This window comes from Phocoena sinus, chromosome 16 (assembly GCF_008692025.1).
Source record: "Phocoena sinus isolate mPhoSin1 chromosome 16, mPhoSin1.pri, whole genome shotgun sequence".
NCBI lineage: Eukaryota > Metazoa > Chordata > Mammalia > Artiodactyla > Phocoenidae > Phocoena > Phocoena sinus.
In genome coordinates, this window is record NC_045778.1 from 30858010 (window position 1) to 31000797 (window position 142788).

The 142788-nt window shown below is 45.0% G+C and overlaps 4 protein-coding genes across 7 annotated transcripts; 2 read left to right on the forward strand and 2 right to left on the reverse strand.

The window, feature by feature from the left end:
* The first annotated feature begins 3186 nt into the window (after positions 1–3186).
* On the forward strand, positions 3187–45653 carry ANXA11 (annexin A11). 3 transcript variants are annotated; one of them, XM_032608496.1, is made up of 16 exons: positions 3207–3420; positions 4551–4641; positions 28449–28511; positions 30064–30176; positions 31124–31510; positions 32817–32904; positions 33152–33246; positions 33875–33988; positions 35914–36004; positions 36393–36472; positions 36605–36661; positions 38384–38477; positions 41547–41642; positions 42659–42717; positions 42930–43052; positions 44871–45653. In XM_032608496.1, exons 2-16 carry the CDS (start codon positions 4608–4610, stop codon positions 44928–44930), a joined length of 1554 nt encoding a protein of 517 aa, XP_032464387.1. In that variant the 5' UTR covers positions 3207–3420; positions 4551–4607; the 3' UTR covers positions 44931–45653. The 3 variants fall into 3 exon arrangements, with proteins under 3 accessions (XP_032464388.1, XP_032464387.1, XP_032464389.1); XM_032608497.1 differs by lacking the exon at positions 4551–4641 and having other exon boundaries at positions 3187–3420; XM_032608498.1 differs by lacking the exon at positions 4551–4641 and having other exon boundaries at positions 3208–3420; positions 31367–31510.
* Positions 23555–25558, forward strand: LOC116741634 (small nuclear ribonucleoprotein Sm D2-like). Its single transcript, XM_032608499.1, has one exon. It carries the CDS (start codon positions 23621–23623, stop codon positions 24038–24040), a length of 420 nt encoding a protein of 139 aa, XP_032464390.1. The 5' UTR covers positions 23555–23620; the 3' UTR covers positions 24041–25558.
* Positions 45654–54555: 8902 nt separating the features above from the next.
* On the reverse strand, positions 54556–67766 carry PLAC9 (placenta associated 9). 2 transcript variants are annotated; one of them, XM_032608501.1, is made up of 4 exons: positions 67244–67766; positions 56859–56956; positions 55552–55677; positions 54556–55059 (listed from the first exon to the last, which is right to left on the reverse strand). In XM_032608501.1, exons 1-4 carry the CDS (start codon positions 67305–67307, stop codon positions 54994–54996), a joined length of 354 nt encoding a protein of 117 aa, XP_032464392.1. In that variant the 5' UTR covers positions 67308–67766; the 3' UTR covers positions 54556–54993. The 2 variants fall into 2 exon arrangements, with proteins under 2 accessions (XP_032464392.1, XP_032464393.1); XM_032608502.1 differs by having other exon boundaries at positions 55539–55677.
* A 25093-nt stretch (positions 67767–92859) lies between these two features.
* On the reverse strand, positions 92860–100379 carry TMEM254 (transmembrane protein 254). Its single transcript, XM_032608500.1, has 4 exons — positions 99715–100379; positions 98472–98575; positions 98225–98284; positions 92860–94596 (listed from the first exon to the last, which is right to left on the reverse strand). Exons 1-4 carry the CDS (start codon positions 99802–99804, stop codon positions 94476–94478), a joined length of 375 nt encoding a protein of 124 aa, XP_032464391.1. The 5' UTR covers positions 99805–100379; the 3' UTR covers positions 92860–94475.
* Between the last annotated feature and the right edge of the window lie 42409 nt (positions 100380–142788).

Consider the following 142788-nt stretch of genomic DNA (forward strand, 5'->3'; position numbering starts at 1 on the left):
ATCTATGACAGAATATTTTTTAAAAAGCCATAACTTTGAAAACAAAATTGGAAAACACACTTCTAAATAGTCCATGAATTAAGGATAAAATTCTAGTGGAAAAAACCCCAAAATATTTATAACTAAGGCATAACAAAAGCATGGCATATTAAAACTTGTGATATGTAGTTAAAGCAGGATTTAAAGGGAGATTTATGCTCTCACATAAATATTAGAAAACAACAACAAAAGATTCTGAAAATAAATAACTCTAATATTCAACTCTAGAAACCAGAAAAAGAACAGCAGAGCAGACACAAAGAAAGTAGAAGGAACAAAACTATTGATACAAAGATAAAAGTAGAAATTAAAGGAATAGATAACTTTTTAAAAAGAATTAACATGATTTTAAAAATTAGAAGGATATTCACTGCAAAGTCTGGCAAGTCTTGGCAAGTCTGGCAAGACTGATCAGAAGACTTTCTGCACTCCAGTCTCTCACCTGCGTCTCACTTACCCCGGGTATCCTTTTTGCAAGCCTCTATTGTGTGGGGGATTTACAATTTAATTTTTTCTCCATTAAAGAAGAACTGTGTTTAGAGCAAAGGGATTTTCTTTTGCACCTCTTCCTGTGGCACTTAGCATAAGGCCGGTCACGTTGGCTGGGTCACGCTGGCTGTATTCAACCATTGTCAGTTGAATGAATCGATGTAAGAAAGATGACAGTATTGTACTACTCTAGAGCTCTACAGCACTTGACCTTTTTACAAGGCACTTACTTTCCCTTCTTTTGATGTTTGCATCAACCCTGAGCAACAATGAAGCAGAGGTTACTTTCCAGATTTGTATAGATTGTTTTGAAAATTTTATAGGCAAGAAAACCAAGGTTTGGAGAACGCATCGCTTGCGAGTGTCAGAATGGGAACCAGAACCCAAACACCAAATCTAGAGTCTTTTCCCCCACGTGGTGTTCCTACCGAGCCATAAGAAGCACAGTGGTAGCTATTCACCATTCTGGCCTAGAGGGTCTCAGTTCCAAGGCAGAACAGTTTGTGCTACAAATAAAAGGAATTCCACCCTAAATGATTTGTTTATTATCTTTTAAAGTGGTATTTCAAGAAGCGTTCGCTCAGCCACGAGAAAAATGAGCCATTCAAAGAAGCTCGCTTTTGCTGCTGCGGGGCAGCAGGGAACGCTGCAGGGCGCGGGTGCAGGGTGTTAGGGCAAAAGAAAGGGCTGGGTGGGTGCCAGGTGACCTTCCCGGACGAAACCCCCAGCCCAGAGAGAGCGCCCGGTATCAGAAGCCCCCCGGAACGCCGCCAGTTCGGTCGGGGTCTTCACACTGGCGCCTGCTCTTGTGCCGCCGCAGGCGTCCCCACCCGAGTAACAACCCTGGGAGAGACGCCTTGTGCCTCTGACCCTCCGCTCTTCTTCAGCTCCGGGGCGTGTTTCCTCCGAGCAGCTCCCGAGCCTTTGGCCTGAGTTTCATCCTCCCCCGCCCAGTCATCTCCAAAAAATGCAGTCCAGTCCCGAGAAAGAGCCGCGCCTTGGGGGAGGTAGGGGTGTTGGAGAGGCTGCGGAAGATGACTGGATCCCCAGTGTTCGTAGCTGGGCTGCGGCCAAGGCTGCAGCAGGGCACGGCTTGCGTCCAGCCCCCGCACCCGGCCCAGTCCCGCTCCTTGCACTATTAAAACGCAAGCTGGACCAGCAGTTTTTTTTTTTTTTTTGAACAGCCTCAAACGGGCAAAAATCCAGAAGTCCTTTCGTAAAGAGCTAAGTAATTAAGAATGGTGACGCACAAGACCGCTAGTATTATGCAGTGTTTAGGAAGAACCAAGCTGATCCAGGTGCGCTTGACTGCAAAGACCCTCCAAGATCTAGTGAGTAAAAAAGCGCGTTGCAGAAAAATACAGCAACACCGTTTTGTAGACAGTACATCTACGTAATGTATGAAAGGCAAGCCTAAAAGTGGGCTGGGGGAATGAAGAGTGAATCTGTTTTTTAAAAATATTTATTTAATATATAATATCAATATAAATAAATATATTCATATATTGCATAGGTGTCCTTTTTTCAAAAAAATAAACTTTATTTTTTAGAATAGTTTTAGATTTACAAAAAAGTTCAAATAGAGTTCTCATAAACTCCAGTTTCTGCTATTACTATCTTTTATTAGCATGGTGTTTTACTACAACGAATGAGCCAATATTGATGCGTTATTATTTTTTTTTTTTTTTTTTTTTTTTTTTTTGCGGTACGCGGGCCTCTCACTGTTGTGGCCTCTCCCGCCGCGGAGCACAGGCTCCGGACGCGCAGGCTCAGCGGCCATGGCTCACGGGCCCGGCCGCTCCACGGCATGTGGGATCCTCCCGGACCGGGGCACGAACCCGCGTCCCCTGCATCGGCAGGCGGACTCTCAACCACTGCGCCACCAGGGAAGCCCGATGCGTTATTATTAATTAAACTCCATACTTTATTCAGATGTCCTTAGTTTTTAGCTAATGCCCTTTTTCCAGGATCCCATCCAGGATACCACGTTACATTTAGTTTTCGCATCTCCTCAGGCTTCTCTTGGCTGTGACAGTGTGTGTCTCAGACTTTCCTTGGTTTTGATGCCCTTGACAATTTTGAGGAGTACTGGTCAAGTTTTCCGTAAAATATCCCTGAACTGGGATTTGTCTCATGTTTTTCTCACGATTAAACTGTGATTATGTATACTTGTGAGGAAGACCACAATCGGTACATACTATCACTGTTGATTTAACATTCTTGATGTTGACCTTGATCATCTGGCTAAGGTAGGTGGTCGCGGTTTCTGCACTACAAAGCTACTCTCCCACCCCCATCTCCATTTCCATACTGTTATGTCACCTTTTTAACGTAGAGAGGGTCACCTTTTTAATGTACACAGTCACTAAGTAAGGTACACTGGGCTGGAGGGGGCTTGGGTAAATCCCCTCCCCACGAGTGCGGCGCAGGGCAGGACCGGTCGCGGGAGGCGGTGGGGAGAACTGGCTCCTCGCCTACCTCCAGGCGCCTGCTGTATCCTCCTCCCGCGACAGAAGGCCCTTTAGCTTCCTTCCCCTGCTCGGGGAGGATGCTCGCAGCCTGCGGGCCCAGGACCGCCCTAACCTGGGGGCGGGGCCGAGCGCAGACCACGCCCCTAGGGCCCGCCCAGCCCTGGCGCACGCGGCTCCGCCCCGGGGCGCGTTGGGGAGGCGGGATAGGGGAGTTTTCCGCCCAACGGTTCCTCCTTCAGACTCTCCCTGACTGATGAGCAGCTCGCGGGTCCCGAGTGCCCAGCGAGCCCCGAGAGCGGGAGTGGGACATAACTCGAGGCTGGTCCGAAGTGCCGCGTCTGGGACGCCCGCAGAGAGAGCCGCTGCTGCCCGCGTCCCCGTTCGCCCCTCGCGGTCCCCCACCCCGGTGGCCAGTGGCTAGGTGAGTGAGGGTTCCCCGGCCTGCTGGGGGCAAGGGACGGGGCGGTGGCAGGGTTACGCGGCCCCCGCCGGAAGGCCCCGGACTGTTCCTCGCCCCTTCCCGGTCCGGCCCTGCGGCTTCCTGGTTACACGGCGTGTAACCGTAAGGGGGCAGGTGTCGGGCTGGTCCCGGACGGGCTGAGTCGGCCTGGCTGCCCAGCTCGGTCAACGGCGGGGAGCCCTCCCTGTGGGGTGGGGGGTGCACAGGCGGGGCCCACAGTGGCCAGGGCCACGTGATTGTGCTGCTCCGCCGGAGTCCGGGGCTCAGGGCCTGGGCCGGATTGGGACCGGGTGAACCTGCGACAAGAAGGCGACTGGCTGGTGTGGGGATGGCCGGTGGCCACGGCCCCTCTGACCCCGTTGAGTTCTCGGGAGTGTGTGTACCCTTCTGGGAAGGGCTTATGTTGAGGAGAGCTAGCAGAGGAGGCTGCCTTCAGGAACTTTCCTCCGGAACTGGAAAGACGGAAATTCCTGGGAGCTGCTAGTTGGAGTTGATTTGCAAGGCACTCTGAGAGAATGCGGGATCTATCCCAGGTGCTGTGTTCACCTGTGTGTTTACCTTCGCTGCCTTTCCTCCATTTCAACCTTGAGCTACAGTTTCAGGGAGGGATTCTTGACTTTTACCTCCCGCTGGGCTCCACCCAGTCCCCTGAAGATTTAAAAAGGTAGAAACGCATCTGTTGGCCTAAAGGAGAGTTGTGCAGTTCATCAGCTTGAGACTTTGCGGAGAAGCTAAGCTAGACAGTTCTAGCCCAAGCTGGGAACAGTTTGCCTGGCACATTTCTGTCCCTGCCCCTCTAATCAGTGACCTTTCTTCGGAGATTGGGTGTTTTAGGACAGACCTGGGGGATCTGTGGTAGCCCGCCGCTCTGCCTTCCCTCCCTGCCGTCACTTTGCTCCCTGCTGCTTTGACCTGGGCATGGAGTGGCTCTGTGAGGGGTGAGCCTCTGCCCTGCCCCACGGCAGGGACAAAAGTTTACAGGGCAGTGCCAGGCTGAGTCCAGGAACTGGACAGGTAGGGTGTGCTATCTTGCTCCCCCCCCCACCCCGGACTGGCTCTCATTATACTCCTCCATTCCTTCCTTGTTTCAGTCAGTTGTTGGGGATTCCAGGAGGATTAACAGGGCCCCTTCCCTCAAGGCACTCTTCATGCTACCGGGTGTTCCCTGCCAGGAGAGGCCAGGTGAGGTGCCAGGGCTATGTGTTGCCCTGGCGTGGGGTTCTCACTACCTTGGGCTTCTGCATCCCTCCCGAATCTCACCTCTTACTGGTCTCTATGCCTTCATTTCCTCATCTTTAAAGTGAGGGGTAGTAATAATACCTACCTCACAGGGTTATGGTGAGGATTAAATGAGTTAATATACTTAACAACCATACAGCTCAGGCACTGATCTGAACAGGTGGTGACTGGTGCACCATACCCCTGTGTCCCAGGATAGACATAAAGCTTACAGCAGGGCCTGGCGCATGAGTAATCATCTGGAAGAGTCAACAGTAATAATAACAATAGCTATCACTTCCTTCGTGCCCTGAAGGGCCGAGTTGAATTACTCTCCTTCTGACTTGTTCCTCTGTCTTAGCTCATGCTGTTCTGCCCTCCTTCTCCCAGTTCTGCGTGTTATTCACCACCCTCCTGGGAGCCATCCAGGTGCCTGGAGCAGGAAGGGACAAGACATGCTGTGAGCCCATGCAGCCCTCCTCCACTCCTTTGGCATCACTTCTCAAAACTCGCCTTGGAGTAATAATTATATGGCCACAAGTCTTCTCTCTGCCCCGTCCTCTGTGTCTGGAGGGTGGGGGGTATTTCTCACTCGTCTCTTGGTCTCACAGCATCCAGAAGGGACCTTGCCGAATGTCGGTACTCAGTAGATATTAGCTAAGTGAAAGAGGCAGGCCAGGGAAGTAAGGTTTCCCTGTTCTTAAAATGTTTGACTTTGGAAGCTGAATTTGGATAGGCCAAGAAAACCCAACAACTTGGGAGAGTGAGATGGAAGTGAGTCCAGACTGAGAGGTGAGCCTAGGAACTGGCTGAGAGGCCAAGTGGGAGTCGCTTTGGACTCCTTTATGTCTCCAGGGCAAGGATGGTAGTCAAGACTCATCCTGGATTGCTGCACCTAAGATCCATTAGTGATGCCTTGGCCACGTGATTTTGGGAGGATGGGTAGTTTGAGGTGGTAGGAGTGAGAATTGAGCCAGAATAGGTGAGTGTGGGTTTTTCTTGGGAATTCACTTGGGCGGGGAGGGGAAACCCTGTGTGGGCAGGTGAATGTAGAAATGAAATCTGTGCCGAGTGCTGGATGTTCAGAGGACCCAGGGTCTTTGTGGAGCTCCCCTTCCTTCCTGCTCCTTCCTCTTCTCAGCTGCCGTCTTTTCCCTCCCGCTAAGCCTGAAGCAAGTCCCTGATACTTGCCCCATGGGGACCACTGGAGGAAGATTCTGTGTATAGGTGTATTTTACAATCACAGCCAAGCAAACAGACTCAGGTTTCTCTGAGTTTTTCTCCTCAGCACCCTGTGAGCCCATTGCCTGCAGAACATCAGGAATCTGAGGGCTACCTAAATAGAAAAGCTCTTAGGGGAAATGAAGACACCAAAGTTTCCTTGTTGGGAATTTGCACTTTTAAAAGGAGTTGTGAAATTCATGGCGCTTTCTAATAACCCTGAAACCGTACCGTATTAAGCCTACTGACCCTGAGCCCGGGTACCCCATGAAATAAAGGTCTGATTTCACGTGGTGGTTTGTGTTTGGGAGAATCCTGACAGTGCAGCATGTACAGTGACTTGAACCACAGCTGGCTTTGCTCCTGATGTGAGAAAGTAACAGGTGAGGCCAATGGAGGGGTGAGGAGACAGAGTTCTCATCCGTGCTTGGTATCCTGGGACAAGCCACATAGCCACACAGAGTCCCAGAGTTCTGGGTGGTAAAATGCCTGCCTCACGTGGTTGTTTGCACAGTCTGGTGAGGTGATGTTTGCAAAAGGGGTTTGAGATCAGTTGGGGGGTGGTAATGGCAGTGTTGATATCTTCGTTGTGTGCCTGTGAGGAGTCTTGACGCTGGGGGTGGAGTGGACAGATAGATGGCAGGTAGCTGACTCCTGGTTCTGTGATCTCTGACTGTCTAGTCTTCCAGGGGCTTGTGCTCCTGAAGGTCCCACTGCCTTAGCAGGAAAAAAGGGGGAGGGATCACTCCTGAAAATGAGAGGGAAGTCAGGAGCCCCCAGCCTCTTACACCTGTAGCTGGGGAGAGACTGGCTTAGAGGACAGTGTGAGGGACAAGGAGAAACTCAGAGGCTGATAACAGGGAGCCAGAGGGAGTATATGGCAGATTAAGCCTGGGGAGTGGCATCCCTAGGGGAAAAGGGTGTGTATGTGGGGGGCTGGTGATAGCAGACATCAGCTTGCTGTGTCCACCTAAAAGGTCACGGCTATTTTAGGAAGCGGGTGACAAGGGATATTTCTATTGAACTCAGTGTTAGTGAGTATCCACTGTTTGCCTAGCCCTGTGCTGGGAGCACAAAAGCAGAGGCCACCCCTACCCGCCCTAGGTTGTCCCCTGCCTGTTCTGTAGTACAGATGTAAAATAATTTATTCAACCTTTCCCCCATTGCTGGGTATGGAGACTGTTGACTGTTTTTATAGTTTGAAATGGTGTTGGAGTAAACAATCTATAAAATCCTGTTTGGAATGTCACTGAATGTTTTATTTATAAGGAAGAGTTCACATTTTTATGATATTAAGTTTTCTAAATCAGGGACAGATTACAGGCCTTGTGAGGTAGAATGTCTTCATTAGATTTTAAGAATAGGATTCTAATTGGATATGCTGGAGATATATATATATCTCATAAAATATATGTCATATAATTTGGAAATTATTTGTAGATAACTTTTTTTATTCCTACTTTTTTTTTCTGTTTGTTGGTCATTCATTTCAACCTTTATTGTTACTCATTTCTTTTTACTTCTGGCTTATTTTGTTGCTCTACTTCTATTTTATTTATTTATTTATTTTTATTATTTTTTTGTGTGGTACGCGGGCCTCTCACTGTTGTGGCCTCTTCCGCTGCGGAGCACAGGCTCCGGACGCGCAGGCTCAGCGGCCATGGCTCACGGGCCCAGCCACTCCGCGGCATGTGGGATCCTCCCGGACCGAGGCACGAACCTGCGTGCCCCACATCGGCAGGCAGACCCCCAACCACTGCGCCACCAGGGAAGCCCTGTTGCTCTACTTTTAACATCTAAATTGGTTCATTTATTTTTAGTGTTTTATTTTAATTAAAAAAGTATATAAAGCTCAGCGTTTTCCTCTGAGTACAACTCTAGCCAATGGGCCTTTGTATGAAATGCTCACCTTTCCATTGCTTTCTAGTACTCTGTAGATCAGTTTTGATCCAAGAATTTTTTAGAAGGCAACGTCCTGAATTTTTGAGTAAGTTTTGTGGGGGGTATGGTCATATTTTAATGTTGACTGCTAGTTTTATTGAGTGAATGTGCTCAGCAAAATCTCTTGTTGGACTGTATTAAGATTTTCTTTGTGGCCAGCTACACAATCAATGTGAAAAGGTTTCATGGACGTGTACTCTCTGTGGGATACAGACTTCAGATACATCTGTGATCTTGAGGTTGCCCTCTGCATCCCTGCTTATTGAATCTTTTTTTTGAGTCAAGCTCAACTTATATTTGTCTTGGATTTATGAATTTGGCATGCATGTTTGGTGTATACAGGTTTATCAAGCTTACCTTTGTGGATTGTACCTTTTGTCTTTTGCTTATTCAATGCTTTTGGCCTTTGGCCTTAAAATCTGTATTAACTTTTTTAGGAGCATATATCGCCAAGAATCTGGGAGAATCCCTTCTTCTTTACAGTCCTAAAATTAGTAACTAAGTGCATTTTATAGGACAGTAAGTGAAAGCCTCAGAAATTTGGAGGCAGGCGTCAGTCAGGGAGGGGGTAAGCTGCATCCTTTAGTTTCCACTCAGACTCACGCAGAGTAGGTAGTAATCAGACTGCCCCCGCTTGCTTCTGAGTCAGGATTACTGTGAGCTCCCCCTCCTTGCCTGTCCCAGTGGCCCCCATGATAGCCAGGTTTTAGGAGGGATGGATAAAAGGAGATCTGTCTGCAACACCCAGGGATGGGCCTGAGTACCACTCCTCTGCCTTTGTGTTTTGTTCCCCCCCATCCCTTAGGTCCAAGGAGGTGGACGGCTGTGACTCGCAATTACATTTCCTTCCTCATCTGAAGCGGCAAGGCGTACTTTCTCTGTTCCCCAAGGGATATGACAAAACAGTACACAAAAATGTCCCAGGGCCAAATGTCAGGTATAAAGACTTGGGCCACAAGTTTTACACTCGTTTCTATGCTTGTGTTTTAAGTCACATAAACTATTTCAAGGGACTAGAATGGCCTAAGCCCTGTTGTACCATGGATTCCTAGGGCGTAGTTTTCCAAGTCTTGTGTTTCCACATGGCTGAGAAATGGTTGGAAAAAACCCTCAGTTTGCAGAGGCAGGATTATTGGAAAGTCCTCAACATGTTTTTAATATTAATATTTCCACTTCTGGTTTGTCTTTGTGTTTACCTAGTATGTCTTTGCCTTAATTTTAAACTTTTCTTTCTCGTTTAAAAAAAAAAGTGTTTCTCTTGTAATCAGCACGTGACTGGGGTTCAGGGACATGGCGGAAGGCAGTGATAATAGCAACAAACCGAATTTGGTCATTTCTGTCTTCGGTAGAGAATTCAGACTGTTTGCATACCAGATAGTCTTGATTTTATTTCTTGTGTCTTGTTTTCTGTTTATTATTTACTATACTTGGATGTTGTTTCTTTCCTGATTTCTGCTGTCTGGGTTAAGTTTCTCATCATTCCTCTTCCTTCCTCTTCCCCACCCACTTGCATTAGGATTCAGGTTTGGCCATGATTTAAGAGAGGAGTTTCTCTATCTCCAGAAATTGGAGTCCAGAGTTAATAAGTGTCTGTTTCATGAGGTTGTCCAGGCACGAGGCTCCTTATGAAAATTTGCTCCCAGCATTCTTCAGGGCTTTGGTTTACAACCTTGAGCATGTTTAAGAATAACTGGCAAGGTTTGTTAAAACATGGATTCCTGGGCCCCACCCCTAAAGGTTCTGATTTAGGGGGTCTGTGGTGAGGCCCGAGAAATTTCCTTTATGACAGGCACCCAGGTTGTGCTGATTCGACCAGTCTGGGGACCACACTTGGGCAGTGTTGCTCTGGGTGCTTCCCTTACCTGCAAGGCCCAGGACAGCTGACTCCCTGACAGGGCCCTGCCTTGCTGCCAGGGAGGCTTGGAAACATAGTCCTTATTTGGGGCTGCCATGTGCCAGGCTGCAGGTAGTGTTCTGTCATGGAAGCAAGAGGGGGCAGATGGTTGAGGTGGGTGACGACTGAAGTTTCTGGAACACCACCCACTGGTGTCCTCAGTCTGAAACTACTCCTGTGCTTGTCGGTTTTGCCACTGGCTAAGCCAGCCTTCCTCGGGTTAGGAAGTAGGAATGGTATCTTGTGACAGGGGCAAGCCAGCAGGCGGTGCAGGGGGCGGCAGCCCCGATCCTGAGGGCAAGTTGCTGCTGCTACTTTGCTCATGCTCTGAGGGTCTCGCTGCTTCCAGGCCATTCCCAATAGTCAGGTCTGGCAGCCATTCGTTCTGCCACTTGGAGTCACCTCCTGATCTTAGAGGGCCCTCGGGATGCGGGGGCGGGTGTCCCTCCAAGACCCAGCTTTGGGATGGAGAGAGTCTTAACTGTGCTTCCTTCTCCCGACTTACCTTCATCAACTCCAGGTGTGACACATCATTGTCTATTTCCGGGAGAGCTTGGGGACAGAGGCCATTTGAACCCTGAACTGAGTTGGGCTGTTGGTCAGCGCGGCTCCTGATACCCTGGAGAGATCAAAACAAGAGGCTGCCAACCCCTGCTCTCTGCTTTTGTTAACTCATGGGGGTGAACCTGGAGAGAAGCAATGTCACAGAGGCCTCCCCTGGGCAGAGGATGCTTTCTCTGTGGCTTGATGATATGGGGCTTTATTAGGAGGCAGCAGAGTCATTTTCTCATTCTGTCTTTCCCAGGGTAGCCTTTACATTTCCAAGTCCATTCTCCAGCCCAGGAAGGTGGAATGGCGCCCAGAAGCGTGAGTGGCGGAGAGCCAGCCTGGGCCGCGATGCATCGGCAGGGAGGTCGAGAAACATGACTTGAGTCTTTGTCCTGTCCCAGCCGATCCTGAGAGCCGAGGCAGGCCTTGCTCTCTAGGCCTCGGCTCCCACCTCAGTAAAACAAGCTGGTTGAGTCAAAGAAACTCCTGAAGGCCCCCCTTCCAGCCCTGATATTGTAGGATTCGTGTGTAATCCAAATGCCAGCGCACTGGGAATTGGCTTTATTATTTTTATTTTTTTAAAATAATTTTTATGGGGCTTCCCTGGTGGCGCAGTGGTTGAGAGTCCGCCAGCTGATGCAGGGGACACGGGTTCGTGCCCCGGTCCGGGAAGATCCCACATGCCGCGGAGCGGCTGGGCCCGTGAGCCATGGCCGCTGAGCCTGCGCGTCCGGAGCCTGTGCTCTGCAACGGGAGAGGCCACAACAGTGAGAGGTCCGCGTACCGCAAAAAAAAAAAAATAAATAAATAAATAAAAATAAAAGTATAAAATAATTTTTATGTATTTTTTAAATTTATTTATTATTTTGGGCTGCATTGGATCTTCGTTTTTGCGCGCGGGCTTTATCTAGTTGCGGCGAGTGGGGGCTACTCCTCGTTGCAGTGCGCGGGCTTCCCACTGCAGTGGCTTCTCTTGTTGCAGAGCACGGGCTCTAGGTGCGCACAGGCTTCAGTAGTTGTGGCACGTGGGCTCAGTAGTTGTGACTTGCGGGATCTAGAGCTCAGGCTCAGTAGTTGTGGCACACGGGCTTTGTTGCTCCGCGGCATGTGGGATCTTCCCGGACCAGGGCTCAAACCCATGTCCCCTGCATTGGCAGGCGGATTCTTAACCACTGCACCACCAGGGAAGGCCTGGCTTTATTTCTAAGAGCTGTCTTTCTGAGCCTGCTTGCTCAAGTTCAACCCCTTGGTCAGGCCTGGACACTGGTCCGTGGCCACTCTCCAGCCTGCTTTGCCCAGAGCTTCTCCAGGCTGGGCCTCCCCAGGTGCCAGCCCTCGGAGGGCAGAGTCTGAGGCACTGTCTGGCTAATGATTGACATGGGCTCCAGCTATTCCTAATTCATGGGTGTGAGTGAGGAGTTGAATGTTTAACAGCACTTTCTATGGGCTTTTTGTTCAGTGCCTGGGAAAGGACGGTCAGGGCTGGTGGAATGCGGCCCTGGGGCTCCCTGGCTTGCTCCTGGGGCCTGATGGCATCTGTGACCCACACCTCAGAGGTGAGGCAGTGCCCCAGCAGAGTCGGGGATGTTCATACGCCCTCTCACATAACTTGAGGTTCTACCTTGTCGTGGGAGGGAGAGAGGGAATGTCTTAGATCAGTCCTTTCTGCCCCCAGAATTCCTGGAGCCTCTGTACCAGAAGCTCTGACTGAAGAGGTCATTGGGACAGGTGCCACCAGGGTGTGAAAGAGATGAATCAGGGTACACTGGTGTCCTGTTGGTGTGTGTCAGGGACCTTGCTGTGCCCTGCCCCATACTGGCCAGTGGACGAGGGGAGGAGAGGCCTGTCCTATAGCCCGGGCACTGACTTTCTCACTGGGAGGCCTAGAAAAAGTAATTCTGGCTCGGGCACTAGTCTGGTGTGTGATCCTTGCTTGTCAAGAATTATCCCTGAGCCTTAGTTCCCTTGAGGTGATAATACCTCTCTTGCAGGATCATTTCAAAGGTTAATGAGGTGATACATAATGAGGTAATATATGTATTAATACCTGTCATAGGTACCGGAAAAGGGGGAGTATTATTAGAGCACTAAGAAGACATAGAAAACATTTTAGGCCAAGTGCTGTTAAGTTCCAGAAGGGGAGATCATCGTTGTGGGTGGAGAGATCAGGTGGGCTTCCTGAAAGAAGCGGGGCTCCATCTGGCTAAAAGGAAAGCCGGAATTGACTTAGGCTTAAGGAAGGCACAAAGGAGATAGGAGGACAGACCAGGTAGAGGGACTGTTTGAGCAGAAGTTCTGAAGATGGAAAGTGCTGAGGTATTGGCTTGACTGAGCTACAGACATGCATTTCCTGCATTCTTTCCATCACACAGAGACCTCCAGGGACCTTCCATTTTCTGGCCATGGCACAGCCCAGGGCGGGTTGGCAGGCTTTAGCATCCCACCTGCACAGTGATCAGCCCCACCTGAGATCTGAAAGAGCATCTTCTCCTCCAGGGTGATCTGTAGATTCTGACGGGGATTTCTTTTCAGCTTCCAGCTGAATAAGACTGGCTGGGGACTTGGTCACCATTAGAAGAGCAGCCCTTGATAAGTGCTATTTGAAGGAGAGATTTCCTGGGGCTTCCAGGAGCTGGAGTATATACTCTGTCAGGTCTTCTAGGTTTGAAGGGACTGGGCCTTTCCAAAGGCATTTGAACAGGCCCCAGGACTGTAGAGGCCCAGGGACTCCCTGCTGCCTTTAGGTCTTTAGTCTTGTGCGCCACCCCTCTCCCCACCTCTTGCCTGGCAGGGCCCTGGATGAACATCTGTTCCTTTCATTACAAATACCGGTACCTGCAGGGACTGCCCTGGTGGGGACAGTGGGCAGCCGAAACAGACAGGCATCCTGGATGAAGGGGCAGCTGCTGCAGCCCTAGCTGTGTGCCACCACGTGGGAATGTAGGACCCTTGTTGCCAGGTTTCCTGTTTTTCCATTTAAAACAAAATTTAAGTTGGAGAGTCTCTTTTGTGGCCTCACCTCTCCCCTCCCCACAGCAAAATAAATGTTTGTGAACTACAAAACCTCCAGGGAGCCCCAGGTCCTGGGCAAGCACAAATTGACAACCACGGATCCCTTGCGGGCTCACTCATTTAACAGATGAGGGAGAGATGCCCAGGGGAGCCTTGGGTTCGCCAAGGCCCATCCATCAGAGAGAAGCCGCTTTCCTAGACACCATGCCTCCCACCTCTCCTCCCTCCTCCTCTCTGCTCTCAGAGCCCTTTCCTGATTCTCAGGCTTAATCTCCATTCTGCCTGGGAGTGGCTCTTAAACATTTTGTGGGTATTTTCCTGTGATTGCTCTTTTGTGTTTATCTCCCCAGCTAGAGGGAAAGCCTGGTGCAGGCCAGAACTTTTGTTTTTTCCTCCTGTGCTCAGGGAAGTCTAGCCCAGCACTGGGTGCCTCTCTGAGCCCAGAGGTGGAACTAGTGTTAAGCTAATGAAACTTAACCTTCAGGTTGAAGCCTCCCCACCCCCCCAGTCACTTGCGTGTGGCCTTTGCAAGGCTGTGGGAGAGGCCCTGCAAGTGAATTCACAAAGTCATATAGTTTTGTAGAATTTGCAAGAAAGTGTTCTGCATCCAGGGTCTTAAAAGGGCCCCTAAAATTATATAGGCTTCAGGCTCAACAAAACCTGAACCTCCCTCTAAAGATGCTGTGAAAACTCAGCAATTGGCTTGGGTCCTGCCTTTTGGACAGTGGGCCCTTGGCTTGGGAGCAGGAAGTGGGCGGGTCCTGAGCCAGCCCTGGGAGGATCTTGCTGTGTCACCTTGGCCTGTCACTTCTACTCTCTGGTTGTCAGTTTCTCCACTTGTGAAATAGGAGCCGGGGTGGGGTGGGTGGGAATGAACTGAGTCATCTCTAGGGCAGAATGATCTCTGGTGTCCCAGTTGCTTGGTTTTGGCTGGCTGGGTGTGATTTTTTTTTTTTTTTTAAAACATCTTTATTGGGGTGTAATTGCTTTACAATGGTGTGTTAGTTTCTGCTTTACAACAAAGTGAATCAGCCATACATATACACATGTTCCCATATCTCCTCCCTCTTGCGTCTCCCTCCCACCCACCCTCCCCATCCCACCCCTCCAGGTGGTCACAAAGCACTGAACTGATCTCCCTGTGCTATGGGGCTGCTTCCCACTAGCTATCTACCTTACGTTTGGTAGTGTATATATGTCCATGACTCTCTCTTGCTCTGTCACAGCTTACCCTTCCCCCTCCCCATATCCTCAAGTCCATGCTCTAGTAGGTCTGTCTTTATTCCTGTCTTACCCCTAGGCTCTTCTTGACATTTTTTCTTTCTTAGATTCCACATATATGTGTTAGCATACGGTATTTGTTTTTCTCCTTCTGACTTACTTCACTCTGTATGACAGACTCTAGGTCCGTCCACCTCATTACAAATAGCTGGGTGTGATTTGATTGCCCCACCAACCCGAACATCACACTGCCCACCTTTCCCCTCCCAAGAGCATTTGCATTGCTGGCTGGGTGTGCCTGGCCAGGCATAGGGAACCCACTCACAAGCCCTGGGTCTAACCACGGTGACTTTGTTGACTGATAATAATACAAGCAAGCAAAGCTTTACTGAGTGAGCTCTTATTCCCAGACATGTAGGAGACGTGAGCACCTGGTCCCTCCCTTCTTGGTGGAATGGTTTTTTCTGTGGTCTTGGTTTATTGCTTCTCTTGCTGACTGAGGTAGACTTGTGCACTGATCTCTTATACAAAGAGAGGCTTTTCAAAGAGGACACCATGGAAAGATCTGGAGGGAAGGAGAGAAGCAGTGGTCACTGTATGTACTTGTTTTCTATTGCTGCTATAGCAATTTATCCATATTTAGTGGCTTAAAACACACAGCTTTTTTTTTAATACCATTTTAACCATTTTTCGGTCTGCTGTTTGGTGGCATTAAGTACATTCATATTATTGTGTTACCGTCACCACCATCCATCTCCAGAACTTTTCATCTTCCCAAACTGAAACTCCGTCTCCATTAAACACTAACCCCCAACTCCACTCTCCCCTCCCCCCAGCCCTCGGCACCACCATTCTACTTTCTGTTTCTGAATCGGACTACTCCAGGTGCCTCATACAAGTGGACTCAGAGTATTTATCTTTTTTTTTTGCGGTACGTGAGCCTCTCACTGTTGTGGCCTCTCCCGTTGTGGATCACAGGCTCCGGACGCGCAGGCTCAGCGGCTGTGGCTCATGGGTCCAGCCGCTCTGCGGCATGTGGGATCTTCCCGGACCGGGGCACGAACCCGTGTCCCCTGCATTAACAGGCGGACTCTCAACCACTGCGCCACCAGGGAAGCCCCGTATTTATCTTTTGACTGGCTTATTTCACTCAGCATAATGACCTCAAGATTCATCCATATTCTTGCATGGGTCAGAATTTCCTTCCTTTTTAAGGCCAAATACTCTTCTGTTATGTATATACTGCATTTTGCTTATCCATTCATCTGTTGATGGACATTTGGGTTGTTTCCACATTTTGGCCGCTGTGAATAATAACTTCCGTGAACACTGGTGTACAAATATGTTCTTTTGGGTACGTATGCAGAAGTGGAATTGCTAGGTCGTACGTGTAATTTTTTGAGGAACTGCCCTACTGTTTGTGGCTGCCCCATTTTAGCACACTACTTTACTGTCATACGGTTTTGTCTCACGGGTCTCCTGGTGTTTGTTGGCAGGGTAATATCTTTTCTGGAAGCTCTAGAGGGCAATCTGTTTCCTTGTCTTTTCTAGCTTCTAGAGGCCGTCTGCATTCTTTGGATCCTGGCGCCCGTCCTGCATGGATGGAATCCCTCTCAAGCTTCTTATCTCTTTCTTTTCATCTTTATTTCTCCTCATCCTTTCCTTTCATCCTTAACATAGCAAGGAAAGGACTCATGGGTCCACCTGGATAATCTAGGATACACTACTCATCTCAAGGTTGGTAACCTTGATCACATCTGCAAAGCCCCTTTGTCATGTAGGGCAACATAGTCACCAGTTCTGGGGGATCAAGGTGCAGTCTGTCTGTTGGGAATATTTTTGACAGACCTACAAGGAACCTGATGGTGCCTTGATCGTTGGCTTTGAAAAGCCCTCCCCTCTCCCCTTTCCCTTTCTCAAAATTGTCTTGAAGCACCCATGACCGTAAGAATTGGTTAGGTACTACCCTCATTGTGTGGGCTAGACACCTGGTAGACACTGAATAAGTTTGGGTGTCTGTCTAGGATCTTTGATGACCCTTTTTCCCCTCTCCAGACATCAGAGCCTGTCCTCTTTGACCACTTGGGAGGGTACAACACTGGCTGAATTGGTCACAGAGTGGAGAAAACTCTCCTTACATTACAGAGGTCTTCCCTGTTCTTACTTCATTCAGTCCTCACAGTAACTTCAAGGTAGGTGGGCAGACAGCTTGGAGGTTCAGAGAGGTTAAGTTGTCCTGTGAATGTCACACAGCAAGTGGTGAAGTTAGGACCCAGACCCTACCTACCAAGCTAATGCTCCTTAGGGAGTAAGTTAAAATTAACTGAGCACCTACTCTATGCTAATAAGCTACATGATGGATAGCTTTATATGCGTGTATCAGTGCATCACACCCTCAGCACCACACAGTAAGATGAATGTACTTTCCCCAGTTTTAAGAAGAAAGGCTCAAAGAGGTTAGGCAACATGCCCAAGGTCAAACGGCCAGCAAGTGGTAGAGCTAGAATTGGAACCATTGTCATTGGACCCTGTGTCTCTCCCTGGTTGCCCAGCAGCAGTGTTAGAAGATTCTATCAAGGCTGTGTGGGCGTGGGTAAAATTCATATGACAGAGCTCTGGATGGGGAAGTGTGGGTTGTGCAAAGATGGGGGCACTGGTTTAGAGTGTGGGAAAGAGAGTAATTGGAGGTGGTAGAAGGACCTACAGAGGACCTGGGGTTGGATGTTATGAGACCCAGTGTTGGTGATGCTTAGGCTGTGTGACCTGGATGAGCCACCCAGCCTCCCCTTCCCCACCCAGACAAGGGAGAGGTTCAGAGGAGGAGCTCCCCAAGTTCCTTTCCAGCTGAGCTTCTGACGGGTTCATTGTGCAGACAGTACCTGCCACCGAGCTTGGAGTGAGGTGCACCCCTGTGGGCCCAGGCGATCCTGGAGGAACAGCGCTTGGATTGGAGTTTGCAGGAAATGCAGGGACTTGAGCGGTAAGTCTGGGACAGCCAGGAGGCCTCTAGTGCTCTGGGGCTTGTGCTTGATTTACATCCGCTAGTCCCGAGGAGCCCCTTCTGATCAGGTGGTGTGATTGCCAGCAGCTTCCCCACGCGGAAGTGGTGAAACTGACAGACACAGACCTGCCTCCCCAAGCCTGAGCTGCACTTAGAAACAAACCACGGTTTCCATATTTGGGGAAGGGGAAGGGGGTATTTCCTTAGGTCCTGGCCACACCTTGGACTTAGGTGGGGGGATTTTTCTTTCACTGCCGCTGTGTCTGTCACAAGAACCTTGGCGACTACAAGAACCGCAGCCTGAGCCCCCGTCATGTCTTGGGCCTGGTTGTCAGCCAAATACTGACACCATACCTGGGTTCACCTGCTTCCTCTGTGGCTGCTTTCCAGTCCTCAGAAATCCTGAATCAGGGTTGGCATTTGGTTAAGTGTTGGCTCTTCCTGAAGCCTGTTTGGTATGGGCACCTGCCACAGGGGTCTCTCCCGATGAGCTGGAGTGACCCAGGTTTGCCAGGGCTGTGCCGTGGAGGAGTTAGTAGAGAGACCTGCTGTGAATCTCCCTGTCTGCCTGCAGGTACTTTTCCATGAAAGTGTTCCCTCCTGCCTCGCCCCCTCCTCACTCCTTCTGCATTCCCACGACCTGGTCTGGAAAGGCAACTGAGAGCAGAGAATATGGTTTCTATCAGGGCCATCCCAGGGTGGACATGCTTACAGCAGGCTCCTGGGTGCGGGCAGGGCTGGAGCTTTGTGCAGGCTGAGGCCCTGCTCCCGGGCAGGTTTCTTTTCCAAAGGCCTTTTCAAAGGTGCTTCCTCCTCCATCCCTCCCACCCCCTTTTTTTCCTGGAGCTTGGACCAAGCCTCCAGGGCACCCAGGCCTGCAGCAGGGATGGAAAGAAAACACTGCCAGTTTCCTGTTGGTGGTTTCTCCTCGTGGAGATTGGAAAATCCAACACAGCCATTCCCGTCCAGGATCTGCTGCTGCACTGGGCTTGGTGTGGGAGAAGGAACCAGCTGACTTTACTGCTCCTGTCCTCTGCCCTTCTTCACACTGTTCTGACCCCCAGCTCTCCACCCTGTGCCCTCCCTGCTCCCACATTTCTCATCCTGTGTATTATCAAATGGCCCAGGGTCCTCTGGGACCCTCTAATCCTGTTTGCTATTTTATGTTGGGGAAACTGATACAATGAGAGGTTAAATGATATCATGAGAACATATTTGATGTTAAACTGTTACTATCTACATTTAACAGATGTGGAAAACTGAAGCCCAGAAAGGTTAAATAACCTGCCCAAGACCACGCACCTCTTAGGGAGCAGAACTGGGATTCGAGCCTGGGCCACATCTGGCTTCAGAGTTCATGCTCCTCCCACCACCCTAGACTGCCTTTAGTGAGATGCTCGGGATCACGGGGAAACCTGGTGTCCTGCTTCCTAAAGTCTGTTGTATTCCACCAACCAGTGTTTTTAAAGTTTTGGTCTTTGAAATACTAGCGTCTGGGGTTGGTGGGCCATGTGAGGAAGTACAGCGTAGGGGTAAAAGTCCTGAGCCTTGGAGCCTGGCTGCTTGGGCTTGAATCCTGGCTTATCATTTACTAGCTGTAACCTAGGGCAACTTGTATAATCTCTCCATACCTCAGTTTCCTTATCTCTAATACAGAGATCATAATCTTAGTATTTGTCTTATAGAGTTGTTGTAAAATTCTATTCCATGTATAGCACTTAACACAGTGCCTAGTACATAATAAGTATTCGATAAATGTTAACTATTATTATTATTGCCTAGTAAGTTTGGGAAATTGAGGGAAAAAGTTAAGCAGGCACCTTTGTTACAGGACTTCTCAGAGCCTTTATTATCCTGTTAAGTATTGGCACTTTTCCGGAAGGGGATGTCGTAGGCAGCGTTTTCCAAAGTTTTTGGACAACTAATCTCTTTCTCTCTCTTTTTTTTTTTTTCTGGTGCGCGGGCCTCTCACTGTTGTGGCCTCTCCCGTTGCCGAGCACAGGCTCCGGACGCGCAGGCCCAGCGGCCATGGCTCATGGGCCCAGCCGCTCCGCAGCACGTGGGATCTTCCCGGACCGGGGCACGAACCCGCGTCCCCTGCATCGGCAGGCGGACTCTCAACCACTGCGCCACCAGGGAAGCCCTCTCTTTCTCTTTTTTAACTGGGCACCTGGTGAATTCTCAACTCATAAGATGTAAGTTGGTGTCGGGGAACACAGTTCAGGAAGCACGGAGCTCTACATCATGCTGCCTGTTTTTGCTTGGCAAGGCTGAGCTGGAGACGGGAGTCCAGGCTAGACCTGAGCACGACTTTGAAGGACTGTGTGTGGCAGAGCTTGGGCTGTGCCAGGCTTCTCTCCTCCTGTCCCTGTAGGTATGGCGAGAGGGAGGTGGTGGGAGCCGAGGCACCTGAGTGTTTCTGGAACCTCCTGGCCATGAGGAATGTCCTTGGCTGGCCGCAGTTCAAAGCAGTCATTGCACTGTCCTTGGAAGTCTTAAACTAGGTCACCAGTGGCAGGACCGGTTGGGACCACCAAACAAGCCAGCCCAGCCTAGGTTGAAATGGTCACAGGTTTTGCAGTATGACCCTCTTAGGGAAAGGTAGGCAGGCTTTGCTCCCAGCAGGCTGAGTTCTACCCTGGACCCTCTCCCCGTGTGTTTGTGACTTAAGTAAACGGTGTCCCTGGCATATTTTGGCTCCAAAACCAAGGTGGTTAGAAACTAGATAATCTTCAAGTTGCCTTCCAGCGTAGGCATTTAGGAAGTCTGTAAATCTAGGATTGGGGTGAAAACCTGAAGAGGTGTTCCCTTCAGGAGTCCTAAAATCCAACTAGGAAGAGCCCCAAGAGGTGAAGCCCCCTGTCACACCCGAGGTCTGGGGAGGTGAGGGCCTGGCTCCAGGTCACTGATCGGGGACCTTTTCCGTATTAACATTCTTGGAACTGACTACCTCAAATAGTCTTGCTTTGGGCCCCATTTGCGCTCTGCTCTGGGTTGTTGCCTCTCAGCAATGACCCTGGAGAGATGGGCAGTGTATGGCGGTCAGGAGCTGCTCAGACCGGCTCAGGGCTGGCTAATCCTTCATCTCCCAGCAGCCAGGTACTGGAGGTGGGCCAGGAAGGCATGTGGCTGACCGGTTACACCTTAGCCTGCCCAAACCTAGCTTTGCACTGGAGCAAGGAGAGTTTGCAGATAAGCAAATTTCTTCCTTGTATTTAAAAAAATTATACATATATGTATACACGAACATACATAAACTGTATATGTATATACATACATGTATGCATTTACATTTGTGTGTATGTGTGTGTGTGTGTTTTGTCTTGAATTATACTTTGGAAACTGCTCAGTGGCGACCTTTGAGTAGGGGATTAGAGGGGAGAATGAACTTTGTGCCTTTCTGTTCCATTTGAATTTCCCTACAGTGTGTTTGTATTCCTTTTATTTTTAAATGTGATTTATTTTTTAGAGCAGCTTTAGGTTCACAACACCACCTCTGCCACTATCATCACCCCACATCAGAGTTACAATTGATGAACCTATATTGACACAGCATTATCACCCAAAGTCCATAGTTTACATTAGGGTTCACTCTTAGTGTGGTACATTCTATGGGTTTTGACTAATGGATCCACCATTTTAGTGTCGTACAGAATAGCTTCACTGTCTTAAAAATCCTTTGTGCTCTGCCCATTCATCCCTTCCTCCCCCTAACTCCTGGTAATCACTGATTTTTTAACTTCTCCAGTTTTACTTCTTCTAGAATGACATACAGTTGGAATCGTGCAGTACATAGCCTTTTCAGACTGGCTTCTTTCACTTAATAATATGCATTTAAGGTTCCTCCCTGTCTTTTCGCGGCTTGATAGCTCATTTCTTTTACTGCTGAATAATATTCCGTGGTCTGGATGTACCACAGTTTATTTATCCATTCACCTTTTGAAGGCATTTTGGTTGCTTCCAAGTTTTGGCAGTTATGAAGAAAGCCACTATAAATATCCATGTACAGGTTTTTGTGTCCATGTGTGTCTTCAGCTCCTTTGGGTAAATACCAAGGAGTGCTGTTGCTGGATCATATGCTAAGAGTAAGTATGTTTAGTTTGTAAGAAACTGCAAACTGCCTTCCAAAGTGGCTGTACCATTTTGCACTTCCACCAGCAATGAGTGAGTTCCTGTTTCTTCACATCCTCATCAGCATTTGGTGTCATCAGTGTTTTGGATTTTGGCCATTCTAATAGGTGTGTAGTAGTATTTCATTGTTATTTTAATTTGCAATTCCCTAAGGATGTTTGATGTTGAGCACCTTTTCATATGCTTTTTTGCTATCTGTATGTATTCTTTGGCAAAATATCTGTTCAGGTCTTTTGCCATTTTTTAACTGAGTTTTTTTTTTTTTTTCTTTTTAATTGAAGTATAGTTGATTTACAATGTGGTGTTAGTTTCAGGTGTACTTTATTGTTGAGTTTTTAGGAGTTCTTTCTGTATTTTGGATAACAGTCCTTTATCAGATGTGTCTTTTTAAACATTTTCTTCCACTCTGTAGCTTGTCTTCTTTTCCTTTTATTTTTTTTTTTATTTTTTTTTTTTTTTATGCGTTACGCGGGCCTCTCACTGTTGTGGCCTCTCCCGTCGCGGAGGACAGGCTCCGGACGCGCAGGCTCAGCGGCCATGGCTCACGGGCCCAGCCGCTCCGCGGCATGTGGGATCCTCCCAGACCGGGGCACGAACCCGTGTCCCCTGCATCGGCAGGCGGACTCTCAACCACTGCGCCACCAGGGAAGCCCTTCCTTTTATTTTTAAAAAGAAATCAGCAAGGATCATCTGAGCTTCATGGTTTAAACTCTACATTTAAATTTTTGCATAAACACAGATTGAGGATTTAATGTTAAAAAACTAACACAAATAAATACTCTAGCCCCCAGACTGGGAAGGCCGGTGGAGGGGTCATCCCACGAAAGCGTCCACCCTAGTCCAGGCCCTTTTGGTCTGCTGCTGGTCACTGGGGCGGGAGGTCTCACGGCCATGCAACTTCTGGCCCTGGGAGATGCGTCCAGGTCTCTGCCTCCTCTCAGTGTTAGCCCGCTGTGAGCTGTGTCCCCACCTGGCCCTCTGGGGAGGACAGTGCTATATCCTTGTGTGAGGCATGGCCCTGCCACCATCCTTTTTCCTCCATGTCCCTGGAAGTGAGGCAGGACACCAGAAGGTGTGCATAGTGCATCGCCCAGCCCTTATTGCCATCTCCCACTGTGGGGGTTGGGGGAACAAGAAGACTCCCCATTATGGGGTGTGTGGCTAGGTCAGGGTAGTGAGGTGCCTCTTGTTCTGGGTGATTTTGCCTCTTCTCCCAACACAACAATTTCTAGATTCCTGTGTTTGGGACTCTGGCTAGGGCCTTTGCGGGGCCCTTGAAATTGAATGGTATTCTTGTGTACATGTACACAGTTTTAGGGAACAGGCCATTTTACGGTCCCTGAGAAGCCCCCTATGTACCTGCTGTATGCTTTCAACATTCACCTAGGAAACTGAGGCTTGGTCTCATGGGATCTTGGGATGCCCAGGTTTGGTGTTTATCCTCAGAATTTACTGCTGGGAATAAAGGCTAGATAGAATAAGCTAGAAAGTGTCGAAGTACCTTAAAGGAAAGTTTGTTTCCTAGAGTGTGGAGCACAGAATCAGTTACATCAGAACTTCTGCAGGACTTCCCTGGTGGTGCAGTGGTTAAGAATCCGCCTGCCAGTGCAAGGGACACAGGTTCGAGCCCTGGTCCAGGAAGATCCCACATGCTGTGGAGCAGCCAAGCCTGTGTGCCACAACTACTGAGCCTGCGCTCTAGAGCCCGCGAGCCACAGCTACTGAGCCTGCACGCCACAACTACTGAAGCCTGCCTGCCTGCCTAGAGCCCGTGCTCCTCAAGGAGAAGCCACCGCAATGAGAAGCCCACGCACCTCAACGAAGAGTAACCCCCGCTCGCCGCAACTAGAGAAAGCCTGCGTGCAGCAATGAAGACCCAACGGAGCCAAAAATAAATAAATTAAAAAGAATCCCTGGAAGTGGGAACGGGATGCTTGTTTATATTTCGGATTCCTGGACCCTTTTCAGACTGAATGGCCCAGAATGATTGGGGCCAAAGCCTCGGCATTGAGAGTGCGGCCGCCACCATCGCCAACATGAGCCTCTTCAACAAGCCCAAGAGTGAGATGACCCCGGAGGAGCTGCAGAAGCGGGAGGAGGAGGAGTTTAACACAGGGCCACTCTCCATGCTCACCCAGTCGGTCAAGAACAACACCCAAGTGCTCATCAACTGCCACAACAACAAGAAGCTCCTGGGCCGTGTGAAGGCCTTCGACAGGCACTGCAACATGGTGCTGGAGAACGTGAAGGAGATGTGGACCGAAGTCCCCAAGAGCGGCAAGGGCAAGAAGAAGTCCAAGCCAGTCAACAAGGACCGCTACCTCTCAAAAATGTTCCTGCGCGGGGACTCGGTCGTTGTGGTCCTGCGGAACCCGCTTATTGCCGGCAAGTAGGGGACTCCTCCCTGCCGCCAGAACTTGCCCCCTCGTTTTGCAAAGACCTGCCCTTTGTGCTGGGAATAATAAAGTCATGTGTTTTTTCTAAAAAAAAAAAGCCTCGGCATTTTTAGCAAGCTGTCCAGGTGATTCTCACGTGTGATGAAGCGGTGCTACAGAAAGTGTAGTCCAGAGTCAAGGAGCATCAGCGTGTTTGGACAAGTCTCAAACCTACGCTTGCAGAGACTGTGGGGGCAGGACCCAACAATCTGGGTTAAAACAAGTCCAGCAGGTGATTGTTTTGCAGACTGAAGTTTGAGAAGCACCAGTTTAGCCAGAGAGGGCCACAGCTGGATGAAATCAGGCATACAGGTGCAGGTCGACGGTCCCAGTGAGGAAGGAAGGGTGGTATCTGTGCTGCATCGTGCCCCAAGAGAAGCGGGACCAGAGGCCGGAAGTTCCCTGCAGGCTGGTTTCTAGGAACTGGAGCAGTCCCCAAAGAGGCCAGCTGCCTGCGGCACTTGGAGGCCCTCTCCAGTGAGTACCGAGACAGAGTGCTCTGACCAGAGCCAACGGGGATGTGCCCAGCCTGTTAGAATCCCGGCCTGTCCACTGTGTGAAGCATCCCACCCAGGCACCTTTTTTCTTTCTTAAAGGGCAGAAGTAGGAGGAAGGCATTGGTCATCACAGAAGGTGTGATATTCGGAGAAAGCAGATCTGCTGGATTATAACCCAGGGAGTTCCCTTCTGTCGTGAAGAGTGAGGGTTGGACAGAGTTGGGAGGGGAAGATGAGGCCCTCCCCTCCAAGCCCTGCCCGAGCTCCCCTCTGAATCAGGATATAGCACCCCAGCGTGCCAGGCCGACTTCACCAAGGACAGTGGGCCCTGCTGGTGGCCTCTTTTGAGAAACACTGGAGGCCAGAGTTACCCAAAGACTGGGCCATGAGCAGATTTCTTAATTTTCAAAAAAGCAGGGAAGGCTGTAGATATTGGGAGTCAGAGTTGCGTGCTGATCTGGGACATGTGGTCGTTGGGAAGGGGCGAGGTGGGCACTAGGGCATCCGAAGGTCGAACCAGGCTCTCCGGCTGCCTTTGCTTTTCTCCTGGGGATTATTAGATGGATAAGCTGGAGGGCTCTAGGCCCGGGGTGACGTGTTAGCATTCTCATTTGATGGAGGCCCTCTTTGTACTGTTGTGAACAAGATGAGGAAACAGGTGTCGGGCTGTGGTAGAGTTAGGTGGCCTGGTAGCTGGTTGAACGCCTGTACCGGCGTGGTCCTGGGTGGGCTGATGTCGGGCTGGGAATTGGTCGGCAGCGACAGTTCAGGAGTGCTCTTTCTGTATCACTCGCCTGGAAGAACGCAAATGCCATGCTTTCCCAATCGGTGGATATAAAAGAAAGCTGAGAGAGAGTGCTGAGATGCTTGATGTTGGTCAGGATGGCAGGTCTCAGTAGGCTAGAGGGACGATGGGCAGAATGGAAGAGAGAAATTTAACAGGAATCAGCATCCCGTCTCCATTGTCCAGAACACCCAAGTGTTACCCATCCGGGGAGGTGTGTGTGGGGGAGGGGCGGAGCTACTGCCCTGTGCTCTCCAATCACCCCTGGGGCCTTTGGTTCCCAAGAGAGCTCAGAAGGACGAGTGGGTCGCAGACGCGAAGCTATTTCAGGCAGGAAATGGTGGGAGAAAAATGAGAAGACTGGAGGTGGTCTCTTGGGGAGAGGTGAAGATGGAGTCCTGGGGGCATCATCAGGGAACTCTGGGAATGAGCACCATCACCCTGTGAGCGGGCTGAGGCTGGCCTGCGGTCCTGCCCCAGGCCGGGAACCTTAGCGGTCCCTTCAGGTCCGAGTCCCACGGTATATTTATATAATAATGCCAACCCCAGGCTCAGAGCCGGGCAGCCTTGCACTGAATGGACCCTGTGTGTTATTCAAATCTTGGAAGAACAGCATGGCCTCAAGTAAGCTCAGAAATCCCCACCTGAATTGGGCCTTTTTTAAAGTTGTTTTTTTAAATTGGCATACATGCATGTGGCAGGAGATGCAAATATAAACAGTGAGCTTCATTTCTATTCCAGTTTTCCCCTCCAGAGGCAACCAGTGTTACCCAGTTTCTTGTTTAACATTCCAGGGATGGGTGCGTGTGTGTGTGTGTGTGTGTGTGTGTGTGTGTGTGTGTGTGTGTATACAGCACTAAATTTGTACATTTTCTTTTTTTAAACGAAGTTAGCATACACACAGCACTACACCTTGATTAATAATGGTGATCATTTCACATCACCACGTACAGAGCTGGCTATCTCTAAAACAGCTACGGAGTATCCCTCGTGTGGATCTGCTTGATTTACTAAACCAGCCTCTGCTGGTGCGTATCTGGGGGCTCCTTCTTGCTGTTGTGGCTGATGCCGCAGGTTAGTGTGTCTGGGAAACAGACTTCCAGAAGTAGAGCTTCTGAGTCAAAGCGTGTGTCATGTTTAATTTCTACATCTCTATTTTTAACTGGCAAGTCAGCATATTAGTGAGGGTGAGTATCTGTAGTTCCTTTTCTGTAATTGTTTGCATCATTTGAGTTTCTATAAAGGTTATTGGTCTTTTTCTTATCATAAAACATTTTTCCTAATTTTGTCACTTCCCTAGTCTTTATGTTGTTTTCGTTACTTGTTTCTTACGCAGAAATTTAATTTCATCTTTGGGGATAAGGGCTACTTCTTATGCTTAAACTTTGGTCTGGCTGAAGTTTTATTTTGGCGTATGGAACAGGGTAGTATCCAGCTTTTTTGTTTTGTTTTTCCATCCGACTGTGGATGGGCCTTTGGGCTCGTTCTCCTGGGAGGTGGTCTCCAGAGACAAAGGTGTCAGGAGCACAACTGCAGCTCCCCCTGTTTTTCTGAGGGCCGGTTTCTCTTTCTTCCATCAGAAAGTTCCTGGCCCACCTCCCAGGGTATCTCCTCAACAATGACATCCGAGGGTTCTGGCAGATGGGTCAGACTGAAAGCACCACTAGGGACCTCAGTCACCACGTGACAGCGTGCTTGGGAGAGGGCCTTTGGCCCACACCACAGGTCGCCAATTCTAGCTCTCTCCAAGGTCACTAGGCCATCATCTGGCCTCCCATTGCAGTCACCAGTGGGACCCACTGACCCAAACGAATTACCATGCCCACAGAGCTGAGAACCCAGACCCACCCCATGGGGACCGGTGGTACCTTGAGGAAGCCCTTCAGCTTCCTTGGAAACAGCATGCCTAGTTCGCCAGTGTAGCTGTGAAAGGCAGCCAGAGTCTTGTAGGTGACTAACAGCGTCTAGAGCAGGGTTTCTCAAAGTGGGGTCCTTGGACTATCACCTGGGAACTAGTTAGAAATGCAAATTCTGGTTCTACTGACTCACACCCTGTGGGTGGAGCCCAGCAATGTGTTTAACAAGCCCTCCAGGTGGTTCTGATGCACACTGCAGTTTGAGAAGTAGCTTGGGACCCAGCCTGGGAAGAGAGCAGCTAACCTAGGGTCAGCAGGTGTGATTGTTAAGGGGGCCCATAGGTTTCCTCACTCTCACTGGTTGTTGGATGCCTCTCAAACGGCAGCAGCCACTGATTAGCAAGAGTAGGCAGCTTGCCTGACAGTGTGTGGTGTTACGGCAGATCTGTGTCCCTCCTGGGCAGTTCAACTAACATGAGACATGGCAGAGGGATCTGTACAGAGAGGGACTTTGTGAGAACAGATATCACACCATCACCAACAGGTAAGAGCTCTAGGTTCTGGCCTTTCTCCTTCCCTTACTACTGATCTGCAAGTCACTTACCTTTCTGAGCTCCATCTGCCCCATCTGTAGGGACAGGATTGTGCTCCCTCACTTGTCCTGATTCTGGATCCTGGATCAGATGAGCCCTCCTGAGGTCTCTCCTTGTTTCTAGGAATGATGATATCATACCCCGTTCCCTTGCCTGGTGAACCAGAGGTTGGAGAACAAAAACTGTAGTTTGGGGCAGAGCCAATTTGGAGGCCGCTGTGTATAGCTTGGGGTCTGTAGGTTGGGCACAGGGAGACAGGGGCTCTGGTTTTCCCTGTTGCTGGATGGATGGTGATAAAGAAGATACCAGCAAATAGACCTGGACCCCCCTGAGAATGAGGTGGGAGAAGAGCTTCACACACGTGCTGCATCCCTTGTCAGCAGAAGTGGGAATGGAGCTTGGGTGAAAGGGGTTTTCAGGGAAACTCACTGGTTCATGGATGGTGAATCCTGTAATGCCCCCGGTTACTGTTGCTGGCGGGGGTCCAGCAGGTACAGGCTGAGCTGGGCTGCCCGCCATGGGTCAGGCCTGTTGCAGCTCCTCCTGCAAGGGCCAGCTTGCGGCTGACACTGTTCTCCGGTAAGACTGGTGAGAGCCCCCGGCAGAGCCTGAACACACTTTCCTCTTTCCTTTCAGATCTAACCATGAGCTACCCAGGCTACCCCCCGCCCGCAGGCGGCTACCCGCCAGCTGCACCAGGTAAGAGGGTCTGGGGCAGGCGAGGGAGGGAACGCCCTCTCTGCTCAGGGCCCAGGAGTGGAGAGGGGAGGAGTGATGGTGTTTTCCAGTTATTTCCTTGCTCCCTTTGGACCCCCACAGTGCAGCCAGTCGGGGGAGGGGCTGGAGAAGAGCTTGGACCTTGGGGCCAGGCGAGGTCAGGGTTTGAAGCCACTTCTGGAAAGCCAGGACCAGGCCAGGCCCCAATCTCTTGCCTTATTAGCTGATAGCAGCAGACAAACGTGTACCGTTCTGAGACTCAATTTTCTCCTTTGCAAATGGCTTCAAGCATCTCCATCACTAGGCTGGCCCAGACAAGAACACGATAGCCAGGTAAAGCCTCTGGCACAGTGTCCTCTGGAACACTGCTAGGTGACGATTGCCCATTGTCGCTTCTCTTGCCCTGTGCTCAAGGTGTGTGGTTTCCCAGCAGCAGGGCCCCTGCAGAGGGAGGAAGTGGAGGCAGTTGCTAAGGGTCAGACGTTGTGTACTGCTGCAGCTGCTCCTGTGGCCCGATAGCAGGGAAGCTGCGCCAGCTGGTCAGGCACCTGTGTCCTACCACTGCCACCTCTGTCATCACCTGAGCAGCAAGAGAGGGAGCAGGCGGGCGATTCCGGGAGAGCTCCGTCCTGAGTATCCCGGAGCCCTGGGGCTGGAAAGCCAAACACGAGGCCCTCAGGGCCTTTTCGCTGTCATGGACAGGGCTGCCTCTAACAGGCCAACAGCCCGCAGGATGATGCTAGCTGCCTAGCTGCCGTGCTGCTTGTCATGGTGACAGCTGTAACATATGAATGCTCGCCGGGCTCCCAGCTAAGCCCTGCCCGGCGTTAACTCTCTTAATCCTCCTCACAGCAATTTGAGGCAAACACCAATTATCCCCACTTCACCTGAGGAAACTGAGCCAGGGTGGTTGAGTGCCTTGCCCCAGGGCACATACCCCGGTCCCGATGGGTTCAGAGCTGGGGGTCTTTACTGCTGTTCCCCTGTTGTCCCCTGACAAGGACAGGTGTCTGCTTTCCATAACCGAGCCCTGTCTCCCTCCATCCTGTCATCCTGCCTCTCCCTGCCCCTTACAGACTTGTGATGACAGCACACAGCCAGATTGGCAGGACACCCCACCCCGACGCCCACCCGCCCCCGCCATGGTTCTCCATCACTGTGGACTCTCAGTGATCCCTGAGCTTGCCGCTGCCCTGGGCTTGGCACAGTGTCCCCGAGTGACCTGTCTTTATGTCTATACTCCCACTCCATAGGGGTGAGCCCAGGAGGGCAGGCCTGCCCTTGGCCCTCCTACCTTAATACCCACAGAGGGTCTTGGGAGTGTTTGCTGAACACCGAATTGAAGGTTCCCTCCTCCCTTCCTCTGGCAGCGGGATCTGGCTAGACTTTGTTGCCCCAGCGTTTGCCGTGTGGTCTATATAGGACTGTCCGCGGCTCTGCTTGGCTTCCCCTCCGACCACCTGGGAGCTTGATGTCTCTGCCTTGTCCTGCTGGGGAGCCGCAGGGGCGCTGACAGGCCTGGTGTTGCTTTCAGGTGGCGGTGCCTGGGGAGGTGCTGGCTACCCACCACCCAACATGCCCCCCATCGGGCTGGATAACGTGGCCACCTACGCAGGGCAGTTCAACCAGGACTACCTCTCGGGAATGGTGAGTCCAGCCCTCCTGCTGGGCTGCCCCGGGGGCCACACCGGCGTGGCCAGAGGGAGAAAGGCTGCTGGCTTCCGTGGTGTCAGGGGGGTGGTGTGTGCACGTGCGTGTGTATCTGTGGGCGCCGAGGGTGTTAAGCTATATCTTAGGACATGATGGTTTCCATCAGGGCTCTCACCGGCTCACTGTCCCTCTCTGCATCTTGATTTTCCCGTCTGTAAAATGAGCGGTGGGGGAATGCATTGGGCCACATGGTCTTCCAGGTCCCTTTCAGCTCTGGGGGACTGGGTAGGGGTGGGGCCTTTGTGGAGTATGCATCGAGCACCTTCTGTATGAGCTCAGCGTAGGGATAGAGGGGTGAGGGTGTGCACCTGTGTGTGCATGCATGTGCCATGTGCAGGTGGCCACACGCGTGCGGGGGCTGTTGGTACACGTGGATGACTCTCCTGGTTGGGCCTGGCAGCAGGTGCCAGGTAGCACGGACGCACATGCTACTTTTGTTGATTTGCTTGTTAAAATAGCATATTTTATCATCTAAAAACAAATGTATGCTCAATGTAAACAGTGTAACCACTCCACAGTCTAATTTGTGCCAGGCCCATTCTAGGCACTGGAGATAGAAAAATCCCAGCCTGGGAGTACTTACCATCCACTGGGAAGAGACAGACAGTAGCATAAGGAAACGGTGTGGTGTTAGAGCGAGTGTGGGTTCTTTGGGCACAGGGCAGGTAAAGGGGGTCAGCAGTGCAGGTAGAGGGCGTGTAGCACAAGGTGGGTGGGCAAGGTGGACCTTGCTGAGAAGCTGGTGGTGCTCAGACTTGGCTTGAGTTGAGTGTGGCTCCTGGGTGCCCGCTGCAGGGCTCAGGGCGGAGAAGGGCAGATGGACGGAGTATGGCTGTGCCCCTCAGGGGCTGTTAGTCTAAGGCTCTTGCTTCGTGGACTTTCAGGCTGCCAACATGTCCGGGACGTTCGGAGGAGCCAACGTGCCAAACCTGTACCCGGGGGCCCCTGGGGGTGGTTACCCTCCCGTCCCCCCGGGGGGTTTTGGGCATTCCCCTTCCGCCCAGCAGCCTGTTCCTCCATATGGAATGTACCCACCCCCTGGAGGAAACCCACCCTCTGGGATGCCCTCGTATCCGCCATACCCAGGGGCCCCTGTGTCAGGCCAGCCCATGCCGCCCCCTGCGCAGCAGCCCTCGGGGGCCTACCCTGGACAGCCGCCCATGACCTACCCTGGGCAGTCGCCGATGCCACCTCCGGGACAGCAGCCGGTGCCAAGCTACCCAGGGTACACTGGGTCCGGGACCATCACCCCTGCTGTGCCCCCAGCCCAGGTGAGTGCCAACTTTGTGCTACTCTCTGTCCAGTCCTGGCTCCAAGGGCCCAAGACATGTGGCCCAGTGTCCTCTGCCAGCAGGGCTGGGGACCGTGCAGGGGACGGGGGAGGACTAGGTCCTCCAGCTCTAACTTGTAGTTTTCAGTGTCACTTCCTCACAGACTCCGCATCCCCTGTTTGTACGCCTGAGGACCTAGGGAGCTACCGTCTTTGTCCCAGCTTGTTAGATGGTCCCTGTGGGAGCTGGGTCTGAATGCCTCCGGGTACTCTTCATTCGTCTGGTGTTATTTACTGCCTGGGTTTTGTAAGAACTGGTCTCAAGGCCTTTGCCCAGTGGCTCTTAGTTTTCAGTCCCCCGGATGTGCCCTCCCAGACTAGCCTCAGAGGATTCTGAAAACCAGCTCCTTTGGGTAGGGAAGATTGTTGGCAGTTCTTTCAGGGCTGCTCTTGGCTCATTTTGGAGAGCAGTTCATGTTTGCAGAGCCTAGAATTCATTGTCATGGTTACACAGCGAAACCAGCCAAGCACAGGGCTAGTGGTATGTGGTTGACTACTATTTTTAGTCAGAGGGTCCCTTCTCCTCCCTCCCTCACACCCACACATCCCCCTACCCCTGCCCTGCTCTGCATCCTCCCTCTCTGCCTTCCCCCTTATTCTTTTCTCTCAGCTTATCTCCTTAACTCTGTTAAAACCAGTTTGTACTAGATAATCCACCAAGGGAGAGTTTCGGCAGGAAAAATCAAGTTTGCTTGGAGTGTAGCTGTCATGTCAGGAAGGAGTCCAGCAGGCAAGCAGGTCGTAGAGTCCAGAAAACAGTGCTGGAAAACGAGAACTAGTCCGAGAGGTAGCAGGGCTGCATGTACCATCGTGAAGGCTGGACACCTGCATCCCAGAGGGAACACCTGTTTATCGTGTGCACAGAGATGGACTAAGCAGGCCCGTTAGGCAAGCCCTGATGTGTGCTGTGGTGCTGAGGCCTTGAGGAGAGGCCGCACCCCTGTTCCCGAGGCCTCCCCTTCATCAAGAGCCCGGGCCCAGGCCTGGAGGACCCGGGCATAGGGTAGATTTTCAGCATCAGGACTCAGCTCTAGGTGGGCTCCTAGCCACGGGAGCCAGGCAGACGTTTCAGTGCCAGGACAGGTAATGGGCACGTTAGGCCGACTCATTGTCGAGTCCCCTGTGCTGTTGATTGCAGACTCCTTCAGGTGCCCCAAGTTTTAGAGGAAAGGTCATTTCCAGAGTCTGGGGCAGGCAGTCTCACATCGGGGGAATATAGCATTCTTACTGTCTGTCTGTCTGAGCAGTTTGGAAACCGAGGCACCATCACAGATGCTCCTGGGTTTGACCCCCTGCGAGATGCCGAGGTCCTGCGGAAGGCCATGAAGGGCTTTGGTGAGAGACCCCAGGTGGTGCGAGTCCTAATCACCCCCCGACTCCCTAGGCAGTTACACAGTGGCTCTGTGGGCTGGGGTCGCTGGGTGGAGGCAGCCTGGCCCCAGTGGTGGAGGAAGAGAAGGTGGATATGGGGGTGCAGTTGGGATGCCCAGGAGAATTGGAAGACCCAGGCCAGGAAAGTCTGTAGCCGCAGAGCGTCCCCACGACCCCCAGCCCTGCCCACTCCCACCTCTCCTTCCTCCAGGGACTGATGAGCAGGCCATCACTGACTGCCTGGGGAGTCGCTCCAACAAGCAGCGGCAGCAGATCCTCCTGTCCTTCAAGACAGCTTATGGGAAGGTGAGTGTTGGCGAGATGGCGGGGTGGGGTGGGGGGTCCCTCCTGACTTAAGGCATATCCTCTAGCACAGCCCTACTCCTGCTTTTCCTTGGGGCCTAGTGGGTCTGGATCTCCTGGACAAACCATAAGGCACATTAGGGCATTTCCTGCTGTCTCTCAGCTGATGGCATCTTCTAGAAGCAAAGGATGCTCTGAAGGAGAAATTCCAGAGTCCACAGGGTACTGAGGTTTGATGAGAGGCGCCCAGGGATCTGGGTTCCAGTCTGGCTGTGCACGACTCACCAAGACCATGGGCAAGTTATTTCCCTTTGAAGGAAGAGGCTTTAAGTACTGAACAAATGCACGGGGGCCATATTTTGATTTTGGGGGCTTTCAGATCTTTAGATAGGTAACCACTGGGTACATATAGGCTAGTGTTCTGGCCCGGTGCCTCTCCTACTTTAATGGCCATGAGTCCCCTCGGAATCTGGTTTGAATGCAAGCTCTGATTTTGCAGGTCTGGCTGGGGCCTGAGGTTTGGCTCTTCTGCAGATGCTGCTGGTCCCTGGATCTGGGATATTGTCCCTATTGGTCACCTCCTGTGGATTCTGAAAATAGGTTTTGTTTGTTTGTCTGAATGTCCAATCAGGATTTGATCAAAGATCTGAAGTCTGAACTGTCAGGAAACTTTGAGAAGACAGTCTTGGCCCTGATGAAGACCCCGGTCCTCTTTGATGCTTATGAGATAAAGGAAGCCATCAAGGTGTGTATGGGTGTGTGTGTGTGTGTGTGTACCCGTGTGGACATACAGCCCCGGGAAAGGCCTGGGTCACGAGGTGTGTCTTCGCTCACTTATTAGCCACGGTTGTCAGCACGGCTCCTGGACCCTCCTGGTTGGAGTCCAAATGCTGTAGAAAGGGGAACTTCTGGTGGCTCCCCCAAGAGGCAAATGAGGCGTCATTCGTCATCAGGGAGCATCTAAGTCTCTCCACCTTAAAAACACAGTGGGAGCTGGGGAGCTGGGGTTGCAGAGGGAGCTAGTGATGCAGTGATAAGAGTGGGAGGTGTGGATTGTATCCTCATTCATTAGGCGAGGGCCGGCAGGCAGACTTTTCTCTCTCATCTCTGCTGCTTCTTGAGTGTGCTTCATTCTTCCATCTGCTTCTGTGCCTCTCCTTCCTTAGCACAGCATCCCTGTCGACCCCTCTCCATGTACCTGTCAGAGATCCAGTTACAGAAGAGGCCAGCTGTCCCTTGGTTCAAATTCCAAATGGGGGCAGGTTCTGATGGGCTTCGTTTGGGTCTAGTATCCCCCTAGTTCAATCAGTTATGACCAAGCGGAGGGTCCTGCACGTTTTGTACAGTCCTGTGGCTCCCGAGACCCCCAGCAGGTGTCCTGTGGATGGGGAGGGGCCATACCCACAGACAGGGGAGTCCTTGTGAACTGAGCAGGTGCCGCAGAAGGAATCTGACATTCCTCAGGGGCCTGATAGGCACAGTGACTTTTCTTGCCCCCACGAAGATGTTACCTGAAACTGGGTTCGCCTTTTTGTGGCTGTCAAGAGACCCAGCCAAGCCAAAGAGCGAGACAAGGAAAGATTTATTACTTGCAGCAAGTAAGAACATTGGGGATCTTTCCCAAAGCCGTATCTCCCGGAACTGCAAAACTGGGGAAGTTTTAAGCTAAAGGCACATGCATATTCATGAAGGGGCTTGGGTGGTCCACAGAGTCCAAACTTGAAAAGGCCAACCTCTTCATCCCTTAGGTTCCAGTTGATTTGGTGGTTGAGTGCCCAAGGGGGTTTAAATTCTGCCAACGGCTCAAGAAAGTGCTTCAGGCTAGTCTTTACCGTTGAAACAGAGCTGGGAGTCTTTACATCTGATTTGTTATCTTTCCTATTGTCCTTTTGTTCCTTTAAGGGCAAGTACTGTGGCCAGGCTTAGATCACAAGATAGCTTAGGCTAAAAATGGTTTCTCTTATGTCAAGAAAGCCATTCCTGGTTCTCTTGCTCTGGGGACACCCTACTCTGTCTGCCTGCAGAATCACTTCCATTTTATGGTCAAGGAACCTGAGGCACAGAGAGGTGAAGTGACATGCCCAAGGTCACACAGCTAGTGACCAGCAGAACCAAGATTCAACCTGACATAGAAACCAGGCTACTGACCCTGTCCTCTGCCTCCTCACTGTCCCTGACTCGCTCATCTCTTCCATCCTCGATGTTGTTGCCTTCTCCTAGGTGTCTCCAGATGCTCCACAGTCCACTCTACGACTCACGTTTTCCCACGTGTCATGCTCTCGCTTTAAACCCATTTTCTCAGTTGCTTCTCATCTCATTCATGGGCTGAACTTGGAATAAATCAGATCCAGGTCCACCTCTCAACCCCACCATTTACTGTGTGGCCTTGAACAGGTTACTACACTTCTCTAATTCTCAGTGTCCTGGCGGGTGGAATGGGGATGTTCCTTCCCATGATCTCTACTTATCACCGTGTTGCTGTCATTACTGGTACCACCTTCCTGGGACTGCAGAGGGGAGGCTGGCTGCTTCAGGCCCGGGCCGCAGCAGCAGCACGATGGGCGAGTCTGTGTCTGTGGCCTGTCTCTGGGGTTTGTGCCCCGGGGGATCCTGAGTGCCAGGGAGGAGGCTGTAACAAGCCTGTGCTTTGTTGTGCTCTCTGCCTCCCAGGGGGCAGGCACTGATGAAGCCTGCCTGATCGAGATCCTGGCCTCCCGCAGCAATGAGCACATCCGGGAATTGAACAGAGTCTACAAGACAGGTTAGGCTGGCCCTGGGCCCTCTGCCCCTTGCAGAACCCTGTGCTTTTAGGGCCTTGGCCACACCCTCTCCCAGGGCCTCTCTTCCTTCCTGGCCTCCTTATCTCCTGCCACCCCTAACACACTGGGATTCCCTCCCAGACCCAGCCCTGCCTGCTGTTTACACTGGAGCAGGTGACTGAGGTAAGGGGGCGCTGGGGAAAACCTCCTGGGCGAGGTTGGGGCCAGGTCAGCCCGGAAGTCACAGCCCCTCCTGATCTCCGGTTGTTTGTTCCTGGGGGCCACGTGGGCCACCTGTCTCCTCATGCCAGAGCCCACTGTTAACTGTGTGCAGTGCGCAGCTTGGTCCACTGGGCTACAGGGCAGCCCTTTCCTGTGTCTCCCTTTTAGAATTCAAAAAGGCCCTGGAGGAGGCCATTCGGAGCGACACGTCAGGGCACTTCCAGCGGCTCCTCATCTCTCTCTCTCAGGTACCTTTCCCAGGGCAGAGATCGGGCCCACAGCAGGGAGAGGTGGATCTCTGGGCCATGGGGAGGAGCAACAGGGAGGGAGGGGTGCGACTCCAAGGAGTGACCTTGACCTCACAGCCTGCTTCCTTTCAGGGAAACCGGGATGAAAGCACAAACGTGGACATGACGCTCGTCCAGAGAGATGTGCAAGTGAGTGTGGTGGCCGCTCACCTGGCTTCCTGAGCAGGGGAGTGTCTTCCACTTTCTTGTGTCACAAGGGAGGGGTTCTGGGATTGAAAGAGCAACAGATAAGGAGTGGATTCCAGATGCTGTGAGTTTCGCAGGGGAACAGTCTCTGGCTGTTTCCTCTCTCGGTTCAGGAGTCCCAGTGCCTCTCCAGAGGAGTTTGGGTTTCCCACTAATGAATTCAGACCATAGCAGTTCTGGCTGGAGAGAGCCCTGGCTTCCTGGTGGGATGGAGCTGGGTGTGCCTCTCCCCACCTCACTGCTCCCGCCCCCCCAGGGCGCTGCATTCACCAGGAGCTGCCAGTAGGCTCCTTGTCTCTGTCATATGTCAGAGGACTTCCGTAGTGCCCTCTTGTAAGGGCTGGAAGAGAACCACTCTTCCGGTCTGGCCCATTTGCTTTCCAGGTGAGGACACTGAGACCCAGAGAGGTTGAGCATTGTGTCCAGAGAAACCTGGAGGCAGAGTCTGGGCAAGGGCTCACTCTCTGTGCCCAGACGGTGCCTGCCTCTGCCCTGGTCCCAGACCGCTCACTTAACGTCTCCCTGGCTTGGGACACCCATTCCTATAACTGGACTCAGGGCTGGATATCGCCAGAGTCCTGGGCTCCAGCTCTTGCCCCAGTGGGGATCTTCCAGTTTCTGTTTCCTGTCCAGGCCTTTTCCCAGCTGAGGCAGAAGTTGCCTTGGTTGCAGGGTCTCGTGCCTACTGCTCTGCCTTCCTAGGTCTGGACCTGCTCGGCTTCACCTCGACCTGTGGGGTCTCTGAGCCCCTGATGGCCACCTTCTGCCCTCAAGTATCAGTGCCTTTAGGTCCAAGAGCTGCTATCTGAGGCCTGGAAGGCACTTTTGAGCCATCTGGTACAAGGGTTGCAAATTGGCAAATAGATTGGGCTCAAACCTTCAAAAACCGAACAGAAAAGTACGAATTCTCCCCATTTGCAAACATAACAGTGTATGCAGTGAAACGGCAGGCAAGCACCTGTCACATAAAATCCCACATCCACACCTGCGATGTATCAGTTGTTGTTATAATTATTGTCTCAGGTGTTCCCGCTTATAGATAGGGAAACTGCTTTTAAAGATTAAGAAATTTCACGTAGATATCGGGGTTTCTGGTTCCTCATGAAAAATGGGTCAGGCAGCTGTGAGCCTTGTTCCTCTGTCATGTAGTCGGCTGAGAAGTAACTGCCTCTCCGCATGGTCCCCGTGGTCCCCACCACTCTGGCCTTACAGCTGGCCTGATTCCTGCATTTAAGTTACCCAGCTGGCCCCTTTGGGCTTTCAGGTTTGTGACCCCGAATCTAATCCAAACTTCGCGTTTTAGAGATGAGGAAACTGAAGTTCAGAGAGGGCCGGTAGCCTGCCTAGAGTCCCGTGGCAAGTGGGTAGAAGAGCTAGGTCTCAAGCCCATGTTTTCCTCTGTGCTGCTGCTCCCTTGGTTGGGTTAAAGCTGTTCCTTGCCTGTCCTGGGCCCCCGCAGCCTTGGCTCTCCTGGCTTAGTGAGAGGATGTGTGGATGGTGTCTACTTCAGCACAGTGAATGGAGCTCAGCTGGGGCCTTGCCCCACTTTCCCTCCCCTCTGGGCTTATAGGGCTTGGAGACTCTGCCCAGCTCTCCTCGGTGACCTGGGCCTGGAGTCTGGGGTGAGGTCTGCATTGCATGTCTGTCTGTCCCTCTTCTGTCCAGGAGCTCTATGCAGCTGGAGAGAATCGCCTCGGAACAGATGAGTCCAAGTTCAATGCAGTTCTGTGCTCCCGGAGCCGGGCCCACCTGGTGGCAGGTAAGGCAGTCCCGGCCTCCCTGCAGCCACGTAATGAGGTCAGATGAGGTATGGCAGGAAACAGCTTGCAGGAACACTTAGCAGTTCCGCTCTGCATGGGCCTTTCACGTCCTTGAAAGAGCCCCCTGGTGGAGATTTAAAAGATATTATCAGCGGTTTCCTGAGTCTGCAAGCGTCCCGCTCTGCAGGAAAGCAACGGAGGAGGTTAGAGAAATGGGAGCCTCCTGTTGGCTGGTATCTTTATCTGCTATAATGTGGAATATTAGAGTTGAGAGAGCCTTCAAGAGCACCTGACCCAGTGGTTTCCAAAGTGTGGCATAAAAAATAAACATCACAATTAATAGTAGTAAGTAACACTTATTTACTCTTTCCTTCAACAAATATAAACTGAGCTCCTGCCACGTGCCAGGTCATGGAGTAGGTGTAGGGAACGGCACTGCAGAATCTCTGTTCTCAGGGGGTTCACCTTGTTTGGGGAGCCTGGCAGTAAACAAAAATCAAATACAATCTGTACCAGTTGGTAAATCTTTAGAGAAGAATAAGTTCGAAACTGGGATAGGAAGTGATAAAGGTGTCAGAGGGTGCTGGGGGCATTCCTCAGTGGGGTAATGACATTTGAGTTAAAAACATGAAGGGGGCTTCCCTGGTGGTGCAGTGGTTGAGAGTCCGCCTGCCGATGCAGGGCACGCGGGTTTGTGCCCCAGTCCGGGAGGATCCCACATGTCACGAAGCGTTTGGGCCCGTGAGCCATGGCCGCTGAGCCTGCGCGTCCAGAGCCTGTGCTCCTCAACGGGAGAGGCCACAACAGTGAGAGGCCTGCGTACAGCAAAAAAAAACAAAACATGGAGGAGTTGCAGGTGCAAAGGCCCTGAGCAACCGAGAAACAGTAAAGGGGGCTGGTGAGGTGGAGTAGATGGAGTGAGTGCGCATAGGAGGAGGTGAGGTCAGAGACGGTAGGAAGCCCTGATGACAATTGCATGGACTTAGGTGTTTACCCTGAATAAAACAGGAGGCCATTGGAGGGCTCTGAGTGAAGGAGAGATGTGATTTGACTTAGGTTCTGTGAGTGTCCTGGCTGTTGTGTTGAGAAGAGAGAAGGGATCAATGGCAGAGCAGGAAACCAGTTAGGAGGCTGCCGCAGTAACTCCAGGGGAGAAGTGACAGTGGCCGGGACCAGCTGGCAGGGGCAGGTGGCAAGAAGCGCTCAGATTCTGGCCCTGTTTGCCAATGAACTGGACGTGGAGTGTGAGAGAGAGAAAGGAGTCAGGGATGACACGGGGTTTGTTCCTGCTGAGTCAGTGGAAGAGGGGAGGGGGCCCTCGACCAAGACTGGGAAGCTGTGAGTTGAGTAGGCTTTAGGAGGGAAGGAAGTCAGGAGCCTTGAGCCACAGATACCATGTAGGCAACGGGTCTGCGAGGCCAGAGGCCAGGAGAAGTCTGGGCTAGAGATGGCAGTTTGGGAACTATGAGTGGGTCGAAGGAGTTTGAGGCTCTGGGACTGCAAGAGGTCCCTTCAGAGGGAGACGGGAGGGAGACCAAGCAGTCTGAGGACAGGGCCCTGGCCATTGCAGGAGAATTAGAAGGGGCACCCAAAGAAAGGGGCATCCTGGAAACCAGCAGTGTCAGCGGCGAATATGAGAGGGCAGGTGAGGACAGAGAACGATGACCACACTTAGCAGCGTGGGTGGGTGAAATCGCCGCACCCGCTCTGTGCAGGCACTGAGTCTTTAATACATGCGAATAGGGGCCGTTCTCCTGTTTTGCAGATGAGGAAGCTGGCAAAGGGCAGTTGGGGAAGTCAGCTACCCAGGTGGTAACGTGGCAGAGCTGGGGTTTGAACTCAGGCCGCCTGCCTCCAGAGCACACTTTTTAACCTCTGCCCTATTCTGTACTTGAGCGCGAGCGAGCATATGCTCATCTTAATCGTTGCTTGTTTTAATGAGTATGGAATATATCGGTAGCACATCAAACCCCCGCTTTCACAAATGTTATTAGTCAGGGGGAAAGAGGAGCTGATCGGAAGAAAATAGTAAGTAATGAAGTTGGATATAGATGTAGCAGAAATCATGTTACTGATATGCAAATCACAGCAGTTTGGAGAACACAGATAGAAACTGAGACCCTGGCTGGGGAAGAGGAGGTTTATATCCTGGGGCAGAGCTCAAATTAGGACTCAGGTCTCCATGGCACACCTGCCTCTCTCGGAACCCACAGCCCACACTTCCTGTGGGTGCTCGGCCCATCCCAGGGTAAGCTGGGGCACTGGATGGGCGTTCGCTCACCGTCAGACTGGGAAAGATTGGCACATATAATGACGGAGCAGGGCTGGGACTGGAGGTGTGGGGATCTGGGAAGAGACTATCGGTGTCAGGGCTCCTGGACCAGGGATTGAGGTGTGATGGGTGAGCAGTGGCGAGGCCAGCGCTGGTAAGGGGATGGTGAGCAGTCCTGGGGGGCAGGGGGTGGGGTGCACTCTCCCTGGGGCAAAGAACTGGCCAACTTGAGAGCTGAGCAGGTGTGGTCACTGGGGCCGTCCAGGGCACCGGGAGCAGAGGGCGAGAGGTGGGCTCTGGGAAGGGGCAGAGGCCTCCTCACCACGTGTCCTGTACAAGTCAGGTAGGGCTGCCATAATAAAATACCACAGACTGTGTGGCTTAAACAACAGAAATCTATTTTCTCATAGTTCTCATAGTTCTCATAGTTTCTCATAGTTTCTCATAGTTCTGGAGGCTGGAAGTCCAAGATGAAGGTGCTGGCAGCCATGGTTTCTCCTGAGGCCGCTCCTCTTGGCTTGCAGACGACCCCCTCCTTGCTGTGTCCGCGTGTGATCTTTCCTCTGAGTTTGCAGCCCTGGTGTTTTCTTGTGTGTCTAAATCTCCTTTTCTTATAAAGATACCAATCAGATTGGATTTGGACCCACGCTAAGGGCCTCATTTTAACTTAATTACCTCTTTAAGACTATCTCCAAGTACCGTTAAATTCTGAAGTCCTAGGAGCTAGGACTTCAACAAAGGAATTTGGGGGGGCACAGAATTCAGTCCATAACATGTCCCTCTGTCTTGCCACTAGTTTTCAACGAATATCAGCGAATGACAGGCCGTGACATTGAGAAGAGCATCTGCCGGGAGATGTCCGGGGACCTGGAGCAGGGCATGCTGGCCGTGGGTAGGTATCTTGGCCTGCCCGCTGCGGGGCTGTCGTGTGTTGTGAGTTTTCAGGGTGCTCACCCACCCTCCGGTTGAGGAAGATCATAGTGAAAGGGTCCAAGATTGCTAAATCCAGTTGCCTACATGGTGGGAAATCAGGCTGCTTCTCGATTGCTGAATAGTTGTACCCCCAGTAGTCCTGGAGGTGTCTTGTTTATGTTTCAAGCCCAGCCCTGGGGGAGGGAGCTGCAGTGTGGGCACTAGTGGGAACGTGACCAGCTGTTCTCCCGGAGGAAGATGATGCATATCCTGCCAAGTTTCCTCTAAAAATACATCCCTGCAGGCAGTTGTCAGATGTTTGTGATGGAAACACGTGGAAAGGTTTTTTTTACTTGCAGCAGCAAAACAGGCCCTGGGCAAGGAAAGCTGGCGTAGCTCCCAGGACACTGGTGTACTTCCTGCAGTGCCTGTGTCATGTCCTCCAGAGCAGGGCCTGATGGGCTCCAGGTCCGTCCTACCCCCTCCCCCAACCCTGAGGGGTTGGCCCCTCTTTATACCCACTTGGGAACATCACGGTTTGCCCTTCTGTTTTGCTTTTCTCGGAGCTTTCTGGATGGGACAGATTTCCCTGTGTACCCCATGGTAGGTATCGTGGCCTGAGAACCCTAGTTAGATGTTCGTTCCACTCGGCCATCCTTTTCCGTGAGGGTCATGGCATCTCCAGCCTGTCCTCTCCTGCCTGAGCAGCAACATGGTTCCACACACCATTCACGTTCCTTCCCTGCACAGCTTCCTGCATCACATTGGTTGTCAGGAAATGTGTTGGGTTGGTGTCCAGGCTCTGCATGTCTCTGTTCCAAAGGGCTGGAGCCAGGATTGTAGGATAATTGAGTCTAGAGGAGATGAGGGGAGAGGAAGGTGGATGCAGCGGTGTGTTTGATTGGCATCCGGCCTCCTAAGAGGATGCTGTGTGCGTCATGTCACCCTGGACTGAGTTTTCTGCAGATCGAGTTATGCCGTGTTTCTCTCTTCTAGTGAAATGTCTTAAGAATACCCCAGCCTTCTTTGCTGAAAGGCTCAACAGGGCCATGAGGGTAGGTAACCCCCAGGTGCAGGGTCTGGGTGGGGGGTGTCTCAGCCCACTCGTGACTGGGACCTTGCTCAGGGGAGGAGGCATGAGGAGGGCCACCCTTCAGCCAAGAGGACAGAGGGCCCAGGGGCGGGGAGGGGACCAGGGCCCAGGGAAGGTGGGGAAGTGGACAGTGAGGAGGCCCGTTGCTCATGCCCCTGGGCCCACTGTCTTTAGGGAGCAGGAACCAAGGACCGGACCCTGATCCGCATCATGGTGTCTCGCAGCGAGATCGACCTCCTGGACATCAGAGCAGAGTATAAGAGGCTGTACGGCAAGTCCCTGTACCACGACATCACGGTACGGGCCTCTGGGGGCTGTCTGGGCTGCCTCTTGGCGTCCTGCTCACCCACGGACCTCCCTGGCCACTCCCACCGTCCCCTTTACTCTCCCTCCTCAGAGCTCTCGCGGGCTCGGCTTCAGCCAAGTATGGGCATCTTGTTTGTGGTCCTCGTACTTGCCCTCTTCAGTTTTCACTTGTTCATCTGGTTGTACAACAGCAGGTTGTCAGCTCCTGATGGCAGGGTGCCTCTTGACCCTGCTGTCGCCCCTCTCTGTGTCCCAGCATCCAGCACATCTGCTGTTCAGTAAACAGTTGTGGGGGGGAGGGTCCAAAATCGGCATCAGAGAACACAGGACCTCCCCCACCTGGTGCCTGGCCTTCAGAATCCAGCCACCCTGTGGATCTGTGATCCATCAGTGAGAAATCAAGCCCCGAGCCCCCCGGAGGGTGAGCGGCTCTAGCTCCCTGATTAGTCCCCTCCCTCAGCTCTGTGGTAGAGGCAGCACAGGAAGGCAGTTCAGAGGGAGGGCTCGGGGGTCACACTGCTTGGGGTCCAGCTCTGGCTTTTCTGCTTGCTCACTGTGTGATCTCAAGCAGCTTGCTTAAACCTCCCTGAACCCCAGTTCCATCGTCGTTAGGAGGAGGATAATAATAGTACCCCCTGCCCAGGACTGTTGCGTCTTAAAGGAGGTGGTCCACGTGAAGCATGTTGTGTGATACATGTACGTGTCTGATGGAGACTAGCTCCTGTTTTATCACTGTGCCAGAGCCAGTCTGATAAAATTGATTCCTGTCGTGGCAGGGGTCAGGGGGTCTGACACTTAATTTCTGAACTCACATGAACCTTGAAATTGAAGTCACCACGCCCAGGTCCTGATTTCAGACTCACTAACGTTTGATGTTGGGCATGTCACTGAGAGAGGCTTCTCTCTCTTTTCTTGGATATAAAAACAATGCTGTTGATAGCAGAGAATTAGTAATTATTCACAAGGTATCTTGTGTGTGCCAGTAGGTTGTGGGCACCGAACAGGCCTTGCCCTCAAGGAAGGAAACGATGGCAGGAAATGATGAGAAATTAGCTAAGTGTGGCCTTACTTCTAATGTAAGTGCAGTGAACTCAGATAGAGGGGATATCAGTGTGAACTGGGATGCCCAAATAATAACAGTCCCCTTCACTGGACGGTCGTATCATAGTAGATTATACTTCCTGTCCAGGACACAGTAGTGCATTATGGTATAATCCCAACTTAGTGCAACAGAAATGCACTGGGCAAAGGCCACTGGTAGGTAGCCCTGGGTAGGGGGGGTTTTGGCTATTTAAAATTTTTTTGTATTTGTTTTTCAAATTCTGACTTTGATCATTCGGGTGAGTACAGCTTTCTCTCTCTTTTTTTTTTTTTTTTGCGGTATGCAGGCCTCTCACTGTTGTGGCCTCTCCTGTTGCGGAGCACAGGCTCCGGATGCGCAGGCTCAGCGGCCATGGCTCACGGGCCCAGCCGCTCCGCAGCATGCGGGATCCTCCCGGACTGGGGCACGAACCCGCGTCCCCTGCATCGGGAGGCGGACCCCCAACCACTGCGCCACCAGGGAAGCCCCCAGCTTTCTCTTTTTTAATGGGAGGGCTCAGGAGGCTGAACTGTGTTGGCAAAGGTCTGTGCCACCTGCAAGGCCAGCGTGTGAGCCTCTCACCTGCTCTGGCACCAGCACGGTGGGGAATTTCCTAGGATGGGGCTGTCTCTCTGTAAGGGCACCTGGGGCAGAAGAAAATCAGGAGCCAGGAAGCCAGAACTGGCCGAGCCTCGCTTAACTGATGCCTTACTTGTTTCTGTGACCAGGGAGACACTTCTGGGGACTACCGGAAGATACTGCTGAAGATCTGTGGTGGCAACGACTGAGTGGTGACTGGTGGGTCACTTCTGTCCACCTGCTGGCAACAGCGATGCCAGGAAAAGGCCAAAAGAATGTTTGTTTCTAACAAATCCACAAAAAACCGCTTGGTGTCCCAGCGCGGACCATCCGTAGAACCTTGGCCCCGTCCCCGCCTGCCCTCCTGATCCGTGTCTTGTGCTCGTGCTGAGGGACCTGGGTCGGTCTTGAACTCTCTCAGGATACCTCCTCCCTACCCCCACTCCTCACAGCCTCTTGCAGCTAAAGTAGACGTTTTGTTTCCTGACTCATGCAGTCATTCCCCTTTGCTTGTGGCTTAAACTCCTGGCTTCGTTTTAGTCATATAACGTTGTATGTTTATTTGGAGGTTTTTTTTTTTAATATATAGTCGTTGCAGACAGATGCGCACACGTCTTTGCTGCATACACAGTTTGGGTGAGACAGGTGGGGACTGGGGGCGCCATGTCCTCACTGAGGAGTAAAAGGGAAAACCTTTAAGAGTACTCTTTGCATCTGGTGAGAATGTGTCATGAGCTTTGTTATTGCCAAACTCACTCCTTTTTAGGAAAGAAAAAAGCCAGAAAGTCATCTGTTCCACGCAAAACCACGAGAACAAAGCCAGCTCCCTGCCAGTGACAGGGTTACTTGTAATTGAGAATGTGCCTTAAACATGAACGTCGATGGCCGAAAGCTGTTTCCAAATTAAAGTCAGCCGGTTCTGGAAGTGTTTACCTGGTGCCAGCTTGTTTTCCTGTGCTTCATGATTCTGCCCTGTAGTGCAGGGGTCCAGCCTTACTAGCCGGTGGAAATTTTTATGACTTTAAATAGAAACTTGTGCTTAGGAAACTCTGAGCATAAGTAATTTGCAGGGACTGGGTCGTAAGGACATGAGAAATGGAGGTTCCTGAAATTCGTGCTCAGGGCCCGGACGCTGGAAAGGCATCATATGCGGGCACAGTGAGGCCCACTAGGGCGAGGAGGAGGAGCGTGGTCCTTCCCCCCAGGTCCGGAAGGAGGGGCACAGGAAGGAGGGGGTGTGTGCATGACTCCTGGGGGAGGCCTTACCGAGGAGGATCAGAGAGGCATGAGACCGGCTTCTCCCCTCAGGGACCCTTCAGTCTGAAAGGGAGCTCCTGGCTGTGGTCCCCGGCAGGCCCTTTGCCCCTTGGTTGGTGGTGTTAGGAGAAGGCAAGTCCAGAAGGGGCAGAGTTTCTAGAAGTCGTCGTCACTTCTAGAAGCCCAAAGCTTGTTTTCTGGTCAGGGATCTTCACTCCCTTTCTGGTTTCTTATGTTGAAAGTTTAGAAAGGAGAGAATCAGAGATTATGGTGGGAGGCCAAGCCTGCTGGGCCCTAGCAGGGGCCCCAGGGAGTGGCTTGTCCACAGAGTAGACATCTGCTTGCGGACACCACCCTGACTCCTCCCTACCTTGTGGACATAGAAGAGGGGATGGCCCAAGGGACGTGGGGCAGCCGTGAGCTGGACACTAGCCTGATCTACCTAGACCTGCCTTGCCCAGCCAGAAAGGCTGATGTGGGCCCTGGGATGGACGGCAGGCCCTGCTTGTCACGTCAGCTCCGCTTCAGTTTCCATGCCTAGAGCCTCTTGACCAGGACCCAGCATGCTTGGCTGCCCTTCCCCAAGGGTGGGCCCCTTGCCCTTGGGTGCCAGGTGGGACCTGCCTGGTGGGATGAACTGTGAGGCACTGCACAACTTGCCGTGGGTCCAGGCCGACTTTGGTGGCCTCCTGCACTGTGCCAGAGTCTAGATTCAACCTCCCATAACGTGACTGTAAATGTTCTGTGACATTACTTTGTCCCATTGTCTGCACCGGCGGTTCCAACCTGGTGCCCAACAGGCAGTATTTAACCTGTACGTGCATTCACTTTGGTCCCCAAAAAGTCCTTTTAGAAATTTGAATTTGTTGCCAACATTTAAGCATTGAGCGATTTCATATTTTTAAAAATCTGGAAGAATGGATTCTCATGAAAAGCCAAAAATTCTAGTAACGCTTGCCCAGAATTCCTGCACAGCAGTTGCTGCTGGAGCCAACTCACAGGTGCCCTGTTTAGGTATGTACTCTCCATTTTGCCACAGGCCCCACTACTCCCTATTGATATACCATGTGCACGTTACCTGTTGGGCCCTTACACGTCTTTGAGTTTGACACCCCTGGCCTACACACTTGGGGGCCACCTGTGTTCAGCCTGGTCCTTATTTTCTACCTTTCTGTCCCTCTGACTTCCCTCTTGGTCATGCCCATGGGACCCAACTCATAGTAAGGATGGGCTGGAGGACTATGTGAATGCCTCACAGATCTCTCCAGAGACAAAGAAAGGCACCTACTGCCTTCTAAGATCAGTAAAAGGTTATTAACACTGACGGTGATGCTCAGGATAAAAAAAGATGAGGGAGACATTGATCTTACAGGTCATCTTTCTGGGAGGAAACTACACTGGGTCTTTTCCTGCCTCCTGGAGGTGTTAGTCAAGGCCGGTCCATGCCGCACATCTAATGTCACTTCCAGAATAGCAACCAGAGGATGAGGCATGAGGTGAGTTCAGCCCTGAGTCTGTTTTCAACAGCTGTGGGGACATTGGAATGAACACTGTGTGTTAGGGACAGGGACAGGACTAGGGTGAGGCAATGAGTCACTTGCCTCAGGTGCAAAATTTGAGAAAGGAACCTTGGAGTGCTCACTTTGTAGACGGGGAAACGGTCCTAAGTAGTGGTTCTCAAACCCTAGTGTGCATCAGGATCTTCTGAGGAGCTTGTTAAAGGTGCGGGTCCCTGGGCCCCGCCCTCACAGATTCTGAGCCTTATATTCTGATGCTGATCTAAATACTCCTGCACTGAGCCAGAGAACTTCTGAACTTAGAAATGTTCACACACAGGGCAGGTGAGCAGGTGGCAGTGTTTCAGTCCGCGGTGGGAGGTGGGACTGGTCCACTCGCAGCTTTGGCAAGAAGGATCTGAAAGATGAGCCTTTGCAGATGCCCATGGTCAAAGCAACAACTGGATGGCCATGCCATGTCCATCCTTGTGCTTTGGCAGGGAGTTATAGTCCTAGCCTAGGACTTGGTCCCTTATTTCTGCCCTCAGCTCCTTCCTACCCTGGCTGATACGGAGCGGAGTCAGACAAGAAAACAGAAATCAAGCTAATCATTTCTCCAGGCAGATACTAGACTAGCTTAAATTTTTTACCCCATCAAACCTGAAAGCTTCTCTGCTCGTATTCCTGTAAGGACAGGGACATCATTACTCAGTCCTCCAACTGGCCCTATACAGGGTTCCCTCTCAGCAAAGGATTTGGTCAGTCAGGGTCTCAACTCTGTAAGGGGCTCTTACCCTCAATGCCTACTCCTTGGAAAGCTTGCTTTGGCCTAATACTGGTGTCCACTCTGAACCTCGTTCCTTCCCAGCAATAAGAGCTGACACAGCCCTCAATCAGAAAGAGCACTGGTCCAGGAGTCAGGCATCCCTTTTCCCGTCTCAGCTCAGCTACTGGTTCGCTGTGTGACCGTGGATAAGTCACTTCCCCTCTTTGGGCCTAAAATGAAGGGAAGACTAGATCAGAGCTTCTTAAACTTGATTGTAGTCAGCAAAAATGGTAGAGTAGGCAACTCCAAAAGCCTGTTCCTCTGTGAAAGTGACAAATAAGATGGCAAAAACTGTCAGAATCAACTTTATGAGAGCTCTGAAAATGAAAGTTTGCAACCAAACAAAAGCTTAAAAAACAAAGTTGAGTCTTGGTAAGAGGATCTTGCTTCATTTTCACTTACTCCAGCCTTATCCTCCTCACCACAGCTTGGCATCAGCCTCAAAAACAATATCCACATTCTGTTATAGGTTCCTAGCAATGAATGGAGCAGAATGGACCTTGTTCTCAAGAATTATGGTTGATTGTTTTGATCTTTCTTGTTGCTCCCTGAAAGACTGGCTCAAATGACTTGCTTTTATTTTACCTAATTTGGAACTCTCCCAAGGAGGAGGTGGTAACCCTCAGGGACATTTGAAGGCAGATTCATTAGCACTGAGGCCTGGAGAGAGGGCTAACAGTTGGGGCAAACAGGAGACAAATTGAAAAGTTTGGGGAGCAAAGGCCGATGATGTGATGCTTTGGGGAATAATGGTTTTAGAGTGCTCCAATTAATTCCTGGGAATCTAGAAGGCCACACACATGCCTAGGGCTGGACACATGCTTAGAAAAGACTTGAGAGGACCATAAGCTCTCACCTCTGGCTGACCTTCAGGCTCTACACATGCAGAAAGTGAAGCAGGCAGAGTCATAGACTGCCTGGCAGAGTATCCAAAGATACTCTTTCCCCAACACACACATAACACATTTGTAAAGACTGGGAAATTTGGGGTTTTGTGGTTGTTCCAGGAGTTTAAGGAGTTGTGTTGGATCACTAGTGACCACTGAGTTAACTGAACAGAAACTTCAATGACCACACCGAATACAGACTTTAAAAAACTAGTTCAGAAAGTCACTAAACAAACTACAACAAATTCAACAAGCAGCAATAACAAACTCTGGGGAGGGGGAAGAATCTGATTTCCACAGATTTCACATAATGTTCAAAATGCCCAGTTTTCAACAAAAATTATTGAGGCATGCCAAGAAACAAGAAAGTATGACCCATACTCAGGAAAACAAGAAATCTGTTCATAGAAATTGAGGAAAACCGAGATATTGGACTTAACAAGAAAAGACTTTAAATCAACTGCCTTTAAAAAGCTCAAAGAGCTAAAGGAAACCACGTGTAAAGAACCAAAGGAAACTAAGAGAATGATGTCTCACCAAATAGAGAATGTCAATAAAAGGAAGTTATACAAAGGAACCAAATAGAAATTCTGGAGTTGAAAAGTACAATTATAAATTTTTAAATATCACTTAGAGGGGCTCAAGAGGAGATTTGAGAAGGGAGAAGAAAGAGTTGGCAAACTTCAAGATAGGTCAATTGAGATTTCCCAATCTGAGGAGTAAAAAGAAAAAAGAATGAAGAAAAATTAACAGAGCCTAAGACCTGTGGGACATCATCATGAAGTATACCAACATACACATAATGGAGGTCATAGAAGAGAAGAGAGAAAGCAGAAATACTTGAAGAAACAGTGGCTGAAAGCTTAGAAATTTGATGAAAGACAGTAGTCCACACATCTCAGGAGCTCAGTGAACCACAAGTAGTATTTTTAAGAAGATCCACTTTGAGACACATTATAACCAAACTGTTGAAAAACAAGGAATCCTGAAGTCAGCAGTAGAGAACTGACTTGTCACATACAAGGGATCTTCAATAAGATTAACATCTGATTTCTTGTCAGATACCATAAAGGCTAGAAGGCAGTGGGATGACATATTCAGTGTGCTGCAAAAAGAAATGTTAACAGGAATCCTATATCTGGCAAAATAGTCTTCAAAAATGAAGAAGTTAACACATACCTGGGTGAACAAAAATTGAGACAGGTTCTTGCTAGTAGACCTTTCATGTGAGAAATGCTAAAGAAAGTCCTTCAAACTGAAATGAAAGGATACTGGACAGTAATTCAAATCCACCTGAAGAGATGAAACATTGGTAAAGATAAACATAGGTAAATATAAACATCAGTATTAATATATATTTTTTGGTTTGTAGCACCTCTTTTTTTCCTATATGATTTAAAAGATAATTGCACCAAACAAGGATTATAACACTGCGTTGATGGGCATAAAATGTATAAGGACGTGATTTGTGACAATAACAACATTAAAGGCAGGTGATGGAGCTATATAGGACATATAGAGAGAGACAAAGCTTTTGTATACTATTGAAACTTGGTATTAATTCAAACTGGTTATAAATTAAGATGTTAATATAATCCCAGAAAATAACAAAAATAGTAAAAGAAAGGAGAAGGAATCAAGTGGTGCACTTGAAACCATCTAACATAAAATGTGGCAATAATGGAGGAATTAAGGAGCCCAAAAATTACGGCATAGAAAACAAATAACAAAATGGTACAAGTCTTTATTTATTAGTAATTACTTTAAATATAAATGGAGTAAATGCTCCAATTAAGAGGCAGAGATTGGCAAAGGACATTATATCCTAATAAAATGGTTAACCCATCAAAATATAACAATTGTAAACATACATGCGTCTAACAATAGATCCCCAGAAAGTTTGAAACAGACTGACAATTGAAGGGAGAAATAGTCCCAACAATAATAGTTGGAGACTTCAACACTTCACTTTCCCTATTGGATAGAATAATTAGACAAAAGATAAGGAAACAGAAAACTTGAACAGCACTATAAATCAACTAGACCTAACAGACATATATAGAACTGTCCACCCAACAAGAGAATATGCATTCTTCTTAAGTGCACATGGAAAATTCTCCAGATAGACCACAAAAGAATCTAAATAAATTTTAGAAGATTCAAACCATACATACAGAGTATCTTCTATGACCACAATGGAATGAAATTTAAAAGAAATATCAGGAGGAAATCTGGAAATTTTACAAGTAGGTGAAAACTAAGCATACTTAAAAAGAACAGTGAGTTAAAGAAATGAGAAATACTTTGAGATTAATTAAAATGAAAGCCCAAAACTTATGGGATGCAGTGAAAGCAGTGCTCAGAGGGAGATCTATAGCTGTAAATGCCTACATTAAAAAAGAAAAAAAAAAATCTCAAATCAGTAGCCTAACCTCCCACTTTAAGGAATTAGAAAAAGAAGAGCAAACTAAACCCAAAGCAACCAGAAAGAAGGAAATAATAAAAATTAGAGTGCAGATAAGCAAAATAGAGACTAGAAAAACAATAGAATCAATGAAACAAAAGCTTCTTCAAAAAGATCAACAAAATTAACAAACCTTTAGACTGACAGAAAAAGGAGAGAGGAGACTCAATTACTAAAATCAGAAATGAAAGTGAGGACATTACTAACAGCTTCATAGAAGTAAAGGATTATAAGAAAATACTGTTAACAACTGTATGCCAACATATTAGATAACCTAGATGAAATGGGGAAATTCCTAGAAACACACGAAGTCTGAAATTTGACTCAAGAAGAAATAGAAAGTCTGAATAGACCTATGAGAAGAGATCAGTAATCAAAAACTCCCAACGAGGAAAAATCCAGAACCAGGAGCCTTCACTGGTGAATTCTATCAAACATTTAAAGAAAAAGTAACACCAATCCTTCTCAAACTCTTTCCCCCCAAATAGAGGGGGAAACACTTCCTAACTCATTCTGTGAGACCAGTATTACCCTGATACCAAAGCCACAAGAAATGTGCAAAAAACCTCAGTGAAATACTATCAGACTGAATCTAGCAGTATATTTATAAGGATTATCCAGCATGAACAAGTGGGATTTATCAAAAGGAATACAAGGAGCATTCAATATGTAAAAAATCAATGTAATACATATTGACAGAATGAAGGGGGGTAAAAACTACATGATGGTCTCAATTGATGCAGAAAAAGCATTTGAGAAAACCCAACATCTTTTCACATATAATAATAATAAACCTAAGAAACTAAAAACAGAAGGAAAATCTATCAACCTGAAATAAAGGGCATCTACGAAAAGCATACCCAATGGTGAAAAAATAAAAGCTTTTCCTTGAGATCAAGAACAAGACAAAGATGTCTGCTATTGCCACTACTACTCAACATTGTATTGAAAGTTATAGCCAGGGTAATTAGGCAAGAAAAAGAAATAAAAGGCATCCAGATTGGAAAGTAAGAAGTAAAACTCTATTCACAGATTACATAATCTTATATATAGAAAATCCTAAAATATCCACAGAAAACCCATTAGAGCTAGTAAACGAATTCAGCAAAGTTGCAGGATAGGATATGTGATCAACCAAAAAAGTCGTTTATATATCCATGCACTAGCAATGAACAATCTGAAAGTAAAATTAAGAAAACAATTCCATTTACAGTCATTGCAAAAGGAATAAAATAAGGATAAATTTAACCAAGGTGGTGTAAGACTTTACACTGAAAAATACAAAAAATACGAAACATCCTATGCTCATGGATTGGAAGACAGTATTGTGGAAATGGCAATACTCTAAAAATTGATCTACAGATTCAATCTAATCCATATCAGAATTCCAACTGCCTTTTGCTGATGTGGACAGGCTGATCCTAAAATACATATGGAATTGCAAGGAACTGTTCCTCAAATAGCCAAAACAGTCTTGGAAAAGAACAAAAAAGTCAGGGAACTCATACTTAATTTTAAAACTTACCACAAAGCTATAGTAATTCAAACAGTGTGATACTGGCATAAAGACAGACATACAGAACCATGGGATAGAATTGAGAAGTAAACCTAAACGTTATGCTCAATTGATTTTTGACAGGGTGCCAGGACTATTCAGTGGGGAAAGAATATTCTCTTCAACTAAGTGCAAGTAATGAAGCTGAATCCTCACCGCACACCACATACAAACATTAACCTAAAATAGATTTAAAAAACTAAATATAAGAGCTAAAGCTGTAAAAATCTTAGAAGACAGGATTAAATGATTCATAACCTTGGATGTGGTAGTGGATTCTTAGATATGACACCAAAACAAGAAGGAACAAAACAAAGATAAATTGGATTTCATCAAAACTGTTGTTTCAAAGGACACTATAAAGAAAATAAAAAGACAGCCCAGAATATGAGAGAAAACATTTGTAAATCATATATCTGATAAAAACCTAGTATCCACAATACATAAAGAACTCTTACAACTCAACAGCAAAAAGACAACCTAGTTTTTTAAATGGGCAAAGGATTTGAATAGACCTTCCTCCAAAAAAGACATACAAGTGGCCGACAAACACATGAAAAGATGCTCAGCATCACTAGTCATTAGGTAAATGCAACCTAAAACCACGAGATAACCACTTCACACCTAGTGTGATGCCTATAATCAATAAGATGTGTAGGGGAGGATAAGGAAAAATTGAAAACCTTATATATACATTGCTGGTAGAAATGTAAACTGGTACAGTTGCTATGCAAAAACAGTTTGGCTGTTCTTCAGAAACTTAACATAGAGTTACTATTTGACTCAGCAATTTCATCCTTAATTATAGACCCAAGAGAAATGAAAACATATATCCACACAAACTTATACATGAATGTTCATAGCATTATTCATAATAGCCAAAAGGTGCACACAACCCAAATATCCACTGATTTGATGAATGGATGAATAAAATGTGATATATCCATAAAATGGAATATTATTATTCAGCCATAAACAGGAACGAAGTACTGATACATGCTACAACATGGACGAACCTTGAAAACATTATGCTAAGCGAAAAGCAGTTAAACACAAAAGGCTTTGTGTCTGACACAATCATACACCAAAATGTATGATTACATTTATATGAAATGTCCAGCATAGGCAAGTCCACAGAGAAAGAAATATTAGTGGTTTCCAAGGGAGGATGGGAGGGGGAATGGGAAGTGACTGCTTAATGGTACAGGGTTTCTTTTGGGGGTGATGAAAATTTCTGGAATTAGAAGGTGATGATGAGAATTAGAAGGTGGTGATGACTACACATTATGAACCCACTGAATTTGTACTGTTTTAAATGGTTAAAATTTTGAATTTTATCTCAACAGAAACATTTTTTAAAACTTTAATGTGCACACAGATTCCCTGGGGATCTCATTAAAATGTAGATTCTGATTCAGGAGGTCTGGGCAGGGCCCCGAATTCTGCATTTTTGATATGCTCCCAGGTGACACCCCTGTTGTTCACCTACAGCCACATTTTGAGTAACAAGTTTACTCAGAGGGCCCTTCCACTGTGTCGCCTTAACGATTCTGCGCCTCAGGTGCCTCACCTCTTGAACTAACTCCTGCCCTGTCCACCCCTATAAGTAAGGAGGGCGGAAGTACAGGTCTGAGCCTGCAGGGGGTGTGAGTCTCAGCGCATGGGAGCAGATGGAGAAGGGGCTGTGGCTGCAGGGGTCACTGTCGGCAGACACAGAGGGGACCAAAGGAGTAGCTTTTATTTTGCACAAAGCTGAGGACGGCAGGCCAGAGCGCACGGCTCTGTTCTCAGAGGAGAGCTGTTGTATCACTGCCCGCTGTTGGGTGGCTCCTGCTCTGGTGCTCAGAGGCGATCTGAAAGAAAGGGGGGCGGCCTCGGAGTGAGCAAACAGGGTGCTGAAGGCTGCCTGTCCTCCCCTCCCAGTCCCCTGGGGACTCCTGTGCCAGGACGCAGGGCTCGAGGGAGCAGGTGGCAGTCCCTCCACTGCCAATGAGAGGGATGCCAGGCTTCCCTGATAGGGTTTGGTGGCGTCATAGGAGTAGAAGGGAGATGGTAGGAGCTGTGACGTGTGTAAATGGCCAGGGAAGGAGGCAGCCACTCTGAGTCAGGGTGGTGCTGAGAGTGGAACTCTTCCAGGTGCCCTTACCCGATGCTGGGCTGCAGCAACCCCGGGCGTGGGGGCAGAGAACACTTGGGGTGACCCCGGAGGATGCCTCCCACTTCTGTCCCAAGGAGGAGCTGGAGCCTCCCTGGCTTGTCCAGGCTACACCATGGGGGTGGAGCAGCCGTCCCCACCCTGCTGCCCAGCCCTGGAGGCTGTCATCTCTGCTACCTGAGCTGCTCACCGTCTCCTCTGCGAGGTCGGGGATCAGGCTGAAGGGGCCCGGGGGCAGATTCCAGGCCAGCTCCTCCAGCTGAGCCAGCAAGCCTTTCACTTCTGCCTCCAGGTGCTCCACCGTCTTCTCCACCGTCTAAAGCAAGGAGAGAAGTTGGGGGAGGAGTAGAGGACAAGAGGACAAGAGTGGTGACAAGTCCCACTTAATCAGCCACATCCTAAGGAGCACCTGGAAGTCCAGTAGGGTGCAGTGGGGAGAGAACTGGGTGCCAGGGGACCTGGCTCCTCTTGGTTGAGGCCCTGCCCTTGCCTGCCTCTCAGCTCCCCAGATAACAAAATCCTAGGAGCTCACTCTCTAAGGCTGGTTGCTCCTGCTCTGGCACTCAGGGGTTTTACCCAGTCGTTGGTTTGGGGCTTGGAGGGACTCTGGGATTGTTTTTTCCCTTTCAGGATGTCACCACGGGGAGCTCACATTCCTTTTGTTACCCCGCCCCCTGGTGGCAATTCTGCCAAATGACAGCATTGGGATTTTGAAATTTTCTTTATTCAGGGTTCTTAACTTTTTTCGCAAATGAACCCCATTAGCAGTCTGGTGAAACCTACAGACCACCATCAGAAAAATGCTTTCATTGAGAAAAATAAAACATACAGGATTTCCAAGGGTATAAACTGCAGTAAAATACTAGTAAAGTATTAAAAATTAAATTTTGATATAAACATTTATGTATTAACTTATTGAACACCAGGTCTAACAACTACTGAAATTTTTTTTCTTTTTTTTTTTTCTTTTTACTACTGAAATTTTGACATACTGATAGTAAACAATATATTGAGATATTCACAGTGACTATAATAGGATGAAATTATCTGTGATTTCTATTGCTGACAAAGTCACAGTACCGTTAATACTCCTGCAGTTTGTTGTCTGTATTTATAGCGAATGAGAATGCTAAATCTCAGCTAAAGGTTTGTGAAAATGAAGTGCAATTTTTTTCCCCCACACAAGTTTATGGACCCCAGGTTACAAACCGTGGCTGTGTAACAAAACACTGCAGTTGAATTTCCACCTTCTCATCTGGTGATTACGGGGAGATCTCTGGCTGGTGGGAAGCAAGGTCCAGGGGAGGCAGGGTCTGTTGGGGGCTGGACAGCCTAACAGCCCAGGTAGGGCAAGGAGATGTTTAACATAGTGGCCAGGGAACAGGATTGGCCCAGATTTCCCCAACTTTCCAAAGCAAGATCGGCCTGAACCCTCCAAAGCCACCAGCCTGGCAGGTGGTCCTGAAGCTGCATGCCCTCTCAGGTCACCCTCATTACCTCCTCTATGACGTCTAACCGGCCATGGACAGCCATGTGTCTGTCACACCCTGCAGTCCGAGCTGGGTCTCCTCGGGAGGGGATGAAGGGTTCAGCAGCTGTAGGAAAACAAGTCTTGTCACTGTGGGGCCCTCGGTTTCCCTGTAACATTAGAGACTCCTGCAAACATGGGGCTCAAGGGAGGTGGGTCCTAAAAACAGTCCAAAGAGAAGCAGAGGAAGGCTCAGTGTGGATCAGGGTGTGAGTGTAGGGTTGCCCCACTCACTCACTTGGCCATGGTCTCCTACAGACCCAAGTAGGCTTCCTTAAGGAGGTGCTGCCTGAACTGGGTAAGAAAAGGAAGGGAGGAAAGGTTTCAGCCAGAAGGAACGGCATGTGCAAAGATAGGAATGAAATAGCATGGCTCAGTGCGCAAACCCTCAGGAAGCCTGAAGTGGCTGGAAAGTACAGGGTGGGTGGGAGTTGAGACTGGAGAGGTGGATCGTGGAAACAAGGCCGGGCCCTAATAAACCAATCACAATGCTTGTTTTGGGGTTTATTTAAACAGGAGAGTCATGCAGTCATATGTGAATTTTTAAAATACAGAGAATGGATTGGAGACATTCGTCTTTGAAGGCAGGAAGTTACTGCAGTAATCAGCGTAAGAAGTGATGAAAGGAGGCAGTAACCATAGGAAGAGAGGAAGAAAATGCATGGAGATATTGTAGTAATAGTAATCGTAATTGACATTGGTGACCAGTTAGTAACATCTGACACGAGTGAGTGCTAAACAAATGTGTTAACTCAGTCAACCTCTACAACCAATTATTACCCCCAATTTACACATAAGGAAATTGATGCACAGAAAGGTGAAATGATACGTCTAACGTCACACAGCTAGTAAGCGGAATATCTGAGGTTCAGTTTGTTCAACATCATTTTCCTCCCCAACGTTGGCTCCTCCTTGGTTCCTTACACCACCAACCTTCACACCAGAAGTCTTAGAGCCCGGGCTTTGAGCTCAAGTTGCGGTATTGGTGGCTCTGAGATAACCTGCAGGGCGTCTGAGTTGGCTGAGTCCTTGGAGAACACGGACACACAGAAAGGAGGATGCTGCCCCAGAAGCAAGGAGAAGCCAAGAGCTTTCAAAAGGATGAAGCAGTCAGCATGGCCTAAAGCAGCATGGAGGTCTAGCAAGATAAGGACTCAGAGCAACAGAAAAGTAGATGCTGAATGCCGTCCCAGCGCTTTTAGTGGAGAGGTGCCGACAGAGCAAAGTCTAGTCGCAGTGGGATGAGAGGGGAAGGAAAAGTCAGGAGGAGGAAACTAAGATCCTGGAAAACATTTCCATGAAGCCTGGCTGTGAAGGAAGGGAGATCAGATCACAAGGTGATCTAAAGCACTGTTTATTGTTGTTGTTTCCAGGTTTTTAAGCATTGAAGAAACGCAACCATGCTTATAGCCTGAGGACAGGAGGAAGCCAGGAGGACTGAAAGAATGCATTTCCCGAAGAGATGTGAGGCCACGGAATCCAGAAATGGTGGCGGGGGTAGGGGTCACATGTGGAAGGAAGAGAGAGGAAACGCAGCAAAAATGGGTAAAAAAAGTTCTACTTAAAGGGCCAAGAAGTTGAGTGAGTCCCACCTGATGGCCTCTGTTCACTCGGTAAAGTAAGAGGGGAATCATCTGCTGAAAATTCTTGTAGGGTTAGGAAAGGAAAGCGAGCTGTGAAGCATTATCAGGAATTCTGTGAGTGGGTTGTTAGACACAGCCACTAAAATGGGAGCCATGGTGAAAGTATTTCCACCACGGAAACTGAAAAATGCTTTTTTTCGTTTTCCGAAAGCCAGTGTATCAGCCCGCCCCTGGGTAAGAAGCTTGAATAAAGAGGGGGCTCCAAAAGGGGAAGAGGAGAATGAGGAAGGCGGTTAGGAGGATGATGCAGAACAACCTGACATCACAAGGAAGCCCTCCCGCAGCAGCTCAGCAGGGCGGTGTCAGCAACAGAGACAGATGGCTGATGAGCTGAAACCTGGGAGTCTGTGGCCTGAGTGCGGTGAAGAACAAGAGTGCAAAGGAACTGAGGATTCGACCAGCAAGGGCTTAAGGGGACGAGCTCGGGCATCTAGCTTGAATAACGAAGGAGAAGGCAATAAGGGGGCCAATAACTGGGAGAAATGGAGGGGCTGAAGGCACTGCAGATCTCAGTGAGATGATGGGAGTAACAGAAGGAACAAGTGATAAGGGATATTGCAATTTTAGCTTTTAGAGGTAGAGTAGCTTCACAGTGACAATACCAAGGCTGTGGGCATCTGAAGCAGAGCAGGGGTAAGAGTTATTGGACTTGATCTTTGTAGAGGCAAAACTCTCGTAAGACCTCGATGTTGGCTGGGTTGTCCGAGGGGACATATAAAGTTGCCCAGGAGGTTGGCAGGTCTTGAGGTAAGGATAGTGAGCTATTTTGCTGGTGATGAATGTATAACTCTGAAGGCTGAGTGACTTGTCTGTGATCACACAGTCAGCAAACGACTGGACCCCAGGCACCCTGGCCTTCCCCTGGCCCCACCTCAGCCAGCTGGCCTTCTGGAGCTCTGCCAGCGTCCCCATGCCCTGAGAGTCCCTGGTCTCAACTCTCTCTGGATCTCAGCTCTTCCACTCAGGGGCGAGAACCAAGTGCAGGGGCAAAACTTCCTTCCACTCTGAGCATCTTTTGTGGAGAACAGTTTGGGTTTTTACATTCTCCCCTTCATTATGTCCATCCACTGAACTTAGAAAAACCTCTTCAAAAAACAATGGTGGACTTCCCTGGTGGCACAGTGGTTAAGAATCCACTTGCCAATGGAGGGGACACGGGTTCGAGCCCTGGTCCAGGAAGATCCCACATGCCGCGGAGCAACTAAGCCCATGCACCACAACTACTGAGCCTGCGCTCTAGAGCCTGCAAGCCACAACTACTGAAGCCCGCGTGCCTAGAGCCCATGCTCCGCAACAAGAGAAGCCACCACAATGAGAAGCCCGTGCACCACAAGGAAGAGTAGCCCCTGCTCACCACGACTACAGAAAGCCCACACGTACCAACGAAGACCCAACACAGCCAAAAATAAATAAATAACTTTTTAAAAAAACAAAAAAAACCCAATGGTCTTGGGACTTCCCTGGTGGGCCAGTGGTAAAAAGCCCACCTTCCAATGCAGGGGACGCAGGTTCGATCCCTGGTCGGGGAACTAAGATCCCACGTGCTGTGGGGCAACTAAGCCTGCACACCACAACTACCGAGCTCACGTGCCTCAACTAGAGAGCCTGTGTGCCGCAAAACTACAGAGCCTATGCACCACAACTACAGAGCCTACGCACCACAACTACAGAGCCTGTGCACCACAACTACAGAGCCTGTGCACCACAACTACAGAGCCTATGCACCACAACTACAGAGCCTACGCACCACAACTACAGAGCCTGTGCACCACAACTACAGAGCCTGTGCACCACAACGAAGATCGTGCATGCTGCAACTAAGACCTGATACAGCCAAAAGAAAAAAAGAAAGAAAATAAATAAAAATAAGTATTTAAAAAAACAACAATGGTCTTCTTGTTGACTTTAGGGAGGGAGGGGATGTTATAACTTTGGTTATTTTTTTTAAGGGAGCCTTTTAGAGATCTATACTGAAAATATTTACATGTAAAATGCTATGATGTCTTGGCTTTACTTCAAAATAACCCAGGCCTGGGAGTGGGAGGAGGCATGGGTGGGAGTATTGAGCAAACAAGATTGGCCAAAATCGGTAACTGTTGAAATTGGGTGATGCGGACGTGGGGTTAATTCTGCTATTCTCTCTACTTTTGTATATATGGTTTGAAATTTTCCATAATAAAAGCCAGTTCTCTGATGGGGTTGTTAGCAAAAAGCAGAAGCCATGGGCTTCGTGCATTGATACAAAATGTTCAGGTTGGGTGTCGGGGGGTGGGTGGTCTGAGAGACCCCACCTGGAGGGCTGGGCTCCATTCTGGACCATTCATCGTGAGAAGGCTTTTGACAGGGAGAGGCAGGGCTAAAGGGGGCCACCGTGAAGGGACTCCAGATTTTGACTCCTTTGTGTCAGCTGAAAAAGCTGGGGTGCTCAGCTAGAGAGAAAAGATTTTGAGGGGGCAGGCAGAGCTGTTTTCACCCAAATAGAGGGCTGTCAAGGAAGAGGGGGTCTTTCCCGGTCTAGGTCCGGGCCCACACACACCGTCTGCAAGCTCCGCCCGGGGGCCTTAGGCCAAGACTTTCCCCTGAGTCCCACCTGCCCCCTCCCAGACCCTAAAATACTCTTCCCCCTCCTCCCAGCTTAGGCCAAGAGGAAGCAACATGACCCTGCCGGCCAAGTGGGGCTCTGCCAGCTCTGGAAGTCACGAACAACATGAATCTGCTCCCTCCCTCAGCCTAAAACATCCTGTTCTCTACGTGTTAGCAATGAGGTCTCACTTGGCTCCCAAACCCCTCCAGGGAAGAGGCTGGGCTGAGGTTGCTCTCCAAATCACACAGCACTAATCCATCACATCTGGACGCAGCTGCGCCCTGGGCTGCACTGCACAACTGTCTGTGAGCTCATCCAGGCCTCTGGAGGAGCTCTGCTGAGAGAGAGCTGGGGCAGAGCCAGGCCACCCTGCGCTGCGGCTCCCTCCCCCACGTGGGTGCTCAAGGCATTGACCTCAGCGCATGATGGCAGAAAACACACTGCAGACCTCCGTTCCCAGCCACGAACTGGTGCAGGGCCGTGGGAACTTTCTTCTCCCTGGAGCCTCTGCTGCCTCCTCTGTAACACGGGTTTGGGGGCGGGGGCGGCACTGCCAGATGCAGCTCATCCAAGGGTTGCCTCTGTCTTTCAGGCCTCAAAAATTAGCTACGAAGACCGAACCAGGATGAGTCAAGGACAAGTTGCTTCTTGGCCCAGAAGCTCCAGCAAGGCAAGAACTGGGCAAGGGCTCCCTTTGCTTCGCGCTTCCTCACCAGTAGAAAGGGGCTCACGGTAACGCCAGTTTCACGGGGCTTTGGGGAAGCTCAGACCAGAGGAAGAGTGGGGGAAGCTGAAGGATTATCACGACTGACCACGCGCGGCCAAGGCTGTGGTTCCCGGTGCTCCCTTCCCTCCTTCGATCCCGCCCTCCCTGACCTGGCCAGTTGGGAAATGGACCTTCTTGGATGCAGGGTTGTTTTCTCTGGCCTGGCTTCTGCTCAGGGCCTATGTGCACCCCGGACGGCAGGCGTGGGTGGAATATGGTGAGAGCAGGCTGCCAGTGGAGACGGGAGGCCTAGTGCAGGCACCAGTTAAAGGGACACGGCCACTGGGCCTCCCCCCCAGCCCTCCCCCACTGACAGGCATAGGAGACCTTTTGTTTCTGGATCCGAACACTAAGAAGGCGCACAGAACGCAAAGGATTTCTGACCCTGAAAGGTGCTGCTTTGACCACAGCCACACTTGGCACTTGGGGGTTAATTCTATTTGACCACAGTCAATATAATAGGATAATAAATTTGACCACATTTGATATTTGTATTAAAATTTGTGCTTCATTCCAAACCATCAGTGGTTTTTTTGTTTTATTTTTTAATCAGAAGAACACTATTTTCAAACAACTATATGAAGAACTCTAGTCTATGGGTGTGCTCTGGCTGAGAACAGGAGAGGGACCCTTGAGCCCCCTAAGAGGGAGCTCAGATGCTAAGGAACATTTTTGTTTTGTTTTGGGAGTGATATGTTCTGTCTCCCTTGTTCTCTGGTCATTTTCCAGATGTGGATTTGAGCCTTGCCGATCACTCTGAGAGCTTACCGATGTCAGTCCAATACAGTCGGCGTCTGGTTAAGCGAGGATACGAGCTGAGCTGCTGCAACAAAGAGCCCCCCTCAATCACACATGTGTTTATTTCTTTCTCACATATCAGTTCAGAGGTGGACTGGTTGATGGTCAGGGCTGGCAGGCAGCTCCGCTCTCCAAGGCCATCCAGGAAACCAGATTCCTTCTACCTTGGAATATGGTGATTTATAATCCACTGGGTTATAAAGTACTAGAACATTCCTAAACCCCCACCATGCTGAGGTCTAGGAAGCCATCCAGGATAAACCTCTCTCCACACACTGTCTGGGACTCACAAGTCTGGGAGTCAGAGGCACGGTCCCACCTCCACTGAACTGTGTTCTTTGCCTCTGACTCAGCTTCGTCTGTGAGGGATCTGCCCTGCTCTGTCTACTTGGCGGGACTGCTGTGTTGATCCAAGGGGATCCTGCATTTGAAGTCGCCTTGGAACTGCCAGATGATGTGCAAATGCCGTGTAGGTCATTCACCAGGTGGACTGGAGACTAAGCAGGTCAGTGAAAACCCCTGCAGCCCCGCCTCTCCACCTGGAGCCAGTGCTTTTCACTAGATCACTCTGACCAGGTCTCCTCAAGATGGGGAGGCATCTGCTCTAGGACTATACCTGTGCAGGAGTCCAAGGGATGCTTGGGAGGGGCTTCTCCGACAAGCAAACAGAGGGCTCAGGGCTGACCGGGCTCTCTGGGCTCTGTTACAAGCCAATCCCACTTGCTGGATCCTTAGTTTCTTCACCTTTAGAATGGGCACAACCATACTCTATATTTGAAGCTACTTTCAATTTGTGATCAGTTATTATGGGCCAAGCTTTTTGTTGAGTGCCTACATGCATTAACTCATTTAATTCTATCTGTGAGCTCAGTACTCTTACTTATCCGTTTTTTATAGATTAGAAAACCAAAGATCAAAGAGGTTGAGTAACATGCCCAGGACTACACTGCTAGTAGGTAGTGGGGACAGGATTTGAATCCTACCTGCAAGACACTGTCTATACTATGTTCTGGCAGTTCTGTGATGAGTTAAGGGCCTCCTATCTTGGGGGTCTCAGCTGCCTCCTTTGTAAAATGAGGGGCTGGACAGGAATGGGGCAAAGGGGACCTATACACATGACATCTTTGCACCTGTCTTGAGGCCCAACAAGAGCCCAACTGTGTACGTTGAATCAGATTGTCTTTGAGAGGTTCACTCCCCACAACATCCATTTTTGCAAGAAGAAATGCAGTGATCCTCACCATAGCCCTTCAGCGTCTTCCTCTTCCACCCAAAGCAAAAAGCAGAATCCCAATGGAAGACAGATGTCCACAGAGACCTGGAATGGTGGTGGACAGTGAGAGCTTCCCCCCGTGGGCCCCAAGGCATGGGTGAGAATGGCTAATAGGACTAGGCTCTAGGACTTGATATCCCTCTGACAGCAAAATAGGAAAGGAGCTTAACTGAAGCCTTAACTTAAAAAACAAAAATTCTCTACAAGTAGCACAAGACAGTCTGCTTCACTCAACACATAAAGAACTTTTATAGATCGATATGAAAAAATCCCACCACCACGATGGAAAAGTCTAAGACAATTCACAAGAGTTAGCAGAAATGACCAATATGCCTTAGAAAAATCCAACCTTGGTAGTAATCAAAGAAATGAAAATTAAAGCAATAAACCATCTTAAAGTATTCTTGCAAAAAAAATATCTAACTGGAATTAGCTGAAGCTTCTAGATCTAACTACCAGTTCATAGACGATATAGGGGAGAGAACAATTTAAATGACACCTGGGGGATGCAATCAGCTAAAATTGAAATGGGAAAAACTTTATAAGACTAACAACCCAGTTTCTTCAACAAATAAATTTTAAGAAAAAAGAGGGGAAAAAGAACTTACTAAAGAAACTTAAAACTTACTAAAAGAAACTTAACAGATATATCAGCCCAAAGCAATGTGTGTACCTTATTTGGATCAAACAAACCAAATATAAAAACATCACACAATCAGGGACAGTTGAACGCTGATTGGATATTTGATGACATTACGGAATTATTGTCCATTTTTAGGGAGTGATAATGGGATTGTTATTAAAAGATTATTTATCTTTTAGAAATACATAAGGCAATACTTACAGATAAAAATATATAATGCCTGGAATTTCCTTTAAAATAATCTGAGGGAGGGGAGAGAAGGTGGGGATGATAGATGAATCCAGATCTGTCAGGAATCCATTCTTGTTGAAACAGTGATGGGCACACGATGGTTCACTATACTATTCTTTTTTTATTATTATTCTTTTTCAAGTTCTTTTCCCATTTATGTTGTTAAGTAATATTGAGCAGCGTTCCCTGTGCTGTACAGTAGGTCCTTGTTGGGTATCCATTTTAAATACAGTAGTACGTACATGTCACTCCCAAACTCCCTAAGTATCCCTCCCCCACCTCCCAACCATAAGTTCTTCGTTCTCTAAGTCTGTGAGTCTGTTTCTGTTTTGTAAATAAGTTCATTTTTATCCTTTTTTTTTAGATTCCGCATATAAGCAATATCATATTTGTCTTTCTCTGACTTACTTCACTCAGTATGACAATCTCTAGGTCTCTATTCTGTGTTTATATCCAACAGATTTGATAATCAACAGTTAAGAAAAACCATGGTATATTGTCTGAAGTCTGAAAGGTTGTACACAAAAATGTGTGAACTCAGTGTGAAATTACATTAATATGTTTATACTCTCCTCTTTTTTTTTTTTCTTAATCTGGAGGAATGAGGATGATCAGCAGGAAAATATTGTTTAAAAATGGCTTTAAGCTAAAATGTATATACCAGTCATAGCTAAAGGGGCCACAAAAAGTCTGCCACTGTGGGCGGCCAGCTCCTCCCTCTGAGGGGGCACAGACTCGGCTTTGTCCCCTCAGCCCCTGGAGGTGGGGACTCCAGGCAAGATGGGGCAGGGCGGGGCGGGGAGGCAGAGAAAAAGGACAGCACCTGGGCCAGGCTCCGTGCTGCATGGTCCCAGCCACTCCTCACGCAGCCTGTGAGGAAAGGGTTGTTGGTCCTCCTTAGCCAACCTCAGTGGAGAACTGGGCCTCAGAGAGCTCAGCGGAGCTGTCCGAGGGGACGAGGGAAGGAGACAATGTGTGTTGACAGGTGTTCCGTGCTGGGTACTTCCCTTTCATCCAGCTCTGCTGGTGGGTACCATTCTCCCCACGTTACAGAAGAGGAAATGGCTTCAGAGAGGCGACATGACTCACCCAAGTTCACTCAGCCAGGGGCTGCCCAGGATCAAGACTGGCCTCAACCCTTTCCCTGGATGCCCACTCCCACAGTTCCCTGTGCCTGAAAGGGGCTGGGCCAGGGGTCAGGGGAGCTTCCATCTTAACACAGGGCAGGGTGACTCACAGCCACCGGCTCCAGGTTGATGGGGGAGCAGCCTTAAGTGTGGACAAGGGCCTGGCTGAGGGGGTAGGGTCCCTGGATGCCTGGAGAGACTAAGCCTTCCCCTCGCCCGTTCAACTGGGTTGGGCATCAGCTGCCTTTGGTTGAGGCCAGCAAGAGACCTTGGGTAAATGGGAACGTGGCTTGTAAAGTGCTGTATAAAGTGCAGTCTTGGGGTGGTGGAAGGAACACCTGTGCACACAGTTAAGTCCATCTGCAGCCACCTTGTCCGAGCCTCACCGGTGAAGGGGCAGCACTAAGACTGCTGTCAGGGAAGGGTAGAAGGGACAGGGCAAGGCAAGGAACCCAGCCAGTGGAGCGCCCAGAGGGCCTCTCCCTCCCGCAGCCTCCTCCCACCCACCCAAGGCAGCTTCAGGCCCTCAGGGAAGCTCTCCAAAAGGCTGACGACTGGCCTCCTCCACAGACTGCAGAAGCCCCTCAGACTACCTGGCAGGTAAAGCCGTGGCCTCCAGGGGCCGCCTGCCTGGGCCCTGACTGGCTGTGCTGGGCCAGGCCTGGGCACCTCTGCAGGCCCTCTGGGCAGGGCTGGTCCGGAGGGTGGGGAGCTGGGGCTGCCCCACCCTGCAGACTTGACCTTCCACCTTGGATTCCTGGTCTCCTCCTCTCTTTCCTGTCGACCTGGGGCAATGGGCTTCTCCACTCCCTCTCTCCTTTTTTGTCTCTCTCAAATCGGCCTTGCTTCCTCAGTATCCTCTCACCCTTTCTCTCTCCCCCACCCCCTTTCTCTTGCCATTTTAGTTCCTCTATTTCCTTCCTTCTTGTTCCGTTTGCCTCTCAAACTCCTTTTTCTCTCTATCCTCCTCATTCATAGTTCAGACCCATCTGTCTACCTCCAAAATTTCTTTCTGTCCCAGCCTCTCCCTTGCTCTCTGTATTCTTCCCTCTCTCCTTTGTAATTCTCTCTGTTCCTCTGCCTTTATCTCTCTGCCTTTTTTGTCTCCATCTTTCTCTCCAATTTCTCTCACCATCTATCTATCTCTCTCCCTCCCTGCATCTCCCACTCTCCATCCCTCTCCATCTGGCTTCGTTCCCATCTCCCTCCCTCTTCCCTCCCTCTCTCCTGCTCCTTCCTCACGGTCCGCGGCCTCCCCGACCCTCGCCCTGCGTCCGGGCCCCACTCACCGGTGAAGGCACCCGAGGCGCGGAGCAGGGCAAGCCCGGCCAGCGCGCAGAGCAGGGGCCGCATGCTGCCGGCTGGCGGAGCGCAGCGCCGCGTCTGCCCGCTGCCGCCCTCCCCGCCCTCCCCGGGATCGCGACGGCCCGCCCGGGAGGAAATGCTCGCAGTCCCCGCCAAGATTCCTGGGCGGCTCCGGGCTTTTTGGCTCGAGCGAGTCGCCCCCTTCAGAGACCCCGCGGGCGGAGGGGCGACGCGCCAGGCTGGGCGCCTCCCCTGGAAGGGGCCGCGCTCTGAGCCCCCGCGCCTCCCCCGGGTCCGAGCGCAGAGGAGTGGGCGATGCAGCCAGGGGTCCAGTGATCCGTTATAAGCCCATCACAGACGGGCGGACTGCAGTTTGGAGAGAAGTGCCACCCACACCTGTGGCACGGGATCTGAATTCCTGACTGCACGGGGTGTGAAAGCTTTTCTCTGCCCACCAGGAACAAGTAATCAACTCTCATGACATCGGACAGAGTGTTCAGCACATACTTAAGGTCTGTACTAGTTAGTGTTAGGTAAACTTTGGAGGGGGGAGAAAATGAGATAATTCTCATATTCACATGTCTGCCCTTGAGGAGTTCGTGGTCTAGTGACCACCCCAGTATGAATGAACAGTAACTAAGCTGTGTTTGATTTATCCTACATACACCATCTCTCTGATCTTCACTGCACCCCCATCAGGAGTGCATCAATTACGTCCATTCTGCAGACCAAGAAACTGAGGCTCAGAGGTGTTAAGAGCCTTGCCAATAGTCACACACTTGGTGTAATGTGGAGTCAGGATTTGAATCCAGTTCTGTTACTGGTAGATAATAATATATTGATACAACGTATTAATGAGAGCCGGGTTCTTTCTCCATTCTAAGCAAATCCAGAGTAAGAGCTGGGTGGGTTTTTCAGTTAACTTCAAATCATCTCCACCTCCCTCCAGTTTAAAAAAACAGTAGTTGAACCTTCACCTATGGGACACACCCACTCAACAAATGAAAAAAAAAAAAAGTTAAGATTTGGGAAAGCAAAAGCCACAGCCCTAACATCTACACTGCAGAGCCTTGAGTGCATGTCCTGGCTGCCAGTGGAGCCCCTTCCTTGCCAAGCCCAGGAGTATGTTTTTATCCATCAAGGGGCCCCTTTAGGGTTAACTGGAGCCCTTGCAGATCAAGGCTGCACCTCTGCCTTCTCTATTACTGACTGTGGCTCTGCAATTGTACAAATATAGCCACCACACTAAGCAATAACCCTTCCTTCTCACTTCTTCCTCCAGATAATAGCCTCAGGAACAGAAATTCAGGTTTTGAGTCAGCAGATCTGGGACAGAGACTTGGATCTAAATTTTTAAAAAGCTCTCTTGGGAATTGGGATGCCCACATGAACTGGCTCAAAAGAAGGATTTATTTCAGAAATGCCAAGAAGTTTTCACACTTGGTAATAGGACTTTCTTGGTAGTTTACCTCGGTGGGAAGTTGTCAAAGAACAGTCAAACCCACAGGTTTGCAGCTCAGAATAAGTGGGGTGCCTAATATTTTGAATTTGCAATAAAAACAACATATATACAATATTTTCTTATTGTGGTAGAGGCGCAAAGTAATAAAGCATGCAGGGTAAAACCCCTCCCTGTCACAAACTCCCCCTACCGGGTGATTGTGTTACAGACCAGGCTTCTTGGCCTTCTTAATCAACAGAAATTGGTAAGAAGCCAGACAAGAAATTCAGGCAAGGCTTTACTGGGGCTGGTGCTGCAGCAGGAGGGAGTGAAAACAAGTAACAGTTTCCCTTGCTTACTCCCTGGGGGGGAGGGGAGGCTGAGCTGGTTCCTTATGTGGGGTGAGGGTAGGGGTGGGTCCAGGGGTCTTGCAGGAGGGGTGGTCAGGTGGTCTGCCCACCCCCTTGGTGGTGCTGCGTGCAGGGCGCATGCACGGTACCCTGCTTTTGCTCCCGGTTCCTCAGAAGTGGCCGTTGGGTTTTGGTCCTTTTGTATCTTGTTGTTCCTAATTTGCCCCAACTGCGCTTGCACGCAGTTATTTTTAGTCCTGTATAGTTTCTTTGTATTATGTTGCTGGAGGAGACATTCGTCCAGGTGCAAGCACTGCAGGAAAGGGTCTCAGGTCCCAGGTCCCAGCCTGTCTCAATTCCAGTCAAGTTCCCTCAGCTTGGTGGACTCTTCCAGTTCCTTGTCTGTGCATTCCCTATCGACCTAATATAAATTCAGACACAAATATATAAACATAGGATTGAATAATATATTTTTGGGATTTGCTTTCACCTTCATGTTCATCTCAGTCATAACACCAAATCTTAAAGATCATTCTATGTTAGTACACCTAAATCTGAGACAGGCAAAATATCTCATGATTGAAGGCGCTATTATTTGTCCAGATGATCCCCTGTTGATGGACTTGGAGTTTGTTTCCTTGTGTTTTTTTCCAATATAAAGCATGCTTCAGTGAACATCGTTTTGCATATATCTTTATGTATATATTACATAATTCTGTATTTCTGAAAGGCCTTATTCCTGGAAGAGGAATCAGTGATTCAGAGGGCCTTTTACATTTTGCTAGATATGTCAAAGGCTCTTACTAAGCCCAAAGGAGGGACGAGGCACTGAGAGCAAGGCTCCAAGGTGAACCCAGTTACATTGTAGTTTACGTTGCAGTTGTGCCGTAGGGGGCGCCATTTACATAAAATACATCTGGAGCGGGAAGAGCTGAAGTAGATCTGGCAGCCCTGTACATTCTCCAACACTGAATGTTTATCTTTTGATATTTTGACAGTTTGATGATGAAAAAAATGTTACCTTTTTGCTTCTATTTACATGCTATTTATTGAGTGAAGATGAGCTTTATTTGCCTAGTCAAATACTTTTTTCTATTTTTCCCTCTTTTCTTTACATATTCTGATTATTAATCCAGTAACGCCTGATAGATATGTTGGCAATGTTTTCTTCCATTCTTCTATTGTCTTTGACTTTCTTTGTGATATCTTTCATTATACAGAAGTTTTAGATATTTATTTAGGTAGCCAAATTTCTCAATATTTTCTTTTATGGCTTCTAGATTTTACACCTTGCTTATGGTTCCTCACATCAGGGAGATAATCAAATTATATTCAAATATAATCAAATTATATTTGATTCCTCAAATATAAAAGTATTTTCCAACATTTTCTTCAAATGGCTTAAAGTTTTTTTTAAGGTGTAACCTCTAATACTTCTAGAATTTTTATGTGGTTCCAAGGAATGATTCAAGCTTAAATTATTTTCCCACATGGACATCTAAATAGCCTGCCCTTTACTGCACAGTTCATCCTTTAGCCACTAATTTGAACATAAAAAAAGTTGTTGGTTTAGCTATTCATTCCCAAGCGGAGGTCCAAAAAAAATCTCTCGCCATCATGTCTCGCCAAAACTAAAATAAGCTTATCATCTCAATAAATACTGAAACTATTATTTTATGAAATTAAACAGCCATCCCAGACTTAAAAGCAACAACAAACTCTAAGAGGTAGAAATAAAGAAAATAAAAGTACATTTTCTTCATAAGATAACTACTTTTACCTTACACAACTGGTTTGCACATACCTGCAGGGGAAAGGAGAGTGGCATCCTTTAGGAAGCCAGGAATGAGGTAAAGACACCATCCATCACCACTATTAATTATCTGTGGTCTGAATGATGCAATAAAGTACTAGTGAAAAGAAGAGTTATCGTAAAGGAGACAAAATACTGATATAAGTAGAAGATTCAATTGCTTTCTCAAAAAATCCAGTAGAGCTAAAAGAACTACTTGAATGACTCAATAAATGGGCTGGATTTAAGATAAGTGTTTGGCGATCAATTTATTTCCTGATACCAACAGAAGCCAGCCCAAACATATGAAGGAAAACTTCTGGGCAGGATGATAAGGACCCAGTTTGCTAATGTCCTCCTTCCAGTGTTCTCTAGAAATGACCAATGAAGTTAAAAATAGGGGAAATTAGGGAAATATGCCAACCATATGCTGGGCCTCAAAGCAAGTTGGTGGCCAGCTGGGACTCATGACTATTAAGTATCATTATTTATTATTACTCTGATATTTGCTAAACTTCTTTGAAACAGGTTGTGCTCAGGCTGTCCATATGTTATTTCATTTAATCCTTGCCCCAAGAAACCTAAAAGGAAGGTGTCTTTATCTCCTTTTCAGATAAGTTTGATTAGGTCAGAGGGCTGCAGATGCCAGGTTGGAAGGCAGGTGGATCTGATTCTAAAACTCTCTCTCTTTTTTTTTTTTTTTTTTTTGTGGTACACAGGCGCCTCACTGTTGTGGCCTCTCCCGTTGTAGAGCACAGGCTCCGGACGCGCAGGCTCAGCGGCCATGGCTCACGGGCCCAGCCGCTTCGCGGCATGTGGGATCTTCCCAGACCGGGTCACAAACCCGTGTCCCCTGCAACGGCAGGTGGACTCTCAACCACTGAGCCACCAGGGAAGCCTTAAAACTCACTCCCTTAAGCATTATCAGGCCCCAGGTGAGTAACTAGGTAGTGAGAAAATCTGGAGGGAGGTGGAGGTGGAAGTGGAAGAGGACAAATCGGGTATTTGGGAGCTCAGAGCGGCAAGTCCTTAAGCAGTTAGGGGGAGACAACCCCTAACTGCCTGCATAGCTGAAGTGCCATAATGTGCAAGCTTTCCTTTCCTCTAATGCTTCTGTCACCCTGGCAGGTAGCACCAAGATCCACGGTGAACACACACAGTTTGAGGCTTGGAGAAGTTAGGTGGTGGCCTAAGGTCACATAGAAATGTGGGGATTTGCTCCCAGGGTACCAGTGCCCCCATAGGCAACGCTGCAGGATGTGCACGGCCTCCCAGCCTGGCCGTGTTGTGGGGAAGATGGGGGCAGAGGGCATCTGGCAGGGTTTGTTCTTCTAGTCTGTACCCAAAGGCAAGGGGCCAAGGCAAACAGGAAGTAGGGGGCTGGCCATCCCTCTGGGGCTGGAGGTGGGAGAGAGGGACCACCCACTGAAAGGACCTCAGTGGCTGGGAGGGTTGGAGCCATACAAAGCCTCCTTGTCTTCTTGTCTTGGTTCAGATAAGACCGATTCCAGGAAGCCTTCAGCCCCACGTGGGCCAGGCCACCCCCTTTCAGCACAGATGGAGCAGGGCTGCTAGCCCAGGGCCACACAAGTTACAGGCAGAGAGAGTGAACCAGTGGAGTGTGGCTGTATATGCCTCTGTAGGGGATGGAAGGTGTGGGGGACCTAACAAGATGAGATTTAAGAAGGTTTTTGTTTTTTTTTTCAATCTACCCCCTTTCTGGCAAGCAGTCCCAAATTCTCCCAGGTAGGGGAAGATGTAGGAAGATAGGGAGATCTGCTGGGTACAGGGAGGAGTGAAGTGGGGATGGGGGTAGAGGCCTAATGTTAACAACTATAATATCAATAATTATAGTCACAAAGGCCAACATTCATTGATTCCGACTTTGCGTCAGGCGCTTTTCCAAGCACCACATGCCTGTTTCTCAGTTAATCTCGGCTGGTACTGTGTGAGCAGGGTTCTGTGGTTATCCCAGAGGTTGGCAAGAGCAGTTTCCCACCCAGTGTATTTTGAAGTGTGATGAATCCACATTAAAGGTGGAGGAAAACAGCCTGACAGGGTCCACCTGCTCAGTTTTGAGGTATTTTTGCATATTCACATTGCTCAGTGTCAGTTCAGTTCATCGTTAAAGCCATAGACATTTCCCAAGAACGTGTTCATTTATGGCTCCGGGATCCTTGTGGGCTTGGGAGGGGAGGTAGTCAGTTGGCATTTCCCCTAGTTCTGTGAGAACCTTGTCTGCAATGTTCTCTAGGGAGATGATCTCATTTTGCTCCTTGAGACCGGAGTTGGGGTAAAATATAAACCGAGAACACTCCTTGTGTATTGGCCTGGGTTCCTGGACTCTTTAATCAATAGAAGTTGATAACAGTGCAGACAAGAAACTCAGGCAAGGCTTTACTGGGACTTGTGCTGCAGCAGGAGGGAGTGAGAACGGGTAATGGGTGTCCTTGCTCACCCCCTGAGGGAGGGCGAGCTGGTCCTTTAAATGTGGTTGATGCCAGGATCTTGGTTCCCTGTTCACCAATGCCGAATAGAAATACTGAGACAGTAGAAAAGAGTAGCTTTATTCTTTTGCCAGGCAAAAGGGAAACATAGTAGGCTAGTGCCTCAAGAACTGTGCCCCCTTCCCTGGGGAATAGAGAAAGGTTATATAGCCCAGGGCTCCTGGTCTGGGGTAGGGGATAAGGCTCAAAGTAATTAAGGTCTTGCATTTCTTTTCTTCTGCAAATTCATGGCCAAAGCTGGCGTCAGGTGGCTCGGCAACCGGGTCTGGTGTCCCTGAAGTTATCACATGACCTTCTTTCTGAAATGAAGAGTGCTACAACGGAGGGTAGGGGGAGAAGAAATGCCACGAAGAAATGCCACGTACAAAGGGCGATTCACATGGAGTCAGAGAGCAATCAGCTTTGTGAAGGACGAGTCTAGCTACAAGTGTTCGTTAGTAGTAACAGCTAAAGACTAACCAAGATTGCTTAACTCTTTCAGGCCTGTTTATGTTGTTTCCCCAGCCAGGTCATTGTTGCAAAGAGGGGGTAACAATAACTCCTACCTCATGGCAGAAAACGTGATTTTCCTTGCCTGCCTCTGAGGAGCTTTCCTCAGCTGATCACTGTTGTTTCATCACCTTATTTATCTGCAGGTTGGGAATTCCTTGAGGGTAGAAAGGGTGTGAGCAATGCGCAGGCCTGCAGAGGCCCTCAGGTGGAGTTAAGGGTTTCCAGGTGTTACCAAGTACAAGCTCACACTGCTTGCAACAGGACAGCCCAATAAATTCGAGAGAGGAGTTGTTGGGGGCAAGGAATAGTGACTTTATTCAGAAAGCCAGCAGACCGCATGGACTAGTTTCCCAGAGAACCATCTTGCTCAGGTTTGGATGCTAGTTTCTTTTATGGAACAAAGAGGGGGAGGTGAGGATGTAAAGTAAAAAAAGGAGATATATTTCCTGGTTCTGGCCAGACTTCTGAGGGGGTGTGTTAATTTCTTCATTCCTGAAGCCATTCACAGGTGGGCTTGGTCAGGATGTTTCCAGTGAGCTTAAAGAAAAGTATTTTAGCTTAACCCTCAGGCATGGGAGGCAGGGTTTTCAGAGATGGGCTATTATGTATACTTTAAGGTATAGCCCACATCCCTTTAGTGATTAACTTGTAGCAAAAGCGGTAGAATACAAAGGTTAAAAAAAAAGAAACAGATCCAATATGGAGTCAGATTTGTTGTTCCCTATTACACAGGGAGTCAGGAAAGTCAACTGCTGACCAAGTAATAGCCGCTGCTGACTCTGCTTCCTGAAGTAAGTGCAGAGTTAAGGCCCCATGAAGGGGGCCTTTGAACATGAGTAGGGTTTTTCTAAGCAAGAGGTACTGTGTGCCATGGAGATTAGTGGGGTGTGAGTGGTTTACAGGAGAGTGGGGAGCCATAAATCTGGGGGGATGTTTGGCCAGATTATTGAGAGCCTCGAATGCCACTCTCAGGAGAGTCAGCCTTTGTGCTGTAGGCAGAGGTGCTGGCAGGGTTTTTGGCTGAAGGATGACTCAATCATGCCAACCCTCTTCTTTTTTTAAAAAAACTTTTTGTTTTGAAATAAGTTTAGATTTACAAAAATAATACAGCGAGTTATTGAATATTTTTCACCAGCTTCCCCACATATTAACATCTTAAGAACTGCAGTAGAATTATCAAAGTCAGGAAATTAACATTAATACAGTGCTATTAAAGAAGCGACAGACTTTATTCATATGTTGCCAATTGTCTCACTACTGTTCTTTTTCTGGCCCAGGATGCAATCCAGGATCCCGCACTGATTCAACTGTCATGTCTCTTTAGGCTCCTTTAATCTAGAACAGCTCCTGTCTTTTTTTGTCTCTCATAATTGGACAGTTTTAAGAGTCCAGGCTAGTGAGTTTTGTCTTTCATAACCTTGACACTTCTGAAGAATATTGTCCAATTATTTTGTAGAATGTCCCTCAACTTGAACATTTTTCATGAAGAGTTTGAGCTTCTGCATTTTTGTTGAGAATCTCGTATGAGTGATGCTGTGTTTTCCAGTGCACCACATCGGAAGACACTTATGATACTGCTCTGTCTCATTATTGGTGATGTTAACTTTGAAAAGACGATGTGGTAAAGGTGATGTCTGCCAGGTTTTTCCATCGCAAAATTACTGCTTTCCCTTTTGTAACTAATGAGTATCTTGTGGGGAGGTCACCATTATACCCATCCTCAGCCTGGTGGAGGTAGCCCTTCTCCCAGTCCTCTGGGCTGAGGATCATCTTTTCAGGCTCCAGTGGGCCTAAAATGACCTATCTCCTCAAATTTGTTTCTTCTGACGGCTCTACCTTTCCATGATGTAAGCCTCATTGACTGTTGTTGGGAATATAAATTTGTACAGCCTTTGTGGAGGGCCATTTGCCAATGTCTACAACAATTTTATATGTGTATACCCTTTGACTTTACAGTTTCACTTAGACAATGAAACACACAGATGACATATGGTGTACTAAGGAAATGAAACACACAGATGACATATGGTATACTAAGGAAATGTTATAATAAATGAATTTCCCTTTTCTCCACATCCTTGCCAATGCTTGTTATTTGTTCCTTTTTTTTTTTTTAATTTATTTTTGGCTGTGTTGGGTCTTAATTTCTGTGTGAGGGCTTTCTCTAGTTGTGGCAAGCGGGGGCCACTCTTCATCGCAGTGCGCAGGCCTCTCACTATCGTGGCCTCTCTTGTTGCGGAGCGCAGGCTCCAGACGCGCAGGCTCAGTAGTTGTGGCTCACGGGCCCAGCTGCTCTGCAGCATGTGGGATCCTCCCAGACCAGGGCTCGAACCCGTGTCCCCTGCATTAGCAGGCAGACTCTCAACCACTGCGCCACCAGGGAAGCCCCTGTTCCCTTTTTGACAATAGCTATTCTGACAGTGGGAGATGATATCTCATTGTGGTTTGATTTGCATTTCACTGATGATTAATGATGTTAAGCATCTTTTCGTGTGTCTGTTGACCATCTCTATGTCTTCTTTGGAAAAATGTCTATCCAGATCTGCACATTTTAAAATCAGCTTGTTTGGTTTTTTGCTATTGAGTTGTATGAGTTCTTCATATATTTTGGATATTAACATTTACAAATATCTACTCCCAATTCGTAGGTGGCTTTTTCATTTGGTTCATAGTTTCCTTCACTGTGCAAAAGCTTTTTAGTTTGATATAGTCCCATTTGTTTATTTTTGTTTCTTTTGCCTGAGACATATCCAAAAAAAAATTTACTAATATTGATGTCACAGAGCTTATTGCCTATGTTTTCTTCTAGAATCGAGTCTTACATTTAAGTCTGTTATCCGTATTGAATTTACTTTTGTGCATGGTGTGAGAGAGTAGTCTAGTTTGATTCTTTTGAATGTAGCTGTCCAGTTTTCCCAACACTGTTTTTTAAAGAGGCTGTCTTTTCTCCATTGTATATTCTTGCCTCCTTTGACAGATTGTGTATGTTCATTTCTGGGCTGTCTATTCAGTTCCCCTGATCTGTGTGTTTGTTTTTGTGCCAGTACCACTCTGTTTTGATTACTGTAGCTTTGTAGTATAGTTTGAAATCAGGGAGCATAATAGCTCCAGCTTTGTTCTCCTTTCTCAAGATTGTTTTGGCTATTCTGGGTCTTTGTGTTTCCATACAAATTTTAGAATTATTTGTTCTAGTTCTGTGAAAAATGCTCTTGATATTTTAATAAGGGTTGCATTGAATCTGTAGCCACTATGGAAAACCATATAGAGATTCCTCAAAAGATTAAAAATAGAATTGCCATATGATCCAGCAATTCCACTCCTGGGTAGTTATCTGAAGAAAACAAAAACATTAATTAGAAAGGATACATGCACCCCTGTGTTTATTATAGCATTATTTACAGTAGCCAAGATACAGAAGCAACCTAAGTGTCCATTAATAGATGAATGGATAAAGAAGATATATATATGTATGTGTGTGTATACACACACACACACACACACACACACACACACACACAGTGGAATATTACTTAGCCATAAAAATAATGAAATCTTGCCATTTGTGACAACATGGATCCACCTAGAGGGTATTATGCTTAGTGAAAGAAGTCAGACAGAAAAAGACAAATACTGTATGATTTCACATATATGTGGAATCTAAAAAACAAAACAAATGAACAAATACAACAAAATAGAAGCAGAATTATAGATACAGAGAACAAAAAGGTGGTTGCCAGAGGGGATGGGGGTTGGGGGAGGAAAGAAATAGGAAAGAGATTAAAAGGTACAAACTTCCAGTTGCAGAATAGATGAGTGGCCGATATTGATGCCCAAAGTCTTGGCTCTCTGGGCACTGATGCCAAAAAGAAATATGGAGACCGAGTTTTGGAGGAATGAGGAAAATGGCTTTAATCTTTGCCTGGCAAAAGGGGTAACAGCAGGCTAGCACCTCAAGAACTGTGCCCCCCCTTTTCTGGGAATAGAGAGAGGTTTCTATCCTGGGGCTCATGGTCTGCAGGTAGGTGATAAGGTTCAAAGCAATGAAGGACTTGCATTTTTTTTTCTTCAGCAAATTCATGGCCAGAGCTGGTGTCAGGTGGCTCATCAGTGGGGTCTGGTGTCCCTGAAGGTTATCGGCCAGTGACCTTCTTTCTGAAATGAAGAGTGCTACAAGGGAGTATAGGGGGAGAAGAAATGCCAGGTGCGAAGGGTGATTCATATGGAGTCAGAGAGTAGTCAGCTTTGTGAAGGACAAGTCTAGCTACAAGTGTTTGTTAGTATAACAGCTAAAGAATAACCAGGATTGCTTAACTCTTTTAGGCCTGTTTATGCTATTTCCCCAGCCTGTTCGTTGTTTCCTTATTTTGCTTGTTTATCAGAAAAGAAATGTCTCATTTCTGTTTTTACTGCAACAATATGAAATGTACAGTGTGGGGAATATAGTCAATAATTATGTCATGTCTTTGCATGGTGACAGATGACAGCTAGACTTATCATGGTGTTCATTTTGAAATGTATAGAAATATGAAGTCACTATGTTGAATAACAGGAACTGATACAGTGTTGTAGGTCAGTTACAGTTCAAAAAACCCAATCACAGAAACTCATCGAAAAAGAGATCAGATGTGTGGTTACCAGACATGGGGGGTGGTTGGAGGGGGAATTGGATGAAGGCAGTCAAAATGTACAAATCCCAATTATAAGACAAATAAATACTAAGGATGTAATGTACAACATGATACATATAATTAACACTGCTGTATGTTATATATTGTGTGAAAGTTGTTTGGAGAGTAAATCCTATGAGTTCTCGTTAAGGAAAAAAATTTTTTCTCTATCTCTTTAATGTTGAATCTATATGAGATGATGGATGTTCTCTAAACTTATTGCAATAATCATTTCATGATATATGTAAGTCAAGTCCTTATGCTCTACACCTTAAACTTATACAGTGCTATATGTCAATAAAACTGTAAGTAAATAAATATTTACTGTAAGTAAATAAATTAATTAATTAAATGAATGAATTCTATCTATGTACACCAGCATAGAATTACCTCCAAGATTTACTGTTGAATAAAGAAAGCAAGTTGCAGAAAAATGCGTGTAATACAATCTCATCATGAACCAAAGAATGTCTGCGAGTCTGTGTGCATGTATATTATACACTATTTTATTTATATATATATATTTTATATGTGTATAGCTGAAATCTAGAAGAATGCACATTCAGCTGCTAATGGTGTAATCACTGCTATGCACAGGGATTAGGATGAGAGCGAGAGTACTAATGTAACTGGGAACTTTATGTTAGACCTTCTGATTGTTGAATGATTTGATGTTTCACAACAAGCACAGGATACATTTGTAATAGCAGTAACAACTCCTGTTGCAGCCACATTCATCTTTGTCCAGAAGAGGAAACTGACGTCCAGAGAAAGGGCCTTGCCCAAGTCCAGCCAGGAGGTTAGCAGCCAGGAGGTTAGCAGGGCAGCAGGAAGCAGACGAGAGAGCAAGACTGGGAGGGACCAGAGGTGAGCAAACAAGGCCCAGCTGGGGAGACTGTAGAAAACGTGCTGAGTGTTAAGGGAGAAGAGGGGCTGGGCCCTGCCTCCCCAAACTCTGAGAGCTCCCTTATCCCTGAGAAAGTGGAGAACAGAGTTTTGAGACCCAGCACAGGACACAGTCCCTGAGTGTGAAGGACCTGGTGGAGGTGACCATGATGCAGATTGAGGAAATGATGCCGAGGACAATCTAACTGCCTCTGACTGAGATAGGGAGTGGGTGCCAGAGATCAGGGTGGAGCAGCCCGGGACCCACTATTTCCACCTTCATCGCCCCCATTTTACAAATGGGATTGAGAACAGATAGGAAACCTGCCCAAGGTCACACTGGACTCCAAAGGCTGCTCTTCACTGCAGAGGTGCCTCAGGCTATGGAAGTGCATCTTGCTAAGGGTGGATCCCAAAACTAGCGTGTGACCTACACTTACCTAGGCCTTGAACATCCTTTAAAAAAAATCCCCACACTTAAATTGAGAATTTTGCAACCAAAATTTGAACACCACTGAACTTGACTAAGAAGGAACAAAAACAAAATAGAACAGAAAAGAAAAAGGAAGGAAGGAAAAGAGAAAAGAAGGTATATGCAAATATCTTAGCTGTGGAACAATTCTGCTTTAACTCAGTTTCCTAGGACTAAGAGATATAGATGAGTGCAGAATTCTCAACTGTTCCAACCAGTCTGCAGATTTTATTCCTTTGTAAATCTAAAATATAATGAATATTTTGTATGGTGTTGTAAAGCTTAAATGGGGGGGAAGTAGGGTTGCACATTTCTGACTGAGGTATAAATGTCGTTTGTAAACTAAATGTTCAAATGATTGCTGTCTCCTCAGGGTTGCCACTTGAGCCTGAATTTCCAATCTGCCCAGATAAAGAAGAGAGGATTTGGGAGGGAATTCTACTGGAGTGATGGCTCGGAAAAAGGTTAGTAGTTGGGATATGTACTTTTGGGTCAATGTTAGTGAAGTCATTTGCCTAAAAGGGGCAGAAATGCCGATTCAGGATCAATAAGAGGTAAATTTGGTTGTGTGGGGCAAGGTTAGATTAGAATTTTTAAAAGAGCCAGAGAATTTAACTTTTTTTTGTTTTTGTAAATTAATTTTTATTGGAGTATTGTTGCTTTACACCGCTGTGTTAGTCTCTGCTGTACAGCAAAGTGAATCAGCTGTACATATACATATATCCCTTCTTTTTTGGATTTCTTTCCCACTCAGGTCACCACAGAGCACTGAGTAGAGTTCCCTGTGCTATACAGTAGGTTTTCATTAGTTATCTATTTTATACATAGTCGTGTATATATGTCAATCCCAATCTCACAATTCATTCCACCCACCACTTCCCCCTTGGTACCCATACATTTGTTCTCTACGTCTGTGTCTCTATTTCTGCTTTGCAAATAAGATCATCTGTACCATTTTTCTAGATTCCACACTTATGTATTAATATATGATATTGGTTTTCTCTGACTTGCCTTACTCTGTATGACAGTCTCTAGGTCCATCCATATCTCTGCAAATGACACAATTTCGTTCCTTTCTGTGGCTGAGTAATATCCCATTGTATATATGTACCACATCTTCTTTATCCATTCCTCTGTTGATGGACATTTAGGTTGCTTCCATGTCCCGGCTATTGTAAATAGTGCTGCAATGAACACTGGGGTGCATGTATCTTTTTTAATTTAATTTTAAACAATTGCTACTCTTGTGAATCTCTAATTTGTTGTGCCTGATCTGTAGGCCTTCGTCAGAAAAAAATGTGTATATATCAGATCTCAAAACTGAGGGACATATGAGAGCAACCACGGTCATAGGGATTAACTTGCCAACTAAGGAATGTTGCTTGCCATCCAGTTCTACAGGAATCAAGATACTAGCCACTGCAGTTACTGACGTATAGCAACACTCTGGAAAGAATTCAGGGTGAAGCTCAGGAATGAGGCACTCTGTGCTCTGGGAAAACTGTGACAACAGGCCCTCAGATAGTTACATATTTTCGGGAGAAATTTTTATGGACCCAAATTCTTGCACTGTCCCATGCTTAGAAAAGTATAAAATCATTAACTGAGATATCTGATCCTTGTGACTGGTAGCAACCTTCTACAGAGACGTGTGCTTGATTGTACACATCCCTTCTCCAAAATCACATACCTCTTCCTCCTGGGCTCCAGTCCTCAGTAAGACAGTAAATAAACTCAACTCACAGCTCTTATGTTGTGTGTGTGCGTGTGTGTGTGTGTGTGTGTGTGAGTGTTTCAGTTAACAAGCTAAAAAACAGAATGACATTGAGAACTGGCCTGGAAGTTAAGGTTCAAGGTAGCTGTTTCCCAGCTCTGCTGCTTATTTGCTCTGTGTGCTTGGGTAGTCAGCTCACACTTTCTGGGCATTCATTTCCTCTTCTGCAAAATCAAGTGGTGGGTGTAAGGAGCCCAGAGGAGCTGAGGTTCTCAGCAGCGATGGCAGCTCCTTTCTGCTCACGTCACAAGCCTTAGGAAAGCAGCCTTGTTGGCAAGCTGGCTGTCTGCATTCCATACTCAATTGCCCACCTTGGAGGAAGATGAAGTTGGAGGCAGTCACGTTGCCTTGTACTCAGAGCCCAGGCCGGCAGAAGGCATGCCTATCCTGGCTGCAGCAGGTGCTAAAGGCAGAACTGGGCAGTGGTTAAGACTTGGGGGAGTCAGAGAAACCTGGTCTCCAATCTCAGCTCTACCCCTTTCTAGACATGAGATCTCTGGTAACTTGCTGTCTCTGATCTGAGTGTCCTCTGTAAAATGGGAATGTTAATAGTACCCATGCCTCTTGGGCTTGTTGAGAGAATCAGATAAGATGTGTATAAATGCCTAGAACAGTGCTGGGCACATATTATGTATTCAATCAATGTTAACTATTATTATTTTTGTTGTTTTTATTACTCAAAATCAAATCTTAACTTCCTACCTAATATAGGAATTCTTTCTATGGCATATGAGACAAGTGGCTATTCTCACTCTTCTTGAATACTTCCAGTGACAGGAAGCTCACTACTTCTCCCAGTAAATTGTTTCACGAGTGGATAGTGCTTTTGGAATTTTATGGACTTTTAAAGCTGGTACCTTATATAAATCTCAGGTTTAACTGCCTCATGAGGAAACCCAAGTTCAAGAGGTATCAATAAAAGATTTGCTCAAGGCTGCATGGCTAATTAGGTGGCAGCTGCTCCCTTCTTCTGCCTTCCAATCTTTTAAATAGATTTATTTATATTTTTATTTATTTTGGCTGTGCCGGCAGCTGCGGCACACGGGATCCCCATTGCGGCATGTGGAATACTTAGTTGTGGCATGTGAACTCTTAGTTGCAGCATGCCTGTGGGATCTAGTTCCCCGACCAGGGATCGAACCTAGCCCCCCTCCCCCACCCCGCCCTGCACTGGGAGCGCAGAGTCTTACCCACTGGACCACCAGGCAAGTCCCCTGCTTTCCAATCTCATTCACTAAGTCCATTTTCCTTAGTGCATCTGAGAGCTTTGATACTGCATCCACCAATGCCCCCCACTCTCCCCAAAGAACAATTCCTGGAGGGCCCAGGCTGTCTGTTGCTGGGCCTCTTTGGATCCCAGATAATGTTAAAGGTTCATTGACTCACTCATGGCTGCTGGGATAAAAACCTCTATTTTAGAACTTCCAAATGATGAAGGCTGAGTTCTCCTTGCTGCATTTTCCAAGACAGTCCCCTCCCCCCACCCCAATGTCACTGGGATGTTTCAGCTCTGCCCCATTCCTCAGCACAGCCCTTTGGTTGCCCAGCCCTCCCTAGTCCCACTGGCCTCTTAATCTCCATCCTGATGCTGTTTGAATACTCCTGGTCTCACAGGCCCTAAAGGCCAATGCCCATTTCCCTACCTGCTCCACCTAGTCTGGATGTATCGTCACACCAGAAGTGGTACCCCTGGGGACAGTTATAGCTGTCCTGAATGGAGCTATCTTCCCCACAGTGATTCCAGAAAAGTAGCATGTGTACCTGATCAGGAGAGGGGCCTGGCCACCCCCCCCCGCCAGAAGCCCTCAGTGCCACTGACTTGACGTTGGATGATGCCTCATAGCATCATCAACGACATCAGCCCTCCTACCCAGCTCACTCACTCTGTGCTCCTGATCTGGCCTCTTCCCCTCCCCCTCTTGAATTAGTCAGGAAGCCTCACTGTGATCTTTATAAGGCCAAGCTCCAGCGGTTTCAGAGGAGGCCTCTGTAACCAGTCCCTGGTTAGACTCATGTTCAGATGGAAACATCTTTTCCTTCCAGGTGCCATTTCAAAGGGATATTTGAATGGATTGCTTACTTGAAGTAGAATTCAGATGATTTCTGCACAAGGATTTAGATGGTGGAGTCCACTTTAAATATGTATTTCACAGAGCAAAATATTCCACTGCGAATATATGGATGCCAGAGAGAGATTTTATGCTATGGTTGCACCTGTGATTTACAACCAATAGGCAACAAACACACATGTAACAAACATACGTTTGGGAGTCACAGCTATCTCTTGACTCTTGGTTCTACCCCTCACTAGCTCTGATTGTTAACGAGCTACTTAATTTCATTAGGCCTCAGTTTTCTAATTAGGAAAATGGGATGCCAGGGCATACCTCCTAGGGGTTAAAGTGAGGATTAAATGAAAAAATGCAAACAAGGCTCTAAGCATAATGCCTGGCCACCCACTGACTGTTCAATTAATGTTACTCTTATTATTTTTAACAAAGAAGCAACATTCTATGGGATTCCTGCAGATTCAAAGGATATAATGGGTTTACATAAGGAATGCTTGTCTCTGGCCTACAGTGTGTTTTGCAACAGCCATTACAGGATGCCAGGACAATACTAAATATGTTTCAAAATTGAAATTTCATAATATATTTATTTTCAGTTTCCTAGGAAATATTCTGTAATACCCAGAACATAAGCCCAGCAAATTCTTTTGCTATGCAGGCATTAAAGCTTCGCAAATGCTATAAATAACCTTTTCAGTGTACATGTGCAACGTATTACTGCTGCACCTTTAACCAATGGCAAGAACATCCCTAGGTCTGCAGAATGTTTACAATATTTGTACATTGCTATGGATACAGTATCAAAGGCAGGCGCCAGTAACATGAACAGGATGTAGGGGTTTAGGGCCGCTAACAATGATGGAAACTACTCTCACTCTTAATGCATCTTTCTTGGATAATATTTGTAAAATATTTGGGAGGTGAGCCATGCTGTTGAGAACATTACTTTGGATGTTTCATCCAATATGCTGACAGGCAGCTTGGTGAAATAGCAAGGAGTCAGAGACCCAGGTCTGACAGCAAATTGATTGTGTGACATTGGTGGTTACCTTTCTTTGTAGGCGCGCAATTTCTCCCAGTGTAAAATGATGGTGGGGGGTGTCTATCTGAAGATTTCTGTAGTCCGTTCCAGCATTCTGATTACGGGTTGACCACAGACATCATTTGGTCTCATATCCTGTGTAGTTAAATGCAATTCTGGCTAAGTTGAACAAAGTTAAGACAGATTTTTGGAGGCATCCAAGATGAGCTATACTAGTTGGCCAGCCTGGACTTTCTTTTCTCTGTTGTTTCCTGTCTTGTTCAAAAGGCTTGTAAGTTCCAGTTGGCTCTCACACTGTCTTAGAGATGATTTTTTTTCCCCTCCAAGGGAGCAACAGGGAATGTGGGCAACTCAGCTGTTTTTTGGCAAATGTCAAAACTTAACTGGAAATCAAATTAAGTTACCAAACTCACACTGTCCTAGGAGTCCTTCTCAAGGTGCCAAAGTTTAGTAGCAATTGACATATGGCAACATATATATTACTATTCATTTAAATCAGAAATACTTGCTCACAAAACAGCAGTGTACATTTTCCAAGAACAGGCACAGCAAACACCTTGGAATTTTTGCCTGGAAGTGGGGGCATCAGGGAGATGGAGATAAAAGGAAATAAACAAAACGAGAAGGGAGTAGACACTGGAACTCAAAGACATGAGATTTATCTAGGGTAATATAGCTGGTAAGTATTGGGTAACAGTTTGAACATAGTTGTCACTCAAAAGCCAAGGGTGCAACACATATATATGGAATCTAAAAAAATATGGTTCTGATGAACCTAGGGGCAAGACAGGGATAAAGATGCAGACATAGAGAATGAACTTGAGGACACGGGGAAGGGGAAGCGGAAGCTGGGACGAAGTGAGAGAGTGGCATGGACATATATACACTACCAAATGTAAAATAGATAGCTAGTGGGAAGCAGCCGCATAGCACAGGGAGATCAGCTTGGTGCTTTGTGACCACCTAGAGGGGTGGGATAGGGAGGGTGGGAGGAAGGTTCAAGAGGGAGGGGATATGGGGATACATGTATACATATAGCGGATTCACTTTGTTACACAGCAGAAACTAACACAACATTGTAAAGCAAGTATACTCCAATAAAGATGTTAAAAAAAAAAAAAGCCTAGGGTGCTATTCCATTACACCCTGCTGCCTTTTGCTCTTAAGTGGAAATACCCATTACAATAAAAGATTGAAATGTGACTTGTTATTTATCAATTCTCTCAGAGGGTTGCTATGTTGTTACTTTTCCCTTAGAAAGTAGAATACCTGCAAGATTCCCTCTTAGGGAGCTCTCTCTTTATCAGATCTTATCTTTTTGGGGTGATTTCATTTCCTAGTAGCAGGAAAGATAAGATTAATTCATCTTGGGTTTTCTGAGGTTGTATCAAGGTGAAAAATTCTGGTTCATTGAGATTTTAGAGGACTCTAGAGGGTTAGAAAGTGGAAAGTTCCTCAAACTTTGGTTCTTTTTTTTTTTTTTTTAGATGTTGGGGGTAGGAGTTTATTAATTAATTAATTTATTTTTGCTGTGTTGGGTCTTCGTTTCTGTGCAAGGGCTTTCTCTAGTTGTGGCAAGTGGGGGCCACTCTTCATCGCGGTGCGCGGGCCTCTCACTATCGTGGCCTCTCTTGTTGCGGAGCAGAGGCTCCAGACGTGCAGGCTCAGTACTTGTGGCTCACGGGCCTAGTTGCTCCGCGGCATGTGGGATCCTCCCAGACCAGGGCTCGAACCCGTGTCCCCTGCATTAGCAGGCGGATTCTCAACCGCTACGCCACCAGGGAAGCCCTAAAGTTTGGTTCTTTTTAAAAAATTTTATGTATGGTTGACTTACAATATTATATTAGTTTCAGGTGTAGAACATGCTCATTCAATATTTTTATAGAGTACACTCCATACAAAGTTATTGTGAAATATTGACTACTTTCCTGTGTTGTACATTACAGCCTTGTTAACATTTATTTTATACCTGGAAGTTTGTACCTCTTAACCCTTTTCATCTATTTTGCCCCTCCTCCCCACCGGCTCCCTTTGGTAGCCACTAGTTTTCTGGTTCTGCTGAGCAATGTCAGCAGCTGCAGCTCCCAGTCAGCCAGGAGATAACGAGGGTAAACCACTGATACACTTACAACCATTCCATATCCACACAATCATTCAGTACAGTATTCGTCAAATTACATGACATATTTAACACTTTATTATAAAATAGGCTTTGTACTAGATGATTTTGCCCAACTGTAGGCTAATGTAAGTGTTCTGAGCATGTTTAAGGTAGGCTAGGCTAAGGCATGACGCTTGGTAGGTTAGTTGTATTAAATGCATTTTCTTTTCTTTTTTAAAAATTTATTTATTTTTGGCTGCACTGGGTCTTCATTGCTGCATGCGGGCTTTCTATGGTTGTGGTGAGTGGGGACTACTCTTCACTGCAGTGCGTGGGCTTCTCATTGTGATGGCTTCTCTTGTTGTGGAGCACGGGCTCTAGGTGCACGGGCTTCAGTAGCTGTGGCATGCGGGCTCTAGAGCACAGGCTCAGTCGTTGTGGTGCACAGGCTTAGTTGCTCCGCGGCATGTGGGATCTTCCCAGAACAGGGCTTGAACCTGTGTCCCCTGCATTGGCAGACGGATTCTTAACCACTGCGCCACCAGGGAAGCCCCTAAATGCATTTTCGATTTACAGTTCAATGTACAGTGGGTTTATTGCGACATAACTGAAGAAGCTCTATATTTCAACTTACTCTCATGCCCAGTTCATTTATCCTTCTGCCCTCCCTCCCAAACACACATACACATATACCCATCATGGAAATTGGCTAGAATGTATATAATTTAAATTTGGGCTTGTTTATATCCTTTTATTTTTCTTTGATGCCTCTCCTCCCTCCTTACCCTGTATCTCTGGCAGCATTGCCTGACTTTTTTCCCTTTTATTATTTAAGGACGTTTTCCAAAAGTGTTTTCAATGTGGGTCTTTTTGTGTGGCAAACATTCTGAGCCCTTGAAGGCAGGGAATCCTTTTCCCATCACTCTCTCCTGTTTGAATGATAATTTGGCTGAATATAAAATTCTACATTCAAAGTAATTTTTCCCCGGTACTTTTAAACTATTTTTCACTGTCTTCTAGCATCCAATGTAGCTGTTTGATGTCTGTTCCTTGTCATTCCTTTGGAGGTTGATCGTTCTTTCTCTCTGGAAACTTAGAATTTTCTCTTTGTCTTGATTATTCTCAAATTTTATTGTTATGCCTAGGGATTGGTATGCCTTATCTCTTTTGTTTGGCCCTTTATAAGTCATTTCAAATAAGGTCATTTGGGGGAAATTACTCTCCATTATTTCTTCAAATATTTCTTCCACTCCATTTTATTTTTCTCTCCAACTGGAACTAATACCCCTAGGCGCTGGCATTTTTATGTTTATCATCCACATTTCCAGGCTTTTCTTTTGTATTTTATGTTTTGTATTTTCCTGTGAGACATCCACAAGTTTGAGTCTACAAATTCTTTCTTCAGCTACATCCATTCTATTTCACTTGTTCGATTTTCATTTAATAGGTTCTTTATTTCAACTATTTTATTTTTCATGCCTAATATTTTCACCTAGTTCTTTTTTGTGTGTGATTTCTTATTTGTATATCATATTGCTAACATATTCTCTTATTAACTCCTTATGTCCTACTTAAAGAGGGTTTTTAGATTCCGGGTCCTTATGTTCCAACACTTCTGTTTCAGATGACAGGTGTGGCTCAGCTTATGCTTGTCATTCTCTGCTGCCCGGTGCTTTGGGCTTGTGATCTTGTTTTCCCTTGGGGCATCAACCAGCAGGTCTGATAATGCATTGGGGGAGGGCTAAGGCCAGGCCCTAGTCTACACTGAAATCAGTGATTTAAAGATGAGAATTCAGGAACCACAGAACCCTTAAAGAGTCCCTGTTTGATACCATTCCATTGGTCACTCTTTTGCCTGAGGTTTTCACTTTTGAACCTTTAGGAAGAAATAACAATGTAGTCCACAATCCTTGTGATTTGATTGGGAGTATAGGGGAGTGATTGCCTGAGGGCTGTCAGCCTGTTTTCATGAACTCTCCCCCATCACCCAGTGGGGCTTTGTGTTGCTAATATCAGGAGAAGCTGCCATGGACCCTGCTACTGCCCACTTCTGTGCTGAAGGGTCAGGCCCATAACTGTCTGCTCAATTTGAGGGAGAGACAAGAACAGAAGATGAAAAGTTCCCCATCAAACTAGTTCTCCCTGCTGCCCAAGGCTCCCCTTTCTCCACCTCTACACCAATTCTAGTCTTCTGTCCAGGATGGTGGGCGGGAACATTCCCTACATTTTCCCTTTGGTTTTAGGAATTCATACTTCTCTCATGTGTCTACTGTTTCTTCAAGTTTGATCTTGGGAGAAGGAGTCAGTGGCCTGAGCTGGTCAGCCATTTGGGCAGGGATCTCCCCTCAGTGTCCTCAACTTTAAATTGTTACCTCAAAGAGTTGTGGATGTTAGGTATTTCATATTGGTGTCTAGAATAAAAATAAATATTTGAAAAATATTGAGTTCTTTTTTACTTTCAAAAGACCTCAATCCCAAACTTTTATTCTCAAGGAGGGAGGAGTATGCAGATATGCCAATTGGCTACTTTCATCAGCTTTTTAAAAATTCTTTTTTTGAAAATCCAAGTATACTTGATTTACAATATATATTAGTTTCAGGTGTACAACATAATGATTCAAAATTTTTATAGATTATACTCCATTTAAAGTTATTATAAGGTACTGGCTATATTTCTTGTGCTGTACAATATACCCTTGTAGCTTATCTATTTTATATAGTAGTTTATACCTTTTAATTCCCCATCCCATCTTGTCCCTCCCCCTTTCCCTCTCCCCACCGGTGATCACTAGTTTGTTCTCTATACCTGTGAGTCTGTTTCTGTTTTGTTGTATTCATAGCATTTTTAGCCCCACAGCTGTGCTTTTCGCCAGTTGTCAGGACTCCAAGGATTGTTTACACTGAGTGCTGAGCTCCCAGTGAGGGTGTTTAGCTGTGCTTCTTATTGACACAAACATGTTGTCATGTCTAGAAATCAACCCCAAGCCTCACGAAATCAGGGTCAAACCATTTGGGTTCTTATTCTAAATTTTCTCTAAAAATCTTACTACTCAAAGTGGTCTGAAGATCACCAGGGAGCTTACTGGATGTGCAGAATCTTGGACCCGCTCCACACTCACTGAATCAGAGCCTGAATTTTCACAAGATCTCACAGAATCCATCTGCACCGTCAAGTTTGAGAAATCCAGGATACATCATCACCCATGACCAACCTTCCAGTAAAAGCTATACTCTTGATTAATGTTACAGTTTACAAAGTTGGTTTACATAGATGATTTCATTTAAATTTACTATTTTATCTTCATCCCAGCCACAATGTAAAATTATTCTTATTCTTTTTCATGATGAAATTGAGGTCCAGGAAGGTGACAGACTTGCCTAAAATCCTGTGTCTGAAGCCAGGTAAATCCCAACTTCAGTCTCAGTGGATAGTGGAACACTTTTTGATTATTAATGGTGTGCTGCATGTAGCATTAGTATGCGTGGTGATTTTAGGTATCGATGTAAAGTATGCTTTATTCTCATATGTATTAGAGAAAAATATAATGAACAAACTAACCAGGTGTGGCATTTCATAGTTATTATTGCTTAAGAAGATTTGTATTGCGAGGGTGGTCCTTCCATGTCCGAGGGTCAGGGAACATTTCTCTATATTATAGATGTCACTCCTCTCTTTTATTTACAGCAATGTCAAGATTTCAATTTTAGTGACAATTCATATTGAGTAATTTTTTATTTACTACAAACAGCCAGTGCAATGTCTTGGTACAGGAAAAAGTAAAAGTTCTTTCATGAATATTTCCCCGAACAGTATTAGTACACCAAAGGTATTTTCCACAGTCCAACTTTATGCCTTACTATAAACAGAAATGTAGCAATTAGTATACTCAATCCTATTCAGAAAGCTTAAGAGCCATCTTTTTTTTTAATAAATTTATTTTATTTTATAGTTATTTATTTTTGGCTGCGTTGGGTCTTTCTTGCTGCGCATGGCCTTTCTCTAGTTGCGGTGAGCGGGGGCTACTCTTTGTTGCAGTGTGCGGGCTTCTCACTGCAGTGGCTTGTTGCGGAGCACAGGCTCTAGGTGCACGGGCTTCAGTAGTTCTGGCACGTGGGCTTCAGTAGTTGTGGTTCACCGGCTCTAGAGCACAGGCTCAGTAGTTTTGGCACATGGGCTTAGTTGCTCCGTGGCATGTGGGATCTTCCCAGACCAGGGCTTGAACCCGTGTCCCCTGCATTGGCAGGAGGATTCTTAACCACTGTGCCACCAGGGAAGTCCCTTAAGAGCCATCTTAAAATGTTTGTGGATAGAATTGCAAATACAGTATTTTGGATAGGATTTTCAAGTGTCCACCGTGGAATCAGACTATAATCTTCATAAAGAGAAATGTGAAATGATAAGTACACACTCTCATTGTCCAACGCTGAGAAAAAAGGAACCATAGTTTTCAATTCGATGTGGACAAGGAGCCTTGCAGAGAGAAGGGTCTCATAGACTTACAAATATATTACTCAGGTGCCCTAGATTCTTTTTTGTCTGTGCTGATAAGAAGGAAAGGAAAATGATATTTACAACCCAGACTGCTCAACTAAGAGATTTAGTTAACAAGCTTCCAGCAAGGGCCCTGAGCAACATTGTGATTGCATTCCGTGCTCTAACCTTAAAGGCAGGTTCTCCAACGTTTCTTTGGTGTTTTCAGGCCCTCCATGTAAATACGTACAGGCTCCCAGATGGCAAGTTGTTTTGCTAAAGAAGCTCTTTACACATCTAGAGTATAGCCTCTTAAACTCAAGACTTGTTTTAAAACCATGGCTTAGAAAACGTTTGGAGTTGGATTGCAATGGACTCATAAACATGTTGAATATAGGAAATAGTGTTAGTTTATAAATCTGGCCTGTTTTTAGGTTGTGAGGTCATTAGTTTTCTGTTTTTGTTCCCGCCATTGGGGCTTGCTTTTTTTGTCCTTCCCAAACTATACTTGCCCTTGATATATTTGGGGTTTTAGTCTGTTTGCCCTCCATGGTTGTTTCCAACAAGATGCCTCTGGCCTTTTCTCATCCAAACTCAACATAGATGTTTCCCCTGTATCACCACTGTGACTGCAACACAAAGCTGTCTCTTTTTGTTTTTTGCTTTAGACTTACTTCTAGGGTCCTGGACTGTTGGGGAGGAAGAGGCAGAACATGAGATCCAGTTAGTCTGGCCTCTGTGTGTTACCTCACCTCCATGGGATGCAGCTTATGGGTCTATAAAATGAATGACCCGCACTGTTTGCTAAGATCTTATTTTGCTCTAGGCCATGATAATACCCCAAATAAGATAACAGCATTTTATACTTTTGGCATTTAAAAAAAATCAGAGTACTCCTTTCACTTGCTGCAGACTACATCAAACACTGAATGAAATGTAGTGGAAACAGGAGGCCAATATTGCAATGAAAGGAGATGTTTATGTCCACCCACAACTTGGTGTATGTGGAGGAGTTAAGTGGACTATAGACAGCTCTAGAAACGTAAGGAAGACCATATGTCCTACAACTAGGGCATTCTGCATTTCTTTATCAGTGAAAAAAAAATCCCTGCTACAAAGTTCCAGAATAGAGTCTTTTTGAGAAAGAGTAGAATCAAATGTGTGACAATACTATCAAAACTGACCAGGGACTTCCCTGGTGGCACGGTGGTTAAGAATCTGCCTGCCAATGCAGAGGACACGGGTTCGAGCCCAGGTCTGGGAAGATCCCACATGCCGCAGAGCAACTAAGCCTGTGTGCCACAACTACTGAGCCTGTGTGCCACAACTACTGAAGCCCGTGTGCCTGGAGCCTGTGCTCCACAGCAAGAGAAGCCACCGCAATGAGAAGCCCACGCACTGCAGTGAAGAGTAGCCCCCATTCACCACAACTAGAGAAAGCCTGTGCACAGCAACGAAGACCCAACGCAGCCATAAATAAATAAATTTATTAAAAAAAAAAAAAAAAAAAAAAAAACTGACCAAAAAAAGCATCTGATTGGAGACACAATTCACAACATTTTATTCAAGTTAATACATTTCATTCAGTAATCTGCCATATTATCCTTGGCACCATTAATAATAACCCCTTAATCACAAGAGAAACAGAGGGAAAGACTGGGATTTATGTGTAGAAGTTGATTTCCACCAAAACCAATTCATAGTCTATCATCTTTCATGGTTGTGCTTTTACTTGAGGCCTCTTTTTTGGGGGGAGGGGGGCTGTTTCTCATAAGTGTTTGCTTAAAACAAATAACATGACCTACTGTGTCATGGAAGGAAAATAAGGTCTAGTCCCTAGTGAACAAGCAGGGGGTCCTCCAGGAAAGGAGCCCTAAAGCCTCCTTGAGGTGAGTCAGTAACCCTCCTGCCCCAACCAGTCAGTAGTTAAGTTATAACCAGGTGAATGAGAGAGGTAGTAACTAGTTGGAGAACCCATAGTGTAGACTCTCTAGAACAGGAATGGCTGAGTGAGTCAGAACTGGAGGGAGTCATCTACAGTGTCTGGAAAAAGTGACCAGGAATAGGAAAGTGTGAAAAAGGTACGGGTTTCCCACCAGGGGACCCACAGAAACATGGCAGTACCAGTCAAGGGCAGTCCTGCGCTTTTCTCTGATGCAGGGGTACACTGAATGGGTTCTGCAGTTTTCAGATAAAAATTGGAATGATGCTGAACAAGTGCAAAGTGAAATCAGAGTTTCCCTCCTTTGTTCGGTAAACACTGAGAGAACACCTGTGTGTGAGGCAATGGGCCAGGTGCTAGAGGAAAAAACGAAGCTGTCTTAAGATGTGGTCCTGACTTGAAGGTGGACATCAGATCCTGCACGTACAGAGCGCTATGTCGGAGGGTCCGAGTGGAGGGAAGCATCACTTCTGGCTGGCAGCAGCAGAGAAAGCATTCCCCAGTCGTTCCTTCTTGGTTCCCAGGATGTCCTCTGTGCCTCTGTGTCACCTCTTGGGCCGCCCCATTCCAGGCACTTGCTTGTCTTCCTCATCTTTCTCCATAATCTGAAATGGAAGCCTGAAAGGAGAAGATCCCGCCTCACAGGTGTCTAACAAATGTGGGTGGAACTGATGTGTTATGGAAGTGTCACCCTATTTTGATCCAGGTGGGTGGAAAAAAAATTGGGGGAAAGGAGAGCTGATAAGATGGTGGTGGTAAGGGTAAGGTGTTTTAATCAGAAGGTAGGAGCAAAGATATCCCAACAAGCAAACTTAGTATGTGGCTTAAACCAGGTGACAGGGAGAATGCCAACACAGCCAAGGACCGCAAGAAGGTAGCTGGAAGCCCTCTGCCAAATAGGTTAGTCTGCAGAACTGGGAAGCTAAAATCTTTTCCTACTATCTACTCAAGTTTAACCAGAGCAGATGAAGAAAACAGTGAATAACTAGAGGGTCGTAACTTTCTAGAAAGATCAAGTAAACACAGCACCCCCCAAAAAAGGTGAGGCTGAATGTCAGTATAGAGAAAGCTTTTGAACATCTTTTTCATCTCCTAGGAACTTTATATGCTATATTTTCTCTCTTTTTTAAAATTGAAGTATAGTTGGTTTACAATATTATATTAGTTTCAAGTGTACAAAACAGTGATTCAGTTTTTTTTGGATATCTTTTTTAAGTTTGTTTATGGCGTCTCGGTCTGTAATCAATCAAGTAATAGAGAGATGCCATCCCAAAAAGGAACGTCTGCAGGAACCAGAGGAGTTGAGTCCAACTATTCGTGATGCCTTTAGACCTAAAAAAAGAGAAAAATTTATCCACCAGGATTTTAATGTTATTGTCTTCTAGTTTTTTAAAAACGTATTCCTTCTATCTATTTTCATGGGGCTTATTTTGTGCTCTCCCCCAGCTTATTAACTTGAATGCCTAGTTCATTGATTTTCGTTTTTCTTGTGCATTTAGAATGGTACACTCTTCCCTGGGAAGCAATCTGGCTACTGCCTAGGACATGGTATTATGAAACTGTTTCTCACGTGATTTTGATGAGCATATAGGGTTAGAAAGCACTGGGATGGCTTCAAAGCAAGTGTTTTGGACCAGATGTAAATCTAGCTTGGCCAACTACCAGCTTGACCTTGGGCAAATCACTCTCTCTCAGAATCAGTTTTTTCGTCTGAAAAATAGGAATAATGGTATTTATCTCACCAAGTTGTGAGATGATTTTTGAGATAAGTTATCCAAAGTGATTAGTAAAGGGCCTGGCACATGGTAATAATAAATACCTGTTTATACAGCCATTCAAACGAAACTGCTGAACACCAAGCTCAAAAGAAAATGGCCCAGATGAAGGGAATGGTTTGCTACAGTCTCATCTGTATATAAATAAGTCTCATGTGGATGCCTTTTAATTTAAAACAAAATTTTTAAAAATATATGTAAAGATATATAATTTTCTACACTAACAGATTAAAGGAGAAAAATTACACGATCATCTTAATAAATGCAGAAAAAGCATTTGATAAATTTCAAGATCCATTCTCAATACAAGTTCTCAGAAAACTTAGAAGGAGAAGGGAACTTCTTTATTCTGACAGAGGAGGTCTATACAACTCTAGGGAAAACACAAGGCAGAATGCTGAAAGCTTTCCCTTTGATTAGGAACAAGGCCAGGATGCCTACTGTCACCACTTCTGGTTGACACTGGACTGGACGTACTAGCCAGTGCAACGAGGGAAAAAACATAAATAAAAGGTATACAGAATTGAAAGGAAGAAATAAAACTGTCTTTATTTCTAGAGACAATTGTGTACCTAGAAAAAATGAATCTTTTAAATTATTAATGATGAACTATTAGATGAACAGATGAACTGTTAGAACTAAAAAATGAATGTATCAAGGTCACTGGGTGTGAGGTCAGTAGAATCAACTATCTTCATACATTCCACCACCAAACAATAGAAAAATGAAATATATATGAAAGTGAGCCAGGATGTACAAGAAATTCACGTTTACGCAGCATTATTTATAATAGTCAAAAAAAAAAAAAACCCAAAACTAGAGGCTTAAAAGTCTGTCAGAAGGAGGATTTGTTAAATACATTAAGGCACATCTATATAATAGAATACTGTGTACTAATGAAATGAGGTAAATTTATAGGTAGAGACACAGGAAAACAGGCATATATGACAACAGAAAAAAGTTATACAAGAGTTTATATCTATATGTATATAGATATGGTGGCTATAAAGTCGAATTGGTTCAGTCAGGTCTTATGTCTGATTAAATGGAATTCATCAATTTCTTTTTATTGCTGGATAGTGGGATGTGGGGTAGGGCTTCCAATTGTTCTACATGTCTTCATGGTTCTTTCACTTAAACGTATTCGTTCATAAGTCAAAAGGAACATTCATTCTGGTTTACAGTCACCAATGATACACTGCAACACGTTAGGCCATAAAGAAATGATTTCAGGAATGTGAGAATAGTGCCCTAACCTCTCTATGCCTCTTCTCCCACTGCCTATCAAAGAACTTGAGAGCAGGATGTTCAATCTGAGTCTTTTCGTTTTCATTAGAGGCTCCAAATGATGACAACAAAATAGGTGTAAAGTACTCCAACACTAAAATGTGGAGGGCTGGACCACACACCTCCGAGCTAAGCTCTCACTGAGAGCCTGAAGAGGCCGTTACAAAGAGGTATTAGTGCTGCGGCACTTCCTATCCCAAGTCAACCCAAAGAACAGCTTCAATGGAACCACTCAGCCCGGCAAGAGTCCCCAGTAATTTGAGGGAGGCTTAATATCTAACTCAGACGTTTAACTACTGGTACATGGCTGCCCAGGGAACTGCACGCACTTGCAGATTTATCCTGCTGGACGGATAAGGAAGCTGTCATCGTGAGCCTTGCAGGTCTTGTGGAAGGGCACTGGCATGGGTGAGCTTAAAAGCAACCCCGCCCCAGAGGCCTAACTAAAGGGTAGAAGAGATCTCAATAAAAGAGAAACTGCCCCCCACCACAACCCCCATTACAGATCCTAAGGGAAAACTGCAAGTGACATACTGACTGAGGTCTGAAGGAACCATCAAGGGAACTGCAGAAGGGAGATCCCTAGTGATGGGCGGTTTCTCAAAAATCCACCAAGGCTCCTTTGGAGAGAAAGAGTCAACAATGGGTATGCAACCACCACAGCACCCAGGTGCCTGATCACGAGGCAGACTGTGCTCTGCTTCCGCTAACTACTCCCAGCACCCCAAGGGGCCACAGGCAGCTGTCGCTAGTGAACAGGGAACAAAGCTGGAATGAGAGGGAAGACATCAACTACCCCCTCTTCCCCACAGCAGGCTGCTGAGCCCCAGCTGGAGAACAGATGTTCTGAATTAGATAAAAGTTCATAGTTTTAATGAATAGACTGGACGTGACCAGATAATATGAGATAGTGACTGGAAAATCTATGGACCTGCTTCAGATTTCGTCCAGGGCTAGGGTGGGAGACAGACAGTAATCCTTGGGGGAGTGGAGACGGGCGAAAAAATAAAGCTGCTTTCTCCTCCTCTCCTACGAAGTCCAGCTTGTTTAATAAAGCAGAAGGTGGAGGAACATAATCTATTTAAATCAGTTAGCACTTGTCTGACATAGTGTGCACCCAGGAAATATTCGTTACTTTTATTATTAAAACAATAAAGTATCTTATTTTCCACTTTTAGAAGTAATACCACAAAAACAGAGGTGGTAATTAATCTTGACCAGAAGAAAAATAATCAATTGCAAAGCAATCTGGCATTACTATAACCATCTCTTTCATTACACCATACTTTCTGTGTGCTTACATAAAGTCTAAATGTAAAGAAAAGCTTTTTCAGTTCTCTCACATTGTATTATCCTGCACTGGCAACTGTAGATCAGGGTCTAGTCGCAGGACTTTTAGCTTGCAGTGCATCCCAGAATCACCTACAGACCTTGAAAAAATAACATGTTCCTACCTCTGAAGCAAGGCTACTACATTAGGATCTCTGGGCCTGGAAACCAGAGAAGTGAATGTTGAGAAAGCTCCTCAGGTGATTCAGTTGTGAAACTAGGCTGAGAATCACTGGGCTAGGTCAATACAGCTCTTTTTCAAACTAGAAGGCAGCCTCCTAATCTTTTCTTCTAGTTGGGGCTATACAAAGACTTTTGAAAAAAAGAAGAAAAATCATCTAAATTAAATGACTAAATAATTGACTCATTAACACAAACGAATTCATTCATTAACTATTTACTGAGTACTCCCTCTGGGTACTGAGAGAGGCTCAGTATTAGGTGTGGGGATTCAACTCTACCTGAGAGTGTTCTCGGCCTACAAGCGCATGAATTATTTAAATGTGGCTACTCTCAACTTATATTAGATACCAAGAGAAAAGCGACAAAGACCTATTAAAAACACTTACTTGCACAATACAATGGCATACAAGGACTCTCCCACGTGAATCAGCCACGCAAGCCAATACCTGAAACAAAAGTCAGCCTAGTTTAAGGTGATGGTTCTCTGCTGATGAAATCTAACACAGAAACCCCCAAGAGAAAGGTGCTTTCATGTGAACAAGCACCACTCTTAGAAGGCAACCAGGGGCCTTCCAGGTCTACGGGGACACTGGAGCTGCAGGGTCCACACCCCATTTCTGCAGCTCTCCTTACCAGCTGTGCAGGAGGGTGTGATGATGCTCCAGCAAGTACTGAGTGAAGGGGCCCAGCGGCCCTAGGCTCTGATAAGGAATAGCCTCAGGCCAGAAGATCACCCACTGAAAGAGAACCAGAAGCACAGAATGCTTATTAGGTCACTTAAATCTATTTTTAACCGAGGCTATTAAACAATCCCGATTCTATAAGAACAAGTAACAGACCAAAGAGACTCTGAACTGAGTCATCTGGGCTTCCGTTCTTCACTTCTATTTTCTGAAAGCGATTCTAGTGGGAGATTTATGCTGAGGAAACTCTGTGGTTATCAGATTTAGTGCCCAGGTTGGCTGACTGCTGTTATTAATGACTTACACAATTTAGTCCTCAACCTACTTTTCTGGGTATCTTTCCTGTATCCTTTAAATGAATTCTGTCTGCCAAACAAAAGTCGCTGCTCCTCTCAGTAGAGATTCTCTGTCTTCATGATTCCACATCTATGTCATAACACGTATATCCTCTCTAAACTCTTCTTACCCATTAAATTCTACCCATCCTTGCGGTTTACCCCCATTTTCCAAGCAATTCCAACTGGCTCAAACATTCTGCTTTGGAAGCCCTATCCTGACTTGGCAGGCCTAGAACTGTCCGTCAACTTGACCTCCCTCCTTCTTCTTGAGTTCTATTCAAACCTGGCTAAGCCCTAGTAACCGTGGGGACGCAAACACAGGTACATTTTCAAGCAGAAAGCTTGCAAGCTCACCGACCTTCCGCTTACGCCAATAACCTAGGCAAGCGCCAGGCGCGCAAGCGCAAGACCCCGCCCCCCCCAACAGCGCCCCTCGCCCTACGGGAGCCTGGCGGGCCAAAACAGATGCACCCCGCGCTACACCAGCCCCAGGACCATGACCAGCGAGGGCAGCGGTTTGGCTGTACGGAAATAGGAGGTAGCAGCCCCACCGGCATTCGACTTCGCCACCACCACCTTGAAAGATCTAGACACCGAGTCATGGGGTGGGGAGTATTCCCTGCCTTCATATAGGGAAAGCGTGGGCAGCCGGTTTCTCAAGATCTCAACACAGGCGGAAGGCGCGGTCAGACAGGTGCGCCTGCGTCTTCTTCCCGGGTCTAGTCCCCTGGCTTAGAGCACTCGAGAGCCGCGATTGCGCCTGCGCGACTTCTCCGTGTCGTAGGTGCGGATCTTGTGGCTCAAGGCAGCACTCTGTCCCCTCGCATGGCCTTGCCCGGGGCCCGCTGCCCTTACCGTGTAATAGCCAAAGGAGAGGGTGATGACGGTGACCCAGAACAGACTGCTCCTCTGGAAGTACGTCTCATCTCCTCCTGCCTTCCCCATCGCTGCAGCACGTCCCAGGGAATGCCGAGCAGGCCACCTCTGCTCTGGAGGAAGGCAAGGATGGGGGCGGGGCCATGGCAAACACTCCTCCCTCCTCTCACCTACCTCCCCAGAGAGAGAAGAGTCAGTGGGCCTGAAACTGAAAACGAGTCTCCATCGGCTCTGGCCTGGTGGGCTGGTTATCACCTTGCAGGGGAGACCCCTCTCTGAGCGTCACTTTCTGGGGCTTAAGATAATGGTTGGAATAGATGGTGCTTTATGCTCTTAATGACTATGGATCTAATATTTGAACTTCAGCTCTGCTGTGCTCTGTGGGAAATGTAAAAAAAAAATTAATAGAAACCGCAATTAAATAGACTTGGGATACTGGAAGGGGGAACTCTCACACTCTGTGACGTTAGCAGAGGCTGACAGGGAGAAGACCTGTCTTCTTTCCTGGCAACGACTCAGCCAAAGAAAACCCATGGACTCTTTGTTTTTTATAGCCTTCCCAACTTCCTTTTCTTCTTACAAGTGTTGTAAGGAGAACAACAATGTCCCTGGGGGGGACACATGACTTGTGCTGTGGCTCACTATGGTTGCAGACCCTAAAGGGTAATTCTTTGCTTATCGCAGAATAAACCCATCTTTCCTGGAGAAGTATTTGGCAGTCTGTTTGTTTCAGGTCAATAGAAATAATGCTCCTTCTCTTCATTAGTACAGATGTATGGACCGATGTGGCACAGCACTTACAAGAAGGGGCTGTGGAACAGATACCTGGGTTTACTTTTACCGCCTGGCTCTGCCAGTAACATTTTGTGTAAGCTAACACTAGTTACATTACCCATCTGTGCCTTAATTTCTCTATCTGTAAAGTGGGGATACATTGGTTCCTACCTCAGAGGTTTTGGGTGGATTAAATGAGTTAGTACTTGTAATAAAACCGCTGTAAAGCAAAGAATGTTGCCCACCATCCAGTTGTACAAGGAGCAAGTCAGTAGCCACTGCAGTTGCTGACCTACAGGACACCCTGAAAGGAATTCAGGATGAAGAAGAGCATGACGCACTCAGTGCTTTGGGAAAACAGGCAGAACAGGCCCTTAGATGATTAGATATATTTCAGGAAAAAATTTTATGAACTCAAATTCTTGCACTTTCCCATACTTAGAAAAGTACTACAGTCATTAACTGAGATATCTGTTCCTCTTGACTAGCAGTAACTTTCTACTGAGATGTGTACTTGATTGCATGTGCTCATTACCCAAAATCATATATATGCTGGCCTCTCCCCCTACCTCCTCAGAGCTATCTGAGAGGCTGTCTCTTGGTCTGTAGTCCCCAGTAAGGCACTGCGTAAACTCAAGTCGTAGCTCTTACATTGTGCATTTTTCTTTCAGTCAATAGCACTCACAAAAGTGTCCGGCCCATAGTGCTTTATAAGTTTTGGTTATTAATATTACTGAGCCTTTGACGTATTTGCCAGGCCCCTGTGCTAAGTGCTGTATCATCAGTGCGGGGTGGGAGGCACATCAAGCCAAAGTGTTCTGATGAGACTTCAGGAGAGAAAGGGCTTTAAAAGCTATTGTGAAAGTAATAGCTGATATTTATTGAGCACTTACTATGTTCCAGGCATTGTTTTAGAAATATTAGCTCACTTAATTCTCAAAACAGCTCTATGCTATAGACTATTGTCCTTCATTTGAAAGACAGGAAATAGCACAGAGAGGTACCCGAAGTCATGTAAATGGGTAGGTATACTGGAAGTCAAGTGGTAGCTAAGTGTTCCAGCACTCTTAAGGACCATGCTTTATATAACGTATGGGATATTTCCAGAACTTTTTCAGTTGACATGGAAACAGCCAAAGTTGTTTCCTCATTTTTTTCATGACTGTATTTGGCTATGTTTTAAAGAATGGTTTCCAGAATGTGTGACACAGTCCATTTCCCAGATAAACCACAGTGCCTGTCAGTATCAGGTTTACCAGGGCTCAACAGCTTTGCTTACTTCTAATCTTTCTTCATCACATCACCCTCTTGGTTCTCCTCCCTCTCTGAATACCTCTATTTTCTCAGCTTTGCTTTTACTGCTTGTCCCCTACACAGAGGTGTTTCCTATTATCTTCTCTGTGTTTACAGTCTTTTTGAACTTTAATTTTCACCTCCGGATGACTCTAAAACAATCTCTCCAGTTTCAGCCTCTCTCCAGTTGCCTGCTGGTCACCTTGACTAGGTACGGCACCACACCTTCGAGACAAGAAGTTCACTATTATCCACAGAGTCAGTCCTCGCCAAGACTCCCCTATTTACATTAATATCATCTTTATTCTTCCAGGCACCCAGGCTCTTCCCTTTGGCTGCCCTCATATCTAGTCATCTGTCAAGAGTTCTGTTGATTAAGTAACATGATATCTCATCTTTCTGGATTAAACTGAAGCCAAGTCCCCCTAAAATCAAGTTACCTTGCTGAATTTATGATTTTTTATTTTTGAAATTTTAATTGAAATATAGTTGAGTTACAATGTTGTTTCAGGTGTACAGCAAAGTGATTCAGTTATACATATATATTCTTTTTTAGATTCTTTTCCATTATAGGTTATTACAAGATACTGAATTGAATTTATGATTAATCGCTCTATCCAAAACTTTATTTCTTTTCTTTGTCCCATCTGACCATTAATCTAATGAACTAACTAACTGAACACTAATCAACCAGAGTCAGATGACTAAAATTGCTGTTGTAGATATCACCGTTAATGTACAAACTCAGGTTGTTTCTCCAGGATAAGATAAGCTAATAGACCCCAGAGCCATGGACCAGTTGCCTGAGAATCGTAAGCCAGGGACATCCTGATTCCCCAAACTATGATGAAGAAATGTCACAGAATATCACAGAATGATGATTAATCCCAGCCTTTCTGTTCTTCCCCTTTAAAAAACCCGTCACTTAAAGACCAAGTTGGAGTGGTTCTGAGACTTGTAATAAATCCTGACTTTGCTGCAAACACCTGCAGCCAGAGTTTGGCTTTCTATGCCACAGGCACGTGAGCCATTGCTGGTTACAAAACCACAGTTTAATTTTTACTGCCTCCCTGGGTCATCCCAATTGAGGTATGTTCTACCACTTCAATAATCTCTTTTTCAAATTTGTCCTACAAGTGACAGGGTAATCTTCCACAAGTACAGTTCTTTTTTTTTTTTTTTTTTTAAATAAATTTATTTATTTATTTTTGGCTGCATTGGGTCTCTGTTGCTGCATGCGGGCTTTCTCTAGTTGCGGCAAGCGGGGGCTACTCTTCGTTGTGGTGCGCGGATTTCTCATTACGGTGGCTTCTCTTGTTTTGGAGCATGGGCTCTAGGTGAGCAGGCTTCAGTAGTTGTGGCGCTTGGGCTCAGTAGTTGTGGCTCACGGGCTCTAGAGCACAGGCTCAGTAGTTGTGGTGCATGGGCTTCGTTGCTCCGTGGCCTGTGGGATCTTCCTAAACCAGGGTTCGAACCTGTATCCCCTGCATTGGCAGGCAGATTGTTAACCACTGCATCACCAGGGAAATCCCCACAAGTACAGTTCTGATCAAGCCTTTACCTTACCAAAACTTTTCAAGAAATTCTCTAATTTTAAGCTATTTTTGTTTAGTATTTCTCTTCAGGTGTTAAATCTGCAGTGAGGAAGTTATTGGAAAATAACTCATGTTACAATAAAAGTTGAAGACACAAAATGGCTTGGATCAGAGGACTATTGGAAGCTAGGTTTCATATCTTCCATCACTTTTCTCTGAGCCCAGCAAGTTACTTAGTGTCCTGTGCCTCCTCTTACTATGAAAGGGAAGAGTAGTACAGCCCATGACCGAAGGGTCTTACCATTAACCCGTCATGCACACATAAGGAATCCAGAAGAAGGAGTCAGAAGATCTTTACTCAGATGTGAGTAGTTTATGTCAATCTATAAGAAACCCACAGTCAACTGGAGATTCAGAAGGGATTTCTCTCGTATTTAACTCACCTGCTCCCCACGTAACAGGAGTAGCTAATTTCTTTATCCTCCAGGTATCCTAGACCTCCATCCCCTACGGGTTGGCAGAGAAATCTTTCACCCCTTTACATTTTATCTCTCTCTCTCTCTCCCCTTTGGGTGGATTAATGACCTAAACATTGAAAACAATAAAGAAAATATGAGAGAAGAATTTTACAACCTTAGAGAATGGGGAAAGAGACTTCTTAGCAAGATAATAAAATTATACACTGTAGAGGGAAAGAAAAAATTTAACTGCTTCTCAATTTAACACTTCATTCCTTATTTAGAGTTTATAATAAAAAAGTTACTTGTTTTACTCTCTTATGTATCACTTACATCTGGTTCCTTGATAACCTCTGAAGTAGTGTCCAGCATTCCCTGCCAGATCCTAGAAAGATCTCGAAGGTTAAAAACGTAATGGAATTTGGCAGGGGTGGGAGCATTTGAATCTTAGTCATCTGCCATAGTCGGAGTGTCAAGGGAACCAATTTCGTCACTGAATCTCTCACTTCTTCTGAGAAGCCCCTTTGGGTACAGTAGTATCCTATCCCAATCACACCTGAAAGGGGAAAAAAGTCATAACATGTTGAGTGACAGTTCAAATCACCTAAATGAAAATGAAAAACATTATAATGTAGAGTACAAATATAATCAAACATTTTAATAGTTAACCACATATTAAAGAAATTTCTATTAAAAAATGAAATAAAACTTCATTCTTTTGAAAGGCACAATAAATAAAGTTGAAAGACCTGGAAGAAGGAATTCTTCAATATCTATAATAGGCAAATAAGTAAAAGACATGAATTGGAAATCCTTAAAAAGGAAACTTGAGTAGCCAAGGAACATGAAAAGGTGTTCAACCTTAATGGCAATTTGGGATGTGCAAAGTAAAGCAAAAGTAAGATACATTTTCCCCCCATTAGATTGGCCCACTAGGTATGAAGACACACGATGGTGAACTTTAGTAATTAAAAACATTTGGTATTCGACATGCGAATCAAATGAACAATGGAAAATGATACTCCAGAGACAGAGCCGATAATATACCCAAGCATTTATTTTATGATAAAGATAACGTGCAGGCAGAAAAATATTCTCTTCTTCCCTTCTAGGTTTTTGGCTGACCTAATAATTAAACTGATTTAAAACAGATTGTCACCGGTATCAGCCCCTGAGGGCTAAAGGACCCTTGCCTTGATTTATCTCTGTGTTTGTTTCAAAAGCACCTGGTATTTGAGAGAGAGGTTTTGCAGCTGTGCTTAGAGATATGTAGTGGTCAGCCACCCTGAACTGGCTCTGACTTGACCACAGGAACATACCTGCATAGATGAGACCTGGAGGTGTCTGGAAAGTCACCTTTGCTTCATTACCATGCTAAGATCTCTGCCCCAAGCGGGAGAGCTGTACTCTGCTAGGCACAATTCACGCATTGTGCAAAGAAGCATGGAAGACTGCGCATGCTCCAGCTGCCCCAGGCTGGCTCTGGAAATCTCTGCCCCTTTCCTAGAGCCTTGATGATGTGCCTGCCTCCTACCCCTTAAAATTCCCTCCCTCCCTTCAGAGAGAAGGTGTTTTGGGAACATGAGCTCTCTCTTCTCCATTCCTTGATCACTGAATAAAATTTCTCCTCTGCTATTCAGAAACTGGTTTTGTTTGATTGGCCTTTGTGACTCTGGGCAAAGAAAGAACCCACTGAGGGGTCACTGACCTGTTGGGGATTGGTAACAAGATTAACAGGATAAAAAAGCAAACAAAATTATACAAGTCCCCATACAGATTTGAAAACTCAAAAGGTAGTCAGGTCATTGAAACTCATGTAACATCCTGACATGAGGAAAGGGGCAGGGGTTTGGGGATACAATGGTGAGGAAGGCCATTCACAGGAAGGCAGAGGAGATGTTTGGAAAACCGAGGTTGCCCTGTTACACAACTAAGTTTCCTGGTAAAAAATATCTCTGGTAATAGCTCTCTTTCTGGAACAGTCCGCCTTGCCAGTGTAAATTTAGGCAGTTGAGGGAGAGGAAAAGAACTTTTCCTGAATCTTTGGAAATTTGATTGCCTTTCAGCAGAAAATAATCCTTGTGCCGAGGTGGCATATTTTGGGGTGGCAGATTCTGCTCCCCTTCAGCAACATTTCAAATTAAGGAGGAACAAATAAACTATTGATTGGTTATCTATTCGGGAAAAAATATTTTAAACTCTACCCCCCCCAATACAAATAATGCAGTATCACAAGGTACAGAGATAATAGTACCCCTAGGCAAGTTCTGATGACATGGCTGTAGGGTAAAATGAGCATGTGCTGATATAGGAAACCCCCTCACACTTTCCCAGGATCGTGGGGAAGAGAGGAGAGCAATATAAACAGATCTATGGAAATGTGAATAGAGTATTGTGTATCCACAGAATTAGGAGCAGTTTGTTGTTGCAAGAAGGAACAATGTGAAATTGAATGAAGGAAGGTGAGGCTGGAAGGGCAGGTAGGTTCTCATCATGAATGGCATTAGGTGTCCAACTGAGGAGTTTTGACTTGATCCCTTAGCCAAGGTGAGTCAGTGATGATTTTTTTTTTAAATCAGTGGAGCAGAAATGTCTGGTGTACATTGGAGGTAAAATTTGAAGCAGGGAAAGCAGAGAAGATGAAAGATTGATGGAGCAATACAAAGTGAATAGAGAAAAGTTTGCATCGCTCATTCGAATATTCAATAAACATTTGGTAGGCCCTGGAGATACACCTGTGAACAAGACCAGTGCAGTCCAGGCTTCAGGTGGGCACAGTGTAGTCCTGATGACAGCAAATCAATAGGGATGTACTATGGGCAGCATAATTTAATGTTTTAGTACAGCCATTTTGACCTTATGAGATCATGCATTCAAGGGTTGCAAACAGAAATGTCCTCATGACATTAAATTAAATGAATGAAGGAGGTAGAAGTAACCTAGTAGGGTGTGGTGAAACACTGGGGGAACCAGGGCGTGTTTGTCCTCACTTAAAGAATCTTCAAATTCAAATAATGGTGATGGTTGATGATGATGATGGTGGTGGTTATAATGATTAGATTGTTTTTTCAAGATTTTGGCCTATAGGATACTGATTTTTTTATGTGCTTGGGAAATGGTTAGTTTAGAGGTAGCGTAAAGTGAGAAATAAATGTTAGCTATTGTTCTTCTTTTGATTGTTCAGTGAACCATCTATTGGTTCTTCTATAGGAGAAGAAGAAGCAAGCAAACGGCTAGAATTCAGTCAGAGAAAATCCAATTCGTTCAATGGGCAATTTACATAAAATCATCTCAACAAGACCCAGTGTGCTCAGAGTCAATTTGCTGATCATCAGTTTGCCAAATTCACCGTTTATGGAATGTGGCTTTCATGCTTCAATAGGGCCATTAGATAGCTCTGTCAGACATGTTTATTTTGGTCACAGATGAACTTTTCTGTTTATACTAATATTTTGTGAATCTTTTAACACGTCATTTCCTGTTTTGTTGACTTTTAGAATTTTTAAGGGATTTTAAAACCAATTTCTCAGATAGTACATTGTATTTGTTATTACGATTAGATATGGCTCTCACAAATCGAGGTGTGGACTTCCAGGGCTGGTTTGGGGGCTCTCATGGGGCCCTTTGGCCTGTTCTCAGTTGACCCCACTAGGTTTGTGGCCTTGTGATTAACCTTCCCAGACAGCCTCATGTCTGTGTGAATAATTTTACTCCTTTTTGTGCAATATTGCTGCACATGGCATACAGTTTGACAGACATTAACTCATATCATGAATAACCAATATTTCAGAATAGGGTAAGGGGTGAGAGAAATTGAAATTGTCTGAAAATTTCCCTTTGATCACACACATTGAGAAAGAAAAGAAGTATCGTCTAGAGGCAAACGCAACATCCTTGTAAAAATAAAAACAGAAAAACATGAATTTGCTTTTGGTTATTTTCTTTTAAAGTCACCTGGAGCTCTTCATAGCGCTTTAAGCAGATGTATAGGCCAGGAGGGCAGAGGGTATCTCAGTGCCTGGAAATGGCCTAGCCTGGTTGGAGCTAAGAGTTTGCAGGACACCACGGAGTCTCAGAGGTGAGGCTGAAACGGAAGTTGTGGCCAGGTCATGAAACGCCTTTTTAGGCATTCTAGAAAGTTCTGACATTTCCTTGCAAGTGATCATTGGGAGGTAAGTACTTTTAAAAGTTCAACCTGAATGTTGGTTTTCTGAGAGCAGAGACTGCATTTGTGCTGTTCACAGCTGTTACGCAGGACCTGGTATATGTTGGGCTCTTACTGTTATGAGGTGTTTTTTAAAAGTATAAAAGTCTCAGTGGATATCCCTTGAAGCCAAGGTTAATTTAGAGAATCTGAAGTAAGAGAGTTTAAGAATAAAAAAACAATGGCCAATAATGTTTGATGACTTAGTGGGGAAGATTAACCATAAGCTTGGGCATCTGAGGCACTGATTGGTTGGCTTTTGCCAGCAACCTCTGAATAATGGAGTGGGAAGGGAGGCAGGACTGACTGGAATTGAGAAAACAATGTAAAGTGAGGAAGTGAAGGTGTCTGGTAAAAATGGTTTTTGGAAGCAGCTTCATGGAGGAGGCCACCGAGTGTGAATTCAAGCTTCTGAGAGAAAAAATAAAACCAAAAAAAAAGTTGATCTGAACTTTGAATTATTGGGGGGAGAAAAGCCAGATAAATCAGATTAGGTCCATCTTATTTTGGTTTGCTCTGCTCTCTTGGTCTCCAAACTTCTTCAACACTTCCAGCCCCCAGAATATTCTCTTCAACTACCTCAAAGCACCTGGTACCGCCCAATTGGACTGGTTGGGCTATCAGTGCCTCTGACTCCAAACAGACAGTATAGGACCCAACTATAGTCATAACTCACTAATGTGACCGCCCAGGATTTCATCTGCCCATCAAGTCTGTTCCTCGTGCTTTTTCTTTATTTTGGTTGGTGAGTCATGATCTATTTTGGAATCAAATCAGAAACACGGGCTCTCCCTCCACCTGCATCTCAGCTATTAACTTGTTTATTTAAAAAAACCTTACTTTTATCTGCTTTATGGTCCTCTAGGAATTTTCCTGTTCTGAGAATCGATGGGTATAAATGCTATATATCTATATAGGGCCGCTATAAGATTTAAGTAAGGTTATGTGTGAAAGATTTATTCTTTGGGCTTGCCACATAAATTTGTAGTGATTTATTTAAATAGAAAGGGGGACATGTGAATCCTTTTGAAGTCAGATGAATTAATCTGAAACAGCTGTCAAGCATATGTTGTTTTTTTTTTCCATACCTAGGGTATAAAATAACCTCCCACACATTTGGGAAGAAAACCCCAAAGGCCTGAAGTTTCCTCATCTGTAAAATGGAGGTTTTGGTTATCTCAAAGCGTTGTTTTAAGAATAAGATGAATTAGCAAATAATGTAGTGTCCATAATCCTTATTCATTATTAGTTTCTGGCCTCTCCGATCTGAGTATTCCTTAGTCAATGATATAATGATATAAAGCAATATGGATCATCTGTGAGCCTGACAAAGCTTCTGTTCTCACATGGCCTGTCGCTTATAACATAGCCTATAACATGATAGGATAATGGTGACAAGTGTGAGGTCAGAGGTCACACTGCCTTGGTCAGAGTCTCACTTTGGTCTAAACCTCTTTGCCCCCAGTGTTCTCAAGTCTAACTGGGGATAAAATAATACATAGTTTATAAGGGTATTATGGGGATTAAATAAGAAAATTAGATTCAGCTGGTCATCAATGAATGGAAGCTGGGTTTTAAAAAGGTGGATTAGGCGGGGTTTTGAAAAGGTGGTTCCACTAACGTGATTGAGAGGCGTGTCTGAGGCGGAGCCGTGTCTGGGGCTGCATCTAAGGTTTATCTACGCTGTGCGCCTCAGGGGTGTGTTGGTGCTGCTCCAGAGCTCATCACTTTTTCACTCCGAAAGACCCCGGACTAGAGATTCAATATGGGTTGCAATGGTGAGTTTCTTTGGTGGGAGGCGGCCTACCTGGTGTACTAGTGTTTTGCAGGGGTCTGAGCTTTCATCTTTAAAAAAACATAGATTTATAGGCTGGGGACCGCTCATGTCACTGATGTAATAATTGTCTGTGGTTTCTGTACAGTGGAATTTGGCAGTAGGACTTTCTGAGAGGCTCGGGGATTTAAAGATGAACTCTTTGTTACATTAAAAGGTATTTCTTGTCAACTATAGCTCAAAACTGGAAAAAAAGAAAAAGTAGAACCAACCTAAATATTCAACAACATGGAGCTGGTTTAAAAAAGATTTCTGGGGGCTCCCCTGGTGGCGCAGTGGTTGAGAGTCCGCCTGCCGATGCAGGGGACGTGGGTTCTCGCCCCGGTCCGGGAAGATCCCACATGCCGCGGAGCGGCTGGGCCCGTGAGCCATGGCCGCTGGGCCTGCACGTCCGGAGCCTGTGCTCGGCAATGGGAGAGGCCCAGGTACAGGAAAAAAAAAAAAAAAAAAAGATTCCTGTATTTTAGATATATATATATATATATATGGAAGTATTTTTGAGTGAAATGATATGTCTGGGATTCACTTCAGAATAATGGGGGCGGGCGGTTGTTGAGGAGATGAGTGGAATGGGTGGGTGGATGAAGTGAAATTGGCCAGGTGTTGCTATATATCAGAGTTGAGTGATGTGGTCATCAGGTTAATTGTTTTCATCAGCTCAGCAAAGTAGAAAAAGATCCAGGCCTCCCTAACTTGGTCTGAAATAATCCCAAAGCAGTCGACCAAGACTAAAGATTGCTTAATGGGAAAAATTACCCTGGAATTTCCAAATTAAAACTTCTTCATGAAGAGCTCCTCTTTACTTTGTGCAAGCAGCGATCCGGATTTGGAGTCTCTCAGTCTGCAGTGAGGGGACTGCCGGGTGAGAACAGCTCACAACCTGTAATAATACTCAGACGCTTCAACTTGCTGGAGTGTGAAGATTAGATTAGTTACTGTATGGGGACAAAAATCCAGACAGTGGTCAAGGAATGTCTCAAACACAAATAATGGTAATTTCCTCCCCATTCCCCATAATGTTTCCTCAATGAAGACTAGCAAATGAGGATAGTATGGAGTGATAATCTGCACAAACTGGAGGTTCACCCTCGGGTTTGTGCAGAGCTGTGGCAGGGAATGTTGTTAATCTCATCTGGGTTGAGCCCAATCCCACAATCAACAGGAAGGGTCAGAAGACAATTAGGGAAAGAAGCCCCAGTTTTGTAAAAATCCATCCCTTTAGGACAAACCTTTTCTGGCTTTTTGTGACCATAAGCCTGTCATTTCACCCCTTGGAGACAGTGCCGGAAATTATTTGTTCTGAGTGTCATAATTCCTATGTAGGGTGGTAGTTATCATTTACCTCCTTTACCTTGGGACGTAACAGAAGTTGGAAGACAGTAAGTGCCTTGCCCAAGGTCATGAGCGGAAAGAGACAGAGGCTGGAGGTCAAATCTAACCTGCAGACCAGACGGGCAGTGTTCTGCTCTGCACCTCAGCTGAGGAAGAGCCTCAGCCGAGTAAGGAGGCCGGTTCCCCCTTGGCTCAATATAATATATCTTTAGTTCACATGGTTCTTAAGTTTCTTGAAAATCCTGTGCTAACGTTGCCTTAATTTGTTTGTTTTTTATAAATCCAATATTCTACATAAATACCCTTTTAAATTATTTTTTTTTTCCTGGAAGCACTGAGGAATTTTTATCTTTACAGTCTAATAGTTTTTTTAGGATATGTCTTGGTGTTAATCATCCTGAGTTAATTTTCTTCAGTACACTTGATTCATTCAGTAGATTCAGGTCTTCTATTTCTGGAATATTTTCTTGGATTACTTTATTATGATAAAACACATTAACAAAATTTACCATCAAAACCGTTAAGTGTTCAGTTCAGTGGCATTAAGTATGTTCACAGTGTTGTGTTACCATCATCACCATCCATCTACAGAACTCTTCTTGAAAAACTGAAACTTTGCACTCATTAAACAATAACACCCCATTGTCCTCTTCCCTCAGCTCCTGGCAACCAACATTCTACCTTAGGTTTCTATCAATTTGATCACTCTAGATACCCCATGTAAGTTGAATCATACAGTATTTTCTTTTTGTGACTGGCTAATTTCACTTAGCCTAATGTCCTCAAGGTTCGTCCGTGTTGTAGCATGTGTCAGAGTTTTTTCTTTTTCAGGCTGAATAATATTTCATTTTATGTATATACCACATTTTGTTTGTCCACTCATCTGTTTATGGACACTGGGGTTGCTTGGATCAATTGGCTCTTGTGAATAATGCTGCTGTGAACATGGGTGTACAAATTTCTGTTCAAGTACCTGCTTTCACTTCTTCTGTGTGTATGCCCCAAAGTGGAATTGCAAGATATCGTAATTTTATTTTTAATTTCTGAGAAACTGCCATACTGTTTTTATTAGTGGTTACACCTTTTTAGAGTCCCAATGACGGTGCACACGGGTTCCAATTTATCCATATCCTTGCCAACACTACAGTTATTTTCTTTTTTTTTTGATCGTAGCCATTCTGAAGAGTGCAAGGTGGTATCTCATGATGGTTTTGATTTGCATTTTCCTAACAATTAGTAATATTAAACATCTTTTCATGTACTTAATAGCTATTTGTATATTTTTTTGAGAAATATTTATTCAAGTCATTTGCCCATTTAAAAAATCAGGTTATTTGTTTTAATGTTGTTGAGTTGCAGGAGCTTCATGTATTCTGAATATTAACCCCTTATCAGATATGGAGATACTTTCTCCCATTCCTTAGGTTGCCTTTTCAATCTGTGGATTGTGTCTTTTGATGCACAGTTTTAAATTTTGATGTAGTCCAACTTATTTTTTCTCTTGTTGCCTGTGCTTTTGGTGTCTAAGAAATCATTGCCAAATCCGATGACATGAAGATTTTGCCCTGTTTTTCTTCTAGAAATTTTATAGTTTTAGTTCTTACATTTACCTCTTTGATCCATTTTTGAGTTGATTTTGTATATGATGTTAGTGTCTGACTTCATTCGTTTGCATGTGGATATCCAGTTTTCCCAGCACCATTTACTGAAAAGACTAATCTTTCTCCATTGAATGGTCTTGGCACCCTTGTCAAAAATTATTTGAACATACACGTGAGGGTTTATTTCTGGGCTATCTGTTCTGTTCCATTGGTCTATATGTCTGTTTTTTTTTGTTTTTTTGTTTTAATATTTATTTATTTATTTATTTATTTTGGCTGTTTTGGGTCTTGGTTTCTGTGCGAGGGCTTTCTCCAGTTGTGGCGAGCAGGGGCCACTCTTCATCGCGGTATGTGGGCCTCTCACTGTCGCGGCCTCTCCTGTTGCGGAGCACAAGCTCCAGATGCGCAGTCTCAGTAGTTGTGGCTCACGGGCCTAGTTGCTCTGCGGCATGTGGGATCTTCCCAGACTAGGGCTCGAACCCGTGTCCCCTGCATTGGCAGGCAGATTCTCAACCACTGTGCCACCAGGGGAGCCCCTATATGTTTGTTTTTATGCCAGCACCACACTGTTGTGATCACTGTAGCTTTGTAGTAAGTTTTGAAATCAGAAAGTGTGAGATCTCCAAGTTCTTATTTTTCAAGCTTGTTTTGGCTACTCAAGGGCCCTTGAGATTCCAAATGAATTTTTCTTTATCTGTAAAAAAAAAAAAAAAAAAAAAAAAAATCCCATTGGGATTTTAGTAGGGATTGCATCGACTCTGTAGATCACTTTCGGTATTATGGACCTCCTACCAGTATTAGTCTTCCAATCCACAAACACGTATATCTTTCTATTTGTGTCTTCTTTAATTTCCTTCAGCAGTGTTTTGTAATTTTCAGTGTATACCTCCTTGGTTAGATTTATTCATAATTTATTCTTTTGATGCTGTTGTAAATGAGATTTTTTTTAAAATTTGCTTTTGGGTTGTTCATTCTTAGTGTATAAAAATGCAAGTTATTTTTGTGCATTGATTTTTGTATCCTGCAGTTTTGCTGAATTTAATTAGTTTTAACACTGTGCGTGATCTTTAGGTTTTTCTACATATGGGATCATGTCATCTGTGAACAGAGATAATTTTACTTCTTCCTTTCTGATGTGGATGCCTTTTAAATTTGTTTTTCTAACCTAATTGCTCTGGCTAGAACTTGCAGTGCTATGTTGAATAGAAGTGAAAGCAGGCATCCTTGCCATGTTCCTGATCTTAGAGGAAAAGCTTTCAGTCTTTCACCCTTGAGTATTATGTTTGTTGTGGGTTTTTCACATATTGCTTTTATGTGGAGGTAGTTTCCTTCTATTCATAGTTTATTGAGTGTTTTTAGGATGAATGGGTGTTGAAATTTGTCAGATGCTTTTTCTGCATCAGTTTAGATGATAATGGTTTTTTTCTTTCTGTTAATGTGGTATATTACATTGATTTGGGGAGGGTGTATATTAAACCGTCCTTATAAATCTCACTTGGTCATGGTGTAAAACTGTTTAATGTGCTGTTGAATTTGGTCCATTAGTATTTTAAGGATTTTGCATCAATATTCATTAGGGATATTGTTCTGTAGTTTTCTTCCAGTGTTTTTTTTTTTGCGGGGGGTGGGCAGTCTGGTTTTGGTTTCAGGGTAATGCTGGCCTCTAAAATGAGTTTGGAAGTGTTCACTCCTCTTCGGTCTTTTTGGGAAGAGCTTGAAATGGATTGGCATTAATTTTTTAAATGTTTGGTAGAATTCACCAGTGAAGCCATCTGGAGATGGCTTTTCCTTTGTTGGGAGATTTTTGATGATTGATTACTTATTCAATCTCGTTACTTGTTATTGGTCTGTTCAGATTTTCTTCATGATTCGGTCTTGGTAGGTTATATGTTTCCAGAAATTTATCCATTCTTCTAGGTTATCCAATTTGTTGGTGTACAATTATGTACAATTATTCATAGCATTCACTTGTAATCACTTTCATTTCTATGATATTAGTTGTATTGCTCTCGTTTCTGATTTTTATTTGAATCTTTTTTTATCTAGTCAAGGACTTGTCAATTTTATTCCTTCAAAAAACAACTACAGGGCTTCCCTGGTGGCGCAGTGGTTGAGAGTCTGTCTGCTGATGCAGGGGACACGGGTTCGTGCCCCGGTCCGGGAAGATCCCACGTGCCGCGGAGCGGCTGGGCCCGTGAGCCACGGCCGCTGAGCCTGCGCCGTCTGGAGCCTGTGCTCCGCAACGGGAGAGGCCACAACAGGGAGAGGCCCGCGTACCGCAAAACACACAAACAAACAACTACAGTTAACCCTTGAACAGCATGAGTTTGAACTGTGTGGGTCCACTTATCTGCGGATTTTTTCCAGTAAATATACAGTTGGCCCTCCATATTCATGGGTTTGGCATAATGCTGTACTTACATCGTTTTGTATAAAGTACTTGAGCTTCCTCGAATTTTGACATTTGTGTGGGTTCCTGGAACCAATCCCCTGTGGATACTGAGGGATGACTGTATTAGTTTTGTTGACCTTTTCAATTAAAAAAAAAATTCTCTATTTTGTTTATCTCTGTCTGCTTTGTTATATCCTTTCATTGTCTAAGTCTGGGTTTAGTTCTTTTTCTAGTCTCTTGAGGTATAAAGTTAGATTGTTGATTTAAGGTTTTAAAATATTTACAGCTATAAACATTCACAGCTATAAAACTTCCTTTAGCACTGTTTTCACTGCATCCCATAATTTTTGGTGTTACGTTTTTCATTTTCATTTGTCTCAAGGTATTTTCTAATTTCCCTTGCAACTTCTTTGACCCATTGGTCGTTTAAGAGTGTGTTGATTGATTTCCACAGATTTATGGATCTTCCAATTTTCCTTCTGCTATTGACTTTTTAATAGGGAATTTATTATTTTTTTAAAAGTTTATGACTTTTTGAATTTTTTTATAAAATGTTTAAAGGTTATACTCCATTGAGAGTTATTACAAAATATTGGCTATATTCCCTGTTTGTACTACACATCCTTCTAGCCTATCTTACACCCAGTAGTTTATTTTTTTGTGGTACGCAGGCCTCTCACTGTTGTGGCCTCTCCCGTTGCGGAGCACAGGCTCCGGACGCGCAGGCCCAGCGGCCATGCTCATGGGCCCAGCCACTCCGCGGCATGTGGGATCTTCCTGGACCGGGGCACGAACCCGTGTCCCCTGCATCGGCAGGCGGACTCTCAACCACTGCACCACCAGGGAAGCCCCACCCAGTAGTTTAAAAAAAAATTTTTATTGGGGTATAATTGATAAACAATGTGTTAGTTTCAGGTGTACAGTAAAGTGAATCTGTTATACAAATACCCACTTTTATTATTATTTTTTTTTTTTTTTTTTTTTTTTTGCGGTACGCGGGCCTCTCACTGCCGTGGTCTCTCCCGTCGCGGAGCACAGGCTCCAGACGCGCAGGCCCAGCGGCCATGGCCCACGGGCCCAGCTGCTCCGCGGCACGCAGGATCCTCCCGGACCGGGGCACGAACCCAAGACCCCTGCATCGGCAGGCGGACTCCCAACCACTGTGCCACCAGGGAAGCCCCTATTTATTTTTTTTACTTTTTAAAATATCGTTATTGAAGTATAATTGCTTTACAGTGTTGTGTTTCTGCTGTACAACAGAGTGTATCAGCTATATTTATACATATATCCCCATATCCCCTCCCTCTTGAGCCTCCCTCCCACCCTCCCTATCCTACCCCTCTAGGTCATCACAAAACATCAAGCTGATTTCCCTGTGCTATGCAGCAGTTTCCCACTAGCTATCCATTTTACATTTGGTAGTGTATATATGTCAGTGCTACTCTCTCACTTCGTCCCAGCTTCCCCGTCCCCCTCTGTGTCCTCAAGTCCTTTCTCTACGTCTGCATCTTTATTCCTGCCCTGCCACTAGGTTCATCAGTACCATTTTTTTAGATTCCACATATGTTCATTAGCATATGGTATTTGTTTTTCTCTTTCTGACTTACTTCACTCTGTATGACAGACTCTAGGTCTATCCACCTCATAACAAATAACTCAATTTCATTCCTTTTTATGGCTGAGTAATATTCTATTGTACGTATGTGCCACATCTTCTTTATCCATTCGTCTTTTTAGATTCTTTGATTTCTTGTTTCATTCCATTGTGATTGGAAAATATACTTTGTATAATTTCAGGGTTCTTGAATTTGTTAAACCTTGTTTTGTGGCCTAACATGTGATGTGTTCGTGTGTAGCCAAGAAGAATGTATACTCTATTAGGTGGCATGTTTCATATATGACTGTTATGTTCAATTAGTCTGTAGTGTTGTTCAAGTCCAGTATTTCCTTATTGATCTTCTGGGTTTTTTTAATCCATTATTGAAAGTGGGGCATTGAAGTCTTCTACTATTATGTTGTTGCCTATTTCTCCCTTCAAGTCTGTCAATATTTGCTTCATATATTTGGGAACTCTGAAGTTTGGTGCATAAATATTTTAAATTGTTATATCTCTTTGGTGAATTGACCCTTTTATCATTATATAATGTCCTTCTTTGTCTCTAACAGGTTTTGACTTAAAATATATTTTATTTGATTAGTATAGCTACCCTTGTTCTCTTTTGGTTACCATTTACATGGAATATCCTTTTCCATCTTTTCACTTTGAGCCAATGTGTGTCCTTAGATCTAAAATACATCTCTTGTAGACAGCATATAGTTGAATCCTGTTTTTTGTTATTTTTATCATTCATATATAAACTCAATACAGAACTTTCCTACTGTTTTCAAATGCCCTTTATTTGATTGCTGTGAAGGGTATGCTACATTTTGAATTTGATCGTGTATAATAAAATTACTTCCAAAATGGTTCTAACAGTTGATACTAACCCTGACGCTAGTGTCCTGTTTCCTTTCATCTTTGTCATTCTTCCCCCATATCACCCCCACACATTTAAGTTGTTAATTATCAGATGGGTGTGAGCTGGTTTACTTCAATTACAATTGAGGCTGAGCATCTTTTCATCAGTCTTTTCCCTTTATAATGTATGACTTTTTGTTAGACTAAAGAAATCTTTTCCTACCTTGAAGATCATAAATCTCATTTTATTTATTTATTTATTTGGGCCTCTCACTGTTGTGGCCTCTCCCACTGCGGAGCACAGGCTCTGGACACGCAGGCTTAGTGGCCATGGCTCACAGGCCTAGCCGCTCCGCAGCATGTGGGATCTTCCCGGACCGGGACGTGAACCCGTGTCCCCTGCATTGGCAGGCGGACTCTCAACCACTGCGCCACCAGGGAAGCCCATCAATCTCATTTTTTTCATCATAATTTTAAAGATAGACCTTTAACCCATTGTTAGTTTTATTATGAATAGGTATGAGGTAGGGCTGTACTTTAAAAATATCTTTTACGAATAGTTAACCATATTTTTCTAGATATTACCAGTATTCCCCAATGCTTTTCTCTTTCCATTTATACATTTTTCATGATCTCCAATTAAAGTGGTCATTGTGAAATAAAAGGAACAAAATGAAGAGAAGAAGAATAAGAACATACATTTACTAATGATGAATTGTGCATCCCAATCAGACATTTGAAGACAATCCTTACCCTAGTTTTACCATTTGGAAATAAGTGGCAGAACTACAGTGCAAAGTGTATGAAATTGATGTAAGTGAAATAGTGAAAGCTATGCATTCATATGTGTTTTTTGTTGATATGCAACTATTTTTAAAGTTTTTTATACAATTTAAATTTACTTTCCATTTACAGTTATTGCAAAATATTGGCTATCTTCCCTGTGTACGGTACATCCTTGAGCCTATTTTACACTGAATAGCTTGTACCTCCCACTCCTCTACTCCTGTATTGCTCCTCCTCCCCCACACTGATAACCACAAGTTCTCTATATCTACGAGTCTGATTCTTTGTTATATACATTAGTTTGCTGTATTTTTTAGATTCCACATATAATTAATATCATAGAGTATTTGTCTTTCTCTGACTTCTTTCACTTAGGATAATGCCCTCCAAGTCCATCTATGTTGCTGCAAGTGGCAAAATTTTGTTCTTAGCTGAGTAGTATTCCTGTGTGTGTGTGTGTGTGTGTGTGTGTGTTTGTATACACACACCACATTTTTATCCATCCATCTGTTGATGGACACTTAGGTTGCTTCCATATCTTGGCAGTCGTACATAATGCTCCTAGGAACATCAGGAGGCATGTATCTTTTGGAATTAATGTTTTTGGATATGTACCCAGGAGTGGAATTGCTAGATCATATGGTAGATCTAGTTTTAGTTTTTTGAGAAACCCCCGTATTGTTTTCCACATCGACTGCACCAATTTACATTCCCACCAGCAGCGTACAAGTGTTCCCTTTTCTCCACATCCTCACCAACATTTGTTATTTGTGTTGTTTTTGCTGATAGCCGTTCTGAGAGGTGTGAGGTGATATCTCATTGTGTCTTTGATTAGCATTTCCCTGATGATTAGTGATGTTGAGCATCTTTTCATACGTCTTTTGGCCATCTGCATTTCTTTGGAAAAATGTCTTTTGTTCTGCCCATTTTTTAATTGAGTTGTTTGCTTTTTTTTTTGATGTTGAGTTGTATGAGCTGTTTGTAAATGTGGTATATTAATCCCTTATCAGTCATATCATTTGCAGATATATTCTCCCATTCAGCAAGTTATCTTTTCAATCTGTTTTGTTGATGGTTTCCTTTGTTGTGCAAAAGCTTTTAAGTTTAATTAGGTCTTATTTGTTTTTTTTTTTTTTTTTTTTTTTTTGCGGTATGCGGGCCTCACACTGTTGTGGCCTCTCCCGTTGCGCAGCACAGGCTCCGGACGTGCAGACTCAGCGGCCGTGGCTCACGGGCCCAGCCGCTCCATGGCATGTGGGATCTTCCCGGACCGGGGCATGAACCCGCGTCCCCTGCATCGGCAGGTGGACTCTCAACCACTGCGCCACCAGGGAAGCCCTATTTGTTTATTTTTGCTTTTATTTCCTTTACTTTAGGAGACAGACCCAAAAAAATATTGCTGCAATTTATGTCAAAGAGTGTTCTGTTTATGTTTTCCTCTGGGAGTATCTGGTCCTACATTTAGGCTTTAATCCATTTTGAGTTTATTTTTGTATATGGTGTTAGAGAATGTTCTAATTTCATTCTTTTACATGTAGCTGTTTAGTTTTCCCAGCACTGCTTATTGAAGAGGCTGCTTTTTCTCCATTGTATGTTTTTGCCTCCTTTGTTATAGATTAATTGACCATAAGTGCATGAGTTTATTTCTGGACTCTCTGTCCTGTTCCATTGATCTTTGTGTCTGTTTTGGTACCAATGCCATACTGTTCAGATTAAGCTTTGTAGTATAGTCTGAAGTCAGGGAACCTGATTCCTCTAGCTCTGTTTTTCTTTCTCAAGATCATTGTGACTATTTGGTGTCTTTTGTGTTCCTATACATATTTAAAAATTATTCTAGGGACTTCCCCAGTGGTCCAGTGGTTAAGACTCCATGCTTCCAATACAGGGGGTTGCAGGTTCAATCCCTGGTTGGGGAACTAAGATCCCATGTGCTGCACAACATGGCCAAAAAGTAAAAATAAATAAAATAATAATAAAATAATTTAGAAAAAAGAAATCGTTTTTAAAAATTATTCTGGTTTTGTGAAAAAAGCCATTGGTATTTTGATAGGAATTGTATTGAATCTGTAGATTGCCATGGGTAGTATGGTCATTTCAACAAAATTGATTCTTTCTATCATAGAATACAGTATATCTTTCCATCTGTTTGTGTGGTCTTCAATTTCTTTCATCAACGTTTTAATAGTTTTAGGAGTACAAGTTTTTGCCTCCTTAGGTAGTTTTATTCCTAGGTATTATTTTTTGATATGGTGGTAAATGGGATTTTTTCCTTAATTTCTCTTTCTGATATTTCATTGTCAGTGTATAGATATGCAGCAGATTTCTGTATACTAATTTTGGATCCTGCAACTTTACTGAATTCATTGATGAGCTCTAGTAGTTTGCTGGTAGCATCTTTAGGATTTTCTATGTGTAGTATTATGTCATCTGCAAACTTCTTCCTTTCCCATTTGGATTCCTTTTATTTCCTTTACTTCTCTGATAACTGTGGCTAGGACTTCCAAAACTGTATTGAGTAAAAGTGGTGAGAGTGGGTTCCTTGTCTTGTTCCTGATATTAGAGGAAATGCTTTCAGCTTTTCACCCTTGAGTATGATGTTAGCTGTGTGTTTGTCACATATGATCTTTATTATGTTGAGGTATGTTCCCTCTATTCCTGCTTTCTGGAGAGTTTTTATCATAAATGGATGTTCAGTTTTATCAAAAGCTTTTTTTGCATCTATTGAGATGATCATATGGTTTTTATTCTTCAGTATGATATACCATATTAACAAATTGATTGATTGTGGATATTGAAAATCCTTGCATCCCTGGGATAAATCCCACTTGATCATGGTGTATGATCCTTTTAAAGTACTGTTGGATTTGGTTTGCTAGTATTTTGTTGAGGCTTTTTGCATCTATGTTCATCAATGATATTGGCCTGTAATATTCTATTTTTGTGATATCTTTGTCTGGTTTTGGTATCAGGGTGGGTGAAGGTGGCCTCATAGAATAAGTTCAGAAGTGTTCCTTCCTCTGTAATCTTTTGGAATAGTTTCGGAGGACAGATGTTAACTCTTCTCTAAATGTTTGGTAGAATTCACCTGTGAAGTCATCTGGTCCTGGACTTTTGTTTGTTAGGAGTTTTAAAACTACTGATTCAATTTCATTACTAGTAATTGGTCTGTTCATATTTTCTATTTCTTCCTGGTTCAGTCTTGAGAGATTGTACCTTTCTAAGAATTTGTCTTGTGAATTTGTAACTTTCTAAGAATTTGTCTATTCTAGGTTGTCCATTTTATTGGTATAGTTATTTGTAGTAGTCTCTTACAATCCTTTGTATTTCTCTTGTGTCAGTCATAACTTCTTTTTCATTTCTAGTTATATTGATTTGGGTTCTCTCTCTTTTTTTCTTTTTCTTTCTTATTTATTTCTTACTTATTTTTGGTTGCATTGGGTCTTTGTCACTGTGCACGGGCCTTCTCCAGTTGTGGCGAGCGGGGACCCTCCCCGTTGCGGTGCACAAGCCTCTCACTGCGATGGCCTTTCTTGTCGCAGAGCACGGGCTCTAGGTGTGTGGGCTTCAGTAGTTGTGGCACACGGCCTCAGTAGTTGTGGCTTGCGGTCTCAGTAGTTGTGGCTTGTGGGCTCTAGAATGCAGGCTCAGTAGTTGTGGTGCACGGGCCTAGCTGCTCTGCACCATGTGGGATCCTCCCGGACCAGGGCTCGAACCCGTGTCCCCTGCACTGGCAGGCAGATTCCCAGCCACTGCACCACCAGGGAAGCCCCCTCCCGTTTTTTCTTGATGCATCTGGGTATGTCTTTTTTATAGACAGTATGGAAAATGTAAAGAATTATAGAAGTTTAATAACATTTTATCATGTAGAACAAAGTGTTGATATGTGATCACTTTCCTTGTTCATCTCAATGTGGGTAGAATATGTTATGTATGAGTTTTATGGGAGAATAGATTATTATGAGGCAAGTCTGGAAGCAGAAATCAGTTAAGAATCTATTGTAACTATCTGGGATAGGGACAATCATGGTTTGGACTAGGGTGCTGGCTGTAGAAGTATAGAGAACTGGGAAGATTTTCATTATTTTGAAGGTGGAGATGATAGTTTGCTGGGAGATCTCTGCATTCTCTCACTGCATATCCAACAAGGAGGGCTCCAAAATTTTGGGTTAAGCAAACCAAAGATTGGAGTCGCTTTTAGGATAGGGTAGCCTGGGAATGGAGTCATTTTTTACCAGAGGCATTAGGAGTTTCACTTTGAACATACTAAGCTTAGTATGCCAATTACTTCGTATGCCAGAGGAGATAGAAAGTGAACAGTTGGATACACAAGTCTGAAGTGCTAGAGAAGGGACTAGGTTTGATAGTGTCCCACCATTTGGCACAATACCTCACAGCTTTAGTATGTATGTGCTTCATGACTCTTTGTTTGGAGAACTCTGATACAATTGTTTTTGGAAATGATTGGCAATAGCTGCATGAAATTTCATTAGAGGTGACTTTTTTATTATATACATAATTAAGAATTTCCATATTTCTTCTATAATGGCTTGTAGATCATTGAATTGGTTGCTTGACAATAGGAATAAATTATCTTAGTGGAAATAAAGGGCATGAAAGAGGAGCTTTGGAGGATAAAAGTACAGGCAAATACTATGTATGTAATGATGTAATCATATTATAAAAGTTTCATGAACTGGAAACATTTCAAGGAAAATAAGCTTTGGTATTACGTTTTTCATTTGTCTCAAGGTATCTTCTACAATTTATACAAATAAGTAGAAAATCTGAATAAGGTAATGTACTTAAACACTGTTAATACTATACATTTTCAGATTTATGATCATTTGGGTTTTGCAAGGTCAAACTGCTTTTTTAATCGTTTCTTAATCCTCCATACTTTTTAGAGAGAGAGACTTATAACAGGAAGTTCACAGATACAGCTGTCCAAATACGTTCAATTGAATTGAGTTCCATGTGTTTAGAGAAAGTGCCCAGGATGTGTTCAGGAAGCAAGCACAGCTGCGGGGAGGATCACGGGAGTCTGTTAGATCAGAGAAAGTGAGCACGTGTTTTTCAGTTGGGTCCTCATGAGATCAACCTTCTAATTGGCTCCGTAACACTTGATAAATTGACTCCTGCAACTCAACTTTTTGTAAAATTATCGATGTTGTGGAGTTGTGAAGAGAAAATGAGAGCGTGTTTGGAGGTGTCTAGTTCACTGTTCCCAGAGTTTTGCCTTAAACAGTCATCATGAGTGTATCAGACATCTTTCTAGCTTCAGTGCTACTCACGGCCTAAAGCAGTTCTGAACTTGGAGATGGTGGGAGGGGGTGCAGCTCCAGGAGTGAGCAAGTTACAAAAGGCCCCTTGACACTATGGCCTGTGTTGCGTGACTCTTAACCGCCTTATAGCAACCATGGCTTATTGGGATGGATTGTCCAAAAGAGAATTTTATCATTTCCACCTCCCACAAAGTCCTAGTGATTATGGTTGGCCTGTATAATCATCCTCATTTTAGGGAGGATTAAGAAAAAATGGAGACTAGAGATGTTAAATGAAATACTTAGGGTCACATATAAAATAAACAGGCAAATTATGACTCAGTCTCTTGCTTGTTTATATGTAGCCTTTGAAAACAATGGATTTAAGAACATAATTTAGAATATATTCAGTCATGAATTCGTTCTGGTGAAGCAGCCCGAGTAACATTAAAAAATTGGGGCTTCCCTGGTGGCGCAGTGGTTGACAGTCCGCCTGCCGATGCAGGGGATACGGGTTCATGCCCCGGTCCAGGAAGATCCCACATGCCGCGGAGCGGCTGGGCCCGTGAGCCGTGGCTGATGGGCCTACGCGTCCGGAGCCTGTGCTTCGCAACGGGAGAGGCCACAACAGGGAGAGGCCTGTGTACTGCAAAAAAAAAAAAAAAAAAAATTTAAAAATTGTGGGGAATTTTTGCTGGGTTTAGAGAACAGCTGGGAGTCAGTTTTGTCTAAATGCAGAAGATTGCAAACAGATTGAAGGGAGATTTTTGAAAGGCCTAGGTTTGCAAGTACAGAAGGACCACTCCATATGGTGGAGGGGGTGGGGTTTTGGAACTGTGTACAGCATGACTTCCGTAATCACACGTGCAGCCGCAGGAAAGATCGCCGTTACTTTTTGTCTTACGCAAGGTCAGGAGGATAGTCGGTGATAATGCCGAGCTAGGCTTCACTACAAAATCCTCTCCTACGTTATGGAAACACATTGTGGAATATAACCAGATAAGTAACTTGGATAAAACACTATTCTCTCCAGAACTGGTTCCAGAACAAAAATGCCCAACTACCACCTAGAGAGAGACAGAACGTTTGCTGCTAGGAGAGCATGTGAGTTCCTTGTCCAAGGTCACTCACTTTTAAGCCTCCAGGTAGAATCTCCCAGCTACATCACTGAACAGACCTTCTCTTCCACCCAGGAGGCTCTGCTGGGTAGAGCTGATTCTCCTTCTCTGGAGACACAGGGAGTTCCCAGTCAACAGGATGGCTCGTGTGACACTCTGGTCCCAGGTATTAAAAAGGAACCAAGCTATGCTTTGGAGTACCAAGGTGACGTGGGAAGTAAACTTGGTCCTGCCTATCCATTTGCCAGCTACAAATCGGCACTCCTTCTTCATCCTCCTACATCTTCTGTGCAGTGTTTTGAGAGGCACAGGCCTGAGAGAGGGGAAAGCCAGCGTACAAGGCCCTTCATCCTGCATCATGTTTGTACCGTGCAGGGAGAGGCGGCAGCAACAGAAGCAGAAGGTCCATTGTCATTACTCACTATTTCAAGGACAGCAGCAAAATGATTTGCTTATGTTCTCTTCGGCTGCCTCAACAGCCTCAGAATCACCAAGGGAAACGGTAGTCCCAGGACAGCGTCCAATGCACCTGAATCATGGGGGTTTAGGGCAGCAGGTGCCCGCGCTTCAGTCATGACAGCTTGGGGGGGTGGGTGTTCCCAAACTAATAGAGAGCCTCTCTGTTCTCAGCTTCAGCATGTACCTCGGCAAATAATGGTCAGGTCTCTGCCAATGCCTCTTGGGCAAGATATACAGCAAGGAGCTGCAGAGCAACCCAGTTCCCAAATGCAGCAGCTTTGGAATGAAGGGTCTACAAAGGTCAACTGCTGGGACCAAGAATGTGGCTCTAGGAAATGATTCTAAGCTTCTGAAATAATAGCCATAGGTCATCCCATAGTCATCCACACAGCAGCTGAAGGCAGAGCCCTCTCCAGGGCCCGCCAATACTGTCTTTGGGAAAGCTCCAAGAGCTGTTGATCCTTTCTGGTAGGGTAGCCGTGCCCAGCAGTGTTATAGCCCCTAACCAACAGCTTACAGCGATGTGTAGAAAGCTGGGCTGGAGTATGGAACACAAAACCAACAAACACAACAGCAGCAAGACAGCCATCCAACAGAAGTTGCTGAATCCAAAGCAATTACAAGCAACATGAAGGGCACAACTGCAGTAGCCTTTGGATGAGAGGCCTACAAGGCTGCCGTTGCAAAGCTCTCTACTCCGTGGAGCCAGGACAGCAGCTGTATGTCTTCCTGCAGCCAGTTTCACCGAAGCCCTGACTGTGAAGGACCAACAACATCAGTTGGTCTCCATACATCTGGAAGCAGCCCCTTCACTGAGGCCTCTTGAGCTTTCTCCAGTTAAGGCAGGAACTTCCAATGGAGATGCAGGCCCAGCCGTTGCACTCTAAAGAGCTCCAGGAGGATGTTGGATCAGCTGTGCAGCCCACAGCATCCCTTTAGCTGAGAGCTGGTGCATGGGACTCAAGTGCTGTGACCAAGTCACCTGTGGATGTGGAGCAACAAGATGTCACAAGATCTGAGAGTACCCAGTGGAGCATCTGAATGCCACATTGGTAACCTGAGTTTTTGAGGAAAAGCCTGGCGTCTGTGAACCTCTATCTTTAAAATGGTTTTCATAATTTTGAGCGTTAAGATACAGAATCGTGTTCAGTGAAACATCAAGTTGCCTAAATCGTTTTATAGTGTGATAATTATGAAAATAAGGGATAAAATAGTAAAACTGATTATTCTTGGATACAAATACATGTATACATACACAGCAAAAATTTTAAAAACGTAGACTGAGTTTATATTCAGTAGACAGTTGCATCTGGGCAAGTAGGAAAAGCAAAGGTATAAAATATACCTTTTAAGTTATGAAACAGCTTATATAGATGTGAATAAATCTAGCATCTGAATGATGGCATTTTAATTTTATTTTTTATGTTGGTCTAATTAGTATATTTTTTAAAATTTTTATTGAAGTATAGTTGACTTACAATGTTGTTAATTTCTGCTGTACAGCAAAGTGGCTCAGTTATAGATCTCTATATATTCTTTTTCATATTCTTTTCCATTATAGTTTATCACAGGCTATTGCATATATTTCAGTATCCCTATTGAATATAGGACCTTGTTGTTTATCCATCTGATGTATACTACTTTGCATCTGCTAACCCCAAACTCACAATCCTCCCCCAGCAACCCACCTTGGCAACCACAAGTCTGTCTCTGTCTGTGAGTCTGTTTCTGTTTCATAGATATGTTCATTTGTGTCATATTTTAGATTCTACATGTAAGTGATATCATATGGTGTTTGTCTTTCTCTTTCTGACTTACTTTGCTTAGTATGATAATCTCTAGGTCCATCTATGTTGCTGCAAATGGCATTATTTCATTCTTTTTTATGGCTGATATTCCATTGTGTATATATATATATATATATATATATACACCATATCTTCTTTATCTATTCATCTGTTGATGGACATTTAGGTTGTTTCCATGTATTGACTATTCTAAATAGTGCTGCTATGAACATAGGGGTGCATGTATCTTTTCAAAATATAGTTTCGTCTGGGTATATGCCCAGGAGTGGGATTGCTGGATCATATGGCAACTCTATTTTTAGTTTTTTGAGGAACCTCCATACTGTTTTCCATAATGGCTGTACCAATTTACATTCCCACTAGCAATGCACAAGGGTTTTCTTTTCTCCACATCCTTGCCAGTACTTGTCATTTCTTGTCTTTTTGACAATAGCCATTCTGACAGGTGTGAGGTGATACCTCATTCATTGTGGTTTTGATTTGCATTTCCCTGATGATTCATGGTGTTGTGAACATCTTTTCATGTGCCTATCGGCCATCTGTATGTTTTCTTTGGAAAAATGACTATTCAGGTCTTCTGCCCATCTTAAAATCACGTTGTGTTTTTCTGATATTAAGTTGTATGTGTTCTTTATATATTTTGGACATTAACCCCTTATCAAACATATTGTTTGCAAATATCTTCTTCCATTCAGTAGGTTACCTTTTTGTTGGTTTACTTAGCTGTGCAAAAGCTTTTAAGTATGCTTTCCTCTAGGAGTTTTATGTTTCATATCTTACATTTAGGTCTTTAATCCATTTTGAGTTTATTTTTTATATATGATGTGAAAAAATATTCTATTTTCATATATTTACATGTAGCTGTCCAGTTTTCCCAGCATCACTTATTGAAGAGACTGTCTTTTCCCCATTGTATATTCTTGCCTCCTTTGTGGTAGATTGACAATAGGTGCCTGGGTTTATTTCTGGGCTTTGTATTTTTTTTTAAAGGATAGTTGATTTACAATATTGTGTTAGTTTCAGGTATACAGCAAAGTGATTGAGCTATATATGTATTTTTTCCAGATTCTTTTCCATGATAGGTTATTACAAGACATTGAATATAGTTCCCTTTGCTATACAGTAAATCCTTGTTGTTTATCTATTTTATGTATAGTAGTTTGTATCTGTTAATCCCATACTCCTAATGTATCCATCCCCTGCCTCCCTCCTTTCCCCTTTGGTAACCATAAGTTTGTTTTCTATGTCTGTGAGTCTGTTTCTGTTTTGCATATAGATTCATTTGTATTATTTTTTAGATTCCATGCATAAGTGATATATAATATTTGTCTTTCTCTGGCTGATTTTCTTCACTTAGTATGATATTCTCTGGGTCCATCCATGTTGCTGCAAATGGTAATACTTCATTCTTTTTTATGGCTAAGTAATATCCCATTGTATATATGTGTGTATATATATGTATGTATATATGTGTATGTGTATACCACATCTTCTTAAACCAATCGTCTGTTGATGGGCACTTGGGTGGTTTTCCATGTCTTGGCTATTGTAAATACTGTTGCTATGAACTTTGGGGTGCATGTATCTTTTTGAATTAGTTTTCATCTTTTCTGGGTATATGCCCAGGAGTGGGATTTCTGGATCAGATGGTAGCTCTATTTTTTTTTTTTTTTTTTTTTTTTTTTTTTGAATTTTTGCGGTACGCGGGCCTCGCCCGTTGCAGAGCACAGGCTCCGGACGCGCAGGCCCAGCAGCCATGGCTCACGGGCCCAGCCGCTCCGTGGCATGTGGGATCTTCCCGGACCGGGGCACGAACCCGTGTCCCCTGCATCGGCAGGCGGACTCTCAACCACTGCGCCACCAGGGAAGCCCTATTTTTAGTTTTTAAAGGAACCTCTATACTGTTCTCCATAGTGGTTACACCAATTTACATTCCCACCAACAGTGTAGGAGGGTTCCCTTTTTTCCACACCCTCTCAAGCATTTATTATTTGTAGACTTTTTGATGATAGCCATTCTGACAGGTGTGAGGTGATACTTCATTGTAACTTTGATTTGCATTTCTCTAATAATTAGTGATGTTGTGCATCTTTTCATGTGCCTGTTGGACATCTGTATGTCTTCTCTGGAGAGATGTCTATGTAGGTCTTCTGCCCCCTTTTTTTAAAACATACAGTTCCCTGTGCTATACAGCAGGTTCTTGTTGTTTATCTGTTTTACATATAGTAGTATGTATCTGTTAGTCCCAAACTCCTAATTTATCCCTCCTCCGCCTTTCCCCTTTGGTAACCATAAATTTGTTTTCTGTGTCTGTGAGTCTGTATCTGTTTTGTAAATAAGTTCATTTGTATCATTTTTTTAGATTCCACATATAAGTGATATCATGTGATATTTGCCTTTCTCTGTCTGACTTCACTTAGAATGATAATCTCTAGGTCCATTCATGTGGCTGCAAATAGCATTATTTCATTCTTTATGGCTGAGTAGTATTCCACTATACACACACCACCACCACCACCACCACCACCACCACCACCACCACCACCACCACCACCACCACCTCCACCTCCACCTCCTCCTCTTCTTAATCCATTCCTCTCTCAATGGACACTGAAGTTGCTTCCATGTCTTGGCTATTGTAAATAGTGCTGCTATGAACATTGGGGTGCATGTATCCTTCTGCCCGTTTTTTGATTGGTAGTTTGTTTTTTTGACATTGAGTTATTGAGCTGTTTATATATTTTGGCTATTAACCCCTTGTTAGTCACATCCTTTGCAATACTTTTTCCCCTTCTGTAGGTTGTCTTTTCATTTTGTTGATCGTTTCCTTTGCTATGCATAAGCTTTTAAGTTTGCTTTGGTCCCATTTGTTTATTTTTTCTTTTAAATCTTTTGCCTGAGGAGACTGATCTAAGAAAATATTGCTGCCATGTGTGTCAGAATATTTTGCCTATATTCTCTTCTAGGAGTTTTATGGTGTCTTATATTTAGGTCTTTGAACCATTTTGAGTTTATTGTTATATATGGTGTACGGGAGTGTTCTAATTTCATTGATTTACATGAGGCTGTCCAACTTTCCCAACACCACTTGCTGAAGAGACTGTCTTTTCTCCATTGTATATTCTCACCTCCTTTGTTGAAGATTAATTGAACATACGTGTGTGGGTTTATTTCTGGGTTCTTTATTGGATTCCATTGATCTGTATGTTGGTTTTTGTGTCAGTACCATGCTGTTTTGATTACTGTAGCTTTGTAGTGTTGTCTGACATATGGGAAGGTTATGCCTCCAGCCGTGTTCTTTTTCCTCAGCATTTCTTTGGCAATTCTGGGTCTTTTGTGGGTCCATATAAAGTTTAGGATTATTTGTTCTAGTTCTGTGAAAAATGTCATGGGTATTTTGATAGGGATTGCATTAAATCTGTGGATTGCTTTGGGTAGTATGGCCATTTAAACAATATTAATTCTTCCAATCCAAGAGCATGGGTTATCTTTCCATTTCTTTGAATCATCTTCAGTTTTTTTAATCAATGTTTTATAGTTTTCAGGTTATAGATTGGTTTTTCTACTTTCTCTTTCTGACATTTCATTGTTAGTGTAAAGAAATTCAACAGATTTCTGTATATTAATATTATATCTTGCTAGCTTGCTGAACTCATTTACTAGTTCTAATAGTTTTTGTGTGGAGTTTAGGATTCTCCATAGAGTATCTTGTCATCTGCAAATAGTGACAGGTTTACCTCTTCCCTTCCAACTTGGATACCTTTTATTCCTTGTCTGAGTACTGTGGCTAGGACTTCCAACACTATGTTGAATAGAAGTGTTGAGAATGGGCATCCTTGTCTTGTTTTTGAATTTAGTGGGAAGGCTTTCAGCTCTTCACCATTAGTATTATGTCACTGTGGGTATGTCATCAATGGCCTTTATCATGTTGAGATATCTTCCCTCGATGCCCACTTCGGTGAGAGTTTTTATCATGAATGGTGTTGTATTTTGTCAAATGCTTTTTCTGCATCTGTTGAGATGATCATGTGGTTTTTTTTCTTTCCTTTTATTAACATAGTGTATCCCATTGATTAGCAAATATTGAAACATTCCTGCATCCTGAGAATGAATCCAACTTGATCATGATGTATGATCCTTTTTATATGTCATTGGACTTGGTCTGCTAACATTTTGTTGCAGCGTTATTTACAGTAACTACAACATGGACACAACCTAAGTGTCTACCAATGGATGAATGAATAAAGAAGATGTGATCTATCTATCTACAATAGAATACTACGCAGCCATAAAAAAGAATGAAATCTTACCATCGGTGACGACATGGATGGACCTGGAGGGTATTATGCTAAGTGAAATAAATCAGACAGAGAAAGACAAATACCACATGATTTCACATATATGTGGAATCTAGAAAACAAAACAAACAATAAACAAAACAAAAACAGACTCATAGATAGAGAGTGGATTGGTGTTTGATAGAGGACAACAAGGGTGCTTCTGGGCAATGACATATCAGAGCTGCAACCTGGGATGGGTCTTGGAGCTCAAGGGAGCAGAAGCATGGTTGCAGCAATGATGGGTCAAAGCCATGACCTGGGACCTAGGGGTAGGGCTCAGGGCAGCAGCTGGCTAGTCCCAGCAATGGTGGTTCAGAGCTGCTTCTTGGGATGCAGGGAGTGGGGCTGAAGGAGCAGAGGATGCCCTGTAATGGGACAAAGATATGACCTGAGTATGGGGTGCCAAACCACGGCAGCTCCAGACCATATATAGTGAGGTGCTGCGGTGTTCTGATCCCAGAGAATGGGGCATAGCAGCGACTGGGATCCCTGAGGGCAAATCTCACCAGAGTCGGCTCTAGTCAGGAGGAGTAGATGCAGTGAAAGGAACACCAGGCAGCTCCATCAGTTGGGCTCAGTGTTGGTGAAGACTGTCAGAGACCTCTATAGCAAAGGCTGCAAATGTCCATGGTGGTGAGGCCTTCTGGGGTCTTCTGCTCTGCAATTCCTCTGATGTGAAATTCCTCTGAGGGCAACCCTTGTGGTGCCATGCTGCTTTTGACTGTATAATGGGATGACACAAAGTAATACGATTCCTATACTTTTCTGTGACCTTCCTCAATTTTTGAGCTCCACAGGGGTTTTGATGCTTCTGCTTTGTAGTTCAGTGCTTTCTCTGGACTATTTTCTTTGGCCTATAGTTATATATTGTTTTTGTTTTTTTCTGGGGGAGATGAGCATTGGGACCTTCAAGCCCTCTCTTTTACTGACATCCTCTTTGACTTTAGGTTTATTTTTTCTTTTTTTAAAAATTATTTTTATTTATTTTTGGCTGCGTTGGGTCTTTGTTGCTGTGTGCTGCCTCTCTCTAGTTGTGTTGAGCGGAGGTTACTCCTCGTTGTGGTGTGCAGGCCTCTCATTGCAGTGGCTTCTCTTGTTGTGGAGCACGGGGTCTAGATGCATGGGCTTCAGCAGTTGTGGCACGTGGGCTCAGTAGTTGTGGCTTGTGGGCTCTAGAGCGCAAGCTCAGTAGTTGTGGCGCACGGGCTTAGTTGCTCCGTGGCATGTCGGATCTTCCCGGACCAGGGTTCAAACCTGTGTCCCCTGATTGGCAGAATCAAGTCTGATTCTGATGCTTACTTTGTTTTTTCAAATTGATGCTTACTCTGTTTTTTCAAACGCTTACTCTGTTTTAAATTCCTGTCCTGATATTCCAACATCTCTGTCAAGTCTGATTCTGATGCTTACTGTTTTTTCAAATTGAGGGGCATTGTTTTGTTTTGGTCTTTTGGCATCCTTTGTATTTTTTTCTAGCTTTTTTTGAGATAAATTTACAGGGTTATATGTTAATTATATGGTGTACAATGATGATTTGATACATGTATATATTGGGAAATGATTACCAAAATAAGGTTAGTTAACACATCCATCACCTCATATGATTACCATTTTTTGTTGTGCCAAGAACATTTAAGATTTACTCTATTAGCAAATTTCAAGCATATAATACAGTATTAATAATATAGTCACCATGCTGTACATTAGATCCCTAGAAGTTACTCTTTTTATACCTGGAAGCTCGTTCCCTTTGGCCAACATCTCCTCATTGCCCCCACTGTCCAGCCCCTGGCAACCAGTAATCTACACTATGTTTCTATTTGTTCAGCTTTCTTATGATTCCACATGTAAGTGAAATCATACAGTATGTCATTTTTTTCTTAATAGCTGGAAATGAGGTACTGAGTAAAAGAACTCCTGTAGATAAACCTTTAGTAATGTGGTAATAGGGTATGGAACTAGGGGAAGCATTCTGTCATCCTAAGGTCTCAATCTTTTAGGAAGCCTATGCCTCTGGACTGTGAGCTTCACAATTTCTCAGTTTCTTTTGTTCACCTTTCAGTAGGAGAGGATGAGTAGAGTGGGCTACAGTTGGTATTTCCCTTCTCCCACATGGAAGGCTAGAGTTGGCTTTAGTTAGGGATTTGTCTCCCCCCAGGTCACTTAGGTTTTGATCATACCTCAGCAGGCTAGGATCTGGTTAACTAGTTTCTCCTGAGTGCAGGCCTTATTAAGAATAACAGAATGCTCTGGTATATTTCAAAATGGTTTCCTTTGCCATCCTCCTGGCAAAAACATGAGGAGATTTTTCTATGATATTTATTATGGGAACCTGGCTGAGCTCCTGGAGGTAAATCTCACAACACTGTGGTGCCCCTCAACAAAATACCAGCAAACCAAATTCAACAGCATATTAAAAGGATCATACACCATGATCAATTAGGATTCATCCTTGGGATGCAGGGATGATTCAACATACACAAATCAATAAATGTGATATACTACCTTAACAGAAGAAAATCATATGATCATCTCAATACATTCGACAAACATTGCATTTGATGAAACACAACATTACTTCTTGATAGAGACTCTCAACAAATTAGGTGTAGAAGGAATGTACTTCAACATAATAAAGGCTGTATATGACAAGCCCATAGCTTAAATTATACCTAAGAGTGAAAGGGTGAAAGTTTTTCCTCTAAGTTCAGGAACAAGACAAGAATGACCACTCTCACCAATCCTATTCAACATAGTACTGGAAATTTTAACCAAAGAAATTCGGTAAGTAAAAGAAATAAAAGGCATCCAAAACGGGAGGGAATAAGTAAAATTTTCTGTTTGCAAATGGCATGATCTCATATAAAGGAAACCCTGAAGACTCAAAAAAATTGTTTATCAATAATATATTCAAGGGCTTCCCTGGTGGTGAAGTGGTTTAAGAATCCGCCTGCCAACGCAGGGGACACGGGTTCGAGCTCTGGTCTGGGAAGATCCCACATGCTGCAGAGCAACAAAGCCCATGCACCACAACTACTGAGCCTGTGCTCTAGAGCCTGCGAGCCACAACTTCTGAAGCCCGCGTGCCTAGAGCCCGTGCTCCACAACAAAAGTAGCCCTGGTTCACCACAACTAGAGAAAGCCCGCATGCAGCAACAAAAACCCAACGCAGCCAAAATAAATAAAAATAAAATAAATAGATTTATAAAAAACAATAATAAATTCAAGAGTAGATCTCAAAAGTTCTCACTACAAGAAAAAAAATAACTCTGTGTTATAGAGGCTGTTAATTAGATTTATTGTGGTAATTTTGCAGTGCATACAAATATTGTGTTATAACTGACATATATACCACATACAGATATATATCTCAATTAAAAAAATAAGATTCTACAGAAAAACCCACACTGTTACATGGGCATTGTTATAGCTATAACTTTTACAGAGAAAATTACTTCTTTTTTTTTTTAACATATTTATTGGGGTATAATTGCTTTACAATGGTGTGTTAGTTTCTGCTTTATAACAAAGTGAATCAGTTATACATATACATATGTTCCCATATCTCTTCCCTCTTGCATCTCCCTCCCTCCCACCCTCCCTATCCCACCCCTCCAGGCTGTCACAAAGCACCGAGCTGATCTCCCTGTGCTATGCGACTGCTTCCCACTAGCTATCTACCTTACGTTTGGTAGTGTATATATGTCCATGCCTCTCTCTCACGTTGTCACAGCTCACCCTTCCCCCTCCCCATATCCTCAAGTCTGTTCTCTAGTAGGTCTGTGTCTTTATTCCTGTCTTACCCCTAGGTTCTTCATGACACTTTTTCCCTTAAATTCCATATATATGTGTTAGCATACGGTATTTGTCTTTTTCTTTCTGACTTACTTCACTCTGTATGACAGACTCTAGGTCTATCCATCTCATTACAAATAGCTCAGTTTCATTTCTTTTTATGGCTGAGTAATATTCCATTGTGTATATGTGCCACATCTTCTTTATCCATTCATCCGATGATGGGCGCTTAGGTTGTTTCCATCTCCGGGCTATTGTAAATAGAGCTGCAATGAACATTTTGGTACATGACTCTTTTTGAATTTTGGTTTTCTCAGGGTATATGCCCGGTAGTGGGATTGCTGGGTCATATGGTAATTCTATTTGTAGTTTTTTTTTTTTTTTTTTTTTTAAACATCTTTATTGGGGTATAATTGCTTTACAATGGTGTGTTAGTTTCTGCTTTACAACAAAGTGAATCAGCTATACATATACATATGTTCCCATATGTCTTCACTCTTGCGTCTCCCTCCCTCCCACTCTCTCCATCCCACCCTTCCAGGCTGTCACAAAGCACCGAGCTAATATCCCTGTGCCTTGCGGCTGCTTCCCCCCAGCTATCTACCTTACTACGTTTGTTAGTGTGTATATGTCCCTGACTCTCTCTCGCCCTGTCAAAACTCACCCTTCCCCCTCCCCATATCCTTAAGTCCGTTCTCCAGTAGGTCTGCGTCTTTATTCCTATCTTACCCCTAGGTTCTTCATGACATTTTTTTCCCTTAAATTCCATATATATGTGTTAGCATACGGTATTTGTCTTTTTCTTTCTGACTTACTTCACTCTGTATGACAGATTCTAGGTCTATCCATCTCATTACAAATAGCTCAATTTCATTTCTTTTTAAGGCTGAGTAATATTCCATTGTGTATATGTGCCACATCTTCTTTATCCATTCATCCGATGATGGGCGCTTAGGTTGTTTCCATGTCCTGGCTATTGTAAATAGAGCTGCAATGAACATTTTGGTACATGACTCTCTTTGAATTTTGGTTTTCTCAGGGTATATGCCAAGTAGTGGGATTGCTGGGTCATATGGTAATTCTATTTGTAGTTTTTTAAGGAACCTCCATACTGTTCTCCATAGTGGCTGAACCAATTCACATTCCCACCAGCAGTGCAAGAGTGTCCCCTTTTCTCCACACCCTCTCCAGCATTTATTGTTTCTAGATTTTTTTGATGATGGCCATTCTGACTGGTGTGAGATGATATCTCATTGTAGTTTTGATTTGCATTTCTCTAATGATTAATGATGTTGAGCATTCTTTCATGTGTTTGTTGGCAGTCTGTACGTCTTCTTTGGAGAAATGTCTATTTAGGTCTTCTGCCCATTTTTGGATTGGGTTGTTTGTTTTTTTGTTATTGAGCTGCATGAGCTGCTTGTAAATTTTGGAAATTAATCCTTTGTCAGTTGCTTCATTTGCAAATATTTTCTCCCATTCTGAGGATTGTCTTTTGGTCTTGTTTATGGTTTCCTTTGCTGTGCAAAAGCTTTGAAGTTTCATTAGGTCCCATTTGTTTATTTTTGTTTTTATTTCCATTTCTCAAGGAGGTGGGTTAAAAAGGATCTTGCTGTGATTTATGTTATAGAGTGTTCTGCCTATGCTTTCCTCCAAGAATTTGATAGTTTCTGGCCTTACATTTAGGTCTTTAATCCATTTTGAGCTTATTTTTGTGTATGGTGTTAGGGAGTGATCTAATCTCATACTTTTACATGTACCTGTCCAGTTTCCCCAGCACCACTTATTGAAGAAGCTGTCCTTTCTCCACTGTACATTCCTGCCTCCTTTATCAAAGATAAGGTGACCATATGTGCGTGGGTTTATCTCTGGGCTTTCTATCCTGTTCCATTGATCTATCTTTCTGTTTTTGTGCCAGTACCAGATGATCTTGATTACTGTAGCTTTGTAGTATAGTCTGAAGTTAGGGAGCCTGATTCCTCCAGCTCCGTTTTTCGTTCTCAAGATTGCTTTGGCTATTCAGGGTCTTTTGTGTTTCCATACAAATTGTGAAATTTTTTGTTCTAGTTCTGTGAAAATTGCCAGTGGTAGTTTGATAGGGATTGCATTGAATCTGTAGATTGCTTTGGGTAGTAGAGTCATTTTCACAATGTTGATTCTTCCAATCCAAGAACACAGTATATCTCTCCATCTATTTATGACTTATTTTCTAGGAGGGAAAAACCCTCAAAATTCAGTGAAGTTGCAGCATACGAAATCATCACATACTTTATAGAAATGCATTTTATCTGAAAAAGAAATAAATAATCTCATTTACAATAGCATCAAAAAGAATAAAATACTTTAGGAATAAATTTAATCAAGGAGGTGAAAGACCTGTACATTGAAAACTATTAAAAATAGTGAAAGAAATTGAAGATACAAATAAATGCAAAGATATCCCATGTTCATGAATCAGAAAAATTAATATTGGTAAAATGTCCAAGCTACCCAAAGCCATCTACAGATTCAGTGCAATTCCTTTCAAAATTTCAATGACATTATTCTTAGAAATAGAAAAAAAATCCTAAAATAAAATAAACACAGAACCATAGAAGACTCTAAATAGCCAAAGCAATCTAGCACAAGAAAAATAAAGCTGGAGGCACCACAGTGCCTGATTTCAGTATATACTACAGAGCTGGAGTAATCAAAACAGTATGGTACTGGCATTAAAAACAGACACATATAACAATGGAACAGAATTGAGAGCCTAGGAATAAACCCATGTATATAAGGTAAATCAGTATTTAACAAGTGAGCAAAGAATAATCAATGGGGAAAGGATAAATTCTTCAATAAATGGTGTTGGGAAAACTGGATACCCACATGCAAAAGAATGAAATTGGACCCCTAAATTACACCACTCACAAAAATTAATTCAGTGCGTTAAAGACTTTATTGTAAGACCTGAAACCTGAAAACCCCTGAAAGAAAACATAGGAAAAAACCTTCTTGATATTGGTCTTGACAATAATTTTTGCACATGACACCAAAAGCACATTGCAATAAAAGCAAAAATATGCATGTGGGACTGCAGTTAACTATAGTCCTTCTGCACAGCAAAAGAAACAACAAAATGAAAAGGCAGCCTACAGAATGGGAGAAAAATTTTCAAACCATCCATCTGATAAGGGCTTAGTAGCCTAAATATATAAAGAACTCATACAACTCAGTGGTTAAAAAGAGTAACTTGAATAAAAAATGAGCAAATGACCTGAATAGACATTTCTCCAAAGAAGACGAGCAAGTGGGCTTCCCTGGTGGCGCAGTGGTTGAGAGTCTGCCTGCCGATTCAGGGGACATGGGTTCATGCCCTGGTCCAGGAGGATCCCACATGCTGCGGAGCGGCTGGGCCTGTGAGCCATGGCCGCTGATCCTGCGCCTCTGGAGCCTGTGCTCCACAATGGGAGGGGCCACAGCAGTGAGAGGCTGGCATACTGCAAAAAAAAAAAAAAAAAAAAAAGAAAGACAAGACGAGCAAGTAACCAATAGTACACGAAAAGATGTGTAACATTACGAATCATCAAGGAAATGCAAATCAAAACCACAATGAGATATTACCTCACACCTGTCAGGATGGCTATTATAAAAAAAATACAAGAGATAATAAATCTTGACAAGGATGTGGAGAAAAGGGAACCCTTGTATGTGGTAGATGGGAATGTAAATTGGTACAGTACATAATAGAAAACAGTATGGAGGCTCTTCAAAAAGTTAAAAATTGTCATTTGATCCAGCATTTCCACTTCTGTGTATATATCCAAAGGAAGTGAAATCACTACCTCAAAGAGATATCTGCACCCTGAGCTTCATTACAGCATTATTTACAGTAGGGAAGACATGGAAACAACCTCAGTGTCCATCAATAAAGAAAATGTGATATTCCATTGTGGGTGGGTGTGCGTATGTGTAATATATATATATATATATATATATATATATATATATATATAATTTATCTTTAACAATTAAGGAAATCTCACCTTTGCAGCAAGATGGATGAAGCAGCTGCTTAAGTCAGACAGAGAAAGACAAATACTGTGTGATACCACTTATATCTGGAATCTAAAAACAAAAATTGAATTTATGGAAACAGAAGAATGATGGTTGCCATGGGCTGGGAGCATGGAGGAAATGAGATGTTTGTCAAAGAGTACAGATTTTCTATTATACATAAATAATTTCTGATGCTCTAACGTACAAAAGGGTAACTATAGCTAAATAGTGTGTTGTATTTTTGAAACTTGCTAAGAGTAAATCGTAAGTGTTCTTACAGTACACACAAAAGTAAGTATGTGGTATGATGGATGTGTTAATTACTTTAGTTGTGATAATCATTTTACAATATATACTTATATGAAATTATCACTTATTAAGATATAATTGACAAATTTTATTTGTCAATTATATCTTAATAAAGCTAGAAATACAAATAAAACAATAGAAAATTTTTCTCTTTTAAAAATTTTATTGAAGTACAGTTGATTTACAATGTTGTGATTAATTTCTGCTGTACAGCAAAGTGAGTCAGTTATACATATATACTTTTTCATATTCTTTTCCATTATGGTGTATCACAGGATATTGAATATAGATAGTTCCCTGAGCTATACAGTAGGACCTACAAAATTTTTTCTTCATTTTTAAAGCTAAATAATATACCATTGTATGTTTATATGACATTTCATTTATTTATCCTTCAGTGGAAACGAGGGTTGCTTTGATCTGTTGGTTACTGTGAATATTGCTGCTACAATCATGGGTGGACAAATATTATTTCAAGTCCCTGTTTTTTGTTTTTGCTTTCCGTGGTTTCTGTGCCATTTTTTAAAATAGATCTTTATTGGAGTATAATTGCTTCACAATACTGTCTTAGTTTCTGTTGTACACCAGAGTGAATCAGCCATATGCATACATATGTCCCCATATCCCCTCCCTCTTGAGCCTCCCTCCCATCCTCCCTGTCCCACCCCTCTGGGTCATTGCAAAACACCGAGCTGATCACCCTGTGCTATGCTGCTGCTTCCCGCTAGCTATCTCTTTCACATTCGGTAGTGTATACATGTCAATGCTACTCTCACTTTGCCCCAGCTTCCCCCTCCCACCCCGTGTCCTTAAGTCCATTCTCTTATGTCTACATCTTTATTCCTGCCCTGCAACTAGGTTCAGCAGTATCTTTTTTTTTTTTAGATTCCATATATATGCGTTAGCATACGGTATTTGTTCTTCTCTTTCTGACTTACTTCCCTCTGTATGACAGACTCTAGGCCCATCCACCTCATTACAAATAACTCAATTTTGTTTCTTTTTACAGCTGAGTAATATTCCCTTGTATATATGTGCCACATCTTCTTTATCCATTCGTCTGGCAATGGACATTTAGGTTGGTTCCATGTCCTGGCTGTTGTAAATAGTGCTGCAGTGAACATTGTGGTACATGTCTGTTTTTGAGTTATAGTTTTCTCAGGGTATATGCCCAGTAGTGGGATTGCTGGGTCATATGGTAGTTCTGTTTTTAGTTTCTTAAAGAACCTCCATACTGTTTTCCATAGTGGTTGTATCAATTTACATTCCCACCAACAGTGCAGGAGGGAAACATTTTTCACCACACCTTTTCCCGTGTTTATTGTTTCTAGATTTTTTGATAATGGCCATTCTGACTAGCGTGAGCTGGATACCCCATTGTAGTTTTGATTTGCGTTTCTCTAATAATTAGTGATGTTGAGCATCTTTTCATATGTCTCTTGGCCATCTGTATGTCTTCCTTGGTGAAACGTCTATTTATGTCTTCTGCCCATTTTTTAACTGGATTGTTTGTGTTTTTGATATTGAGCTCCATGAGCTGTTTGTATATTTGGGAGATTAATCCTTTGTTTCATTTGCAAATATTTTCTCCCATTCTGAGTGTTGTCTTTTTGTCTTGTTATGGTTTCCTTTGCTGTGCAAAAGCTTAAGTTTAATTAACTCCCATTTGTTTATTTTGTTTTTATTTCCATTACTCTAGGAGGTGGGTCAAAAAAGGTCTTGCTGTGGTTTATGTCAAAGAGTGATTTTTCCTTTGTTTTCCTCCAAGAGTTTTATAGTGTCTGGTCTTACATTTAGGTCTTTAATCCATTTTGAGATTATTTTTGTGTATGGTGTTAGGTAGTGTTCTAATTTCATTCTTTTACATGTAGCTGTCCAGTTTTCCCAGCACTAATTATTGAAGAGGTTGTCTTTCCATTTTATGTTCTTGCTCCTTTATCATAAATTAGGTGCCCATATGTGCATGGGTTTATCTTTGGGCATTCTATCCTGTACTGTTGATCTATATTTCTCTTTTTGTGCCAGTACCATACTGTCTTGATTACTGTAGTTTTGTGGTATAGTTTGAAGTCAGGGAGCCTGATTCCTCCAACTCCGTTTTTATTTCTCAAGATTGCTTTGGCTATTCGGGGTCTTTTGTGTGTCCATACGAATTGTACAATTTTTAGTTCTAATTCTGTGAAGAATGCCATTGGTAGTTTGATAGGGGATTGCATTGGATCTGTAGATTGCTTTGGGTAGTATAGTCATTTTCACAATATTGATTCTTCTAATCCAAGAACACAGTATATCTCTCCATCTGTTTGTCATCTTTAATTTCTTTCATCAGTGTCTTATAGTTTTCTGCATACAGGTCTTTTGTCTCCTTAGGTAGGTTTATTCCTAGGTATTTTATTCTTTTTGTTGTGATGGTAAATGGGATTGTTTCCTTAATTTCTCTTTCTGATTTTTGATTGTTGGTGTATGGGAATGCCAGAGATTTCTGTGCATTAATTTTGTATCATGAAATCTTACCAAATTCACTGATTAGTTCTAGTAGTTTTCTGGTGGCATGTTTAGGGTTTTCTATGTATAGTATCATGTCATCTGCAAACAGTGACAGTTTTACTTCTTTTCCAATTTGTATTCCTTTTATTTCTTTTTCTTCTCTGACTGCTGTGGCTAGGACTTCCAAAACTATGTTGAATAAGAGTGGTGAGAGTTGGCAACCTTGTCCTGTTCCTAATCTTAGTGGAAACGCTTTGTTTTTCACCATTGAGTATGATGCTTGCTGTGGGTTTGTCATATATGGCCTTTATTATGTTGAGGTATGTTCCCTTTATGCCCAATTTTATTTTTTTTTTGCTATACGTGGGCCTCTCACTGTTGTGGCCTTTCCCATTGTGGAGCACAGGCTCTGGATGTGCAGGCTCTGCGGCCATGGCTCACGGGCCCAGCCACTCTGCGTATGCCCATTTTCTAGAGAGTTTTTATCATACATGGGTGTTGACTTTTGTCAAAAGCTTTTTCTGCACCTATTGAGATGATCATATTGTTTTTATTCCTTAATTTGTTAATGTGGTGTATCACATTGATTGATTTGCATATATTGAAGAATCCTTGCATCCCTGGGATAAATCCCACTTGATCATGGTGTTTGATCCTTTTAATGTGTTGTTGGATTCTGTTTGCTCATATCTTGTTCAGGTTTTTTGCATCTAGGTTCATCAGTGATATCAGTCTATATTCTTTTTTTGTGATATCTTTTTCTGGTTTTGGTATCAG

Coding starts and splice junctions, on each gene's coding strand:
- ANXA11 (XM_032608496.1), top strand. CDS start 4,608: ATGCTACCGGGTGTTCCCTGCCAGGAGAGGCCAG. Junction 33,247..33,874: donor TCAAGACAGCTTATGGGAAG/GTGAGTGTTGGC, acceptor ATGTCCAATCAG/GATTTGATCAAAGATCTGAA. Junction 38,478..41,546: donor CCGGGCCCACCTGGTGGCAG/GTAAGGCAGTCC, acceptor TCTTGCCACTAG/TTTTCAACGAATATCAGCGA.
- LOC116741634 (XM_032608499.1), top strand. CDS start 23,621: ATGGCCCAGAATGATTGGGGCCAAAGCCTCGGCATTGAGAGTGCGGCC.
- PLAC9 (XM_032608501.1), bottom strand. CDS start 67,307: ATGCGGCCCCTGCTCTGCGCGCTGGCCGGGCTTGCCCTGCTCCGCGCC. Junction 56,957..67,243: donor CGCCTCGGGTGCCTTCACCG/GTGAGTGGGGCC, acceptor GTTTTCCTACAG/CTGCTGAACCCTTCATCCCC. Junction 55,060..55,551: donor CCGACCTCGCAGAGGAGACG/GTGAGCAGCTCA, acceptor CCTTTCTTTCAG/ATCGCCTCTGAGCACCAGAG.
- TMEM254 (XM_032608500.1), bottom strand. CDS start 99,804: ATGGGGAAGGCAGGAGGAGATGAGACGTACTTCCAGAGGAGCAGTCTG. Junction 98,285..98,471: donor CACACCCTCCTGCACAGCTG/GTAAGGAGAGCT, acceptor CTTTTGTTTCAG/GTATTGGCTTGCGTGGCTGA. Junction 94,597..98,224: donor TATGCCATTGTATTGTGCAA/GTAAGTGTTTTT, acceptor CTCTTTTTTTAG/GTCTAAAGGCATCACGAATA.